General features: G+C 42.0%; 2 protein-coding genes across 12 annotated transcripts in view; both read right to left on the bottom strand.

Annotated features, from left to right (window-relative positions):
* The window catches only part of ZNF704 (zinc finger protein 704), a 55,133-nt gene extending 29,229 nt beyond the window's left edge, over positions 1-25,904 (bottom strand). For 2 of the 4 annotated variants that reach the window (XR_014566491.1, XM_083747842.1), the window contains exons 1-2: positions 25,283-25,629; positions 13,513-13,760 (exon numbers count right to left, since the gene is read on the bottom strand). Coding sequence is in view for 3 of the 4 variants with exons in the window: in XM_083747842.1 (XP_083603968.1) it covers positions 13,513-13,760; positions 25,283-25,591 (557 nt within the window). In the remaining variant the exon portion in view is untranslated. Of the gene's footprint in view, positions 1-13,512; positions 13,761-25,282 lie in introns of all 4 variants that reach the window. The other 2 variants (XM_083747844.1, XM_083747843.1) reach the window with 2 other exon arrangements.
* A 13,328-nt stretch (positions 25,905-39,232) lies between these two features.
* PAG1 (phosphoprotein membrane anchor with glycosphingolipid microdomains 1) lies at positions 39,233-136,835 on the bottom strand. 8 transcript variants are annotated; one of them, XM_083747922.1, is made up of 9 exons: positions 135,598-136,835; positions 83,061-83,133; positions 61,601-61,684; positions 54,246-54,451; positions 52,696-52,747; positions 51,645-51,741; positions 47,998-48,599; positions 46,523-46,582; positions 39,233-45,887 (listed from the first exon to the last, which is right to left on the bottom strand). In XM_083747922.1, the coding sequence occupies exons 4-9, from the start codon at positions 54,368-54,370 to the stop codon at positions 45,537-45,539; spliced, it is 1,287 nt and encodes a 428-aa protein (XP_083604048.1). In that variant the 5' UTR covers positions 54,371-54,451; positions 61,601-61,684; positions 83,061-83,133; positions 135,598-136,835; the 3' UTR covers positions 39,233-45,536. The 8 variants fall into 8 exon arrangements, with proteins under 8 accessions (XP_083604048.1, XP_083604044.1, XP_083604050.1 ...); XM_083747918.1 differs by having other exon boundaries at positions 61,601-61,680; positions 135,598-136,832; XM_083747924.1 differs by lacking the exon at positions 135,598-136,835 and adding an exon at positions 85,677-85,917.
* Between the last annotated feature and the right edge of the window lie 7,344 nt (positions 136,836-144,179).

Here is a 144,179-nt window from a genome sequence, read left to right as displayed (position 1 = left end):
CTACAAAGCTGCTACTTTTACAGAGGATGCTGCCTGCTGGTTAACAGTTTCCTGAAATTTCACAGCTATTTCTTGAGCCCCTTGGCTAGAAAATAAGGCATATCCTCACTTCACGATCATTTACAATGGGTATGCAGTACTACTCTTCAAGCAAAGGCTATTGGCTTAATCACTCTACAGTATATATAAGCTTTATTGGTGCCAGTATCATATAAACATATGCTGATTTAATTGAGGATTTATGAGCTCTTAGTTTTGTTCCCACAAGGAAGGGGGCAGAACATAAATTAACAGGATACAGAAAAGCTACGTACAAGCAACAACGCTACCATTAGCATTTTCAACAGGTATAAAGCCCAGCCACAATAATAATAGCATAAACCCAAAATGTCTAGCACCATGTTCTATGCACAACTGGGAACTTTCACATAGGACTTTCTTCTACCTCTTCACACTGCGGCCAAAACCTTGGATTGGGGCACACATCATGTGGGTGGGATGTTTTTAATGCCCCCCCCCCCCAGTTTTAATGTATCTATGTGTGTGTTTTTGTCTGGTTGCTTGCTTGGTTGTAAGCTACTTTGGGTTGCCCTGGGCAAGATAGGTAGGTAAGTGGCTCTCCACATGTTGAACTACAACTTCCATCATCCCTGGCCAGTGACCTCATGCTGGCTGGATCTGATGGGGGTTGCAGTCCAACAACATCTGGAAGGCACTGCATTGGCAACCCCTTTCCTAGAATAATGTGTGAATGTATCTCCTCTGCCGCCCCACCGCCCCAGCTCAATTGTGATAATGTAAGGAACATATTAGGGATGTGGGTGGCGCTGTGGGTTAAACCACAGAGCCTAGGACTTGCCGATCAGAAGGTTGGCGGTTCGAATCCCCGCGACGGGGTGAGCTCCTGTTGCTCGGTCCCTGCTCCTGCCAACCTAGCAGTTCGAAAGCACGCCAAAGTGCAAGTAGATAAATAGGTACCGCTCCGACAGGAAGATAAACAGCGTTTCCATGCGCTGCTCTGGTTCTCCAGAAGCAGCTTAGTCATGCTGGACACATGACCCGGAAGCTGTACGCCGGCTGCCTCGGCCAATAAAGTGAGATGAGCACCGCAACCCCAGAGTCAGTCACGACTGGTCCTAATGGTCAGGGGTCCCTTTACCTTTACCTTTAAGGAACATATTACCAACTTATAATTAGCCACTTCACATACCTTGCAAGATACTGGCATTAATTCAGGCATTTGCTTGTGAATGATGAATGCACACATGTGTCCCTTAGAGTCTTTGTAGGGAACCCCTGTGTGTACGTCTGTACCTGTAAGCTTACATACAGATTTTCTAATGAATGTACAAGGGGGTGGGGGGTGGAAGGGCCAGAGTCTGCTGCTGCAATACTGTCCCACCATATGCTAGCTGAATACTTATGAACACCTGAGAAAAGAGCAAGAGGCCTTACCAACGTTACCCAAATGATCTTGATGGAGAAGAGAGCACTCTATGCATCCAATTTCATTTAGAATGCCTATAATTTGCTTTATAACCCTGAGAGGCTCTTGAAGTAGCTTACAAAAAAACAACAACTCACAATAAAAAATGGTATCGAATAAATGCCCCTAGGGCAGGCATGGCCAAACAGCCCTCCAGATGTTTGGGGACTACAACTCCCATCATCCCTAGCTAACAGGACCAGTGGTCAAGGATGATGGGAATTGTAGTCCCCAAACATCTGGAGGGCCAAGTTTGGCCATGCCTGCAGCTGGATCTCATTCAGCCTAAGATGGAAGCAAGTCTCTTGCTGGAATTTGCCAGCTGCCGGGCAAAGAAGAGGGGCTGATCAGCTGTAGGTCGTTCAGCCCATAATGGAAACAGGCTTTTCCTTAATGGAAGCTGGTGCTAGAATCTGGAGTAGCATCTGTAACTGAATGACTTTCCTTGTTCACAACAACCAATGCTCACCCCTCTTTGCTCTGCCCCTTTCCTGCGTTTCTTAACATCTGGTTCCCTACTGCAAGAAACAGGGTGCTAGACTAGGTGGTCTGATTCAGCAAGGCTCTTCTTTCTCATTATGCACATCCTTTTTACACAAGCGACAAAAGGAGACAACAGCAGTACAAAGGAGACAACCTTTGCATGCAACTTTAAGAAAGCCGACTTCATAAAACTTAGGGAAGTGCTGGGTGAGATCCCATGGACAGTAATACTAAAAGGAAAGGGAGTTCATGATGGCTGGGAGTTTGTTAAGAGGGAGATAGTAAAAGCACAACTTCAGGCAATACCAATGAGACGGAAACATGGAAGGTGCCTAAAGAAGCCAGGGTGGCTATCTAAAGAACTTTTAACTGAGTTAAGATTAAAAAAGGATGGGTACAAAAAATGGAAAAGGGGGGAAACCACCAAAGAGGAATTCAAACAAATAGCCAGCACATGTAGACACAAAGTCAGAAAAGCTAAAGCACAGAATGAACTCAGGCTTGCTATAGAGGTTAAAAGCAACAAAAAAGGCTTTTATGGGTATGTTCGTAGCAAAAGGAAGAACAAAGAAACAGTGGGGTCACTCAGAGGAAAAGATGGTGAAATGCAAACAGGGGACACAGAAAGGGCTGAACTCCTCAATGCCTTCTTTGCCTCAGTCTTCTCCGATAAAGAAAACAATGCCCGACCTGAAGAATTTGGAGCAAATGATTCAGCAGAGGAAACACAGCCCAGAATAACTAAGGAGATAGTACAAGAATACTTGGCTAGTTTAGATGTGTTCAAGTCTCCAGGGCCAGATGAACTGCATCTAAGAGTATTAAAAGAACTGGCAGATGTGATCTCAGAACCACTGACAGTCATCTTTGAGAATTCCTGGAGAACAGGCGAAGTCCCGGCAGACTGGAGGAGGGCAAATGTTGTCCCTATTTTCAAAAAGGTGAAAAGAGAGGACCCAAATAATTACCGCCCAGTCAGTCTGACATCAATACCAGGGAAGATTCTGGAGCAGATCATTAAGCAAACAGTCTGTGAGCACCTAGAAAGGAATGCTGTGATCACCAATAGTCAGCATGGATTTCTGAAAAATAAGTCATGTCAGACTAACCTGATCTCGTTTTTTGACAGAATTACAAGCCTGGTAGATGAAGGGAACGCAGTGGATGTAGCCTACCTTGATTTCAGCAAGGCATTTGACAAGGTGCCCCATTATATTCTTGTAAAGAAGCTGGTAAAATGCGGTCTTGACTATGCTACCACTCAGTGGATTTGTAACTGGCTGACTGACCGAACCCAAAGGGTCTCATCAATGGTTCCTCTTCATCCTGGAGAAGAGTGACTAGTGGGGTGCCACAGGGTTCTGTCTTGGGCCCAGTCTTATTCAACATCTTTATCAACGACTTGGATGATGGACTCAAGGGCATCCTGATCAAATTTGCAGATGACACCAAACTGGGAGGGGTGGCTAACACCCCAGAGGACAGGATCACAATTCAAAACCACCTTGACAGATTAGAGAACTGGGCCAAAACAAACAAGATGAATTTTAACAGGGAGAAATGTAAAGTATTGCACTTGGGCAAAAAAAATGAGAGGCACAAATACAAGATGGGTGACACCTGGCTTGAGAGCAGTACATGTGAAAAGGATCTAGGAGTCTTGGTTGACCACAAACTTGACATGAGCCAATAGTGTGACGCGGCAGCTAAAAAAGCCAATGCAATTCTGGGCTGCATCAATAGGAGTATAGCATCTAGATCAAGGGAAGTAATAGTGCCACTGTATTCTGCTCTGGTCAGACCTCACCTGGAGTACTGTGTCCAGTTCTGGGCACCACAGTTCAAGAAGGACACTGACAAACTGGAACGTGTCCAGAGGAGGGCAACCAAAATGGTCAAAGGCCTGGAAACGATGCCTTATGAGGAACGGCTAAGGGAGCTGGGCATGTTTAGCCTGGAGAAGAAGAGGTTAAGGGGTGATATGATAACCATGTTCAAATATATAAAAGGATGTCACATAGAGGAGGGAGAAAGGTTGTTTTCTGCTGCTCCAGAGAAGCGAACGCGGAGCAATGGATCCAAACTACAAGAAAGAAGATTCCACCTAAACATTAGGAAGAACTTCCTGACAGTAAGAGCTGTTCAACAGTGGAATTTGCTGCCAAGAAGTGTGGTGGAGTCTCCTTCTTTGGAGGTCTTTAAGCAGAGGCTTGACAACCATATGTCAGGAGTGCTCTGATGGTGTTTCCTGCTTAGCAGGGGGTTGGACTCGATGGCCCTTGTGGTCTCTTCCAACTCTATGATTCTATGATTCTAATTACCATTTACACTTGCATGCCGGTGCAAGTAGATAAATAAGTACTGCTGTGGCAGGAAGATAAAACGTGTTTCCATGCGTTCTGGCTTCCGTTACGGTGTCCCATTGCACCAGAAGTGGTTTAGTCATGCTGGCCACATGACCCAGAAAGCTGTCTGTGGACAAACGGCGGCTCCCTCAGCCAGAAAGCGAGATGAGCACCGCAACCCCATAGTTGCCTTTGACTGGTCTTGACCATTTACAACAGTGCATTCAGGCATTAACTTGAATAGAACTAGAACTGTTATCTGTTAATTAGCCATGCTAAGTGCTCCATGTTTGGCAGGATACAAATCTCAAAATAACAGACATATTCTCTGAGGCTTTATGTATGCACATGCTAAGCACTCCATCTCCTTTAAAAGCAGTATATAGACTATTTTTCATTCAATCGCCCATTTAGAATGGTGTAAAGAAGACGGGAGAGTGAACACATACTATGAAAACGATCCATCTACCGTATTTTTCGTCCCATAGGACGCTCCGTCCCATAGGACGCACCTACTTTTTTGGGGGGGAAATAAAGGAAAAAAATTTTTCCTTTATTTTCTCCCCCAAAACCAGGTCGGGGAACAGTGGGATGGCGGTGCTGCGCCTCCCCGCTGTCCCCCGAGCTTGTGGGGCTGGCCCATGTCTGCCTGGCGCGAGGGGCGCTCTGCTTCAGGGCGCCCCGCGCGTCGGGCGGCAGGCTACAGTCCGCAGCATGGGGAACCCTCTGTTTCAGGGCGCCCCACGCGCCCCCCGGGTGCGCAAGGCTGGCCAACACCAGCGCGGAGCACGGGGCGTCCTCCGAAGGGTGCCCTGTGCTCCGCGCTGCCAGCTGCCGCCCGCAAGCCTTGCGCTCCCGGGGGGAGATCCCCCGGGTGTGCAAGGCTTGCGGACACCTGCGTGGAGCACGGGGCGTCCTCTGGAGGGCGCCCCGTGCTCCGCGCTGCAGGCTGCCGCCCGCAAGCCTTGCGCTCCCGGGGGGAGATCCCCCGGGTGCGCAAGACTTGCCAACACCAGCGCGGAGCATGGGGTGGCCTCCGAAGGGCACCCCGTGATCCGTGCTGCCGGCTGCCGCCCGCAAGCCTTGCGCTCTCGGGGGGAGATCCCCCGGGTGCGCAAGGCTGGCCAACACCAGTGCGGAGCACGGGGCCGCCTCCGAAGGGCGCCCCGTGCTCCCGGCTTCCACCCGCAAGCCTTGCGCTCCCAGGGGGGGAGATCCCCCGGGTGCGCAAGGCTGGCCAACACCAGCGCGGAGCACGGGGCGGCCTCCAAAGGGTGCCCCATGCTCCGTGCTGCCGGCTTCCGCCCGTAAGCCTTGCGCTCTCGGGGGGAGATCCCCCGGGTGCGCAAGGCTGGCCAACACCAGTGCGGAGCACGGGGCGTCCTCCAAAGGGTGCCCCGTGCTCCGTGCTGCCGCCCGCAAGCCTTCGGCTCCCGGGGGAGATCCCCCAGGTGCGCAAGGCTAGCGGACACCTGCGCGAAGCACTGGGCGTCCTCCGAAGGGCGCCCCATGCTCCGCGCTGCAGGCTGCCGCCCGCAAGCCTTGCGCGCCCAGGGGAACTCCCTCCGGGCGTGCAAGGCTTGCGGATAGCTTCCTGGAGCCTGGAGAGCGAGAGACGTCGGTGCGTACCGACGCCTCTCACTCTCCAGGCTTCAGCAAAAGCCTGCATTCGCCCCATAGGACGCACACACATTTCCCCTTCATTTTTGGAGGGGGAAAAGTGCGTCTTATAGGGCGAAAAATACGGTATTTGTTTCTCAGGCTAATAATTCACCTTTAAAAAATAATAATACAGTGGGGGGGGGGGTTGGGTTCCATCATTGATTGAAGCCCTTTACTCTAGTCACTTTTCCATTTCTTACATTAGCAACGATCCAAAAACTTGACTGTTTTACAGTCTCCTGTCTCTTTGGTGCATCACACATGCCGGGAAGTATGCAAATGCAACTCTGAACATTCAGTATTCCGTTAAAAGGATGGTTGGGAATATACAGTGCCTTGAAACTAGAAGATGTTAACACATATTATTTGCTCCTGGTTAGCCTCACACCTTCCTCTCCTTTCTTTTGTCTGCTTGTTATCCTTGCTCCCTCTTTTCCTCAATTTCTTTTGTTGTATTCTCCTCTACTAAAATTTGATAGCAATTTTGGAAAAAATCATGTCTCACTGCTCTGAGGGCATTATATAAACCAAATAAATAATACATTTAAAATAGAGCTGCAATTTCTGACCACTGGTCATGCTGCCCGGGGATGATGGGAACGGAGTCCAGCAGTAGCTTCTGGTTTAACTGTTCCCCACCCTTGACATACCGTATATGTACACATGTGGAGATTCAGTTTGTATTAATACATCTCTCTGATTTCCACTGAATTTGTAATTGCAAGAGACTACCTATGGAGACAGGGATGCAGGTGGCGCTGTGGGTTAAACCTTGCTGCGGGTTAAACCTGTGGGTTAAACCTAGTTAAACTTGCCGATCAGAAGGTTGGCGGTTCGAATCCCTGCAACGGGGTGAGTTCCCATTGCTCAGTCCCTGCTCCTGCCAACCTAGCAGTTCAAAAGCACGTCAAAGTGCAAGTAGATAAATATGTACCGCTCTGGCGGGAAGGTAAACGGCGTTTCCGTGCGCTGCTCTGGTTCGCCAGAAGCAGCTTAGTCATGCTGGCCAAAGGACCCAGAAGCTGTACGCCGGCTCCCTCAGCCAATAAAGCAAGATGAGTGCCACAACCCCAGAATCAGCCACGACTGGACCTAATGGTCAGTGGTCCCTTTACCTTTACCTATGGAGACAGTATATTCTTTTTTTAAAAAAAAAATGTATTCAATAAAGATTTATTTTAAAATCAAAAAAAAAAAAAGAGACAGTATAAAAGGTTTAAAGATGCTCATACAAACTGGTGATCTGACAAACCCTAATTGAGCTAAATAGTTTTCTTTTTCTTTCTTTCCCCTGATTTTGGAGAAATCAGTGGGAGGCTACCTATTTATAAGCAACATATGTGAATTCACTATTTTTCTTAAACTACACACTTATCTGAAACAAGGATGAATTGCAACAAAGTCAGGCTGCAGACTTGGATAAAATCCAGCGAGATGAATTGCAGCTGAACTACAGTCTTGAAGCAGATCTGAAGCTTTCAGTGTGAGTCGTGTTATGTATGTATTATACCTGCACTGTAGATATGACGCCAGCAGACAATTCATTGCTTTAGTTTTTCCACAAGCATGGTTCATGGGATACTAAGCATCTGACTTCTTTTAGACAGATTATTACACTTACTCGTTTCTTATGTCCCTGAACAGCACCTGAACATTTTGAAGCAAGGGGCTTGTGCATATTTAACACAGCATAGTATCTAATGGCATTAAGTGCTGTATTGTCATGAGTTAGTTTTGCTTCGGTAATTGCAGATATCGTCAGCACTGTGCATAATTCATATCAGTTCCTTTCTACACAGGTGCTCACTCTAATTTCCATATCAGTAATTAGTGCTTGACAATGAATGTTATCTAACCTGTCTAGGTGAAACAGACAAATCTAGTCACAATACAACTCTCTAGGTGACTGATTTAACTGTGCAGACAATTGGGACCAACCGTTCTGAAAGTAAACTTAACAGCTCTGTTGTACATTGGCCAGCCAGAATGCACATTTCGTCTTGCAAACCTTACTCATATTTCTGTTGGGGACTCATAGCACTACTTCCTTGCCAATAAGCAGGATCTATGCCACGTTCCATTGCATGGCTGCTCCAGAACCAGTCCCAGAAATAAAGGGTGGTATCCAACCAGTGGCGTAGCGTGGGGGGTGCAGGGGGGGCCGGGCGCAACATCTAGGGGTTAGGGTAAGGGGGCGCAAATCCACGGGTTAGGGGGCCCAAATTACTTGCCTTGCCCCGGGTACTGACAACCCACGCTACGCCACTGTATCCAACTAAGCTATACTGTACTCAGATTCGACTCACCTCAATCACCAAGATCCTTTGAGGGGGGCACCTCTGGTGGGTCTCATGCCTCTGAAGTTTGGCTGGCCTTCACAAGAGACGAAACCTTTAGTTTGACAGGCACTCTCTCCCTCCCTTGAGATGTCTTTTGAAAACTATACTGTTTAGCCACACATTTGCAATTTGAATTTTCTCTTTTAAACCCACCAGCATTTATGGATTTTTTAAATTGATATTGTTATGGATATCTTTGTTCACTTTAATTTTATATGCTGCAATCTACCTTGCTACATGTTTCTTAATTAATATGCAGATTATAAACACACAGATAAATAAATTAAAGAGAGTTGGTGATATGCCTGCTCCTAATTGGAACTTAATGGGCCAGTCCCTTTGGGCTTCAGATCAAAGAGAAAGGACGGCCAACATCATCATCACTGAAGAATACAAGAATAAGCAGAATTTCATTCTGAGACAATTTGTCAAGTACAATTCATTTTTGAAATTCACTGACTCCTCTTTTATATGGGAATTTGTATTGCTCTGAGCCAGGGGTCAGCAAACTTTTTCAGCAGGGGGCCAGTCCACTGTCCCTCAGACCTTGTGGGGGGCCAGACTATATTTTTTGGGGGGAAATGAACGAATTCCTATGCCCCACGAATAACCCAGAGATGCATTTTAAATAAAAGGACACATTCTACTCATGTAAAAACATGCTGATTCCTGGACCGTTCGCGGGCCGGATTTAGAAGGCGATTGGTCTGGATCTGGCCCCCGGGCCTTAGTTTGCCTACCTATGCTCTGAGCCATGCAAGGAATTGAGGCAAATGCATTTTTTGACAACTAATACATTTGATTTTCACCAATGTCAGTATTTTGACCTTCAACAAAGTGATCTCTACTTTAAAGTAATTCAAAAGTGCACAAGAAATAGCAGCATTGACCTTAACTATTGTCCAGAAGCGCTGATGCATTTTTAATATCAGTTAAGAGTTTGTTTTGCTGTGATGATGTTTGACAGGATCGCCATCCTATTCTATGCAACACCCTTATTCTTATTCATTTTCTTTGTAAAGAATTTTGAAACTCAAATTCAAACTCGTAAATAATACAATTACCTATATTAAACAATATTTGGGGATTTTTTTTAATCATGAGGGACACTTCTCATCCATTTTCCTATATCAAGGCTGCAAGCACTCTCTAGTGACACCTAGTGGCTGTGATGCAAACATGCTCTTATGCTGTATTTTATGGTGACTGGATTGCGTTGGTTCCACATAAACTCCGAGGTTATAGGCACAGTCTAGATAAATTTAGGGCCAATGGAATTAATAAAGTTAAGCACACAATTAAGCACTGCTGTGTCATTAGAATTAAACAAAGAATGTAAATAATATTTTTATTTTTATTAATTGTGCATGTTAATATACTCAAGATGCTTTTAATTAATTTTTATTAATTGCGCATGTTAATATGCTCCTAAGCTAACACCAGAATGAAGACAATGGATTGTATCCAACTAAGACATACCCTGTAGACTTGAGTTAGTCATGGCTATCCTAAGATATTCCTAAAACATGCAAGAATTTTAAAAATCTGTTTTAAAAAAAACCCACTTGATGGATATTATTTTTATACTGCAGAATTTTCTATCAAGTTCTTTTATGTTCATATATTTGTAGATGAGAAAACTGTATTATTTTTATTCACCCACAAATATTTCACCTACATTTTAAGAAGCAAATACCCAAAGAGAAAAATAGGTTTTGTGTAGGAGTGTCAAAAAGCAAATTCAACAAGACACATCACAGATTCAAACAAATCCTTCTGTTCATGGGCTGATATGCAACAAAACAAAACAAAACAAAAAAAAAAACCACCATAAAGCAAGGCCTAGTGCATTGAGTCCTGGAGTGATATGAACCTGAGAGATGCACATTTAAAACACCGCTGTGTTTGTGCCTTTGTACAAGACGACTAAGCTCCAACTGGTGGCTCACACAAGCTCAATTAAGGCATGCTGTGGCTACCACCATTTTGATAAAATTTCTATTCCCCCTTTTGTGTGCTTTGCCAATGGAACTGGGGTGCAAAAAAATCGGGGGGGGGGGGGGAGGAACGCTGAAAAATGAAAGGGATGCCAGAGGGCATTTGTGTAGCACAGGGGTCTGCAACCTTTAAGACAAAAAGAGCCACTTGGACCCGTTTCCGAAGAAAATAAAACTGGGAGCGGCAAAACCATTGCGACATTTAAAACAAATATATCTCCGGAGCCGTGATCTGACAGCGGGCGGGAAGGTGACGTCGGGACGGTGCGTGACTAACGCACGCACCGCCCCCATGCGACGTCACAGCCAGTACAGCGCCCGCCACAGTGGGGAGTGTTGGGGTGCACAATGCGCCTCCTCCCCTCGCTAGTATCCGCCCCGGAGCCGCGGCAAAGGTGTAAAAGAGCCACATGCGGCTCCGGAGCCGCGGGTTGCTGACCCCTGGTGTAGCAGGAGCCAGCGTGCAAAAGTCTTGTGTTAGGCTGTAGAAGCAGCAGAAAAAGAGAGCAAAAATATAAATCCACTAAAAGTATAAAAAATACACTAATAGTAAATACCACATCAGAGTTAAACTTGAGTCCTATGTCTGAAAAGACTTTTATCGTGCTAAGCTACCAAGAATATTATTGGGCAATGTTAGCAAGGAGAATGTGAGCCATGATGTTGGCTGGTTATTACATCTGCTGCAATCTTTGATGAGGTTTAGGGTACAGCTGGATTCAAATTTAATAAGCCATGGCATACTAGCCTGAAAACGAGCACCTGGGGCACTTCAGCTTTGATGCTCCCTGTCATTGTATTAGACAACAGTGACTGCAGGTGTAATTGACTAGCTCAGGATTTGCTGCTCTCAAGGTTCCCTTCTATTGTCAAGGGAGAAGAGGGGTAACTAGAGACTGGGCTGGCATTAAAAGTTGCCACAATTGAACCCTGATATGGCAGATCATACCAAACAGCTAGATTACGGTCTTGACCGTTTTAAAAACAAACAAACAAACAAACAAATCGATCCCCTTTCAATAAACAACAACCATTTAGTCTATGTCCTTTGCTTTCTGTAATTTCCCACAAAATTGCAGTTGGGGCTCTTTAGTTGATACCCCATTTTTATTCAGCATCATTGTAGTTACGGTATGGAACTTGCCCTGAAGAAATAGCCATTGCTACCCCTGTTCTTACGATGCCCATTCAACAGCACCACATATATAAATATAAAAAAAGAGTCTTATCTCCCTCCTTATACCTTCAGCTCCCTTTCTTCCTTATTTCATTTTGCTATTTCATTATAAGCTCCCTAATGGCTGCAGCACCAAGCAATTAGTGAAGGGGTTCAGGATATCAAATTCTAAAGCTTTTCCAAGAGGTCTAATAAGCTGAGAGTGAATGGAGGCAGAATCAAAGCTACAACCCAATGCCATAACGTCCAACAAATTTCCACAGGAAGTCCAGTAAGTGACCAGAACAAAATCATGGGTGCCAACTACCTCAAACTCTGGGGAAGGTTTGTATTACACAGAAGGTTTCCATAATAATGCAAGCACACTTATGGTAAATATACTTTATGAGTCTTTTGTTAATGCCCCAAGGCAAGCACTGAGAGATAGAAGGAGAAGGAAGGAGGGAAATGGGAGAAAACACACAGTCCTGCCATTGAGGATAAGGGAGGGAAAGGTAAGTCTCCTGAATGAAACTTGCAGCAGTCAGTACAGATGCGGGGGGAGGGGTGTCATCTGGGGAATCAAGAGGATTTAAGGTGTTGCTGAGCTCTGGGAGCAGTACTGCGCCTAAGATTTCAGATTAAAACTGCAGAGTGGAAGGAAAGGAGGACCTTTTTCTGCCTCCCCACTTCTAACTATTCTCTGAAGACTGGAGGAGAGATGCTCTTAAGAATATTAGGGGGGTGGGCAGAGGAAGGACTAGACCATGTGAAAAATGAACATAATACTTTAGCTGCAGTTCATTCATTTTCAGCTTTGTATTCTTGTTGTTAAAAAAGCACACCTAGCCATTCCATTGTTGCGCCCATAACCTAGGTTCAAGGTGCCATTTAGCTCCTAGCTTTCTAACACTGCCTAAGGGGTTGTGGGTTTGATTGCTCTGCCTCTTGGTTTTATACCCATCCTTCAAATTCAGTTTCTATTCTATTCCACTGCAGCATGACAAAGAAAGAAGAGAAGATGGAAGCAAAGTCACAATGCTCATTCTTGGTTTAATGAAATCATGGTTTATCAGACTAAACCAGACTGAAATTATTATACCTGAATCAGGCCCCTGAGTATAGTTTAGAGCAGCCTTGCCTAACCTGGTGCCCTCCTGATGTTTTGGATCAGAACTTACACCAGCTATGAAATTGTCTCACCTGTCATATGTGTGGAAGGATCTCTGCTTTAGTATATTCCTTGCCGGCATTGCTCACATAAGTTTATATTTCATTTTAAACAATTTACTATTATTGATACCTATTTTACTATGATAGGACTGGAGTAGTAGCAACTGGCCAAAGGCTGCCCAATGAATCTTATAACCCAAGTGCTCCATATCAAACAATGACCACTAACCTCCACAATACACACACACACACACACAAACACAAACACACACATTCAACCTGTAGGAAGCGCTATATACCATCTTTTTCGCTCTATAAGACACACTTTTTTCCTCTTAAAATCTAAATCTTAAAATCTGTCTGTGCGTCTTATGGAGCAAATGTGTGGTCCCTGGGGCTCGGGGGGGGGAACCCGGGCTTCCCCCACTAGCCCCACAAGCTCTGGGAGCAGCTCCCTGAGCTACTTTTTGGGGCTGGGGGGGAACCCAGGCTTCCCCCACCAGCCCCGACAAGCTCCCGAGCAGCTCTGGGGTAGCCTGCGAAGCCTCCACAGGGCGGCGGGGATCAATGACGGGCTGCCCTTCTCCCTCCTCGGGGAAAAGCCTGCAAGTGCCGCACACACACTCCACGGGGCTCATGAAAGGGAGCGCTGAGCAGAGCCTGGGATGCATACAGGCTCTGCTCAGCGCTCCCTTTAAAGAATATATATATATTTTTAATTCCCCCCCCCCAAAAAAAAGTAGGTGCGCCTTATGGTCAGGTGCGCCTTATGGAGTGAAAAATACAGTAGTTTATATCAGAAAAACCCAACTTGCTGAACTTGGAAGGCTAGTCATTTTGCCACCCTTTCCTGCTTTTCAGGCTTCCCTACCTTGCAGGAGGCACATCAATATTTGAAGACACAACTTTGCGTTTCTGCTCGAGAAGGCAGATGGAGCGGGTGCTTTCTTTCTCGTGCTCATGGACTCTGCCAGGTTTTTTGGTGTCTGCTGTTTTCGAATCCTCTTCCTTCATCGCCAACAGAAAAAAATGTTGGTCTGACAGTTTTTGATTCAGATCACTTTTTAGCTCCTCCTGCTGAAACGCTGCGAAGGTCATTTCACGCTTTATGCTGGTTGCCTGAAAAATTAAAAGGGATTATTAGATTTCTTGCAATTCATTTGCATCATTTTAAAAAGAGGGGGGCAGATATAGCCTCCAGGCATCCAATTCTATTTAGCAGCTCCAACTCACATTACCAACCACTTTGCTTCACAGGCTTCAGACAGAAACCTCTTCATTTCCTTTACTACAGATACCTGCAAATTGTCATGAGCACCCTATTGAGAGGCCCATCCACATATCAAATAAGAGCAGCAAGGGCAAACAGAAAGGTGCTCTTGGTGGGCAGCACCCAGCCTCAGTTCTAGAACTACCTTGCTCTGTGTGTCAGGGGAGGGGAACTTGTGGTCTTCCAGATGCTTAATGGACCTCAGCTTCCTTCATTCCTGACCACTGGGCATCCTGGCTGAAGCTGATGGTAACTGAGTTCAACACCCTCTGGAGTTGCTTTCTGGCCAAGGGAGCCGACATTTGTCCACAGACAGTTTTTCTGGGTCATGTGGCCAGCATGACTAAGCTGCTTCTGGTGAAACCAGAGCAGCACATGGAAATGCCGTTTACCCTCCCACTGGAGCGGTACCTATTTATCTACTTGCACTTTGACGTGCTTTCAAACTGCTAGGTTGGCAGGAGTAGGGACCGAGCAACGGAAGCTCACCCCACTGTGGGGATTCGAACCACTGACCTTCCAATCGGCAAGCCCAAGGCTCAGTGGTTTAGACCACAGCGCCACCCACTGTGAAAATAGTCCTGTGCAAAAAAAGGTGCAGCTTCAGTCCATGTGAAACATGAAGGTTTTGGTTAAAAGTTAAAATCTTGATGCTTCCAAGAGAGTTTATCAATAATAAAAAAATAAAATAAATGCAACAGATGGATAGTAGTTTGAATACATGGATGGGGAGGAGAGTTCAACATGGGTATTATCGGGAAACACTGCTGGTTGTTGCCCAGCGCCAGTTTATTTTTTTAAAACTGTAAAACTAATTATGCTGGTATAAGGTTACTGTAAAATACAATGAAAAATTACAGTGCAAGCCCATGCACACACTTAAAATGATTAGAGGCAAAATATTTAAACACATTTCCCATTTTGTAGTTTCCTTGGAAAGCCTTCTGGCACTTGTTTCAAGAGAAAAACCAGAATGATTACTTTAAGAACACAAATGGTATCCAAGCTGAAAGCATTAGTCATATTATACTTCTCGACATGCAGCCAAATGACATATTGCCAAGAAAATATGTTTCCCCTGTGTTTTGCAAAGCAAAAAGCTCACAACACAACACAACCAACAATTGTAAACAAGTATACTTTTCACTTTAGTAATAAAGGTCATGCTTGAAAGACAGATGAGATTTCCTGTTTTGAAAGTTGATTTTTAACCAATTATCCTGAAGAAATCAAATACTATTTCTGGGACAATTCAGAGAACCACTGTGTGCATGGCACATACCTGACATGTATGTGCATAGGTCAACTGTCCAACCATGGTGCAGAATTTGGTGGCCAGGATGCTTAATAGGGCATGACGGCTTGAGCATATTACACCAATCTTGGTCAGACTGCACTGGCTGCCAATTAGTTTCCAAGCCCAATTCAAAGTCCTGGGTTGTTTTTTATACCTATAAAGCCTTAAATGGCTCAGGACCACAATACCTCAGGGGCAGCCTCTCCCCATATGAACCGACCCAGACCCTGCATTCATCATCTGAGGCCCTTCTTCGTGTGCCTACGCTACGAGAGGTTTAGAGGGTGGCAACATCATAACGGGCCTTTTCTGCAGTGGCTCCCTGTTTGTAGAATGCTCTCCCCAGGGAGGTTTGGCTGGCCCCTTCATTATACACCTTTAGGTGCCAGGCAAAAATGTTCCCTCTTCAACCAGGCCTTTGGACGATTGACATCTTACACCCTTTTGAAAGTGTTTGTGGGAGGGGGGTAAGGTGGCGTACTGAAAATCTCCCACAATGTCCCTTTCAATGGTACAAATGGATGGGTCTGCTAAGGAATGCAGAAGACTTCACATCTGCTGAATTCATGGGGAGTGATAATATGGGTAACAATAATGGGTAATACTATATATGATGAGTAAATAGGGATAAAGGCAGCAGAGAAAAGAGTGATGAAATGAAATGCAGCAGAAGTGATGGCCAGGAGTTTTTGTGACATCTGTTGAAGCCTGTGTAGGCATTTGAGGAGATGCAGCAAGTTCTCACGGTCCAAGCTGCAGGCCTATGTGTGATGGAAATTTCCCCTTTGCAAGTTCAGTTTAAGAGAACAGACGCACAGCACTCCAAATCTGCACATGCAATAACATGTATGGGGTTCATGCAAAATTGGATTCAAATTCTAATCAGGTTCAATTAACTTTGTCTTACTATCCCCCCATCAAGTTACCATGTATCAAAGACCAGATTTTTTTACACAGCCTTCAGCTTTTGTCTGGCTAACCTGCTCTTTATAAAGGGTAAGGAAAGGGGATGGGTAATTATAATTTTATACTTGGGTAAAGAATAGAAATGTAATGTTCCAAGTTTGACACATATTCTCTCTTAGCCTCATTGCTCTGCACAGACACCCTTCCTAAGTCAAAAAAATCAACAACTCTATCCTGCCATTGTGCTAGTTGCTTCTCCAGTCCATCACATGATGCCTCTGACTTTGCCAGTGGCTTACAAGGCAGAATGATACAGATAAAGTAAGTTTGCTTTGCTGCAACCCACTATGACTCAACTCTACTTATCTGCTCTTCTTCACAGACCCGTGATAGGGATTTCCAGTAATTCAATAGCTATGTGGACAGAAGCCTAGTCTGTAGCAAAACTTGCTTTATTAGACCAAATTAAGTTTCAATCCATGACTTAATTTGAAGTGGTACTATTATGGGATGCACCTTCGCCCGCCCAGCTTCAGTGGAGAGATTAATGATTTGGGTAGAAGAGTTCTAGACATAAATGAAAGGACTAAGGTGCATAAAGGGAAGGATGGAAATTTGCAGTAGCCAAGACAAGAGATAACCAGAACATGACTTGTGGAGTCTGAAAAAACAGCTACTGGGTTTTTGTTGTTGTTGTTGTTTTGGTTTTTGCTATGCTATGCAGAAGAAGAAGAGTTTGGATTTGATATCCTGCTTTATCACTACCCTAAGGAGTCTCAAAGTGGCTAACAATCTCCTTTCCCTTCCTCCCTCACAACAAACACACTGTGAGGTGAGTGAGGCTGAGAGACTTAAGAGAAGTGTGACTAGCCCAAGGTCACCCAGCAGCTGCATGTGGAGGAGCGGGGAATCGAACCTGGTTCACCAGATTACGAGTCCACTGCTCTTAACCACTACACCACACTGGCTCTCACTTGGTGACTGAGACTGTGTGTGTGGGAGATAGAGAGGGGATTCTGAAACAAAACCTAGATTTTATTAAAATTATTTAAACACGGCTTCCCATACAGGGGTCCTGAAACAGCTTACAAAATTAAATTCAACACTAAAATGTTTTAAAAGTGACTATTAAAATATACATAAAATCTAAATAAAATCAGCAATGAGCAATGCCAATAATAGAGTGCTCCAAAGAGTGGGCACCACTATAAAGAAGGCCCTTCTTCATTCTCCCACCTCAAGTGATAATGTGGTACCACTAGCAAGGGTTTCTCTGATTATCTTAACACCCTAACATGTCTGCATAGGAAGGGGAAAGGCAATCTTTTCAGTATTCTGGTCCTGAGTTGTTTAGGGCTTTATACACCAGAAACAAAACTCTAGACATTGCTTGGTAGCTAACAGCAGCCAGCCTGTTTGAGCACTTTTAGCTCTCCACTCAGTACCTTCGCTGCCATCTTCTGCACTAGCTGCAGCTTCTGAAATAATTCCAAGGGCAGCCCCACAAAGAGTGCATCACAGTAACCCTAATATAAGGACTGCCCAATTCCAGGACATCATTGCTACACTAGCTGGTAATAGGTGCTCCTAATCACCAAGGTTATTTTAGCCTCTGGTGACATAAGAAGAATTAATGCCTGGTTAACAGGGAAGATAGTATCTATAGACCCTAGTCAATAGCCACATTAAGAAGTCTTCAGTTAAGCATAATTTTGCACTATGTGCAACTGGGAAGCTAGTTAATGGCTTCAGAAGAATCCAGGATCAGAAGCCAACTTCAAACCATGGTTTGATATCCTACCTTATTCTCAAGCTGCTAACCATGGCTTCCCAGTTTGGATACAACATGAAACCATAGTTAACTGAAGACTTCTTGGTTTGTTTCCTGGCTTTCCTGCAGGGGCACAAGGCTCATTCATACCTCAGCTTATTAGGCCAAAATATTATTGTCTGAATGTAGCCAAAGAGAAGGAGGCTTAGGAGAAGCAGTTCAATCATGCATGTACCACATTTAAGATGACAATGATACATCCATGAAAAAAATATATCAGGAAGCTACTTGGAGATGCAGGACAAGATATATGGAATGGGAGACTTTTGGATGTAGAAACATTACGCAAAACCTTTTTAGAAATACTTACAATGATAATAAAAGGAGACTTACAGGAATGCTTAGGGTGCACATTCTTCCTCAAAGCTTTTACTAGCACCAATAAACCCTTTCCGTAAGTCTGAAATATGCTTAATAGCACACCATCACTGGAAGCAACAGGGGCCAGACCACACCTCATGCTGTTAAAATATCAAACATCTAAAAGGCTATTTAAAAACAAATCTAATTGATTTGTATTCTTAACATACAACTCCAACCTCAAGTTCTCTTAAACATTTTTTTTGTGCTAGCCTGAGGATAAATCAATTTGAAAAAGAAGAATTATATTGCACAATCTATTCAGCAAGAATAATATTCACGGAGGAGCACAATGAGGTAAGAAAGATTCTTCTATCAATATTTGGAAAGGTGCTGCTCTGAATCTTAATGTATCGTTACATTCTAGGCTACTCTTTGCATTTATTTACTCACTCACCTTGCCAATGCCTGCTTCTTATAAATAACCTATGCTAGTTAAGCCTAATCATTCAAAGTGTCTGGAAATAGCTGTGCTGAAGAACACTACCTGAAATAATGCATCAGGAATGCCATTACAAGCACCACTTCTTCTAAATCAGCATTATATATAAAAAAAAAAATAGTACAAAGAAAGAGAATTCATAGCTTTGCTATTCAACAGATGAAGAACTAATATTCCACTCAAATATCAGTTTATCCAGAACAAAAATGTGAATGGTTTTATTGTGGTCAAGAAATTACATGACTACTACTATATATTGCACAGTTTCATCCAAAAGGGCCAAAAAAGGAACAGTTTTCCTGCATTACTCTTGACAATTCAAAGGCTAGCCAGTCAGCTCAACACAGAAACAAGTCACATTTAGCTATACTTAGCTTACCCTGCCTATTCTCCTTCCCTTCCATGTTGCATGAAATACAACATAACGGGATACTAATCTTCTGCTGCCCAAACAGTATACTATATTTAAAGTTACAAGAAGCAAAATGATAGTTTACACATGCAAAAACAAACAAACAAACAGTGAAAGAATAAATGGAAGAGACTGGTGCACCTTTTTGGCACTTCTGTGCATATACAGCAGGGTTGGTCAACATGGCGCCCCCAGGTGTTTGGACTACAGCTACTATTATTCCTGAATCATGCTGGAATGGGATGAGATTTGTCATCCAAAACATCTGGAGAGCACCTCATTGGTTACCCCAGAATTGTGCACAGTCATCAAAAGGGAAGGATATACATTTTTCTATTAACAACACATATGGCTGTTAGTCCCAGTAACTGCATATTCTTTTTGCTGATTGAAACTGGCATATTTATGTAAATTTGTGTACTTTTCATTTGATAGGACCAACACAACAGCTCCTCTCTGCTCCATGCTTTTCTTAAAAAAAGAAAAAAGAAAAGAAGCAATGGCTCAATTCGGGTAATTTTTCAAACCATAATTTTAAGAAGCAGGAACATGCCATTGCCCTTCAAATTATGACCCAGCATATCAGAAGAGAAGTACAGTAACCAAGCTGGGACACTGCCAGAAGTAGTCTTTTTTAAACGTTTCTCCATAGTTTTGGCCAGAGTTTCAAAAATGTGTAACATTAACTGATGGTGCAGCTCTTGGCTTCATAGCACAGTTACTTTTTAACCCTCAGACCAATGTGTTTATAGTACAACTACTTCCAGTATTAGTCATAGTACAGTACACCATTCTTGGTTTTACCAGCAGATTATTATTATTTACATTATATCAATGCATATCACCTGATGATAAAAAGTTAGGTTTTAAAAATCTCAAGTGTAAGCATTTTCCAGGCCCAAATGTTAACAATGCAAAACTGTACTCCTCAACAGCTTCCTTCCCCCATATAAAAGAAATATAATACTTCCCCTTATGCTGCATGTTTCTGAACAGAAGTGTTCTTGTCATACACAGCAAACGTCTTTGATGTTTCTTGTCTTAACCAAGCTGAGTTTATTTGTGGCATCAGCAACAGGTTAGATCTCTTTGCATTACAAGCCAACTATCGTGTGTCAAGTGTTTGTCAGCCTCCATCACAGTTATAAAAACATATCACATTAACCATCAACACAGTTGGATCTTTGAGAAAAGCCTTTCTGGAGTAGTCAGTACACAATGTGGTTTCAACTTGTCCATTCCACACCTTTAACAATGTTGTTAAGTAAGCATTATACAGTTTTAGATATGGGGCTGCATTCAGATGCAATGCTATTCCATGATTTAGCACTTCATGAAAGACGCGTCCTCCTGAGTTTGCAACCTCCCTAATTCTTTTCCTAGAGGTGTTTGAAATGCCCCCTCCCCCTTTTAGTTGTTTTGTTTTATCCAAACTAGAAACGGTGTTTGAATGCTAGCTGTAGTCATTTTCAAAACATTCCAATTTCAAACCACCAATTATGAAGCTGAATGGTTTGAACTAACTATAATGGCCGTTACTTATTTATTTAAAGTATTTACTATCTACTTTCCAAAGAATCCAACAGTATAGTACATTAAAACTAAGGCAACAATGTAACAAAAAGCAGAGCACTAAAATGGCTACAACTTAATCACCAGGAGGAAACATGATACAATATTAAGCCATCAAGATCAGGGACTAATGTTCTGTGAGAGTCTGAGTGAACAAATGAGTGTTCAGCTGAAGAGGGAACTCTTCTGGGTCAGTGTCAGCTGTACCTCAGTGGTGAGTGAGTTCCACAGTCAAGGTACAACCACTGAGAAGGCCCTTCCTCTGTATAGTGGTACCTTGGTTTACAACCATAATCTGTTCCAGAGGTCCATTTGTAAATCATAACAGGGTGTAAATAAGGCGTGCTTTTGCCAATGGGGCCTCCCAATAAAAAATTGTTCGTAATAAAAAGAAATGGGTCGTAATAATAATAATAATAATAATAATAATAATAATAATAAAAGGTTGCAAACCGGGACATGCACTTCCAGGTTTGACGTGTTTGTAATCCAAAACGTATGCAAACCAAGATGTACGCAAACCAAGGTAGCACTGTATTGACACGTGGTTTATATCAGCTGCCTGCAAGAGTGCCAGCTTGGCCCTGAGACTGTGGGTGCCCAGGGCCTTGGGTGCCATGCATTGTGCATGGCCTTGGTACTGAAATTTGTGGGTGCCCAGCCCCCACAATGGAGTTTTGTGGGTGCCAAGGCACCCCAGGAGCCAGCACTGCAGCACAGGCAGGAGGGTTTCCTTTAAAGATCTTAACACACAGGCAGGTCTATATGAGAAAAGATATTCCTACAGGGAACCAGATCCCAAGTTGTTTAGGGCACCTTGAATTTGGCTCAGCGGCTAAATTTCTTTACGATTAATCACATGGTTCACACTGTCTAACAATATCTAAGGGCCACAGGTTCCCATTTCTACTTTACCCTATCAAACTCTCTTCTCTGGCAGATATTGGGTTAAACTAGCATGTATTCTTCACTGTACAGCAAAAAACATTTCCAAGCATGCAGCACAGTTCTTAGGTTGCCAAATTTCGACAGGGAACATGAAAAATGACAAATATATATACTTTTGAATAGGTTTAAACTGTAGGTCTCCAATCACCACTTATTATCCCATTGCCTACAAACACTCACAGCACTGCAGCCACTGGTTCCATCACTGGTACATCTACCAATTAATGAGCCAAAACACCAGTGTTGAAAATCTCAGTTTTCCATTTCGACCATAATCAAGAAAGAGAGACACCTGAGACACAAACATATTCTTGATCATGGCTTGCATTAGTGGTGAAGAAGAAGAAGAAGAGTTTGGATTTGATATCCTGCCTTTCACTCCCCTTCAGGAGTCTCAAAGCGGCTAACATTCTCCTTTCCCTTCCTCCCCCACAACAAACACTCTGTGAGGTGAGTGGGGCTGAGAGACTTCAAAGAAGTGTGACTAGCCCAAGGTCACCCAGCAGCTGCATGTGGAGGAGCGGAGACTTGAACCCGGTTCCCCAGATTACAAGACTACCGCTCCTAACCACTACACCACACTGGCTCTCACACTGGTGGTTACAGATAGGTAGCCGTGTTGGTCTGCCATAGTCAAAACAAAAAAAAAATCCTTCCAGTAGCACCTTAAAGACCAACTTTAAGTGTATCTGAAGAAGTGTACATGCACACGAAAGCTCATACCAAGAACTAACTTAGTTGGTCTTTAAGGTGCTACTGGAAGGAATTTTTTTTGTTTTGATTAGTGGTGGTGTTAAGACTGCAGAAGGAAAAATCCAAGCTAAGGTCACTTTTACAATACCTGTTTATCAGAGTATTCATCCCAATTTGTTTGCAGTGAGCTTATACAACATCATGTCAAGCAATTTCCACACTTTCCAGTGCATTTCCCCATCACTTTCCTTACCGCAAAAGTCCAAAAAAATGTTTACATGGGTTTGTTGTACCAGAGTGCCAAATCCATTTAAATAGTGCCATCTGCATTTCATACTACGAGACTCAATCCCACCTGCAAAATGGCAACAGTTTGGAAGTGGCCGAACACAATTTTAAGGGAGATGGTAAGAAATCAAAAGATACATCCTCCTGTCAACCTGTTGGGCAATGCAACATTTCTCCATGCTTTCTCAGCCAAATGACAATTGGCTGTGGTGTGGTTATGTAAAATTGGACATGGTAAATACTGATAATGATTAATAATAAGCCTTGCATACACTTCATACTGTATTCCACTGGGCAGCAGATAATACATTTACAGCATAGACTTCACAGGGTTACATATGTCCCTGTTAACTCAGGGAATCTATCAGGTACCTTTGTAATCTGGACAACTGCAAAATGTCATATAGGATAGCCCTACATAGAACAATTCAGAAGTTTTCGCTTTACCAGAACAGGGACCTAGTTCTACAGCAGTGACAATGCTAAGGAGATTATGAAGCATAGAAAACTCTATGTAAACCTCTAGGTGGGCAAGCAGAATAGAAGTATAAGAAATAAAACAGTGACAGACCACCTGGACTGATTTCCTATTTGTCTTCTGGGCAAAAGAGAGGAAGTGGGGCTACCAGGGAGGACTTCTTAGTGGTGGCACGCCAATTTAAAAGGTAAAGGTACCCCTGCCCATACGGGCCAGTCGTGTCCGACTCTAGGGTTGTGCGCCCATCTCACTTAAGAGGCCGGGGGCCAGCACTGTCCGGAGACACTTCCAGGTCACGTGGCCAGCGTGACAAGCTGCATCTGGCGAGCCAGCGCAGCACTCGGAAACACCGTTTACCTTCCCGCCAGTAAGCGGTCCCTATTTATCTACTTGCACCCGGAGGTTCTTTCGAACTGCTAGGTTGGCAGGCGCTGGGACCGAGCAACGGGAGTGCGCCCCGGCACGGGGATTCGAACCGCCGACCTTTCGATCGGCAAGCCCTAGGCACTGAGGCTTTTACCCACAGCGCCACCCGCGTCCCTGGCACCCCTATTTATGGTTCCCTAAAAAGTACCTCCTTCAGTCAACTTTTATCCTTTGTTTTCCCAAAACCTTTTGCCTGATTTTTGCTCTGATTGTTAGCTTCCCTCTGGCTCTTTAGATCTTGATGCAATTTCGTGTTTTTCTGTTTTAATTGTTTCTCTGTGCATCTTGCAATTTTTTTAAAAAAACTGATGGGCAATAGAAAAATATAAATTATGAAATGCCATGACCCTGCATTATGAACGTTCTTTGTAATATTGAAACTTGTATATGAATGCATTGAAGATAAAGTAAATGCATAACAACAAAATAAAAGTTGACCTTTATGATCCAAAATAGCCTTAGGTACATACTGCCTGCCTTCCCTAAATCCCACTGCAAACCTGAAGATCACCTAAGAAGCATCCTGTAGTTTGCTTGTTTCAGAAATTTTAGAACCATTTCTTCACTGGTCACAGGGGACTCTGGTCACACACAGTGCAAAGATTGTGCTTTGCAGTGCAGTCCTTATGCTCATCTACTCAGAATTCAGTGGGGGTTACTCCCAAGAAAGTGTGTACAGGGATGCAGCCTTAATTGCTCCAACTACTTTCCCAATATACCTGCCCATTACCCATTCACACCCCCCCCCAAACACTTAATATCCCCACGGCTCTTTTCACTGCCTCATTATGTTTTACCATTATCTCCCGTTTCACTGTTGCTGCAAAGCCGGCTTCATTCTTTTGCAGCAGCGTGGTTCAGATGCATGCACTTCAAAGCCTACACGCACACCCTAGAACCCAACAACGCTGATCCCTATTATCAATGGTCATTCCAGCATTGCCCTCTACTGTCAGAGGGCACTTCGTTTCGTGTTATTCATTCTAGCACAGCACACCATCCCTAACCCTGCAACAGCAAAAAGTTCTGCAACACAGCACAACAGACCGTGCAAAAGGATCCTTGTTGATGCTTTTATTAAAAAATGTAAACAACAGCCATCTTTATTTACACTATGAGCTAACTGAGATGGGTAACAGCAATCCCAAAGGGCCCTTGCAAACCAGTAGATTATGCTACATTTGCTTGTTTAAATCCACAATGTTTTGGTTTTTTTAAATGCACTCTACCTCCCCACCCTTATACCTTTCCCACACAAAACGGTAGATGTACACCTGATGCCTTTGTCACACATTACATGCACCCAACCCCTTCCCTGCAGACAGCTAGATTTCCCTCGCAATAAACGTGGGGGGGGGGGGGACCGTTATGCAGCGGGGATGGTATGCGGCGGTTCTCCCGTCCACTTTGGCAGGGAAGTCAGATGTGCAAGCCTGCCTTGCAATGGAGTCGGTGCCCCATCCCTCCAGCCTCGTGCTGGGAAGGCACTCTGCGTATGCCCCGATGCCCCCTTCCCCTTTCTCAACCGCCCATTCTCTTCCTCGGGGTTGCAAGCAAGTGGGGGCGCAAGCGAGGCCCGCCTCGCGCGCAACTTCCAAGAGGTCGCCCCACGAAGCCCCTCCGGAACGCAGCCCGGAGACTAGAGCAGCGACGACCCCGCCGGCCCAGGCAGGCGGCGGCTTCGACGGCGCTTTTCCCGCCCAGCGACGCCGACGCACCTTGAGGCTCCCGCGGGCGGCCGCGTGGCCCTTGCCCGGCCCGGTGTGCTCCGCCGGCGGCGGCGGGCTGCCGCTGCCTGCCGCTCCTCCGCCGCCACCCGCCTCCGCCTCGTCGGCGTCGTCGTCCTCCTCCACGTCGACCACCACGTCTTCCTCTTCGTCCTCCTCCTCGAGGGCGGCCGCCGAGCCCTCCCGCCGGGGCGGCCTCCACGAGTTGTCGAGCTTGGGCAACGGCTGCGCGGCCGACGGCGAGGCGCTGAGGCGCCGGCTCCCCAGGCTGGAGCGCTTGGCCAGGCGCCGCGCTTGCATGGCTGGCCGCGCCCAGCTCGCCTCAGCGCGGCGCGCGGGAAACAGCAGCAGCAGTGGGCTCGCTCGCTCGCTCGGCGGCGGGGCTCGGCTAGGGGGCGGCGGCTGAGGAGGCACTCACGGCCAGCAGGCGAGAGGGCAGCTGTTGCCGCCGCCGCCGCCGCTCGGAAGGAAGGCCGGCCGCCGCGCTGCGGCCATGAGGGCGACCCGCGCCGAGGGCGAGCGGCTCCGGGGCCCCGGCTGCCTGCCTTCCCGCAGGCCCGGCGGTGGCGCTCCCCAGCTGCGGGGAGGGACGGGCCGAGGCTCTTTTGCTAGTCTCTCTCTCCGCGCGGCGCGCTCGCCCCAGCCTCAAAACCCGGACTGGAATCGCCTTCCCGTGCAGCACAGGCGGCCGGCGCTGAGCAGCTGCCGCTGCGGGGCTCGGGACGCTCTCTGCTCCCTCCTGCTTCACCTAGCAAGCAATAACTGGCGGTAGTCCGAGGTGAGGTGGGCAGGGCGGCAAAGCCAAGGCCCGGCGGGAAGGGGAGCTTTCCCCACCACGCCACCCGGTCCGGACCTGGCGCGAGGAAGAGACGCTGGAGCTGCTAAAACAAGCAGCAGGTGGAGGATGGCGCGCTCCTGATTGCTCTTTGGGAAGGGGCAAAAGCGAAGAGGTGGAGAGAGCATCCTCGGGGGAAGCGTCGCCAGAAGAGCCCATCTCGTCCCTCCTCCGGCAGTTCTCCGGATGATTATGGAAAACCCGTAAGCAGGTAGGGCTGCAAAGACTTCTTCCTGTCAGAATCATATAATTGTAGAGTTGGAAGGGACAATCTTCTAGTCCAGGCACCCCCAAACTCGACCTTCCAGATGTTTTGGGACTACAGTTCCTAGCATCCCTGACCACTGGTCCTGTTAGCGAGGGATGATGGGAGTTGCAGTCCCAAAACATCTGGAGGGCTGAGTTTGGGGGTGCCTGATCTAGTCCAACCACATGCAATGCAGGATTCCCACCCCAAAATCCACTACGCAGAGATTAGGAGAGCTGCTGTCAGTTAGTGTGGACGTTGCTGAACTAGGCAGAGCCACAGGGTAACTTGGTATATTGTTCCTAAGCTTTTCAGCCCAAACCAATGCGGGTTTACGCAGACTGCACTTTAAATGGGGCTTATTCTGAAGTAAGTCTGTGTAGAATTGCATCTGAACAGTCTAATCCTAGGAGCTGAGCTGCTCCTAAGCTTATTGAAATAAATGGGTTTAGGGAAACTTAGCTACATTGGATGTTGTTGGGTATTAATGCTGTTTGTCTTTATTTCAGCACCTGGTTTTTCACTGCCTTTTTCTGAAGCTTTGTTGTGCATTTGCCCAAACTTGCACCTTAGTGGTGGTTTTCCTGGGAGAAGGGCCCTCTGCCGCTTTCTCTTAGTTGTTGCTAAAGGTGATCCTTGTGTTACTGGTAATTGATAGAGCAGTTAATCAGTCTATGCCGCAGAGCCCTGAGGTCCACTAATCAATAAATAAGTATTAAGCACACCATAAAAAGTTCTGAGCAATGTATAACCATATAAATGAAAAATAACCAATATTTTAAAAAAACAGACAGATAGACAAACCTGCTCTTCAGACAGATATCAGTGTGGTATTAGGGTAGAAGCCCACCATGTTGCAGCTAATTTTCAGATTAACCCTTTAGAACTTTTTTTAAAAAAAAAAAATCTCAGAGACAATGTGTTCCAAACAGAAGAAGCATGGTCGAGAATGCAGGCCAGTGTGACAACAACCCAGAACAGAGACCAGAATAATCTCCTCTGTTACATAATTACCTTTTGTGCCAAGTGGAATGGATAAAGGAAGGAAAACAATGTAGCATGAATACAATAATTATTTATTTGTATGCCATATATTCGCTACAAAACACACACCCTGTTCAGTGTACTTACAGGGGCAGACCTGAGTTTCCAAAGTCAGATAAATGGAACAGCATTCAGTTTGCAATTCTGGGTTTTGGCAGAGGGTGTCCATGATACCCAGAAGCCAGTGTTTAGGGACAAAATTCACCTGACACCCATCATTAGCTCCTTCTAACCCTGTGCTCATTCGTAGCGCAGAGGGAAATTTCTGCTGGCTCAGAGCCACCATCTCTGTATTTAATAGGAACAGCGTTGGCATGGTTATCCAAACCATATTGTTCTTACTCAAGGCTTCTTCCTGCCTGCTTTTGCTCAAGCACTAGAGCACCAAAACAAAACCTTGGGAAACAACCACACAGAAGCCTCCTTTGTTTTCAGATCATTGGGGCCTTCAGACCTTTATCAGCTCAGTAGCAGCATCAAGGCAACTTGTTTTCACAATGTTTTAGGAACTTGCCATTTGGGAATCGGTGACCTACAAATCAAAATAAGTTTAAGATTGTTCCCTTTAGCACTGTGCACAAAATCTCTTCCACCTGTTAAGAGGCTTGTCACTCTGAGATGCCTTCAAGGCCAAGCAAGTTTAACTCTATAACATCTTTAGTCATTTGTCATGTTTGACAAATTATCTACAAGATGAACAATATTGCTGACAACCTTGGAGGATTGTTGGTTAAGATGGCACTGGATGTAAAGCTGAGGACTAATCTCTACCTGGAAGAAAGAGCGGAGGGGCTCCAGGTGCTTGAAATAAGATTTTAGCTTTATCTATTTTGGAACAAAATAAATCCTTCATTTTTAGCAGCATTTCTCAAATGCAAGTAATATAGAACACAGTTGCCAAAAAATGTTCCCCCAAGGAAGGATTTATTCCTAAACATGTTGGGTCTGGAATAAATCTTATTTCACACACCTGGAGCCCTCCACCCCTCCTGCTGTTGGTGCTTTCCTGATTTTGTGGTTGGTTATCCCAAAGGCAGCCCTATTCAGGGAAGTTTTTAGTGTGTAATGTTGTATTGCGCTTTTAGTATTTTTGGTTGGGAGACATTCAGAGTGTCTGGAGCAACCCAGTCAGATGGGCAGCATATAAATAATGAATTATTATGATTATGATTGTCAAAATATCTAACTACCCACACAGTCACTTTCCACTACTTTTCAGCCTATTTGTAAAAGAGAAGGGATGGGGTGGATCATCTTTGATGTGGCACACCGCTTTCAACATAGACAGAATGGATAAAGTATGTTTTTGAGCCAGCCAGCCTATCCCTGTAGGTGCAGCTTCCCATTAGAGTAGGGGCTGCAAAATGCACTCCTATTCCCAAAGAATCACCTCAAGGGAAGCAGTGCCTGTAAATATGGTCTACCACATCAGACTGCTTTCAGACTGTTGCCATTTTGCAGGTGGAATTCAGGCAAATTCTGGTTGCACAATTAAAGTGGATTTGGTACACTTGCATAATAACATAACAGTCCAACTCTGGAATTGTGTGTGTGCATGCCTGTGCATATGTGGCAAGAAAAGGGACAGGAAAATGCACTGGAAAGTGTGTGATAATGATTGCAGAGAGATTAAAAAGTATCATATCAACTAAACAAATAGACTTGAGGAGTTCCAACTGCCAGATGAACTCAAAGCCACCCACTTTATAGGATTGTTAGAAGGATGCACAAAGTATGAATTGTAAAACACTTTGCATTTGAAAGTATTAGAAGTAGAATAGAAATAATACTGTGGTTATGAGAGAACACAGTGTACTAGGCAATGTCTAGAGCTGATGTGATACAAGGTCACAAAGTTTAATTCTTGTAGGCCTTGTAGTTTGTTACTTAGTCTACAAAAAGCTTCAGGGGCTAGGAGGAGCCTAGAATCTCCTGCCCCCCAAATTGTCCTGCTTCATAATTTAATGGGACATAGCTGTTGCATTTCATGTGGTTTCAAGACTTCTGTTCTAGTGAATCTCTGTTTCAGTTAAACGCTAGCTCACTCAATGGCTTGTGGGCTGATACCTTGAACTGAATTAATCTAAGCTTCTGCTGAAAAATCCATTACGGCTTTTCCATCAGACTGTTGCTCCTACCGGCAGAATGCAGTCTGTAAACATGTGTGGCTCTGTTAAAAAGTCAGCCTCTCATTGGTAGAACTACTCCAGGCCTCCACTAAGCTACACATCTGAGCTGTCAGTTACTTTTACAGTGTGCACTAGATTTTGGCGCCACAGCTGGAAGTGAGGTTTTTGTTCCATAACAAAAACATGAGCCTGAATGGCAGTGTGCAGAGGAGAGGAAGGCAGACGCTTGGAGAGAGCCTGAATGCTGTCAGGGGAGCTTTTGGGTTTTCAGAGAGAGCCCTTGGATTAACTTAGTATGTTTTGTTTGTATTCTCAGTCATTAAATGTGTTAGGGTAAAAATGAAAAATAATGAGCCTCAGTGTTGCACAGTCTTATAACTAGTTCTGTAACCCCATGAAGGTGATGAAGACAAGATCTTGTTCGTGATGAAAAATGCAGTCCTGTGCATGTGTGCTTAAATCCCACTGAGGTTGGTGAGACTTCCTCCCTAGTGTGTTTAGGGTTGCAACCTAAGGCTATGGGCTTATTTGGGAGTCCTGTTGAAATCATTGAGACCTGTTTGTTAGTAAGCACCTGCACAGGATTGAATTGTAGGTGCCAATTCACATGACTGTTCTTATTCATTTATTTATTTATTTATCTGGCTGAAATCAATACGATTTGTCCTTTTTATGTGTGTGAATTGGACTGGTATTGTTCCCTTTGATGCAAGTTTGCAGAGTTGCAACATACAGTCATACCTCAGAACGGGTTACTTCTGGGTTGCGGCGCATGCGCAGAAGTGCCGAATTGCAACCCGTGCGTGCGCAGACACGGCGCTGAGGGTTGTGGACGCTGCAGGTTGCAAACGCGCTTCCCGCATGGATCACGTTCGCAGTTTGAGTGTGCACTGTAATACATTCTGGTTCAGCTATTTTTAGACTACAGTGGTACCTTGGGTTAAGTACTTAATTCGTTCCAGAGGTCCATTCTTAACCTGGAACTGTTCTTAACCTGAAGCACCACTTTAGCTAATGGGGCCTCCTGCAGCCACTGTGCTGCCGGAGCACGAAATCTGTTCTCATCCTGAAGCAAAGTTCTTAACCTGAAGCACTATTTCTGGGTTAGTGGAGTCTGTAACCTGAAGCGTATGTAACCTGAGGTACTACTGTATTTCCCAGTCAGTGTTAGGAATTGTTGCCACAAGAAAAAATATATTCCAAGCAACAATGTGTACTTAGTCCCTGGCAATAATACTTTATTAGACCCCTTTTCTGTACCCCATCTTTAGTCCTGCTAGATTACACCTGCTTTTCTACCTTGCTGTGCATACATAACTCACTGAGAAGTGAAAGCAATTCTCAGAATTGTGATGTGTTGCTACAGTATGTTTGTGGGTGCTATTTCTCCCTATGAGCCTTACTCCAGTTTGCTATATAGTAACTGAGGGTAGATGAAAACAAGGCAATTGTGTTGCTGTGATCTGGCTACTTTTTGCTTCCTTTGATCTCTTGTTTTAATTAGTTGTCACTCACTGAATGAAAGGCTCCTAAACTGGAAGCTACAATTTCTAAACAAGCTTTGAGCTATGGCATTTGCTTGTTTATTATTTGTTTCATAAAATTTATATAACATTTGATTCTTTTTTGGTCTTGTTGTAGACACAATGGGAAATATTTTTATTCCACTAGGTATTTGGGAAGGGTATTTTTAATAATTGTTTTATAATTGTATATCTAAAATACATGTTTTATGTAATCCACTTGGGAACATTTGTGTTGAAAGGCAATACTGAAATAAACAAACAGAGCCATGCAGTTTGTGAGCAGCGCATTCGATACTTGAAGTAAACTCTGAGCTGGTTTGGACACCATGATAATCATGGTTCATCATGACATGTCATAAACCATGGTTGCTGTGGTGGGAAGTAGCCACAGCAAGTGTCAAGCTTGTGTACTCCCTTAGCCTTTTCTTGCGGCATGGCTGCAAAGAGAACAGATGCATTGTAGCTATTTTTAAACTGTACCAGAGAATATGTGGTTAATTTCAACCCTGGCTTATTTGAAACAAGCCATCTTCAAAACATAGTTCATGAAGCCAGCTTATTTCAACAAACCATAGTTAAGATTAACAGTTTGGGGTTTGGATGACACACTAAACTGCAGCTGATATGAAGCAGAAACTTTGGATATCAGCCACAAATAGGGAGAAAGGAAGTCTACAAGTCTGAGCTTTGTTCCTGTCACAATACACTATTGTTCCTTCCTGTCGCAATAAGCTGGCCACAGTCAGCAGCTTTGTAGGTCGCAATGGGTCACTATTGGCTTCTTATATAATTTAATCCCACATGTCACTTAATCACTTAATTAAATACAGTCCCATCCTCTAACCTTTTAAAATGGCAATGCGGAGGTGCAGCAGAACTTTAGCCAGCAGTTTGCAAGTTGCCTTTATGGCACAAGGAAAAAAAATGTTCCATCTTCAGAGTACCTGGTTCGAATCGAGTCTCCTGCAGCCTTCCAGAAACTTAGAATGGTATTCTGCTTTAAAATCATCAAACTTTTCCAACAAATAGCATTTCATTTCTTATAAAGGTCACCTGATGGGTCACTCTTACTTTAATATTAATTCTGCTGGCAAACCTATGACAGATCCCATCTCTCTTGCACATACTTCTGTGTATGCATAGGGGCAGGGTTGTTAAACATCCCTGTTTGAGTTTCTGTGAGATTTCCCAGGAAATGGCTTGTCTGTCCACCTTAAGGCCCACTTTGTGGGAGAGGATGGGTTCCTAATTAATTCTTTCAATTTAAATGGGAGAGGGAGAGCATCATAAGTTCTAATTTGGGTCAGTTAGCACAAAAGCCATCACTTTGATTGGTTTAAGAGATGTGCTTTCTACAGGGATTTTGCCATTTTATTCTGCGGTGAAGACACTAGATTTTCCAGCTGGCATCTATTCACTCTGGAACACTGGTAGCTCACTGGCATTCATCCACATAGCTGTAACTTTTTGAATACAGCAAATTCTTTATTGTGATTCACAGAGAGCAGCTCTCTGGTTGCCTTTTAATCTCAGCCTGGTCATGGAGATTAGTTGATTTGAGCAGTGCCAACTCACTAAGTATAGCTGCTCCACTCAACTCAGAAGTTATTTGTGAAATCGATGCATGCAGCATTCTTTATTTGGCTCCCCCTCCCTTAAAAAAAGAAGTAGTAGTACTGTTTTAGTCAGTGTTAGGATTTTAGTGGCTGTGCCACTTAGTATTGTTACAGATCTGGGATAACAGAATTTGCAGGTGCAAGGGCAGCCAGTAGCTGCTAGAGCTAGAGAATGTTAAGGGGATGAATTTAGCTGATTTTTGGAGTATTGAAGGGAAGATGCTAGGCCAGTAGAGAAATACAGGCTAACCTCCCTTTCCAGGAGAGGGTCTCATCTGGGATAGCATGAGTGTTGATGGCCCATCACACGAGAATTCTGGGGTCTGTGCCAATGGAGGTTGCCATGTTTACACTGACCGATGACGGTAGGTTACAGGAAAATTTATATTTATTATTATTTCGGTCACAGACCACTTCCAGCCCACATACAATATCAAGGAAGTCATAAAACACGATAGGGATACATTTGAATTTTCAATTAGGTATAACAGGGAGAATACAGATATAGCAACTGTTAAAAATATATATAAATTAAAACTTAGTCACTAAAATATAGCCTAAAATTATTAGTTAAGGCCTTAATCATTATGATAGCATAGCTTGTTCCCTAAGTTTTATGGCAATCACACAGAATTTGGCTACCCTTTATGTGATCTCAGGATCCTTGTCCTCTACCAGGGATTTTAGACATTGAAGTTCGGATTCATTTGGAGATTTTTGCATAGCAGGGGTAATAAATACCGAGTGTATATCCCCATAGAAACGGCAGCGTAACAAGGCATGAGAGACAGTTTCTACCTCCATCAATCCGCAGGGGCAGACTAGTTTCATGTACAGTTTACCCTCGAATCTGCCCTGCAATAAGGCAGATGGCAGCACGTTGAATCTAGTGAGGGTAAATGACGGTTACAGGAAAATTATCCCCATTTAAAAACTAGGCTTGGAATAGTGGGGAGAAGGAGGGGCAAGGACAGAAGAGGAGGAGCTGCTTGGCAAGGGGGTTTCTGGGAGGCAGGAAGTGGGGAAAGCTCCATGCAGGGGGTGGAAGGGCAGACACATGAGGGTTGGCTGGAGACAAACTAGGGCAGAGGCACTTAGAAAACCTCTGAATGCAATGCTGGGCTGCTGTGAAGGAGATACAAATACTATGAACTTTGCACTCCCTCCATCTGGACCCAGGTTGTAAATATGTTTTCATAAACCATATTTATTAAGGATATGACAGTCTCTGCCATGTCTTGATTCCCAATTGAAACACAACCCTGGGTAAATGCCTGGAACCCCCTGGAATCTTGCTACCGCTTGGCAGAGATTGTGGGTGGCATGCAACCTTAGTAACAATATTATCCTGCATGTCAGTAGGTACCATTTATATCTATTTTGAATTTAGGCACCTGTCCCTTTCTATTGGCTATAATCAGACATTTCTCTGCATCATATGGGGAAATGATTTTATATGGTACAAATCATTGTATCGTTTCTCCTCACTGTAGCAGTTTTGCTGTGTAGTTTCCATGCTTCCTCCCCTGCCCCATAGTGAAACTGTTATAATTGGGGGAAAGTTCAAACATAGCTCAAACTCATACATAACTCAGTTTGCCCTCAGCTGATTACAGTGATTTCATTGAAAAGCACTGTTTTTTGAGGTGCTTGGAAACTTCTGTGAATGGGACTATTACTGTGGGTTGCTTTGAGGCAATTCCTGACCAGAGTCAAGGTCTTGACACAGGAGCATTAATATCCTAGAATATTCTGGTCTGTCAAGTAGAACAATGTTGTGCAGACATCAAGCTTGTCAGACCTGCTTGGTTTTTTTAGTAGAACCCCAAGATTTACCAATCACAGTCTGATAGATACAGTGTGCCTCTGAGCACATGCTGAATCTAGGAATTTGTTTTTAGGACCAGAGCTCAACTGAGCTCATGGTCCTTTCACACACACACACACACACACACACACACACACACACACACTTCGTGATGGCAAAAGTCTTTTTGTTGCTGCACTAAAACAACCAGGAGGCAGAAACCCTAGCTAATCTATTGCAAGCCACCCAAATAATCTACTTGTAGTGCCAAAAACTTATCTGAACTTTGTGATGCACTTCTCCAACCAACCAGTGTTTACATAAGTGCATATATTAGGGGAAAGTTTGCATAAAAATGAATGTATTATTGCACGTTTTCAAAACAGTTTAAAAACCCAGTTTATTAGGAGAAATCTGCACTAAAATGCTGATAAATGTTCATGAGGTGATTACAGATTGCTGCAGAAATTTGGAGAGATAGATTTTAGATTGGGGGGAAAAGAAATGGAGAGAACAGAGATTGACAGATCCTTCTATCTCTAGTTAGGAACAATATTCTCTATACTTTGATCTGGCTCTGAATTAAAATACCGGATTTGGTCTAGGTACTTTGCTTATAAATGTGAAAGTTCATAAAAGTTGTTGAAAGTTGCACAAAGGAAACCTCACTGCTTTGGTAATTTAGAGGCAGATGCACAGACATTACTGTTGTAGTAGGTTTCCATAATGGACCTGCTTGAAGTGTGACATGTGGAGAGGTTCTGAGATGACTCTGGTGGGGAAGCTTGTCTGATCAGATTTAAAACAACTGCTTAAACAGAAAGGAGTCACAAAATGCTTTCTATTTTGGGAGAAAACATGCAACTAACTTCTTAAGATGTAGCATTAATATTAAAAAAAATACAAACACAGGTTAGCTCACTTGTTATCTCCAGAAATGAAATACAATAATTAAAATCTTCTGTTTTAAAAGCCCCAGGGGAAACTAGGATATCTGCTTAATAATGCAGAAACATTTCTCAAGTCTTTGAAGCTAAAGTTGGGCACACGGACATGCAAATTATCTGTTGTTGTCCCCTCTGTCTAAAGTTTAATGTACAGAAGAATTCAGAGTTCCATGGCCGCCAATTCAAATCAGAATTTACCAATTCCATTTTTGTTTTCCTTTCCAAGTAGATCTGAAGTAATATATTGAATTATTTGTCCTGGTGTTGTGACTTTGCTGAACTGTTGTACTTGATGTTCTAAATGTAGATGTCTTCCACGGATGCCATGCTTACCTATCTCCTATACATATAATAAAGATACAAGATTGTCATCACAGTGTAGTTCATATGGCCACCAACAGATGGTACTAGTTAGGCAAACTACAGCATGATGACTGTTAGGAGGAGGAGGAGGAGGAGGTAATGACAATGAAGCACCACTGTAGAAGAGGCTAGGAGGAGGAAGGGAGGGTGCACAGACCAAATGGCATGGCAGAAACTGCACCAGTGGATCCCTAAACTGGCCACAGCAGCTTCTGGCTTCCTTCCTACTCCCCACACTGCTTCTGCTTGGCTGTGGCAGCCACAGCAACACATGCAAGATGAAGAGTCAGTCTGAGTTAGGTGGCAGTGGCAGAAAGCGAGAGAGGTTATATGCAAGGATGGCACGGGGTATGTGGATAAGGGAGTTAAGGGAAGTTGTGGGTGGGGGAGAGGCATGCACCTGTATGTGTGAATGATAGTCTTAGTCATCTGGTGAAGGGAGAGAAAAAGAAGGTCCTGTGTGTTTGTGTGATCACTGGGCTGGGAGCGCAGAAGGGTTGTTGGGGCAAAGGAAGGGTTGGGTTTGGTGAGTGGAACTTTATTCTGGATCTGTATAGAACCACTTATTGCACTCACCATATAAGATAAAACTGTTCAACGCCCCCCCCCCCTTGTTCTAGCAACAACAACATAGACGTCTGTACCATAAATGAATGGGGGGATACAAACAATCCATGCCCGTTTAGTACAGTGTATTCCTGAGGATCAAAAGTGACATATGAAGCAACCCTTAGGTGTCAAGGTTTTATTCAGAAGGAGTTGTTCTCTTCAGAAATCTCCAGAACCTTCAAACACAAACACTGCTTAATGCAGAGGAAGAGCCTGGGCCCCTTGCCCAGCTCCTTTCACCGAGCAAGCTCAAAGAATTTGCTGCTGTTCCCTTTTCCACAAAGTGCCAAGTGAATTCGTAAAAAAGGGAATAAAAGTTTAAAGCTCTGCCTGTACAATAAAACTTTTATTTGGAAGAGCCAAACAGATGGCAGGCACTTTGGCACAATATGAATGGGCACGATACAGGGCTCTTGATGGCAGGGTTGTTGCTGGCTCAGACTCTGGAGAAAGCTCTTTGGAGGAGGATGGCCTAGGGCCCATCTTTCACTGGAGACATGGTGAAAAATGCATGAGCTTGAGGGCAGCCTGAAGAGCCCCATCTTGGGGATTTTGGCCTAAGCACTGCAATGACCCCATCCCAAGTTCTTTCTTGGTCCCCAATTCTCCCCATCCTCCCTCTTGGGCTTCAGGAGCCCAAAGCTGAGAGACACAGTCGGAACACCTCTTTGGTTCCCAGACAGCTCTGTTGGTAGGGATCTACATGGGTGTGGACTAAGTCTCAGCTTTAGAACATTTACCCAGCAGAAGACCAGGTATGGGCAGTGACTGTGTAAGCCCCTGGTCTCTTCTGAGGAATTGGACTTTATATCGAAAGGGAAACTGCTGGAATAAAGGAGATCATGGAGATGCATAACCAACTTCCTACAGCCCCAGCAAGCATGGCCTATGGTCAGATATGATGGGAGTATGTGTATATATAAAGACACGATACAGTGGTACCCCGGGTTACAGACGCTTCAGGTTACATACGCTTCATGTTACAGACTCCGCTAACCCAGAAATATTACCTCAGGTTAAGAAGTTTGCTTCAGGATGAGAACAGAAATCGTACTCCGGCGGCACGGCAGCAGCAGGAGGCCCCATTAGCTAAAGTGGTGCTTCAGGTTAAGAACAGTTTCAGGTTAAGAACGGACCTCCGGAAAGAATTAAGTACTTAACCCGAGGTACCACTGTACTGTGGAATGTTGTGTCCATGTTTAACGATGAATATTTCAATCATGATTGTACAAGAATGTGATTGTACAAAAATGCATCTGAGAAACATATAAGCCTATAATCACAATATACTTGCTGTTTATGGGCGCAGTTGTAATTCTATGTAAGCAAGTCAAGCATGTATTATAGACATAATTGATAGACAACTCTTAATTTTAGGATTGGGTTGACTTTGGTAAAATAGACATTGAAACTTTCATAATGTGCATTGACTTTTGAGAGCAAATATTGTTGATTGGTGTTGGAAATCATTTAAAATCTACGTTATAGGGAAAGGGCTACACTGACTTCAGTTTGTACCAATGTAATAAGAAATGGAGTCACGTCTAAAATCCTACAGAAAATTAACAAAATGGGAAGTCACTCTCAACACATTTTAAAATGTATCTGTTTATGTGCCATGACATCTGAAGGCTGTTTAGGGAAGCTTTTAACATTTGATGAATCATTGTATTTTAATATTCTGCTGGAAGCTGCCCAGAGTGGCAGATGGGTGGGGTATTATTATTAGTAATAGTTGTTATTATTATTACTGATGCCCACCATCAGACATATTTGGATTTTAGCCAGCAGAAGACCAAGCTGGTTTTCAGCCTGTGAAGTTTGATTTTGCTAGGCAGATTACTAGGCTGATTTTTAATGCATGTTATACAGTATGTGCTTCCTGGTAACTGGCACCCCACGCCTATGAAATGATAAACTTGAGCAGCCAGCCCAGGTAGCTCCTATCTTCCCCCTTACTATAAGAAGTAGGCTGAAAGTTCTTCCCTACAAAAGATGATGGCAATATATTCTCTCTGCTATGTAGGTACTGGAGTGGGGGTGGGTGGGGAAAAGTCCCAATGGGATGCATTGTCCAAGCTTTCTGTCCTCCTAAAATACATATACTCAAGGCATTACAGTGCAGCGCAGCCCAGATATACTTGCATCCATCAACTGAGCTTAGGAACATAAGAACCCTGCTGAATTAGGCCAAAAGCCAATCTAGTCCAGCATCCCGTTGTCACAGGATGCCTGTAGGAAGCAGGCAGGACCCGAGTGCAATAATGAATCCCAGCAACTAGTGTTCAGAGGCACAATGGAGGGACAACATAAACATTGTGATTAGCAGTCACTGATAGTTTTTATTCTCCATGAATTTGGGGCCATCGCTATGGCTTATGGGAGTGAATTCCAAAGCTTAACTATGCACTATGCGAAGAGGTACTTTGTTTTTTTGGCTGCCCTGAATTTTCCAACATTCAGTTTCATTGGATGGCCCCGAGTTCTAATACTACATTGAATTGCATTTTCCATTTTACTCCCCATTCACCCAGTTCGGAGAGATCTTTTTGGAGCACCTTACATCTCCTTTTCTTGCTATAACTACCCTGAACAATTTACAATCATCAGCAAACTTTGTTACCTCACCACTTACCTTTCGTTCTCGATTAAGAGCATAACACTTCTTGCTTTTATTAGTGCAGATGAAATATTAAACTTTTAAATAAACACACTCATGAAAATGTATTTATGAATCCTCTTATTCATGTTCTATAAAAAAGAGTCAAAAGAACTGTGAAAACTCCTAGCACACCAAGAAAAAGATGCATGCATTCCCTTAAGCAATTTTTATTGTACTTTATTCCACACTATTAAGTGGGTTTTAAATATAGTTTCCATAGTGGGGTTTTGGATATGTGTTTCATCTCTGTACAAAACCTTTATCCCTTTAAACACTATTTACATAGATATCTAACAATCCACAAGTCATATGCCTAGGGCTTTTTTTCCAGCTGGAACTCAGTGGAACTCAGTTCTGGCACCTCTCTGGTAGGCGCTATTGCAATTATAAGAGAACAAGACATTCACGGTGAGTTCCGGTGCCTCTTTTTCTGGAAAAATAGCACTCCATATGCCTTATGATCTGCCTTTTGAAATGGGAACACACAAAGACCTTTTGCAAAGTAAGAAAATGAAGGGATTTATCCACTGACACGATAGGGCGAGGGTACTGCAATACATAAATAAAGTGTTTTTTATATATATATATATCACTGAACTGTATTTCTTAAGCCACACTTTCTTGTTCCAATGCAGTTATACAGAAGTTTGTCCTTATTTACAGTCAATAAACATAATTGCCTACTGTGCTTTCAGCAGCCAAATGTTAAATTGGCTAGGAATACTAAATGAACAATATTAGGAAAACAGAATCGCTAAATTACATCAGACTGTACATACAATTACAAGAAATATTTAAGGGAACTTCATTGCATTTATCCACTGATATAACCATACCTTAGTCATGATGATGAATTATTTTAAAAGTAGAACAAGACCTAGAATTATTCCAAGCTACAATTTGTGGTGTATAATTTCTGAAAATGAAACTACTTTACTGCCTGCTTGCTCAGTGTATAAAACTCTATAGATTATAAAACCATAACCAGACAGGCTGTGAAAAAAGCCTCACCTATTGTATAAGAAATTGCTACAGTAGTAAAAATGATTAGTGATTTCTATTCACAGCAGCTGCGATTTAGCACTTAGACCCCATTACAGTCAGTGATGCAAGTGGGCAATTGTTTGCAATCCCAAAAGCTCAGCTGTAAAACCACTTCTTGGGTTGTAAACCATTGTCCACCATTCATTTGAATGGAGGAAGCTGATAGTGCATGCATTCCTTTGGACATGCATTTCTATCCCATCCATCACAACGAAAGGTAGACTGCTCATTCAGCAACTCCTTGTGTGTATCAACATGCACAAAGAACTGTAGACAAGACTGAGTTCATTGACCAGTTCAGGAGATTGCTGGAAAATTATTCTCAATAAAACTGGTTACCGAACTCTAAAGCATCACCTGTGGCTGTAGATGCACAACACAATTTAAAATACATAAATGCACTATTTTTAAAAACTGTACCTTATGTGGCATAGCACTTTTCAAAAGAAAAGAACAGACAATTACTTCCATGCCATCTCACTGTAAGATAGCATTAAAAAGTCATAGAATACTGGGGACGAAATGTGTACGCACACAGACGACTTCTTGATGACTGCTAACATGATGAGATTCTTGAGTGATTAACTTAACATTAACTTTGTATGTAGCAACAAGTTAACCCTTCTGTATTTTTGCTAAGATAAATGTGGTACTTCTTATGAGACTATATATGTTAATTATACATATATATGTTAATTATACCCTCCAAGTGTCCCTGTTCTCCAGGGACAGTCCCAAGTTTACAGAAGCTGTCTCAGTTTCTGATTTGATCCTGGAATGTCTCAATTTCCCATAGGACACCCCTATTTTTATCAGATAAATATTAGAGGGTATGGTAGGATGTCCCTAATTTCAGCGGAGAAAAGTTGGATAGTATGGAGTTATGCAACCCTCAAGCCAAGGAATAAGTAACTATACAACCTTTAGAAGACATCTGAAGGCAACCCTGTATAGTTCTATTATGTTTTTATCTATATTGGAAGTTTCCCAGAGCAGCTGGGACAACCCAGTCAGATGGGTGGGTATACATAATAAAATTATTATTATGGAATAGGATGTCTCTATTTTCATCAAAGAAATGTTGGCGGGTATGAGAGTCAAACTGTTCCTTCATCTAGCCTGGCACTCGCAGTGGTTCTCACAGGTGTCAAGTCTTGCCCATTCATGCTAGAAGATACTTTAACGTTGTGTGTAAAAGGAGCTCTTTCAGAAATGTTTCTGTAGAGGAGCAAATTCCTGATATATTATGGAAAATGCAGCAAGTACTACATATACTGCTAAAGCTGGCTTTTGGCATGCAGCTGGCAAAACTAACATGGTCTCAATTCAGAGCATCAAATGGAATTGAGTAGATCTAAGTCCTTGAAAAAACTTTTGCACAGATATAGCTAGTGTAAGTAAGTGTAAGTGTGTGTGTGTGTGTGTGTGTGTGTGTGTGTGTGTGTGTGTGTGTGCCTGCCTATTCAAAGGTTAGTTAGGTGGCTTGTTCTATCTTTCTCTTACAACAAAACATTACTCCACACAATTAATACAAACACAGAATGACACATTGGCAATATACAACTCAACATCAGGTGGAGAGAGATACAGTAGTCAGTTTTCAACACAAAAAATCTGCCTCAATTGGTTCAAGTCAGTCATTCCAGCCTGTTGAGTCCATCTTGAGCATATGGGATTCCAAGCTTAAGCAAAGTAGAAATTTCTAGAGGAAACAAAGTGTTCCTTCTAGAAACATTAGCTTCTAGCAACATATACAAGGAAGTAGCTTTTCAGGATATTTAATTAAGCACCTTAGAAAAATTAAAGAGAAAGCACCTCGTATACTTTTGATGAAGAGAAACTGTCCAGGAAACCAGAAGACTTCATAGAAGGTGGATTTCTAAAGGCACAGTGTTTTATGTCCTGAGCAACACGGTGGCTGAAACACACCTACTTGCCACCAGAGAAGAGCTAGCCTTAACAAAAGAGAAGTTTGAATCCTGGAACCTGGTATTACAATCCCCACAGCAGGGATCTTCTTCACTGTCACCTTTTTTGCACATACCTTACTAGGGCTTCCAGGAAAATATTGTTCTAATCATTCACAAACAAAGATTCCTAAATTCCAAATAGATAAACAGGCATATCTATCTGGAATGCCACAGTAATTGGTTGAGTGATGCTAATACCAGGCACTGGTATTCAAATAAATTTTACTCAGGGTAAACCAATAGAAATTAGGGGACCTAATTTAGGGCTTACCCACACTTACCTTTCCTCTGCAATTTCCAGGAACAGTCCATGCTTTAAAGCTCCACATGAGTGCTCTGTTTCCTCCCACCCCCAGGGCTTTCCCTATGAAAACCTGCTCTCTAATGCTGAATCAGTGCAAACAGCAATCCACAGAAAACTAGAATTGCTGTTTGTGGCACTACAGCTTAAAAGAGCAGGTTTCCACAGGGAAAGCTCTGGAATGAGTGCTCAGTCTGGATAGCTCAATTGGTTAACAAGCCTGGATAGTGCAGTTGGTTAGAACACAGTGCTGATTACGCCAAGGTTGCAGGTTTGATCCCCGTATGGGACAGCTGCATATTCCTGCATTGCAGGGGGTTGGACTTGATGATCCACAGGGTCCCTTCCAACTCTACAGGTCTATTCTTATATGAAAAGCAGAGCTTTAAAGTGTGCCTGGAAAGGATAGGGCAAAAAGTAAGTGTGGATAAGTCATGTTCCTTAATTTCAGTGGGCCTCCTCTGAGTAAAACTTCACTGAATACCATCCTAAGGGCTTGTGGGCTTGTACTTCAAGTTTTGTTTAAAGGCTGGTATAAATATTATGACTGCCACATGAAACAGCCTCCACAAAAGAGGTAATCTAGACAATAGTGATGACATGTAGTGTTGGCTTAGCACATAGATCACCACCAAAGCAGATAAAGTCCACTTAATGGCATGCCACTGTAGCTGATACCAGAAATATGATAGCAGTATGAAAACTCTTTACTCCATGGGGACAATTACTGCTGCTGCATAAAGCATTTGAAATGGCCTCTACTTGAATGGGTACCCAATTCATATGGCAACGACTTGTGATAGCAGGTAAATGCAGCTAAGCTATCACATGGCAATTGATGTTATCATTAGTGCTTACACAAAAACTTGAATGGCTGCTAAGGCTAAGGCTGCAAGTCAGCTACAAGGCATCTTCTGGAAATTTGAACCAGATGTCCAAAACAATCTAAATAATGGATATGCATTAAAAAAAAGCAAATCTTTCCAAGTGCCTGGAAACACTAATTACTTAGGGCTATTTCACCCAGTTGCAGCTGTCTAAACCAAGTCCACCACACGCGTCTGAATGTTTGGAGATGTGTGACTCTCCTTCACGTTTTACAGCATAGCACCACAAATACTATTATAAATGCAACAATACATTTGCAGCTACTCCTTTTGCAAACTGAATGAATCAAGTGAACAAAGCATTAGGGAGGATGCTGTATGTATACAAAAGTTAAGCGTAGTGGTAAGGTAATAGAGAGGGGGTGGTAGAAAGAGGATCAGCAAGCAAGACATGCAACATTTTGGAAGTTGACCTCTGTTTGTTTATACAAAGCATGTTTTCTCATGGACAGACACTTCACACATTGTATTTTTCCTACATGGGTCTAGGGAAAAAAAAACATAAGCAGCAACACATGTGAAAAACAAATGACTCTCAGCAGCCTGTTTTAAAAAAAACAAAAAACCTCTTGCTGTGTGCTCTGGTTGCTACTTCAAAACTTCCCAATCTTGCCTGAATATAAAGAAGTTGGCTTCCGCTTTAAATTGGTTTAGTGAGTGTGAATGTTGTCCAGAGTAATTCTGAGAATAATTAGTGAGAGTAATCTTGAATCTGTAAGGATTATTTTTCCTTGTGTGCATTAACATTCATCTTAATTAAACAACTTAGTGTTTACAGTTTGCTTTAAACTTTAGTATACTGAATACTCTGAAGTCATCTCTGAACCTGCTTACTAATTAACTCCATGTCTAATGTTTTACTTACCCCCTTTCATTTGTTAAAAAATGATATTTCTTAAGATTGCACCTAGTACCTTTCTATGTGGGATGCACACTTGATGCAAATGTTGCCACCTATTTGGGGAAACAATGAAATGCAGTACGTTTCAAAAGCAAAGTGATTGTGAGTGAAAGGTAGGATGTGTACGTGTATTAAATCCTAAACTTTAAAGCATTATAGTTGTATCTCCATTAAGGAAATGGAGGTTCTAAATGCAAATAAATCATAGTGTACTTTTACAGGGGATGAGAAATGGATTCTACAAGTTTTATTCAATCATTGTGGGAATAGATCACTTGTGAATGACAGTACCATACTATAGTCCAGGGACACTCCCCACTTCCCAATGTTGTTGGACTCCAGCCAGCATGGAAAATGATTAGGGATGATGGGATTTTCCAGTCCATCACCAACTAAAGGGCCACATGCTGTCTGCAGTACAGCAAACAAAAAGTGCAAACCACCTTCAACAATATTTAACTGTAGTTCCTCAAAACGTGATGTGCAGATTCCCCAAAATACCATCTCCCTGCCCTCTCCTAGCATTTTCCCACCTCTGCAGAGCAAGACAAAAGCTGAAGCATAAGATTAAGGTCAGGCTTCCTTGTTGACTTACAATGACAAAAGTCTCCATGGTTGTATTAAGCATGTTACTGCAAATTAGCTGTTTGGAAGCTGGCATGTATACACGGTGAAACAATACGATGTATGCCAAACACTTCAAATGGTGCATGTGTGAAAATATCCTAAGAGAATTTACAACTTGTCCACTCCCCCCCCCCAATAGATGACAAAATACCCTTTTAAAGAAAATTAAAACCTTGTGTGTGTTTGTGTGCTCGCGTGTGTGCATATAACACAGGCATGGACACACACACATGGCAAGTGGCAAACATTAAACTCTTTTTACCAAATGCTAGCTCTCTCTATGGAAGCCTTTCCAGTACCGTCAGCTTTGATTATATCTATACTTTATGGTGGTAACCAGTACCTACAAGAGCAGTCAAATGGCATCACATATCTTGGCAAAACATTCTAAGGGTTGTGTTTTTAGTTATTTTTTAAAAAAAACTTTTTTCTTCCCCTTTGCCTTTCTCTGATTTTCAGACGGAGCAATATCCCTTGCTTTCCGCCCATAGTGAGGTTACATCTAGAAGGTGATTTCCATGTGTAAAGCAGACAATAGCTTATCAAACATTTCAGGCAGAGCTTTCGTTTCACTTGACATGAAATACTTTTTTTTGTTTTCAGTGGAGATAATTTTGTATGCTAAACTGTCAGTCAAGCTTGTAAGTGATAAAATGTTGACTGTGAATCCACCTTGGGTCTTCTGAAATACAGCCAATCACCAGTTCCCAGAGTCTTGCATCTTACACAGTTAAAGCCTAGTGATGTCCTTGGTCTGTTGCAGATCCCCAATACTCTCGTAGTCATTCTCTTGTGGGATGATTGATTGGCTGTTGTTCAGTACCAAAGCATTTCTGTCTTCCTCACGGTTTATAGTCTGAATCGCTTCATAGTCTGGCTCTAATTCCCCATTTAGTCTGTCTGTTGACTGAGGCATGGCGGTAAGGTTTGGGGTGTTTTCCAAGTCCTTCACACTGGCATAAAGACCACTGCAAATAGATGGCGACTTCTGAGGTACAATTTCAGGAATGCAGGTGTATGTAGACTCCAGCGCTCTGGTGGCCTGGCCTGGTTTATTTACAGAAGAGTACATTGCTGAAATCTAGAGGAGGGTGGGAAAGGGGAAGAATTAAATACATGAAAATAGCAAATTGATTGTTCATACTATGGCTTCATTATTCACTAAGAAATATGCTATGGCATATAGGCTGAATCAGTCATAAACATTTATGGGCCAATAAACCATGGTTTGTTGGATTAAGGATGAGTACCATGTTTGTGGGCTTCCTCCAAGTTTTGATATCATGGTTTGAGGTCAAGAGATTAAACCACAGTTTCCTGGTAAAGTGGTAGACTCTTTCATTGGAGGTTTGTAAACAGGGGGTGCATGGCCATCTGTCAGGGATGCTGTAGTTGTGATTCCTGCATTGCAGGGGGGGGGGGGGCTGGATTAGATGTCCCTTGGGGTCCTTTCCAACTTTCCAATTCTATGATTCTGTATCAGGCTGATGCTTCTTAATTGCCAGAGCCGAGTCCCTCTTACAGAGAATGCCTTGCTTCACTATAAAACACAGAAAATGCTACAGCTTGCAGATTTCCATGTGCGCCCAACAAAAATAATCCTTTGCATTGGAGGGGGGCATCTTTTATTGCACAGATTTGCCCACCATTCTCAGACCTTCTTAATGATGCAGCACTTATGCAGAATTATTAAATTTCATGCAAAAAGAAACTCACCTCGTCTTCTGTAAGAGATGGGTCTTCTTCCCGAGATTTGTAGGACAGTGAACTAAGCCTCTGAAAGAGACAGGAAAATAAGCTTTATTAACAGATAGCAGTGATAGGCACCCTGCCTCTAGGATTTAGTACATAATAAATGGTCATTTTCATACTCACGCATTTCAACATTAGCTAAAACCCACACTGCAGTTTCAGAGATAAACAGCCTTAAGGTAAGTAGAGCTTTTAGATGCGAAAAAACGTTAGTTATGAGCTTGAGTGGCATAAGGAGGGGTGAATGATCAGCAACATTATAGACTCCAGTCCAGTTCTACTATATTTTTTAAAATTTTACTGAAATATGTCTATGTCAGTAGAAGTCCATGTATGTACACAATTAAAATGAAGCTGATTGGCCAATCAGAATATTTTCCTTTGGATTTTTCAGTGCATCATACTAATACACCTACTGGTACCAATACACCAATACACCATAACTGGGTAATTAATGTATATTTTTTAGTTTTAGAAAGATTGGTAGGTTCGGTTCAGTTACTGAGGCCTACAAGGCAACACATAAAAAACTCTGAAGAAACAATTAGTTGTTTACTGCAACAACTAATTTATCTCACCATAATTTGCCACAATTTTTCTTTAGGATTTCTACCTTGTGCAGCATAAAAATAAAACCAGCTGTTCAAAATAGGCCTTAAAATTATGTTGTCACTTAAAAGCTATTATAAATGTTCAGTTAAAAGGATGGGTCAACATAATTTAAATTTCAGTACTGTATGTCAGGCAACATACAATACTCAAAACTGGCACATTTGGAAAAACAACAACACACAAGGGCATTTTTACATAAAGAGAGTGATTACCTACCACATCTTAGCCTCATGAGATATATATTCCAGGGATGGGGAAGAGCTGGTAGGTCAGAGCCCCGATTAATTCCCCCAACCCTGTGGGCAAACTTTGACTGGTGGGTGTGAGCACTCATCTGGGAATCACCTGACAGCAGATGGTTGATAGCTGTCAAAGTTCAAAGAAAGTAACCTCATTTGAATGCACACCTTCACTGCCAGTCAGCTGACAGGCACCCAGAGAGTGCAGCTTCAAAAGTGCTGTGTTTCAAGGAAGTGGTTTTTTGGACAACATCTGAAAGGAACACAGGCTGACAGGCCTGAGAGAAGATTTGGAAGATGGGAAAATAAAAAAAATCTATTTAATTTGAAATGATGTCATAAAATGCAGCTGGGCTTTTCTGGGTGGAAGTGGAGAAAAACCTTTGGTTTGTCTCAAAATCAGAATGAAGCCAGGACTTTCTTGGATCAGGGATTTGGAGGCCAGGATTGTTGTTGTGCTTTTATTTTACTTTTTGTGTTGCTTCTGCTTCCAAACAGCATGTCCTATGACAAACACATAGACATCAGGAGCAAGTCTCAATACAGTGGCATGCTCTTCTGCAAATGATTAAGAAACGTAAGGTATACCTTGTCAGGTTCACTAGGCCCTTCTGCCACCTCTTCCTCCTCCTTGGCTCCTTTCTCCTGCTCATTCTCATTCTCATCAAGGAGTTTCGCAGGCACTGGAGGTGGAGCTTCATCTTCCAGGTCTGGAGTGTTGCTAAGAGGACTCTCCGAATTAACACTCTGGCGGCTTTTTTTATTCCTGTCCACGGAGGCATACTCAGCTGATTCGACTTTACGCTCGGCAACATGATCGAGGTTCCCGTTAACCATCACAGCAGCTTTGGGCTTGCTGTCGCAGCTCTTCTCTGTGCTGGCTGTTGCTGCCAGCTCCTTTATCTCCTTCACAGTCTCATACAAACAGTCCTCAACTATGTTTTCTTGGGAGGAGCTGTCTTTCAGCACTTCGTAGGGGCCCTCCATACCTAGACCCTGATCGTTTTCTGTATTTCTTGTAGACAGAATAGTTTCTATGGCATTGTTGGGAGGAATTCTGGGTAGCTCCCTGCTTTGATGACATTTTAAGGATCTTCCCTGACTGTCCTGTTGATCCAGGAGGTCAGTAGCAGAGGTTTGCACTTCTTCATAAGGCTGGATGCAAGCAGTTGTGCTATCTTCTGATAGAACTAAGGAGGGGGGAATATACATAATATGAACAACATGAGCCTTTAATGTAAGTGCAGAATATAACATCCATTATAGAAACCAGAAGGGTCACACCTGAAAAAAGAATATCCTGTTCCAGGAAAAAAAATATCCACCAAGGTCCTCAGATACACTGGATTATGTCTGCTAACCAGCAGTGACTGGTGCTCACTGGGGCTGCTAGGGTGGAAGGGAAGGAGACTAAAAGGACCTGGAATCAACTGATTCTAGCTGTTGTTGTTTGTTAGATTTATATACTGCCTTTCATGTAAAGATCTCAGGGCAGTTCACAAGATAAAAATACAAGATAAAAGCACAAATAAATAGTTACAACAGAAAGAACAAAACAATACCTCTCACAAACACATTTAAAAGGCTGTAGAATATTAATCAGCCCAAGGGCTGGTTGAAGAGGAACATTTTCGCCTGGCTCCAAAAGGTGTATAATGAAGGCACCAGATGAACCTCCCTGGGGAGAGCATTCCACAAACAGGGAGCCACTGCAGAAAAGGCCCGTTATGATGTTGCCGCCCTCTAAACCTCTCGTAGAGGAGGCACATGAAGACGAGCCTCAGATGATGATAGTAGGGTCTGGGTTGGTTCATATGTCCTTGAGGTACTGCGGTCCTGAGCCGTTGAAGGCTTTATAGGACAAAACCAGCACTTTGAATTGGGCCCAGAAACTAATTGGCAGCCAGTACAAGTCAGGCCAGGATTGGTATAATATACTCAAACTGTCTTGTGCAACCTGGCTGCCAAATTCTGCACCAGCTGCACTCCATCTTCCTCCCTGCTGAGTTCCAGAAGTACAAAGCTAAGATCTGGCTATATATTAGAAGGGAGGCAGATGGGGACTGGCTGAGAGCAGGCTAAAGTTGGTGGGCTGGTGCCCCATTTGCCCTAATGGGCCTGCCTCCACTGGTGCTTAACCTGTGATATCTTTCAGTCTAGTATTTAAGTCAAGCAAAGATGAAAGCAACAACTATACAAGATCCTCTCTTACTCCTACTTACAACAAAGTAAGCCCCTTTAATAGGGATTATGCACAGAAAGTTTGATCTTTTTGAAGCATGTATTAGATAATGTCTTGATTAACTAAAGGTGGTGATTTTCTCGTCAAAAAGAACCCTCAGGAAAGAGAAGAGGCAAGGCTGAAGAAACACCCCTTCCTAGACATCTTAATCGTCTTTAGGCTTTGCAATTTAGATACAGCATCACTTGGCAAGAAATGTGCATAAAATTGTCAGAAGACAATGGTTTATTACCTAAATAAGGGAACCTTTTGTGTTCAGATATTATAGAATTCGAAGTTATTGTGACTTCTATGCAACTACCATCACCTAGTTGGCCATGCTACTGCAATTAACAAGTGTACCACTTGTACATTTGGGAATTGTAGCTCTGTGAGGGGAATAGGCGTCTCCTAACAACTCTCAGCACGCTTAACAAACTACAGTTCCCAAGATTATTTGAGGGAAGCCATGATTGTTTAAAGTGGTATGATACTACTTTAAATGTATAGTGCAAATGTAACCTCAAATCAGGGGTGACTTTGTTTTCTCAAGGTAATTTTATTCCCTTAGGCATATATTTAATGTTTTAATTGCTACTTCTGTTTTTATTTGCTGTTTGGCCTGAACTTTGTTGTTAATGTATTATTATTCTTAGTTGCCTTGTATTGTTTTGTGAACTGCATTGGCGGGAAGGACGTGTGTTTGAGAGCTGAGGAACGAGCCCTTGAAATGAATACAATGTGAAGAAATAATCACACAATCACATCACTTGTTGAGCCACATGTTGAAAGTAGCAATGAGGCTCCCTGGCTCCCTACCCAAATATCCTGAGAATATGCACCAAGTATAGTTATTTAAGCTGGGGATACCCACAAATGTAGGCTTCCACAAAATCTGAAACTCTTGATTGTACAGCTCCCATGGAAGCCTACGTAGACATCCATTTCAGCTTGTAGACATAAGGGGTCTAGTGCTCTGTGAGCTCAGTGGTGGGGCCAGTTGCTCAGCTCCACTGTCCCTTTCAATTTGTGGAGCTCATTCATGTGATTAATTACTGGTGCAGAAGGAGAATATCCTTCTACAAGAGATCTTCAATGGCATGGAAGTGTTGAGTTTCCAGCAATGGTTGTGGAACCTGAGAAGACAACAAGTAACTAAAAAGAGTTACCAGTGTGCAGTTCTCTTTCTGAAAAACAAACTCTTGGCAGGCCTTGTGCATGCCACTGATTTCACTGTCTGACACCTGTTCCTCCTTTCTTTCAAGCTATCATGTATCTTTAAAATTTAATAGTTAGAGGGAGGTCAGTCCAATATACCAGGCTGTGGAAGACACAGAATATGAATGTATTTATTTTGTGTTTCTAGTTTATAAAAGCTTTCAGCATTTATTTATTTTTAAGTTACACTCATTTCAAATGTTTAGCCAAGCAGGAAGACTCACTCACTTTTCAATTACCTTCACAATGATTGAACTGAATCATTAAGGATTTTTATAGCTATCTAGTTCACCAAGAATATAATGTGTTAATTTTACCTCAGGATAACACTGCAATTATAATTTAGTAGTATGTTTCAGAGACTAAAATGTAAGAGCACTTGTGTACGCTGGCATTTCTTATCTTAAAACATATGACCTAGAGGTACTAATTTAAAAAGCATATGATAAATTACTACAATTGCCAATGAAATGTGTACAGGTTATGCAAACTAATAGATGTCTCCCTGAATATTGTTTTCCCATACCCAATCACAACACAATTACCAACAAAATCCCTATCTTTTCAGCATAGTTGGTTCATTAATTTATTTCAACTATCTGTTAATCTCTCTTGGCTAATTCACATATTCGTGTTCCTTGATTGATAATGGAAGCACCAAGTGATAACCTAAATAACAGACTGAACAACACAGATAGAACTTTTATGTTACCTCCACATTATCTCTCACTAAGCATGGTGCCCGTTTGCTGTTGTGAGTGCTGTGAAATCAAATAAATGATAAGTCAGTTCTTACCATCACCATTACTGAGTCCTCCATTTTGTTCACTGCTGGCAAGTGGATCTGTAGCCAGACTTGTGACGGAGTGGCTAAATGCCTCCTTATCTGAAGGCTGCAAAGCAAAATGAATGGATTAGCATATCATTTGAACCAGCTATGGGAAGAGTTATTGTTCAGCAATTACTGTTATGGATCACTGTTAAAACTGTGTTTATGGAAGACAATCTTACTTGGCTACGAAGGATCACCGAAGAAGAAGACTGTTATGGAATAAGTCCTAATTTTCATGCCTTCTATACTGTTTTAGACACCTGCGAAAAATTTAGTTGCCTACATTTCTTTGTAATGGTTGTGGTTTTAGGTATATTTGTTTTTAATTGGTTTCTGGATTTTAGCAGTGTTTTATTTACAATTTTATTTATACACTGCTTGGAGATTTCTTTGATCAAGAGGTTTATAAATCTTCTGAGGTAAGTACCGTATTGGCCAGAATATAAACCACACCGCAAATAAGCTGCACCTTTAAAAATCAAGGCTTATTTGTGGATGCCGCCCGCCTCTCGGCACTACGGCATTCCCGGCACTATCACTCCAAGCCAGCGTCGGGGGAGGCTTGGGAGCGGAGGGCAGGCTGTGTGCCATTGCCGCACACACCCGGGCTGCTTCCTGAGGGGGGAACCACACCACTTTGCCAGCGGCGTCCTCCCCTTTCTCCTTCTTTCTGGTGGCTGGGAGCGGCGGGCGGGCAGCACACTGCTGCCCTGCGCTCCCAGCATGCTTCCGGGGGGGGGGGGGAGCCACACTGCTTTGCCGCACTTTAACTTTTCACAGCCTGAATTTAGAAAAAAGTGTGGTTTATATTCAGGCCAATACGGCAAATAAGGTTCACATATGCCGTAACGCTAAACTATTGTTTGTTCAAACAATGATAAGCAAATGAATAGATTATTAGTCTTAAGGTTCACTGTTATTATAGCTAATAGTATAGACTATGCTAGTCTTCCTCTTATATGTTATGAACTACAGAAAAAGCACTTTCAATAATAAGTGACGGATTCATTTTTACCACATTCATCAGATTCTCATGGTCCCCATTCTGGTGTTTGGGTCTCTTCTCCCTTTAATGTAAACAGAGATTTAGGTGCATTGTTAAAATAAAATAGCAGTTCAAACTATAGTATTGATGATGACTACTTGCTGGTCCCAATCCAACTAAAACCTTCCTGAAATCAACCGGACATGTATATAAATACCAAAGGAAGTTGCTGCAAACATACAGGGCACAAAGTTCCCTTCCATGAGAGTTTCAGAAGCAAGATATTTACATTTCACCACCCTTCTGAACTCAGCGGCAAATCCCACCTCAACTGTAGCTGCACTTCTAAAAATTTATTTCCCTGAAAGCAGACTAATTATGCCATTTAAAATCCACGATGCTGCCCATGCAATGCACAATATGATTCATGTACGCAGTAACTAATTTGCTCCCCGAAGCTTTTCTGACAAAGCATCTGCTTTTAATGTCACCCATTATTATATCAATAGCATCAGTGTAACTTTTCTAGGAAGGAAGGGATTTAGTTTAATTGCACTTCTCAGCAAGTACCTGCTCTACAAACATCCTGGCACCAAATCCAGCCTAACAACATGCTAAATTATTAAAGTATGATTGCCAGATAATGTCTGGCATTAGAATTTGCATAGCTTGTTAGAAATACCCAGCAGACCGATTCTTACAAGAATGTCTTTAGTTTTCATCCTCTTGGAAGTGTCTTAGAGACTTCAGGGATAGAGCATGCAAATGAGGGCAGGAGTTATCAGTCACAAACTTTGGTAAGCATTCTTCGGGGTTATTTTAGTCAGTTCCAATTCAACAGCAGCTCCAGAGTCTTTCCCCCCTCTTGCTATTTTATGTAAACAACAAGGGAAAGGGCAAAGCTATTTATTTTAATGGATATTTCTAGTTGAACATAGCCTCTGTTGTTTGAATAATCAGCAATGCAAAGTGGGCAGCCATAATTAATATGCATGATGAACTAACTATATGCTGGTCTCATTAACAGGCAAAATTGATTGATATTAATTCTGGTTCCAATTCAAACGTACAGCAAAACTGAACTTTGTCTCTTGGATTTGTTCACGAAAACATAATCATTCCTTGATTTTAGACCCCCAGCATCCAATATTAAACACATACACTTGTGTCTTATGAAATTATAACCACAATCTTTATTTGGTGTGGTTGCTGCCTGAGCCCAAGCTGAGGGTTTCCATCCTTTTGGTGGTGGTGGGGGCACATTTTGAATTCGGAGTGTGTGCTGAAACAGCCAGTCACAAAACAGCTGCTGTTGGGGGCAGAAGGAGGATGGCAGAATACAAAATGGCTGCCATGGGGTTTGTGGCATAACACGACATTAGACAGCCACCCCTGACAATCTTACACTTACCATGGGAAGTTAGCTATTTCCTGCTGGTCCTGATTTTGTGGAGGTCACACACTATTTTTACACAAACACACACACACACACACGCTGTCACTGTCTAAGGGGTCCAACATCACAGTTCCTGTTCATGCCTTTACTGCACCCTGACATTGTATCCTGAGCAAGACCTTACCTATCACAGCTAGAGCATAGGAAGAGCAGGAAACTGAAGACCAGGAGCATTGCCATGGCTGCCAGGCTTCCCCATATGATGATGTGAAGCAGCCCTGTACTTAAGAAGCTATCCCCAGGCCCCATGATACAGAAGGGGGTGCCTTTGGAGGAGGGCAGCTAGTCCTCACAAGACCTTGGCATTTGCGCAGATAAGAGTTCTTCTTTCTGTGGAGCAAAAAAGGGGGGAGAGACATTACAAAGAAGTCCGGTTTAAAGGCTGGGTGTGTTCAAACCCCACATTTATAGCACATTACTTTCCCCAAAGAATCTGTTGCTTATCCCTCCCCGAGCTACAGTTCCCAGCATCCTTATCAAGTTACATTCCCTAGGGGGGAAATCATGTGTTTTAAATATATGGCATGACGGAAGTTACAATTTTAATCCTGCTTTTTTATATTTTCAGAACTACTAACATTTCAGCTATGTTAACCGTCACGAGGTAATCGGAGGCACCATTCTGAATCTAATGGAAACAGCGGAGAGTTTGTTTAAGGTGCGCTGCTGTCGGATTGAACTGGCAGCTATCTTGGCCACTATTTCTCCTCACCGATGTGCCTGGAATGATGCTGTATCACAACATAGCATCTGATGAGTTCATGGCAGAGTCAGTAAGCACAACTAGTCACTTCCTGATTAGTAGCTACGTCTTTTAGCCCACTAAACTACCCCTAGCAAGGGAGAATGTCTGCATGTGAACAAATTTAGAGAGGGAAATGATGGTATTTCATAGCAATGACTCCAGATTAAAATTGTTGAATTTAAGCCCCAGTGGGAACCAAGCCTGCCAACCAAGTTTTCCATGTGGATTTCGGTGGGACCCTAGTGCAGCTAACTTAACAGTGCAATCCTATGCATATCTACTCAAAAGTAAGCCTCTGTAATTTCAGTGGGACTTATTTCTAGGTATGTTGTAGAGGACTGCAACCACAGTCTGGATCCCCCTCTTTAATCAAAAAGAGGGAAACCAATAGGATTATGGGGCTTGAATCAAACAGTAGTTCTACTTATAGGAGGCCCATTGAAATTAATGGGTATGACCAACTTAGACCCATTAATTTCAGTGCATTTAATCTGGGGAGGACTTAGTTGGCTACAACCCTAGAACTGGAAATAAATATATTTTAACAACTCTGGATAAAAGCAAGAAAAGGAAAAGTTGTAAGTATAACATCGATGAAGATGAATTGACACATCTATTTGTCTACTAATTTGCATTAATTGTCTATACAACAGCCATTTTTTAAGGTTCAGATGTCCCAGTTGGATAGTCATACTCAGAAATACTCATTTTAAAAATCCAAATTGTGCTGCAGTACTGTATTTAAAAGCAGTACAGAGCTTTAAAAGCAGATATTCAGGTTGGGTGCTGAACCACACCATGGAAAAATGAGATATACCCATTTGAAATAGCTGCATGTTAGCCAGGGGCATCTGTGGTGATCCTGAAAAGCTTGGCAGCATTTTCATACAACGGTAGTGAAACAAATGTTCTGTTCTGTTCTGTTTTTTAAAAAATACTATACCTGTTTCATGTCAGTAAAAGTTCAAGAGTGCCGGCACAATATGATCTCACTCAAAGCTTTTAGGAATAAGACAAAAGTAACAGACTACTGCACAAGTTTACAATACTACACAAGTGATTCATTTGTCCAAAATCACTATGTATCGTCTGGATTTGCCTTCATTTGCCACATGCATGAAGGGATTCTATGCAGTTAAAGTGGCAGAAAGAATGTGCTGCTGTCTGCATCCCAAGGTCTTGTGGTTACCTGAGCCCTGACACCCGTGCATTAGGCAATAACATGGATGCCTTCCAAAGAGACAAATTCATGGAGGATAAAAGCTATCAGTGGCTTCCAGCCACAATGGCTACATTGTACCTTCACTGTCGGAAACAGCATGTCTCTCAATTCCGGGTGCTGGAATCACAAGTGGGGAAAGTGCTATAATGCTCATGTCCTGCTTTCAGGCCTCTTACACAGGCATTTGGTTGACTACTCTAAGAACACGTTGCTGAACTGGATGGGCCTTTTGTTGGCTCTTACATTCTTCATATGGCAGAGAGTAACCTTATGACCCTACACCGTAATGAACAGTTCTGCTCCTGTGGAAGCAGGCTCTCGCCTTGCAGATGTCCATTCTGAATGCATGCATACTGGGGGTGGGGGGACAAAGATGGCTCAGAAGTTCTGAATAACCAAGGGAACTGAAAATTCTCCATCTTTGCTATTGAAAAAAAAACAAGCCTCATAAAATAAATATTAATTTGCACCAAGCTCTACCTATTTGAAATTAACTGATCTGAAATTCATGAAGAAACAGGGATACAGTGGTACCTCGGGTTACAGATGCTTCAGGTTACATACACTTCAGGTTACAGACTCCACTAACCCAGAAATATTACCTCCGGTTAAGAACTTTGCTTCAGGATGAGAACAGAAATCGTGCTCCGGCAGTGCGGCAGCAGCAGGAGGCCCCATTAGCTAAAGTGGTGCTTCAGGTTAAGAACAGTTTCAGGTTAAGAACAGACCTCCAGAATGAATTAATTACTTAACATGAGGTACCACTGTATTTGATTTACAGTGAGCTTCACTCCCAAGTAATTATTCTGAGCTCAAGCATACAGAATTTTCTACTCTCATAGGTAACAAATGTTTTTAATAGTTCACAAGCTTGTTAAATTTTAAAACTAGAAGTGTGAGCTTAAAGAACAATTCTGGTTGCGATGTTGGAGCAGTTATTGCCTGTAGATGTGCTTGTTCAACTCTTGGGCACAAGGTGGCAGCATTAAACCACTGTTCCCTTTGAGTGCTCCAAAGCAATCACATTTTTGTAGACTCCCAATGCATTGTAACACAAGCCACTTTTTGCCCCTCTGATTAACATTTCACAGATATTTTAGTACAACTTAATTGTGGTCTTTTGCACAGAGTTCTGCATGTGATATTAACAAGCACATATTTGTGTCTCGAATGCAACTTGTGCACACGTAAATGCTGTTAACGCGAGAAAATCTATGTGTGAAAATGCCAGAGCTTAGCTTAACCTAGTTGACTTACAGTGGAGTCCCAGTCCAGCACTTCTACACAGGGAGTTTGGTATTGTCTTATAAAACCAATATTATCTACATTTTAGTGGATTATTGTCCATATCTGATGCTTTATCCCCCCCCCCCCTCCCCGGCATTTGTCATATAAGTGGACGGATTATGATACGATGGCTAACTTGCAGATTCTGGATCTGCAGTTTTTAACACCGATGCTTACTTATCTAAAATTTCATTTCACTACCAATAACTACCCTACAGGAATGTAGTGACAACTTATAATGCTATCCAGTCTGCTCACAAATGCATATTGTTGCATGCCACCCCAATCTATGAGAAGTGCAAGATTCTAGTGGTTCCCAGCACTTACCCAGGATTCCTTTTGGAATGAGGCATAGCAGAGACTGTGGTATCTTCATGATATACGGCTTATTTACACATATATACATCCTGAGCCTACAATGGAGGGCCTCACAGCATTAGTACCTCAAAAGGGTCTTGTTTCTCTCATAGCCGCAGCCTTGGATTCAGACAGAAATCAAACATTGCTCTCTAATGTTTTACAGTCGTACATCGGCTCCCAAATGCCTTAGGAGTCAAAAGTTCCGGCTCCCGAACAATCAAAAACCGGAAGTGAGTGTTCTGGTTTCCGAACGTTGCTTTGGAAGCCAAACATCTGACAGGGCTTCCATGGCTTCTGATTGGCTGCAGGAGCTTCCTGAATCCAGTCAGAAGCTGCCCTTTGGAAGTCAAAAATTTTAGAAGACGAACGGACTTACAGAATGGATTCTGTTCGACTTCCGAGGTATGACTGTACTTCTAAGTAGCATCAATTCCCTGCTCTCTACTCTGGCTTTATCTGTTGAGGAAGAGGGGCTCCGTCTGGCACTGAGTTCTTTAATCCCCATCACCTCACCAAGGCTATTTCTTGGAATTAGAAAGCTTGATTAGCTTTTAACACTTCCTGGATCCAGGGAATGGAGAAGGCCGGCACCCTCTCCTCAAACACATAAAAATATATAGAGAGAGATTGCTTGCATATTAATTGCCACAGCAAAGTTTTAGAGCCATGATAAAAATCCTAAATATAACGAAAAGGCATAAATAAATATACAAGCTCACAGAGAGATCTAGAAGGTGGCTGTGTGAGTCTTGGGTATCTGATTTTAATCCATTCCTGATACCCTACAAGGGAAAGGGAATGTTTTTTTCCAGAAGGAGTGTTTAGAGCTTGTCAAAAGGTCCACATGAGAATGTGAACTTATCTTAAGGAATGGAATTTTGCTGGCTGTTTTGCTTATTATCATTTTGGACTAACTTAACAATAATACTTCACTCCAGTGGAAGCTGTGAAGTCATGAGAATTCCACACTTACATCTTTCAAAGCTAGTGTCATTCTGATTATCTGATCTTGAGAGAAGCTTGCTCTCACCCCTGTTTCTGCCCTGCCAAAATATGGAAAACACTGTACTGCAAAAGGATAATATTTTTTTACTATGTGTCAGGAAAATCCATACAAAGGAAGGACTCCACCATAAAGCCACAGATAAGCACAAGAGATGTGCTAAAACAGGATCAGTCAGTCCAAAAGATTATTGCAAAAAGCATGCATGAGATAATCGGAGATGCAGATGCACTCAAGCTGTCAAAGCTCAGTTTTAACACCTTTTCTGTTTATTAGGGTGTTGCCGTTATTTCTAATCCAATTTACAATGTTCAGTGAACATGTGTGAACTGTAGCTACAAAGATGCTATAAATTCCATCTTTTTAAACACCCCCTTGCTTGATACCAAGGTAAATGAGGCGCGTATGCATAGCCAATTACATTGAATATGGGTATGTGAACACATATGCACACATATATTTTTCAAATGCAAACATGCTGGTAGGTTACGATCCTTTCATTTTTATCTTTTTCAAGGAACACACAATCAGAGAGCTGCTTTTTATTTCTTTTTAAATATGCAATTGGGTCTCCAGGAAAAATAAAGCTGATCATTAATAGTCATTTAAATAAGAACAAATGGTGCCCTTTTCTTATTTTGCCTCTTTACTTATTTTATCATCCAACAATCTGTTTCAGACAAGGAATTTCCTCTTGTTTCCTCAAATTCCTAAATTATCTCTTTGACCTCTGCAACCTGGTACATATTCTTATCATTCCATTGGATTTGCTCTCCCCTCTTGAAGATTTCTGGCAGCTAAGCTCAGAGCTCTTTCCTGTGCCCATTTGTCACGGATGAACTTTGTTCCACCCTTGACAGTGTCAATCAGCCCCTTCTCATGCTCTGAGACATTTTGCTTTTGGAGAATTGTTTGATTTCTTCCCCATTCTCCTCCCTTTCCTCTTGCTTCTCTGGGTGCTGTTTGGCAGGACTTCTGGTCCTTGTTGCACCCCAAGAGCTCTCTTTTTAGGACTCCCCCCCATATCCCTCTGCTTCTCCTTCAGGGCAGCTGCTTTCTTGTCTACAATGGAAATCCAGTCTCATGACTGCCAGGCATACACTTCTGCACTGGAAGTACAAAATTTCCTCATCAGACTCCATTGGTCCTGAGAGAGCACTTCAAATGCCACCCATTTTACCACCATCTCCTTATAGCTCAACTGAAAATCCCAACCTTTGCCCCTCAAATATCCTCCGACTGTTGCATTGCCTGACGGACCCACCCTGGATGGTGCAAGATTTACTGCCGCCTGAAAGAGAATTGCCACTGCTTTTTCTCCAAACCCTGCCTCTGTGTACTGACCTCCCCCTCATTTGCTTTTGCCCCCCCCCATACAGAAGTGTCTCAAGTCCTGGATCTCCAAACCGACAGTCCCCTACTCTGAGGAAAGACCCTAGGAAATGCAGGGTCCCTAAAGAGTTGAGATGTTCTGGGAGAGATTTCAGCCCCCCTACCCAGACAGAATAAGTGGTACCTCGGGTTACATATGCTTCAGCTTACATACACTTCAGGTTACAGACTCCGCTAACCCAGAAATAGTACCTCGGGTTAAGAACTTTGCTTCAGGATTAGAACAGAAATCGCGCTGCGGTGGCAGCAGGAGGCCCCATTAGCTAAAGTGGTGCTTCAGGTTAAGAACAGTTTCAGGTTAAGAACAGATCTCTAGAACGAATTAAGTACTTAACCCGAGGTACCACTGTATATATAAAGTTGTGCAGATCGTAACCTGCATTTTATTACATACATTGCTTAAAGAGAGTTTTCTGATGAAGGTGTCTACGACTTTTTGCCAAATAAAACGAAACCTATTGTGACCATATTTCAACACAGAAAAGAAAGGCCATGGGTCCACGCAAGGTCTCCTGTGCTCTGAAAACTAGACCTTATGTTTCATTCTGAGCTCATCATGACTTCAAAACTATTGACCTGCAAAGCTGTAGACAGAAAAATCCAAACTGCTTGCTGTCCCGCTGAGGGTCTCTGAAGCAGCAGAGCTGCCCGCCCACCCACAAACGTGGTTGCAGAAAGTTGGAGGCAGGCAGACTGGGCCCAATCCCTGGGACACCTGCAGTTTAAATAAGGAAATAAATAATTGAGCCCCACTCAGGCCTGATGATGGCTGTGAGAGCCATCATTGGCCACCTTAGCCCCACCATTGGAGCAACCTAATTTGGGAACTTTCATCAGGCTCTGCTGGCAGGTCTGTCCCATTTGGTGGGTGGAAGGGGGGGGGTCTACATCCCAGCAGAGGGATGCAAGTGTTACTCTGACAGCAGCCAAGAGGAGGCTGCAAAGTGAGTGGAGGGATGTGCCCGCACAATTGAAACCCCCCCCAGTCTGGCATAAGGCGAGCTTGGATTACAGCCTGAGTTAGCCACGCTTCAGATGGAAATTAAATGGAACAGTAGTTCAAATTGCACAGCACCTATCTTGCATGCCAAGGGAACCCAAAAATTGATAGCAGAGGCATCACGGAAGTGTTCATGAATAGTAATAAGGTGATGTGTTGTTTCCTATGGGCTTCACTAACTACTTAATTAATGTCTATAGTGTGGTACTTAGGGAATGCAGCCTTACCTAATAAATGACCACAGCATACATTATTGCCTAATTATGGTATATCATTCATTCTCTCTCTCTCTCTCTCTCTCTCTCTCTCTCTCTCTCTCACACACACACACACACACACACACACACACGAATTTCAGGAATGTAATTACAGTGTTTATGCATTAAGAGCTTACTGATGCAATCCCTGCCTCCCCTAGTTCCAAATTCTCAATGGTTTCCTGGATATAATATACAGCCATGATCACTTACACTTAAAGAATTCAATTGTTTAGACCTCCACCAGGATTAGAAAAGGGTGATCCGAGCTTGGAATATGTGAGCTTTGGCATCTGCCTGTCAAAGAGAGAGAGAGAAGAAAAAAAACCATATAATTTTTAACATGTAACAATAATTTTAACATTGCATATGTCATGTACTTTGTGAATTTGCGTGCAATGACTTTTGACATACTATATTTGGTTTTTTAGTTTGTTTTTATTGGAGTGATGTAATTCCAAAATGTATCTGCAAGCGGTATATGGCGAAATTTCAATTAAAATGGTTTCAAACAAGAAAAAGAAAAGAAACAGCTGAGGATTGATTTCCTAGCAAGAAGATAAACTGTATTCTGGAGTCCGGCAACCAAACCAGTCATAAAAGCAGAATGAATTTGGAAGCATTTTTTTCACCCTCACATTTGCTTATTTTTTGACACATGGTGTAAGGCCAGTGCCACTTAGGCAGGGAAAATGCACGCTGATAGCTTTTTAGCTTGATGTATGTGTGGAGAAGCAATAAAAAGCCCAGAAATTAAAGCTCTCTTCATGAAATGCGTTTTTCAGTTGTGACACCATAAATTTGTGACAGCTGACAGTTCCAGGAGAGGGAGAGCTAATTCAATTTTAAAAACGTTGTTTGCAGAAGCACTTTGACTGTACATAATTTTACCTTGCTAATTAAAGCAGTTGAAAAGGCTTTTAATGTGTCAGTGCTCCAGCCCTTGCTGTCCTTGACAATATTTTTCACTTCATCTTGACTACACATGCCATCCATTCTCAAGATTGCATCTGTTTCTCTGACCAATTTCCCCATTTTCCCCTTGGGACATCTCATGCCAGTAGACACACCATAGTCTTGGGCAGTTTCCTAGAGGAAACTGAGTAATACCTGTAGCTTCCTTAAGCTGTAGAATACTTTTGCGGAAAGTGTCTGTATATGAGCAGAACAACTGAAACCATGATCACCACACCAGGCATCTTAGAATAATAATAGAATTGTAGAGTTGGAAGGGCTCCTGAGGGTCATTTAGTCCAACCCCAATGCAGGAATTGCAGCTAAAGAATCCATGACAGATGGCCATGCAACCACTGCTTAAAAACCTCCAAGGAAGGAGAGTCCACAATCTCTAGGAGGAGTCTGATCTACTGTCGAACAGCTCTTACTATCGGAAAGTTCTTCCTGATGTTTAGTCAGAATCTCCTTTCTTGTATCTTGAAGCCATTGGTTCAAGTCCTCCCCTTCAGCTCAGGAAAAAACATTCTTGTTCACTCTTCCATGTGACAGCCCTTGAGATATTTGAAGATGGATATCGTATCTCCTCTCAGACTCCTCTTTTCTAAGCTAAACATACCCTGCTCCTTCAACTGCTCTTCATAAGGTTTGGTTTCCAGACCCTTTATCACCTTAGTTGCCCTCCTCTGCACACGTTCCATCTTGTCAACATGCTTCTTAAGTTGTGGTGTCCAGAATTGGACATAGTATTCCAGGTGTGGTCTGGCCAAGGCAGAATAGAGTGGTACTATTCCTATTACTGACTTGGAGACTATACTTTTGTTGATGCAGCCTAGAATAGCATTAGCTTTTTTTTTTGCTGCTGCATCACACTGTTGACTCATGTTAAGCTTATGGTCCACTAAGACCCCTAGATCCTTTTCACATGTACTACTAGTAAATCAGGTGTCCTCCATCTTATATTTGTGCATCTAGTTCTTCCTGCCTAAGTGCAGAACCTTACATTTGTCCCTATTTAAACTCATTTTGTTAGTTTGTGCATAATTCTCCAATCTGTTAAGGTCCTCTTGAATCTCAGTTCTGTTTTTAGTGGCATTAGCTATCCCTCCCACTTTGGTGTCTTCTGCAAATGTGATGAGCATCCCCTCAATTCCTTCATCAAAGTCATTTATAAATATGTTGAACATCTGAATTACAAACAGATGGAATTTAAAGAAACAAAAGACTCAGAAATTTCATTTAATCCCTCCATATGTTGCTGGACTACAGCTTCATTCATCCCTGATAGTTGGCCAGAATGACTGGGTGTGAGCATTCCAATATTTAGAAAAACAAACAACTGAAGATTTCAATTCTTATGAACTCAGAACAACTGAAAGCAGCAGTTTACAATCACTTTAGGTATTCTTACAGATGCATTTTGAAACACACTGCTTTCCGCTAGCATATGCATGCCACAGGTACATTATGACTTGTTTTACTTCTGGAACACCCATTTATAATAAATAAAACACAAACTGAATTTGTGTTAAATTGTTTATATTTGCACTATGTTCAGTTTACTGGCCTCCCTCCCTCCTGCACAAGCAGAAATATAAAATCACGCATTCTGCCCAAGGCATTGAAGCAACGAGAGCTATCCCATGGCCCTGGGAGAACCATTTAAAATTAGTAGGTTTCCTTTCCCTTTAATCTGGCAGGATAAATATAATTATAAGATCTAATAATCTGCTACTAATATAATATTGGAAATCTTCACAGCTAAAGCATCACTCCTTCCAAACATAACTGGGTTAATTTTCTTAATAATTATGAAGAGGGGACATGGAGAGATTTTTCATAACATTTTGCATGGCGAGTGAGTTTCCAAATCTGATAAACCCAAAATAGCAGCCACACACATATCCTGTCATACTTTCTTAGAAGCTGATTGAATCTTACATGGAACTGCACTTAAGACTTCTGTTTGGATAAGGTCTCCTGATATGTATGCACATCACCAAGTAACATATCATATGCTAGCTCACAGTCAGACTCACATGGCCCAAAATGAGAAGGGTCTGGAATTTTGCAATCAAACATTTAAGAGAGATCCCCACAAAACTTGAGGGAGGAAAAAGGAATAAGCATGAACAAATGTTATAAACACTCAAGACACAATAGCCCCCTGACTTGGGTAGCTGCAGCCAGTTAATACTCAGTTTCAAACTCATCATTGCTAAGGCCCTCAGTTCTTTTCTGTTCAGACTGGCTAAATTTCTACATATTCCAACTTTTCAAGTAAGCTAGCCAAAAATAAGCGCTGCATTTTAAAAAAAATAAGGAAGGGAAACATAGAGCTTGATAAATGGCAGGTGTTCCTACAGAACAGGATGAGCAGGGTTCCGCAAGACACTATTAGCAATCGAGTCCTGACCCATAGTTAGATGCCCTGGAAGATGCTGGTTTACACAGAATGTATAAAGAACTACTTGAACTACTAGGCACAGTGGCTGTGTTCTACCTCCACTATACCAGTTGCTGAATCATAGGTGGTTAGAGTGCTGCTTAGCTCATGTCCTGCTTGCCGACTTCCCAAGTGTGTCTGATTGGCTACTGTGAAAACAGAATGCTGGATGAGATGAGCCATTGGCCTGATTCAGCAGGCTGTTCTTATTATGGTCTTACCTTCTTATGTTAACCTTTTCTCAGTATGGTTGAGAAGCTCTACCAAGCTTGGTCCTTTTAGACTAGCTCAGGGAGTGCACAGCTTGCATTATACAGCTCTTTTTCGACTGCCTAGTACGCAATATTTTGACAAAAGTTAGAGGACACTCTCTCAAGTGTATCGCAACTCACATAACCTGCTAGCAGAAGATCCTGCCCAAAGTCTGAGATGCAACAGGAAACTTACAGAAATTTGGCTCATTTTTATTAAATAATGTGCATGCAAGGCTTGGAATCTACACTGACACTATATAGCTAGAACACTACTTGTCATTTTGCAAGCGACACGTCAAACATCATCTTGACAGTTCAAATATCCTTCTGTCTGCTGTGATTAGTTTCAAGGCCATTTTACTTTATGGTACTTGCAAGGTACCTTTATGGGACATTTGCTTCTCTTGAAGTATTTTAATTGGATGGCAAGCTGGCTCCACTGTAGTGACTTTAGCTATCTAAAGCAGTCCAGCAACCTGAACTGTATGTCAAAGATGCTCAGGACTGAATCACTAGTTGCTTCTGCAGGTGCCTGGAGACACGACTTGTTTGCAGTGTTTTAATTATGGATGTTTCTGTTTTAATCTTTGTGTAACTGACTTTTTAATTTTGTTAACCAACTTAGAAGCCTCTTGTGCCATTAAGTGGTACACAAACCCATCCTGTAATAAAAGGCAGGCGGTAGTCTCCCCCCCCCCCCATTTGCCTGAGCGCTTATGTGCTGCTTTCAGACATTTTCAGTACAACTCAGCACACTCGTCTTGTGATAAGCAACAAGTATCACTATTTTGTGTGGGATAAATGGAAGTGCAGTTTGACCTTAGGGCTTAGTCGTATTATTAGAGCAAACAATCTGCTATGCTCTTGTACAGCAGCTTCTGTAAACAGACAGGCGGCAAACAAAGGGGGAGCTTTACAGAGTTTAAAATAGAAAATTGCCTTTGCATTAACAGGCTTATGGCAAGGTTACTTATGGCACATTTGCCTTTAGGACTCAGCAGGCGTGCAGTGCAGCATATTGTGTCAAGCCATCTGCTGAACAGGCAGAATCGATCTCAGAGTCTGTGTGTCCTGCTTCGCTTGCAGATTTATCCACTGTGACTAAACACACCCACAGAACTCAAGATTTTTTTGGGAGGGGGGGGGAGGAACTCCTCCAAACAGTTGGATTTGACCTTTCCAGGGCTGGGTGGCAGAAACTTAACATTTTCTATTTTCAAGGGAGAAAAGAGATAAGCTCTGAACACATTTCAAGGAAAATGCAGTTTGAAAGCTTTGCTCTTTTCCAAATCTGAGCTTCAAACAAATTTCACATGGTAATTATAATAATTGAGATGTCAAAAGCATTTTATATTTACATGGTGCTGTATAAATACTGACTAATTAAGGTTCACCATGGTTTTGCTGGGAGAATAAAAGACTGCATCTTTTTTTCGATCTGAATGAGAAGGTTGAAACAGAGACAACACTAGTTGCACACATGAAACTGGGATTAGAGGTGGGTCCTGAAGGGCTTTCTTTTCTATTTTTTAACACCTCAAGCCAATAAATAAATAAATAAATATATAAATTACACTCCTCTGCTCTAGACTGGAATTCTTTTTACAAATTACACCCACATACATCCCATATAAAGAAAAAAAACACACACATATTGCTTAGAATTTGCCACCTGAGGTAGACTGCTTCACATTACATCGTGGTGAGGTCAACCCTGAATTTGTCACTCCTAGTCCATTTCAGTCTGCTGAAGAAAGCTGGGAAGAACTTGGCAGCCACACAATGTTCCTGTTCCAAATACTGAGTGACAAGAAATCTGCTTTCTGAGAAACCCTTTGCCAAACGTCTATTACTCAGGAAGAATCATGCTGACTTCTTGTCAGAGTCAAATCTGCCTCAGATGCTCATCTAGCTCTTGCTACATTGCTGCACCCATCTTTGGACTACTGTAATGTGTTCTTCATAGAGATACCTTTTAAGGTGACTCAGAAACTCAACTAATCTAGAATGTGGCTGCTAGACTGCTGGCTGTGAGTGACCGCTGGAACCATATGACACCAGTCCTAAAGGATCTACTCTGGCTCCCAGTACATTTCCGAGCACAATTCAAAGTGTCAGTGCTGTCCTTTAAAGCCCTAAACGGCATCGACCCTGTATACATGAAGAAGCGTATTCAACCCCATTGTTGAGCCTGGACACTGAGGTCCACCTCTGAGGGCCTTCTGGAGGTTTCCTGCGAGAAGTGAAGTTACAGGGAACCAGGCAGTGAGGGTCTTCTCGGTAGTGGAGTCTGCACTGTGGAACACCCTCCAGTCAGATGTAAAACAGGTAAACTACTATAAGACACTTAGAAGACATCTGAAGGCACCCTGTATAGGGAAGTTTTAAATGTTTGATGTCTCATTGTGTTTTTATATTATGCTGGAAGCTGCCCAGAGTGGCTGGGGCAACCCAGATATAAATAATAAATGATTGCTATTATTTGTAGGTGCTACAGAATGTGGGGAAACCCAGTCAGGAAGACTCTGCCAGGAATAATGCTAAGGCAGGCTTTCCTAAGGGGAAGGGATGCAGCTCAGTGGTAGAACAGCTGCTTTGCATGCAGAAGGTCCCAGGTTCAGTCCCAGGCACCTCTAGGTAGGGCTGGGAAAGAATCCCGTCTGAAACCCTGGAGTGCCATTACCAGTCAATGTAGACAATGTTAAACAAGGTGAATCAATGGCTTGATTCAGTGTCAGGAAACATCCAGTGTTCTTAGATTCTTGCTAAGTTTCTGATCCTAAACCTCTGCTGCCTTGTGAGATATCTTCTGGAGAAGAATAGGCTAAGGATGAAACCCTACACAATCCGGAGTGGAGTCCCTAAGACAGCTGGTGTGAAATGTATTGCTCTGTTTTCCTTTGGACCACTTCAGCAAGGGTGAGAGGAGGTCTTATTGTCTGGGGCAGGCAGCCTAGTACTTCCATACATACTGCCCAGGCTTGCACCCCAGGAAGGTCACTCAGGAAAATAGCCTTGGGTGATTTCCATGTTCATGCTGAGCCTCTCTGAACAGCTGGCTTGGGATATCATGGTTTCCATGGGGCTAACTCGAGTGGTTATTGGTCCACCACATTCAGCAAGCCATACCCAGGCTTTCATCTTTGTTCCAATAGCAGAGATGGGTGTTCTGATGGGGGGGAGGGATGGAAGAATTGTACAATCCAGTTCGCTACCTTGGAGGTTTTTTAACAGAGGTCAGATGGTTCTCTGTCAGGGATTCTTTAGCTGAGATTCCTGCATTGCAGACTGTTGGACTAGATAAGCCTTGGGATGCCTCCAACTGTATAGTTCTTTGATTCAGTTCTATGACATACCAGTTTCTGGTGAGCTTTGGACTCACAACAACAACTCACCTCTGCAGATGGTGGTGGGGAATTCAGGTAGTCCTGGAAACAAATGGAATCTGATGGATTCCTGAAAGCTCTAAGGGGTTTTCTAGTGGTTAGAATTGGTGATTCTGCTCAGGTTCTGATCTCATTGTGCAATGATGAGACACAACAGGCCACTGACAGCCCCATCAACTCGGACTGGTTATATACCCTACTATATATGTTTCACCCCAATGCTTGTGGTTTTACAAGTGCTGCAAAACTGGCCAAAGACTGCAGCATACTCAAGTAACTTGCACTAAGATTAGAGCAACCTGGTTGCCAAGCAACCTTTTTGTTTAGCAGAACGTAATACACAGCAGCAGCTTGTCAACTGGAGAAGTTGTAATCAGGTACAAGGACTGGCTTAATGGCTCGTGAACACTTAAGTCATCATGCAATTTGCTGTGCTTTTCTCTTCAGGAGTTCCCATGGGGAAGAAGCACTTGGTGGAGCTTCTTAGATGAAAAACTTGTAGATGGACCAAATCAGGCTATTGGACTCTCCACCACTTGACATTTGAGAGTACCTTTCCCACCAAGAGCAGTAAAACCATTCTGAAGGCGAAAGTGAACACCCAAGCTTACAAACATGGATCCATTATATTGGAAAGGGTCACAGCTCAGCGGTAGAGTATTTGCCTTGCAAGATCCCCAGGAAGTGATCTCAAGGAAGGGCTGGGAAAATGCCTACCCGAAAAACCCTGGAGAGCCACTGCCAGTCAATGTAGACAATTCTCAGCTAGATGCATAGCTGTCAACTTTTCCCTTTTCTTGCGAGGAATCCTATTCAGAATAAGGGAATTTCCCTTTTAAAAAGGGAAACATTGACAACTATGACTAGATGACCCAATGGTCTGACTTTAATAGAACTGTAATAGAACTCCTGCATGCAAAGTGCTTTACTATCCACAGTCATATGAATAAATCAATTTGTGGAGTGGGTGAAAAGGGGAAGCGAACCTGCCTTGCAGTCATAGCTGTTACGGGGTTTGAATTCCATCACTGGAGCTCTGAAACAAACACTCTCCACTGATCCACTTCCATAAGCAAAAACATATGGTTAGTCAAAGGCCTTCATTCAAGAGTCCCTTACTTCAGGATTAGGGGCTTAGAATGGAGGCACTCCTAAGGCACTAGAAGACCTGCAGTAAAGTTTCTGTCGGATAACATTCACCCTAAGAAACCTCAGCCCTGTATACTTGCACGAGATAGCTAGCAGCCTTCCGAATGCTGCTTTTTCAGGATGAGCAAACCCAAAGCACTAACTTCAAAGCCTGAGGCACTGGCAGCTGCTTTAGCTAGAGGTTTCTGCATATCCCTAAATAACCTCACAGATAACAACCATACTTCTGTGGTTGTAAATCTCACCATTATTGTGATCTGTGTATTGAAGAATGCCTTTGAAGTATGGATATTTTAGAAAGAGTGATCTCTTCACTTATAACTATGCTGCCAGTTATTCAAAATATTGTTAAATCCCTGTCTAGACCTCCCATTACCATGTCTTGAGCCTCAGACATGCATAAAATGGATTATGAATTTAAATGAAGTCTAGCAGTACTCCTAACGCTGGACAAAATAAATATAAAATGCACACTTGATTCTTGCCCTTAGAATACTTCTGTGCGGTTAGTAATCCAAATAACACTGTCAAAGGCCTCTATAAAAATACCAACAGTGTTTTTAAGTCTTCCAAGAGCAAATATCTGGAGAGATTGCCATCCCATTTCTATTATTCTACTGTAACGTATAATAAAAGCAACTCACAGGAATAAGAGGATTATCCTTTTAGAGTCTCAGTTTGTGGCTTTATTTATTTATTTATTTTTAAAGCTCACCAACTGTTCTATTCCCTGACTTTGTAATTAACTATATCTGCACACACACAGAATAAATAATAAAGACTGTCTGCTTATTGTCAGGTAGCTTACAATGTGACTCATGTAACACACATCATTTAACTGTGTGCAAAATATGCAGGGTGATGGCTACACATCTGTTTGTGGTTATTTTGCTACTACTTCTACCCTCCTCCACCCTTCCTGCTTTCAGTTGCATTTTTTAAAAAAACCCAAACCCTCTATCGTAATTTCTGAACGGAATATCTTCCATTAATCTTCTTAAACACACAGTACAGTCCATCCAATACACTTAAGTCACAGTGATCGTAATAGAGTTTAAGCATGTGCAATTGTTTCTAGACTGCAACAAAACAAGAAAGAACAAAAAAATTCCTTCCAGTAGCACCTTAAAGACCAACTAAGTCAGTTCTTGGTATGAGCTTTCGTGTGCATGCACACTTCTTCAGATACACAGGGCAGACCAACTATGGCAGACCAACACGGCTACCTATCTGTAACTAAGACAAGAAAGAGTAGTCAAAAGATGGGGGGGACGGACCTTCCCTGTATCACTACTGAGCAGCACCTCTTTCTTGAACAGGAGATTGTAAAGTAATTTATTTACTGCAAAGTGAGAAGCCTTTCAAAACGAAAAGAAGACCTTGTGAATAAATCGGAAAGTTTTCTCAGTGGCAGAGGAAGGGAGTGTGTGTGGGGGGGTGCGGTCCACCCCGGGGGTCATCCCGGAGGGGGCTGACAAAATGACAAAAATGTCAGGGTTGTTTTTTTTAAAAAAATGGGCTCACGAAACTTTTTAGTTCAGTCAACAAATGTAACACCAACTGTTAAAGCTCACCAACTGTTCTATTCCCTGACTTTGTAATTAACTATATCTGCACACACACAGAATAAATAATAAAGACTGTCTGCTTATTGTCAGGTAGCTTACAATGTGACTCATGTAACACACATCATTTAACTGTGTGCAAAATATGCAGGGTGATGGCTTCACATCTGTTTGTGGTTATTTTGCTACTACTTCTACCCTCCTCCACCCTTCCTGCTTTCAGTTGCATTTTTTAAAAAAACCCAAACCCTCTATCGTAATTTCTGAACGGAATATCTTCCATTAATCTTCTTAAACACACAGTACAGTCCATCCAATACACTTAAGTCACAGTGATCGTAATAGAGTTTAAGCATGTGCAATTGTTTCTAGACTGCAACAAAACAAGAAAGAACAAAAAAATTCCTTCCAGTAGCACCTTAAAGACCAACTAAGTCAGTTCTTGGTATGAGCTTTCGTGTGCATGCACACTTCTTCAGATACACAGGGCAGACCAACTATGGCAGACCAACACGGCTACCTATCTGTAACTAAGACAAGAAAGAGTAGTCAAAAGATGGGGGGGACGGACCTTCCCTGTATCACTACTGAGCAGCACCTCTTTCTTGAACAGGAGATTGTAAAGTAATTTATTTACTGCAAAGTGAGAAGCCTTTCAAAACGAAAAGAAGACCTTGTGAATAAATCGGTAAGTTTTCTCAGTGGCAGAGGAAGGGAGTGTGTGTGGGGGGGTGCGGTCCACCCCGGGGGTCATCCCGGAGGGGGCTGACAAAATGACAAAAATGTCAGGGTTGTTTTTTTTTTTAAAAATGGGCTCACGAAACTTTTTAGTTCAGTCAACAAATGTAACAAAATGCGGCTGGCACTGGGCACCACACTGCAGAGGCCAGCACTTACCGTGTGACCTGCAGCATGCCTGAACCACGCGTCTCTCCTGGGAGTGATGTGGTGGCTTGGGCGCCTGCAGGCTCCACGCTGCCTAAAATGGCAGTGTGGGACTTGCATCTGCCTTCCACCTCTCCCTCAACTGCCCTACAGCTGAGGGGGAGGCTCCACGCAGCGCGCCCTGCCCCCATGGGAAGCTCGCCCCACCCCGGCTGCAGGACGCGCTGCTATACCCGGCACCCGAGCGGCTAGCTACACTGCTGCATTTCCTTTCATCAAATCATAGAAACAGGAGAACCTGTCTTATGCCAAGTCAGAAGATTAGTCCATCTAGCTGTGTACTGTGTGCACTAACTGGTAGTGTGATGGCCTCAGATTCAGATTCTGATGCTGAACATGAAGAATCCCAGCGTGCACAGGATTCCCCGCCTCCAGAACCAGCTGAGCCGAGGTTGGGGCATGAGCCTGAAGGGTCCTCACCTGTGCTGGATCCTCCAGTGCAGGCACCAGCTGAGTCTGCTCGGGCTCCTGAAGGGGTGGAGGACCCATTGCCTGCAGGTGCGCCATTCTCAGCCCCGGCAGAGGAAGCTGAGGTTGCCTCTGAGTCCGGTAACCTCTCCTGAGCTGCAGAGGCTCAGGGCAGAGAGGCGGAGGAAACTAAGTTCCCGCAGGAGGAGTGCTCGCCTCCAGGCCAGGAGAGGCGAGTCACCTGAGGATTGGGGCCACCCTGTGCCTCGGGGCAGATAAAAGCCAGGCAATCCCAGTCCCAAGTTGCAGGGGCAACTTCGTTGGTTGACAGTATCTGCCTGAACCCTGTCCTGCTGGAGCTCCTGACCTCACCCGATGCCCTGCCCTGCACCCAGCTTCAACTTTTACAGACTGCCTCCGTACTGCACCTTCGACCTTGGACTGGACTCAGACCTTGCCTCTCGGTTAGCCCACAGGACCAGCACAGGTAGTGATTTGCCAGGGTTCATGAAAAGAGTCCTTTTCAGCCCACGAATTGAACCGGGGGCATTCTGCATGCAAAGCAGATGCTAAGGCCCTCGCAAGTCAGCAGTGCGTCATGTTAGATTGTAAGTCACCTTTGAAGCACAAGAGAGATTCCAAAGCAGCTCATGCAGCACATAAGGGAGCAGCTGTTCCCTGGGTAAAAAAACAACAAGCAAATAAATGGTGCAAGTTCAGCTGAGTTCATGGACGCTCCTACATGTACCTGAATTTATCCTCTTGATCACTTATTTGCATCACAAAACTTACTGTCTTTCCAATTTGGCCAAATTTATCAGCTGAAATTTGTACTTGAATTACACTGGACAAAACGGGTTTTCATGAAGCTAATCATGTTTCTCAGAGGAAATGAAGGTTCACATTTGTTTTGCAATGATATTTCCTGGCAACCTTTCTAAAGATTAATATAATACCCCTGGGACCCATAATGAAGTGCTCACTGCTAAGTGTTCCTGTTCAAGTTCCAGCCAGCCAGCCAGCCGTACCTTCTTCCAGAATACTCCAACTCATTCCCCCTGTATCTCTGTTTTTCTGTCCCCGCCCCCTGCCCCACAAAGTCATTCCACACCCAATGAGCATGCTTAGTACACATTGGGCTGGTTTGGGTACAGTGGTATCTCAGGTTAAGAACTTAATTCATTCTGGAAGTCCGTTCTTAACCTGAAACTGTTCTTAACCTGAAGTACCACTTTAGCTAAGGGGGCCTCCTGCTGCCACCGCCACCGCCACCGCATGGTTTCTGTTCTCATCCTGAAGCAAAGTTCTCAACCCGAGGTACTATTTCTGGGTTAGCAGAGTCTGTAACCTGAAGCACCTGTAACCTAAGGTACCACTGTATTGCCCCTCACCTTAGGGTTTTCCTACCCTAAAATTGCTTGTTACTCCTGAAAACCTTGGGACTCTCCTCTAGCATGCCTGCAAATACCTCTCTTTTGCATGGATGGCACCATTTTGACTATACAGGCTGCCTTGCTCCATCTATCCCAGTATTTCCTATATGATGTACTAATAGAATTTCAAAGCTGCTAAATTTACAGATTGTGTCATCAATTGTGCAATTTTATGTTATTTTAGAATCAGATCTCTCTGAAACTTCCTTTAAAACTTTCCATTGTGTAAAATAGAGGAAGGATTGTTTCAAAAGTTTCCCTTTTCCCCATCTTTGCTTTACATTACTATCCCCTGGGGTAAATAAGACATCGGAGTAAACCAGGGCACAGAATTATCATAGGTTATGCAATCCTTTTAGTTCAATGTAGCCCCCCCCCCACATTAGCAATCATGTTCATTTAAAAGAAGATCATGAGTCATGGGGATGGGGAAAATGTGTGCATGAATTCAACAGTGCTTAGTTTATTTATTGGTTGCTATTTTGTTAATGTTGTTAATGTTGTTTTATAAATTATGACTGCTGCAGTACTTTGTGAATTGTAATTGTGCTGTTTAGCTTATTTGTTTTGTTAATAGTGTTTTGTAGACTTTGTTTTACTAATGATTTGTTACTTATTCTATACAATTTATGTTGTATTTGTGATGTTCTATTATGTTATTGAGATGGTCAGACAGTGTTCTCAAAACTACGAACATGAATTTGACCAAACTGGGAGGCAGTGGAAGACAGGAGTGCCTGGCATGCTCTGGTCCATGGGGTCATGAAGAATCAGACACAACTAAACAACAACAATTATGTTATTGTTATTTATTGTTTGTAATCCACTTTGCAATTTGTGTGAATGAAAAGAGGCATAGAAATATAATAAATAAAATCAATCATTTTAAAACTGGCTGTATGAAAAACCTGACATTTATCAAAGAAGACTAATCTTTCTTTTGTCCCATGTTCCCCAATTTTAACTCTTCTCTTCTCCTACAAGGAGAATGACAAAATCTGGTATTTCTTTTCCCTGGGAATTTCTTGTTTTTGATAAATGAATACAAACAACTACAGCTATCAAAACCCAGGCAGACGGCAGTGTCTCTCTTGGGTAATAAGAGGAAGATCTCCATTCTGATTTCCCTTAGTTATTTCAGCCAAGTTATATGTACTTGGCAATAAATTTGAGAAGCATGGCAGAAATGAAATTGCTCTACAGTATTTATATATTAACCGGGGGGGGGGGGGATATATCCCGATGCCATTTTCTTTACTACCACTTATATATGGGGAAGATTTTCAATTAAGTTTTCATTTAAAGGTAGACCTACCTATTCAATATTTTCCAAAACAATAGGTGGACGAAAACACACCCATCCTTTGAAATTTGTATCTCTTTGACTTTTGCAGTACAGTTCTGTTTCCAAGCAATGGGTATAACATTGTGTATAAAAATGTATATTCTAGAGCAAAGTGTAAAAATGGCTTTGCAAAAATAGGCATATTAGGCAAAACTACATACAAGAGAATTAGGAGAAATTTCATAATGATTTTTTTTTAAATTACAAACTGCTGTGGACAATTGAACTTAAGAGTAGAAAATTGACAGGTTTGTCCATTCCTGCTCTTTGTAATGAAATTCTAACCAGATGATAGAGATATTCCAGTAACCTCTGGATAAGTTTCAACAACTGAGGTGCAATTCCATTAAAGTATAATGGAATCACAAACACAGCAAAACCAGAACACCCTATGAATAAAACTCTAAGCACATTTACTCGAGAGTATGCCTCACTGAACACAGTGGGACTTTCAACGAAACATTCATAGGCTTTCTTTGTAAGTTGAATTTCTTTGGAACAAGGAGATTAATAGCAAACACCTTAAAGTTCTTGTTCTTAACAAAATCTTGGAATATGTATTTATTTAATTTTTATCTTCCAAGTTGCTCAGAGTGGCATGTCTGTTATCTCTCATCAATTTTATCTTTATAACAAATATGTGAGGGAAGCTATGATGGAATTGATGTAAGATCACTCAGCAAATTATATGACTGACCACTGATCTGAACTTGGATTTCCCTGATCCAAGTCCAACACTGTCAAGTATCCCACACTGTCTCTTGCACATTACCTGAATAGTAAAATATTTAATCTAATTGTTAGTAATGGGGGGGGGCAGGGGACACAAGTCTTGCAATTCTATCAATACTAATCTGAACATATGTGTTTTGTACTTCAATTTCTATACTACTAAATCAAGAAAAACATTCTCAAAGCAGTGCACATAGAATCATAGAATCATAGAGTTGGAAGAGACCACAAGGGCCATCGAGTCCAACCCCCTGCCAAGCAGGAAACACCATCAGAGCACTCCTGACATATGGTTGTCAAGCCTCTGCTTAAAGACCTCCAAAGAAGGAGACTCCACCACACTCCTTGGCAGCAAATTCCACTGTCGAACAGCTCTTACTGTCAGGAAGTTCTTCCTAATGTTTAGGTGGAATCTTCTTTCTTGTAGTTTGGATCCATTGCTCCGTGTCCGCTTCTCTGGAGCAGCAGAAAACAACCTTTCTCCCTCCTCTATGTGACATCCTTTTATATATTTGAACATGGCTATCATATCACCCCTTAACCTCCTCTTCTCCAGGCTAAACATGCCCAACTCCATTAGCCGTTCCTCATAAGGCATCGTTTCCAGGCCTTTGACCATTTTGGTTGCCCTCCTCTGGACATGTTCCAGTTTGTCAGTGTCCTTCTTGAACTGTGGTGCCCAGAACTGTGGTGCCCAGAACTGGACACAGTAGTCCAGGTGAGGTCTGACCAGAGCAGAATACAGTGGCACTATTACTTCCCTTGATCTAGATGCTATACTCCTATTGATGCAGCCCAGAATTGCATTGGCTTTTTTAGCTGCCGCATCACACTGTTGTGACATAAAAGGCAAAGATCAGAGCCCCATTAATTTGGGTAAGCTTGTGTAAATAGAAGTGCTTTAAACTGTCATCTAAAACTAAACACAAAGAGTGCCTGCCTATGAATTTCAGAATACAAATCAAGTCAATGACACACACACACACACACATTTTGGGTCATAGGTTATTTCTTTGGATTACCTAGAATTTCAGCCCAGGGTAAGTGTGATGGTTATGGCATAGATCTAGGTAGGTAGCCGTGTTGGTCTGACAAAATCAAAATAAATTAAAAAATTGTGAGGTTGATGGACTTCCATTTCATGTGGCTCTGAAGAAGTGTGCATGCACACGAAAGCTTATACCCAGAACAAACTTAGTTGGTCTCTAAGGTGCTACTGGACATTTTTTTAAAATTTATTTCGGTTATGGCATAGATGTCTATACAAATTGATTAATAATAATGAGCATGATGTGTGGGTCATCTTAGGCCCTTGTAGGGAGACAGAGGGTCTTAGCCAAGAGTGTTCTCACTAACCAGACACTGAAATAAACAACCCAAAGTTTTTGAATCCCTTCTTTGCTTTCTTATTTAGAGCACTTGAAGTCACCCAGCCTAGAACTACTACTGCGGAAGTTTCAGATGTTTGTACATATTGTAATAGTGAATAGAAAATCAACTTAGAAATCCCCATTGGCTTTGACAATTCAAAAATTGTCACATAATTTAATCCTAAAAATGTGCAGTAGCATATCCACTTGTATCAATGGCATCACAGACCGTGCATATTTATGTTTGTCACACAGTGTTAATGCAGCTGTCAGGGTGCGGCCAGTTCTAAGCATTCATTTGTGAGCCCAGCAAACTGAGGAATCAAGATGTTGATTCTGGTGCAATGAATGTTCTCTTACATTTGATTATCCTCTGTGAATACTTTGAGCTACACTGATACAACACTGAAAACTAGGCAGAGCAAGCATGGTTTAAATAAAGAAATGAAAGCTTTGCAACCCCTGGAGTCTTTGGGGAGTGTGTTTTAGCCCTAACATTTTGTAAGTTAATTGCTTTAAAAGTGGTATAGAAGAATTGACTTAGCAGCTCTCATGACTCTGAATGGAGTTAAGTTGGAAAGTTGGAAAAGTGGAAAATGCAGACATTCCACAGTATATCTGGTGTTCTTTACAATCTGCCAAAGTGGGTGATCAGGTAACAGGGAACTTGGAGGAAAACTACACTATCTGAACCATGCTTCTTTCTGCAAATGAAGAGATTCTAGCATGCCAACTGGCTGGAGGACAGTGGGGAAAAGAATGATGAGTGCAGCTAAAGTTATTTAATGTTGTTGCCTTGCAGTTCGCTGAGCACCGAAATATACCAGCATTAGAGGACAAGGTCAAAGCAACAGCAAAAGAGTATTTTCAGGAAGCTACCGGTATTTGTTTTGAGTTCTCCTGCTTTCAAGACTGTAATAATAAGATAGACCAACCTATTTGGAAATGAAAGGACAGAAAACCTGGAGAATCAATTAACACTGCTGAGAATTTAAAGATCCATCAAAGTGGAAGAGAGAGAAGCAAGTGAGAAACTGATGGGATCCAAACACACCGACTTGGACATTTCCAAAATAGAACTCTTTGAAGGTTAGGGAACCTTCCCAAGCAGCATCTGATACAGGATGATACACTGCAGCCAGAAGGAAAGATCAGCAGAGCCTATCAATGGACAAAAGAACGTTAGTCCTATGCAAGGAGTCCTTCAGATCACAGTCATATGTAGCAGTTGATGAAACACAAAAACATCACCTGTGGTCTTTAGTTATTTTTCTTTTCTTTTTAATAGCTACTTGCAAAAATAGAGTGATGTCACAATAGCAATAGACAATGCTACTGTATGGAAATGTTTAGGGAAATATTGCATAGAAGTGGCATTCTATGCAAATGGCAGGTGCACAGGTCAATTGCTTTCAAAATGCAAAACTGCACCCAAATGTGTATATTATGAGAAATGTGTACAAAAAGAATTTTCAAGAGGATGTGGCAAATGTGGAAAGTGTATGGGAAATCGAGAAACTGGAACAGACAGATTTGTCCTTCTCTATAAATCAAAATTGCATTGTTTTTGCACACAGAGCAGCTTTGGATGTAACCGTTCGCCTGGTACCCATAGGCAAAAAGGGACTGCATGCAGGTGATTGCATGGAATTCCATATGAGTGAATGAGTGGGATTGCAGAAGACAGATGGATATACCTGACCAGAAAACAAGCTGGTTTCCAGGGGAGATAAGCACCTTCCTCCACATCCAGAACATAAATGCAGCAGGGTGCTGCAGGGAGGAAAGAGCTCTTTGTCTTTCTACAGCATGGTCAGCCCAAGACATTTTGCTGTCTGAGGTGAAGTACAAGATAGCTCCATGAACAAAAGTGTCCAGACTGCCACCTGAATCTTACCTTGACACAGGTAATAGAAGAGAGATTTCCATTGCACTCGAGAGTTACCTTTCTCAATCTGTGCGTCCCCAGATGTTGTTGAACTACAACTTCCATCACCCCTAGCTAGCAACGCCAGAGCTCAGGGATGATGGGAGTTGTAGTCCAACAACATCTGGGGACCCACAGGTTGAGAACCGCTGGCTTAGAGGGAACAGGACCTGTTGCATTATAGCTCCCCTCACTCTACTTCATTGTATGGCCAGCTGTGCTCCACTGCCAGTCCTCAGGAGGCTAAGAAACACTTTTGCTGGTAATAATGTTCACAGACTTTTTACAAGGCTGACCCAGAGATCCCACTCTGTTTATTTAGCTGAGTCTTTATCTACTCTTTTGTAAAGCTAAAGGAGTGGTCATCAGCGCATCTTGAGTTTCCATTAGTTAATTACTCATTAGGAAATATTTAATGGGCAATACTAGTTGTAGTACAACATCATTTCATGTGAGCATTCGAGAAAAGTAACAGAACAGATATACCTATGCTGGGTGTTAACCAGAAAGTTGGTGGTTGGAGCAGGATTCCTGCATTGCAGAGGGTTGTACTAAATGACATTCAGGGTCCCTTCCAATTCTATGATTCTATGATGTGGAATTAGGAGCTACTGCTTTGCATACCATAAATGAATTGCAAACTTAAATAGTGAAAGAGGCTTCCTTCTTTACCCATTAGCTGATGTCATGCAGTTTCAGTGCGGAAGCAGCAAGATGCATGCATTTTTAAAAAGGGAACATGGACGATGGGCAAATAACATGTGTTTCCTAACATAAAGAATGCCAGAGACACACATTTTGCACCTGATGTATCAGCGTAAACCACTAATTTTACAAGGAAATGCTCTCTATTTTATAACCTCAGAAAGCACCATTCATCAAAACTTTAATGTAACATATATGAATGTGGCAGATCCAGCATCTAGCAATTAGATTTAACATAACACATTTTAAAACTGAACTATGCTGTTTACCAAAAAGTAGTAAAGAAAAGTATATATGCATTTGATTGACCAAATTGAAGCAGTGTATTGGAACAATTTTATGAATGAAATAGGATCAAGAGGGTTTCCTGCTTTCCACCTCAGTTGTGCCATAAATACACAGAAGATGTGAAAGCAGGATAAAATTAAGCAGACCTTGTGATGAGAAAGGCAGCCTGGTAACTTCAAAGCAGAAGATTAAGGTGTAGTTACAGGTTACTTTGCAAATAGTAGTGTGGTATTTGGAAGTCATGGGACACGGGTTGCGCTGTGGTGTAAACCACTGAGCCTTGGACTTGCCGATCGGAAGGTCGGCGGTTCGAATACCCATGACAGGGTGAGCTCCCATTGTTCAGTCCCAGCTCCTGCCAACCTAGCAGTTCAAAAGCATGTCAAAAGTGCAAGTAGATAAATAGGTACCGCTCTGGCAGGAAGGCAAACGGCATTTCTGCGAGATGCTCTGGTTTTGCTAGAAGCGGCTTAGTCATGCTGGCCACATGACCGGGAAAAACCATGTGCGGACAAATGCTGGCTCCCTCGGCCAGTAAAGTGAGATGAGCGCCACAACCCCAGAGTTGTTCGCGACTGGACTTAACTGTCAGGGGTCCTTTACCGTTACCTATTTGGAAGTCATTTGCAGAGCTGAACAATAGCTGGGAGGCAGCAAGCTTAACCTTGACCCAGGTTCCTGATAGCCTTTTTATGATATGTATTTTATTGATATTTATATGTAACAAAACAAATACAACAAGGGAAATACGCGACCGAGGAAAGGTCTGTTTTTCAAGACTCTGTATTTGACATGAGGATACCAGTTCTGAAGAATATCTTATTTCAGTGCCCTGCCATAAAAATCCATGTGTGGAGGGAGATTGGTAATTGCGTTCCTTTGTAGCTCTCTATATAATAAAACTATACCAAACCTCATTAACATTGTCTGTTTGAGCATTATATATTTGTACGGTTCTTTGTGCAATCAACTGTCCCATTAGGGCCAAGAACCAATTTTTTGGTACACAGTTTTCAAACATATTGGAAGTTAGGGCTTCCCAAAACTTGGCAATAGTCAATCTTACAGCTGTAAGTAGAAACAGAAGAAGAAGAGTTCGGATTTGATATCCCACTTTATCACTACCCTAAGGAGTCTCAAAGCGGCTAACATTCTCCTTTCCCTTCCTCCCCCCCACAACAAACACTCTGTGAGGTGAGTGGGGCTGAGAGACTTCAAAGAAGTGTGACTAGCCCAAGGTCACCCAGCAGCTGCATGTGGAGGAGCGGAGACGCGAACCCGGTTCCCCAGATTACGAGTCCACCGCTCTTAACCACTACACCACACTGGCTCCCTATGAAGCAGATCCCTATGAGTTAATTCAAGTCCTTCTCCACTAAAAATGGAAAGTAATGCCATTTGAGAGTTCATAGGAATTTGAAGAAGCTAGTGTAGCAACAGCCCAACAAACATATTTTTTGCCCAAATGGTTTAAGAACTGAATTGTGGGCCCTTCATTGCTGTCACCAGTGTTAGAAGTTAGTGTCTGGTGTCAAAATATTTATTAAATGATAGCTTTTCTTAATCCACGAGGGCTCTGGGTCATATCCCACTCATTGTTGGGGGCGGAGTTCAAATGTATACATAAAAATGAGTGGTTGTATGTGGGAGAATTATCTAGGTTAAGGGGCAACATCAAATTAGGCATCAATCTTGGGTGATTACATCACTGCCCCCAATGGTCTTTTGTCCCCTAAATGTCCTGCTGACACCCCCCCCCCCGCAGTTGATTGCTCCCCCCACTTTAGTATTGAGTAGCAAAGAAGGGTTTTAGAATTCCACCTCTGCTGCATATAATATATTTCTGCTTTTACATCACAACCTGCACACCCAATTCTTCCAATTATTTTGGACATCAGAACATGCGTAGTTCAACTGTTAACAGCTAAAATACATATTGTAGGTCATATGGTTTGCAATCCCTCCTACAGTTGCCCTTGTAGAAGTTACATTAATTTCAGTGGAGCTTCTGCGGAAACAGCTGTATGCCGAATTGCAGCCCATGTGTTTTAATAAATAAAGCAGCATATCTATGGGAATGTTTAATCAGGCATTCGGGGTATTTCCAGGACACCTCACCCTTAGGGTACAAGAGCTTACATGAAACACACGTAGCATCTTAACAACTCACATTTTTAAATCTTCTTAAGCACAGGGAAGTTGACTGAGTCAGTGAGACTCTTATTACATTTCAAGTAAACATAGAGAGAAAGATACAAGAAGGAAGTGGTTTTGTAATCTCAGATAATCAGATGTGCGCTTAGTGAGTTTACTAGAAACTGACTAGCTGAACATATATCTAGGGCATGCGCACAGCTACTCTCAACTTACATTAGTATATTTTGATCACTTCTCCCCATATGAATGCAAAGGCAATTAAGTCTTGGTGAGGTTCCTATTTCACCTTCACCAGCTCTCAAAAGGCAACAAGCTCTTGCTTTAATTCAAAATGAAGGTGCTGTATTAGACACAATTCAGATAGCTTAGAAGCCATATGTGTCCCACTGTGTATATGCCCCATAATACCCCTCCCCTGTTTTGAGAGCTAACAGGGGACTGAAATGAATACAATTTAGAATTTGCTGCTCTGAAATTCACAGGTGGGGATGGGATAAAGCCAGTGGGTTTAATGCCTCTAACTCAGCCTTCTAAAAAAGTGATGCATGCTGAAACAAAAATTTTACTTTCACATATATACCCATGGGGTATGAATTGTTGGTGACTGACCTGGAAAAAGACCTTGGGGTTGTACTGGATAGCTTGATGAAGATGTAGACCCAGCTGTGAAAAAGGCATGTGCCTAGAGATCAGTAGGAAAGGAATTGAAAATAAAACTGCTGGTATCAGAATGCCATTGTATACAAATCTATGGTGCAACCACATTTGGAATACTGTGTATAGTTCTGGTCACCTCAAACAAGTTGGAAAACGCTCGGAAAAGGGCAATGAAAATACAGTGGTGCCTCGCTAGACGAAAAGAATTCGTTCCGCGATTCTCTTCGTCTAGCGGTTTTTTCGTCTTGCGAAGCAAGCCCATTGACAGCTTAGCGGATTAGCGCTACAGCTGTCAAGCGGCTTCCAGCAATCAGCTGTTAAGCGGCTTATCAGCGGAACAGCTGATAAGCTGCTTAGCGGCTTAAGAAAAGGGCGAAAAAAGCGAAAAAAGACCGCGGGGGGATGCAAGTTTTTTTCCGTCTTGCGAAGCAACCCCATAGGGAAATTCGTTTTGCGAAGCGCCTCCAAAACGGAAAACCCTTTCGTCTAGCGGGTTTTTCGTCTTGCGTGGCATTCGTCTTGCGGGGCACCACTGTAATCAAGGGAACGGATCAACTGTCCTGTGAGAAAACATCACAGAATTCGGGACTTCTTAGTTTAGAGAAACGGCAAGTTAAGAAGTGAAACAATAAAACGGTGCAAACATTTTCTTCCCTCTTTTGTAACACTAGAACTAGTGTACAGTGGTATCTTGGGTTAAGAACTTAATTTGTTCTGGAGGTCCGTTCTTAACCTGAAGCACCACTTTAGCTAATGGGGCCTCCCGCTGCCACCGGCGTACAATTTCTGTTCTCATCCTGAGGTAAAATTCTTAAACCGAGGTACTATTTCTGGGTTAGCGGAGTCTGTAACCTGAAGCGTCTGTAACCCGAGGTACCATTGTACATCCAATTGAAGCTGAATGTTTGCAAATTCGGGACAGATAAAAGAAGCTTGCTCCCACAGAAGACAGTGATGGCTGCTAACTTGGTTGGCTTTTAAAGAGGATCGGACAAATTCATGGAGGGCAAGGCTATCAATGGCTATTAGCCACAATGGCTACCGTATGTTCTGCCTCCACTGTTATGCCTCTGAACACCAGTTGCTGGGGAAATACTGCTGCAACTCATCTCCAGCTTGCAGGCTTCCCCATGGCATCTGGTTGGTCATTGTGAGAACTGGAGGCTTTAGCATTTAGGTGAATTTAAAAAACAACAACGCACATCTCATGTAATACTACAAAGGTACCATGTAAATAGGCTTTAAGTGTCTTCTGGCACAAAGTAATCTCTAAGCAGCCCATAACACAGATTTGAACCGATTGATTTAGGCCAGGAAACATCTTTTACTTGTTCACCAACAATGACAGTTGAAATGCAGCTGGACAGCTTGCTGCTGCTCTTAATCAGATAGCAGTTTCCAAATGAGATAGGCAAGAGCTGCTGTTGTCATGCAGCATGTTTCCAGAGTCACACACACCACACAGTGTGTTTTGCTTCTTAGAGCAGTTGCTCCCTGGGGATTAAGACACCTCAGGAGTACAAAGTAGCAAAGCCCCACAAGGTCAGAACTCGTGAGCAGATCCAAAGGAAGCATGAGCAGGGTTCTCTGGAATAAAAGCCTGGATGCTACTTTGATGCTATGTATCACTCCAATTTCTGCTTCCCTTTAGGTAAATTGTGAGCATGGTTTCTAAAACGTTCCATTTTCAGCCCCCCCCCCCCAAACCACAACTTGGGAGAAGTTAAACAAACAAAGCCACTCAGCTCCCTCCTCAAAAGATTAGATATTTTTAGACTACTTCTCAGAAAAAAAAACCCCTCTTGTTTATAGTTCACTAATGATGGCTGTTGAACCCTGAATGTTTTTCAGAGCACAGCAGCAATTAAAACAGCCAGAAGACTGATCAGCACTCAAATGTGTGCCTGTTTGTGCATGTGTGAAACATTCGTGATTTTCTTTTTTAAAAAAGAAAAGAAAAAAAGAAATGGGACAAAATAGAGGAGATTGATGTTACGAAGGAATAATCACTGAGATGACCAGGGCAAACACACGAATTACTACTTAAATGTCAGCTTTGACACAGTTTGCAATCCATTACTCATAGTGCTTTAATAAATATTGCTTAATAATATTTAATAATGCATGCTTGTTTCCATTTTGTTGTATGATGTAGAAATAATATTAGCTTCACAATATTGTTCACAGCAGCTTTTGCTACAGGAAGTGACCAAGAGGCAAGGAACTATATAAGTGTGCAAAGCTATTTAACCTCACCTAGTGGCTTTGCAGAAATGCATTCCTATTAGCAAGATCCCCAAACCACACTGCATATAAACATTAGCTGCTGGCTAGAATGCAACAGCTAAAGCAGCCTAAATGGCCTTTTCTTCTTCACACAAGTTCTCTCATTAAATGTTAATCCAGTCGACATAAGCACAGTGGGGAGGCACCAGCGCTGAACTTAAATGATCCTCAGAGTCAAAATAAGGCTGCAGATGTTCAATGTTTAAATTTCTGTGTTAAGGTGATGGCTTATTAGCAGTTTTAATTAATCACTATAAAAGCAAAACAATTTTAAAAAATTACCTTTATTCTTACATGCTTCTTCATTCAGAACTGTACAGATTGTCATGTAAAGGCAATACCAAACAAGCTATATGCACAGCATGCTATGAAGTCCTTCCCAGTGATCTGGTTCTTGGAATTTTCAGATTCTTGCCCGCTCTGCTACTTTCTGAATCTGTATGCGCAGCACAGATCCCTACCTTATTTGGCTGCCAAGCCTATTACAGTGAGCAAACAATGCCTTCTCTGTCAGAACAGAGAATGAATAGTATCACAAAGACACTCCTCTCATGTACAGCTCTGGACTTTTCCCTCCTCCTCCTTTCAAAGCAATCTAACTAGGGTGAGAACGGATGACAGGAAATCGCTAGTATATTTTAGTGTGTCCCCTTCCTCAGTGCCAGTCATCATTATTAAAATGACAGCAAAAGAATATGATTTTTTAATTATTATTCAATAGCATAGATTTAACAATGGAATGCATCAACTGGCTTTATACTTTCTAAGTGACTGGAAGTGAAAGCAAACATCTGGAACATCCATTTTCTGGGTATGGAAAGTCTGCTTCAAGCCATCAAGAGCAAAACAAAAGAGCAAGAAGAAAATCTCACAGATTGTCAGCTGAGTGTGGATAAATCTTCCGGCTACTCTCTGTTTCGAAACAGATTTGGTCTTTGAACAGAGACCGGGCTTCGGGAATTGAGAACTTGTATTATGAATGATAGAGCAAGAGTTTGAAGTGGGATTTGTGTGATGATAGTGGATGAATAAATCTTTGGGTGACTGGGGGCTCACTTTGCTCCTTCAAGGCAAGGAGACTAATTTCAAGAAAATGCAAAATGATTCTGCGGATACTGAATGCCTGCTGTGCAGTGATCATATTGGTGCAATGATCTTTCGTACATTAGAGCACCTAAATGATAAAAATATTAAAATTATATAAACTTGTGGTTTATAGGCTAAGCAGTTCCTCTGCTATCAATAACATTTCACTATAGAGCCATATAGTACACTATTAAATTAAGTATCCTTCCAGACAGTGCTGGAAAGATACCAGTGTGTCTTCCAATGAAAGGAATGTTTTTTAAAAACCAAACCTTTCTGTACATAGCCCATTCTGATTTTATGCTGTCTGGTAGCACATGTATTTGATTAAACCCATGCAGTGGCGTCTACTTGACCATATCTGGACCATCCTCCTACATTTTCCTTCAAAGACTGCCAGAGGCTGATTGAGAGTCACCAGATGCTACAGATAAATAGACGATGGCTATTCGCCATCATGCCCTACTTGAGTGTTTCCCAGGGGCATTTGGCTAGCCACTTGTATAGACAGAATGTTGTATCAGGTGGACCATTGGCTGTATCCAGCAAGGGTCACAGGAAATCAGCCAAAGCTCTTCCAAGTGTAACTTCAGACAACTGAATGCACCCTTAATATGAAACAGATGAGTTGAGTGCCATATACATTAATTTTGCAGGATCCCCACAACTGCACAAGTCTGACACAACAACACAGTCAATACAATTCCCAGATGACACGTCCCAATGCAGTAATTATGTAATTAAATGGCAACTCACTCACAAGCTAAATGGAGGCCCTTTTATTTTCCCCAAGTGAGTTTTGAACAGATTGAGGCTGACAATGTCCATGATGAAATTTTGTCATGTTCCTACTCATTATAACAACGTATTAACTATATAAAAATGAAGAGCTGTGGCCTAGAGGAAATGGCCTGTGCTGCCTGACTGATAGAAGATTGTGGGTCTTTTTACTCCTTTAAAAGCCTGCTTCAATATTTATTCTAAAAATGAATAAAACCAAGTAATGCTACAAGGAAAGCACTGTATGTACATTCAGTACATGTAATGCTACTTGTACGATCCAATAAATGGCAAAAGGGAAATAACACATAAATCTTATGGAGGTTTTTAAAAACATTTATTGCTTGAGGCAAAGCAGAGCTAGTTTTTCTTTTTTTAAGGTCAAACTGCATCAAGGTAGTGCAGCACTTTATTCTCAAATGTAGCTCAAGGTTTAATGTGCCAGAGCAGCTGACGTGGTCTTGGAGACTGCAGAACACCAGCTGTTTTGGATCCATCTTATTGCAGTTAATAACATAAAAATGAAAGATTACCTATCAAAATGAAATCTTACTTCACATAGGTACAGTGAACTACCATGAGTCCAGACCCAGAATAACCTTTAATTCAACTAAGCATTATTGAATATATCCATATGGACACAGAAGTGGCCCAGGTGAGGAACAATAAAGAGGAGCTGAATTCTCCTAAGACAGACACACTACTGATAAGGAGCTCCCAGTTCTGAGAACTGGAGATTTTGCCTGTATCTAGCAGGGCGCTACCCTGCCTCTCAAAGAAGTATGCTGTTTAGGAACAATTATGGTCGTACCTCAGAAACAGAACGGAATGCGTTCCAGAAGTCTGTTCGACTTCCAAAACATTCGGAAACCAAGGCATGGCTTCCGATTGACTGCAGGAAGCTCTTGTCGGACCATTCGGGTTCCAAAGAACGTTTGCAAACTGTAACACTCACTTCTGGGTTTGCGGCATTCGGGAGCCAAAGCGTTCAACTCGCAAGGCATTTGACTTCTGAGGTATGACTGTACTGGAATGTTCATAGAGGCCCAGGTAGCAATAAAAGTCTTGCCCAAGTTGACTCTCAGTCTTTTCAACCCAAATATTTTTTTTCAGATATTGATAGTAACAGGCCAAGAACAAACTCAGTGGATAGAGTAGATTCATACAACCACCCTGCTGTAGCTCTAAAGCCAATACCAGTGATTCCTTTCCCTGCAACATCAGGTGCAGAGGTGGTTGCATGAGGAAGTCTCATGCAAATTACAATTGTCTTCTCTTGAGCAGAGCTGAAACTTGAAAGCAATAAAACTCTCAATGGTTTTTCATACACTCAGCTAAGCTTGTAGACTCTTGAACACATGTCCTGATCATGCAAACGACTATGTGCCCTGAAATAGCTTTGATAATTTGGTTGACTATAGAGGTGTTGTGATGTGGACACAAGAATACATGGAGCTCAACTGAAAGTGTCAACCCAGAAACCAAATTAGAGTATTGTATCCTCAATCCTAGGCCTTTATTTTATTCCTTGCTTTGATATGCACACCTCTTGTGATTTGCATGAAGCAATTTGTAGCTGATGAAAGTCTCAACAGAATGATAGCCATTGTTAAGTTTTGACTCGCAGTGATGATAGCCAGCAAAATATTGTAAATCTTATAATACACTTGATGTTTCATTGATAGCAAGGTCTGATTATCCTAATAGCAATATTGTGTGTCCTCCACACTCATTTCAGTATTACCCCTCACAACTTCATCCAAGATAAATTGAGGGGTCCCACCTATGGCACCCACTGCCCACCCGAAGCATGCATGAAATCCTATTGCTTGTGCATATTCTGAATAGGCATTTGAAGGAAGGCTTCAAAACTGGAGCCTAGCACGCCACTGAATAAAAAATTCCAAGTGCATACTTATTGAAAATAGGCTTTTAAACATTTGCTTTCCTTTTTTATGAAAGGGACAAATAAATTGCATATTATTTATTAAATTTATTTTATGTCCTCCGTCCCATAGAAGCCAAAGGTGGCAATTCAACAGAGCCTTAGACGCACCACTGACTATTGCTCCTCTAGCTGTATTCACCCCACACCATTTGTTAATGTCTACATATGGGGGGAAATGCAATGAAAAGTAGAATAAATATGCACGTTTCTAGTAAGTATTTCAGTTGTTGGACATCTTGAACTGCCTGTCATACCATTTCATGAGTGCTATTCTGTGCCTCATTTAAGAAGATGAAATAACTGACAGGCTTAGTGGTCTTTCATGCTGTTATTTTCATTTCTTAATTAGATTTCCAATCATGACTCCCCCCCCCCCTCCATACTTGCAACTTTCACATGCATTTAAAGTAATATGGCTAGGAAAATGACAAAAACCAATCATTTTACCATGTTGTCATGACCGAGTAATAAGAAATCCCTAGATATAGTTTGAATTATGCAGAATATTTCATTTAGCTAAATGAAATTGCTAAGCTCTCAAAACACAAGGGAATCGTAATAAAAACACTTTTCTGACATGCCAAATCTGATTAAAAAGCATGTCAAATAATATGCCAAGTCACTGGATGTCAGCATAATGGAGGACTTTGGAAATTAAATATTCATGAAACTAAAATTATGCCCATCCACCAGAAAGGGAAACCATGCAATATGACTGCACATTAACAGATAATTAATCTTAAGATTTCCCCTATAAAAATACAAAGAGGAAAGACTGACATATTGTTGCTATTCCAGTGACAACACTAGGCAAAGTAATTAGGAAAAAGAGCTTTTTAAAAAAAAATAAATCACCAATCTGGTGTTCTTTTTGTGAAACAGCAGCACTGTTTTCTGTACACCTTTTGAAAGTGGCCTGTGTTCCATTAATGTCTGGAAACTGCTGAATTTCAAAATATGCTTGCTGTAGAAAACCTTAGCTTTTGAACTTCAAAGGTGTTGACATCTGTTTCGGAACTGATTAATGAAATATTCAGCATTAGACTAGGGATGCGGAACCTATGGCTCTCCAGATGTTGTTGTCTCACAACTCCCTCTATTGTAAGTTGAGGACCCGCACCCGCGTAGTGGTGAATAAGGACACAAGTATTTAGGTTAACGGGCTGAAAAGGCCACAACTTTTATTGATTACAGCATGTGAGTGGTATTGGCTTAGGCATTGGATCACACAACCTATAGAGTGGTACCTCGGGTTACATACGCTTCAGGTTACATATGCTTCTGGTTACAGACTCCGCTAACCCAGAAATATTACCTCGGGTTAAGAACTTTGCTTCAGGATGCGAACAGAAATTGTGCTTTGGCGGCGCAGCGGCAGCAGGAGGCCGCATTAGCTAAAGTGGTGCTTCAGGTTAAGAACAGTTTCAGGATAAGAACAGACCTCCGGAACGAATTAAGTACTTAACTCGAGGTACCACTGTAGGTATAAAATAAATGTATCTAAGTTTTGAAAAAACAACAACTTGGTACAACTTTGTTACATATGTAAACAGTATGAACAATGAGACAGGACCTGCTATGAAATATGGACAAATGAGGAATGCTTAATCTTACAATTGGATTGTTTACTGAAACAATGAGATTTTATTTATCATTTTGGACGCTCAACACAAATTTACTGAAGAGAAATATAACGTATTCAGGGATAAATACTAATACGGTATTCATTTCTATGTATGGTGTAGTTTGATCATTTGTTGGAATATATTACTGTAATGAATAAAGTGAAAATTGCAGTGGTGGGGGGAGGGAGAGGGAAGGAGACCAATATTTTAATCAGTTGCCTGTAATGCTTTTCATCACTACAGCCATGCACAAAAGACAGAGTTAACATTATTTCCTGAAGTTTCTTTCCTTTCTCGCATTGGATTCTTGTGAGAGAAATTTACCGCAGCAGCTGCAGACAGCTGTGAACTTTCCCAAGGGGCATGCAGCTGCCTCTGCTTCTGATAAATCAATGATAGTTCTATGATGATGGTGAAAAGAACTTAGCTACCCCTGAAATAAGATCATTTGCTGGTATTGTGGGAACTCAGGCAGCAAAACTGCTATTACATGTATTCAATGCAAAGAGTGTAAATTAATATCGGGAAAGCAATTGACTAGAAACAATGTGGGTGGAGGGAAATAAGACGAATTATGCAAAATATTTCTGGCTCTTGAAATGGAAAGTCTCGAAAGAATCTGTGGGTCCTTGTACTAGTCATCTCATCCTTTCTTCCTAGTCAAACAATCAAGCAGATGAATATAAAATACTGAATATTGTGAAATGTTCCTAAATATATATCAAGTTTCAAAATTATTTGTGGTGAAGGATTTGCTGTGACATCAAGCACTATGAAAAGGAATGCATTCAATTCTGCACTTACACCTAAAGTGAATTTTCAGTCTTCAGGACCAACAGAAACCTAGACATCTTCAGAACCTTTGCAGTATGATATGAAATGCTCTGGAGTCTACTTACTTCATTGCAAATATATTTTATTCATCAGCATTTTGGTGGGAATTTTTCCTGATAGACACATTTTTTGATATGCAATTTTGCTTAATATAGTCATTTTTGCAAAGCAATTTCCTCTAATATAATGCATTTGTTCTAGACTCGGGTAGGTAGCCGTGTTGGTCTGACACAGTCGAAACATATAAAAAAATTGTCCAGTAGCACCTTAGAGACCAACTAAGTTTGTTCTTGGTATAAGCTTTTCATGTGCATGCTTATAGCAAGAACAAACTTAGATGACAATTTTTAATATATTTTTTATATAATGCATTTGTGTATGTTGTTTTCACTAATACATGCATTTGAATAAAATAAAATAAAAATACTACTAGCTGCCATGGTAAACAACCCCCTCAACTTTAAACTGTTAGGACAATTTCAGGTACCACATTTAAGAAGAAAACCACCACCACCCATTTCCCATGCAAATAAGGGTAGTAAATTGGATTAGAACCTAAGTTATTAAAAATATAGAACTCCAAATATAGAATTCTGCAACATGCTGGTTCTGTCAAGTTTCTTTTTAGCAAGACTCGGTCAACCTAAGGAGCTAAAAAGGCCACTTGTTTTTCTTTGGCACCCTTACTATTACAAGAGACCTGACTTTGCAAGCTGTTGGTTACAAGCAAGGCTGTGGGGGAGAAGAATAGACCTCTCATGTACAGGACACTCATTCTTCCTCCTCCTCCTCCTCCTCCTCTTACAATGGCAAATGGTAGAAGTTGGAGGAGAAAATGTAGAGAGAGTAAAAGGGCCAGGCAGAGCAAAATAAGAATTGGGGTAGAGGGGGGAAAGCAGTGGCAGATGGGAAGCACCAGAGCCCATGCATGCCTCTTCCTAGTTATTTTGTGTGCTTTTCAAGCCATACTAATTCTGAAGCTGTGGAGAAGAAGCCAGGAAATAAAAGGCCTTTTTTTTAATGGGCTAAACTAAATCAATACAGGAGCTTCCAAACACCACCACTATATTAGGACCATCAAACAAACATACTCAGTAATAGCCCAAGACATAATTTATGACCTCATAAACGTCTCCCATGAATGAGCACCCTTCACTGCTTGGGTCCCCCATCCATTTACAGCTCTGTATCCAACTTCCTCCTCCCTTCAGCCTCTTATTTATATATATATTCCAGCTGCGTCTCACCGAGAGCTGATCCCGTTTTTTCATTCAACGTTCCCAGTAAGTGAAGTGTTAATATGACCCATGCATATCAGCTGATCATATCTCCTCTGTTTGAAGCACCACTGAATTAAAACAGCATAAATCCCCTCTGCCAACTATCAAAAAAGGGAGAGAATGCATTAGCAGAAACCCCTGGTTTTTGAAAAATGGCTTTTAAACTGATTCAGCTGAGCCACAGTTTTGCCCTCCATTAGGGAAAGGCCAAAATGCTGATACTGCTTTTCTAAACCATTAGCAAAGCTACACCTCTGTTGTCATAACCATACAGGGCCATCTCTTACTAGCATAAATCTAAAAGCATTTAAGTATCAGCACAAGACTACTTACAAATATACATATAGTAAGTCAACTAACTTTTACTCAAAGTAGACCCTTTGGGTGGAATTCAAAGTTGTGCTATGCCAGATGAAATGATTCCCCTCCCTTTGTGTGCTGTTCTGAGGGTTCGCTCACTGAAATTAACAGACCTAAGTAACAGTCAGTTGAACACAATAATAAAGCCCATTGATTTCAATGATTACGAGTTAGTCGGCTACCACCCCAACAGAGCATGTCATAGGATGTTTTAAAATTTGAGCTGAGACTTCATTAGATTTTAATTTTAGTGCTTTCCGTAATACTGTTTTGGTAACTGCCGTTGCCTAAGAAGCATTTCCACGACAGTATCAATAATGTACTGGTATTTGTTTTCATTTGTCATAGTTTGCTCTTTAACACAGAGTTATTGATGAGCAAACAAACAAACACAAAACCCAATGCCTATAGGATTTGCCTTTTGTCAGTGACATTTCCCTCTTCATTTAAAACAAAAGTTGCCATATTGCCGTTATTAGGACTCAGGTCTTAACAATAGGCACACACAGGCCTGGAAGTAAATTCACAAAAGGGAAAAAAACCAGTTATTTCTAAGCAAAATACACATCCTAATCATGCTTTGATTTTCCCCCTCCCCCATGTTCCTTGGTGCCAGCTCATAAGAACACAGAGCTGAAAGGCTTCAGGAACAGGAATTATATCCAAAGCTATCCGAGTTGAATATTATGCTCCCTCATAATGCAGTTTGATACAGAGCTGTAAGCAATGCTTCTCTTAACCCTTATTGCCTCAGGAGCTGAATCCACCAAATTGCTTCTGAATTGTGAAATAATCTAGCTGCCTTACACAGATTATCTATTGGCTTTATATACCTGCTCAAACCTTGAGATCGTGACTGAAGGACCTTCTCCAGGCTCTTCTGCCTAGAGAAGTGAGGTGGGTGCTGGGGGGGGGGAAGCACCCCCTTGCCCCCTCCTATTTCTGAACTCTTGCCATTAACATAGGCTACTTTTCTTTCTCACCAACCTATAAATATACAGTGGTGGTGGTGTTGTTGTTGTTTAGTCGTTTAGTCATGTCCGACTCTTCGTGACCCCATGGACCAGAGCATGCCAGTGGTACGTCGGGTTAAGAACTTAATTTGTTCTGGAGGTCCATTCTTAACCTGAAACTGTTCTTAACCTGAGGTACCACTAGCTAATGGGGCCTCCCGCTGCTGCCACGCCACCGCCGCGCAATTTCTGTTCTCATCCTGAAGCAAAGTTCTTAACCTGAGATACTATTTCTGGGTTAGCGGAGTCTGTAACCTGAAGCGTCTGTAACCTGAAGTGTCTGTAACCCGAGCTACCACTGTATTTTGCTCTTTCTGTGCCCTACCTGATTCCCACCCCTTGGTATTGCCACCAGGTGTGTGGTTATTAACAAGAAGGGTAGAATGCCCTCCCCAGTGAGACACTCCAGAACTTTCCCACACCTGGTGAGGACTTTGCAAAGTCTTAGACCTTTTAGAATGTTTGCCCTTGAAATACATTATTTATGCTGTGGTTTCAATGCTCCTTGTTCTGGTCCTTAGGCAGGAAATGGATTGATTAATGTAAATGTTCCAATTATGTATTTTAATGTTTTAATTGTTTGAACTGTGTGAACTGCCCAGAGGACTTTTATTGATTGGCTAGTGAACATATGGTCTAAATAAATTAATTACAGAGATAAAAAGCCACTTTATAATGGTTTGGACCACTGGTCTATCTGCCCCAAACTTTGGCAGCAGCTCTCCAGAGTTTCAGCAAAGGCCCTTTCCTGTTGCTGAAGGTATTCCCTAGTATTTCGAGTTAAAACTAAATCTGAAAACCAAGTATTCCAGGACCAAGAGACATAAAAAAAGCAGAATGGTACTTTAATGTGTGTGCACTTTTTAAAGAGTTAGCTAACCAATGCAAGACTGTTGGATATCAACTGTTAGATCAGGCATAGGCAACCTTTTGCCCTCCAGATGTTTTGGACTACAATTCCCATCATCCCTGACCACTGGTCTTGTTAGCTAGGGAGCATGGGAATTGTAGGCCAAAACATCTGGAGGGCCAAAGGTTGCCTTTGCCTGTGTTAGATTATCAGTTCTGGGGACCAAGGTTCAGCCAGGTTGCTTTGATTGACAGGTTAACTGGCAAATCTTAAGCAGGAGAGCATTTGTTAACACCATTTGGGAGCAAAAAGATGGGGCAATCAAGGTGTTATTTACAAAGCAGACTCCCTGGCCTTTCCTGTCAAGGCAGCAGAATTCAAAAGGAGGTCTCAGAGATTCAGTCCCTGTGATTCAGAAGTGGCAAGTGCTACATGACCTGGCTGCTTTGGCAGAATGGTGGACTTGAGAAAGTGTGAATCTAAAGGAGCTATATGATTGCAGGGTAGGTCGTGTCACATTATATACACTCTAGTTTACTAGCTTCTAGGGGACACATCATGTGTGGCTGGGGTTAGCAAACTTTTTCAGCAGGGGGCCGGTCCACTGTCCCTCAGACCTTGTGGGGGACCGGACTATATTTTTTTTGGGGGGGGGGGAATTAACGAATTCCTATGCCCCACAAATTACACGGGTGGCGCTGTGGGTAAAACCTCAGTGCCTAGGACTTGCCAATCGCATGGTTGGCGGTTCGAATCCCCGTGGCGGGGTGAGCTCCCGTTGTTCGGTCCCAGCTCCTGCCCACCTAGCAGTTCGAAAGCACCCTTAAGTGCAAGTAGATAAATAGGTACCGCTTTATAGCGGGAAGGTAAACGGCGTTTCCGTGTGCTGCTCTGGTGCCGGTTCGCTGGAGCAGCTTCGTCACGCTGGCCAAGTGACCCAGAAGTGTCTGCAGACAGCGCTGGCTCCCAGCCTCTAGAGTGAGATGAGCGCACAACCCTAGAGTCTGTCAAGACTGGCCCGTACAGGCAGGGGTACCTTTACCTTTACTTTACCTTTATGCCCCACAAATAACCCAGAGATGCATTTTAAATAAAATCACACATTCTACTCATGTAAAAACACGCTGATTCCTGGACTATCCGTGGGCCGGATTTAGAAGGCGATTGGGCCGGATCTATCCCCCAGGCCCTAGTTTGCCTACCGATGGGCTGGACTCTCTTCTTAGGAAAACGCTAAGTGGTTTGCTGAGGTCAGAACATGCAGCATTCTAAATTAATGAGTGATAATCCAGTGGTGACTGTCTGCTGATGGAAAAGAATCGATCAATAGAACGCAGAGCAATGCAACTTTTGATGACTCTCTTCTGCACCCTCTGCACAACACCTCCCATATTTGAATCAGCTCCAGGGGTGGCGTCCCCTAACCCTCTGGATCAGATACAAAATAGGATAACTGAAAACTGTCCCCCTCCCTATTTCATTCCATCAGAATTCCCTTCCATCAGTGGACAGGCACTACAATGGCTAGGTGGGATATGTTTAAGTACACTAAATAATTTTGAAATATTTTTTATAAAAAGATATATGTTTTATGGCTTCTGGTTACATATTATATTTCCCCCTCAAACTACTGACCTCTAAAAAACAGCCTTGGCTATGATTATATGGTGTTGTTTTCCTAATTAGTCTCTGTATAAAACATTGATGTAGACATTGCTTGAAGTTGTGAAAGAACAGACTTTTATCTTACAAACCTTATTCTCTTAGATTATTTTGAAATCAATATATTGGACAGCTTACACAGGCCTTTAGCGATATGAAAGTATTCAAGTCTCCTTTGAAGGCCATTAAGAGTTTGAAATTACTGTGGCCTGAAGCAACTGTTATAAACGCAAACTCATTAAAAAGAAGAAAATGTATTAGTATCTTATGCCCTAATCATAAAGAATGGCCTCTGTGTCACAATCCAAGAGCTTCTTTCAACTTCTGATGTGAAAGGGCAAAAATTCCATTATTTTCTACAATAAAAAAGAAGCATTTATTTAACAATCCATTAAAAAGTTGCCAAAAAATGAGAACTGAGCTTTTTATTTAGCTGCTTCTTAGTATGAGTTCAATTTAAAAGGATAAGCATCACTCTCCATCAAACATTAGTATGTCTGAAAAATGTTTTCCTGGCCTTTATGAATAAAGGAAAAGAACTTTATCGTTTCCTTTTTGATGTTCTGAATAAATGTGGCTAAATTAGTGAAAAGTGATATCTAAGCAAGCTCTTAAGACTTTCTTCTCATTTTTGGCAAAGGAAGTTCACAGCAAGTTACATAATTCAAAACAAATGCTTAGGTGTAGCTGCTGCTGCTGCATTATGAATTACAAAATGGGTAAAGAAATATATTTCAGTGGACTAACTTTTATTGGTGCAAGGTTAGGCAAACTGTTCACTTAGTTCCCTCTATAGTTAAGTGGGAACTAGTGGGAACTTTAGGGTGGTATCCAACTAAATAGTTACATTAGAGCAATGACTTTTAGCTGTGCAATATAGCTTCCCCATTCTCTCTTCTTCCACTTTGCCCCCAAAATCTGCTCTGTAGATAACTCTTCAGCCTTGTATTCAAAGTCTCGCCGCCATAAAACTCACCGGATGGCCCTGGACCCAATCACTATCTCCTGGCATAACCTACCTCACAGCTAGGGATGGACAAATCAGTTTTGGTTCCCCTCAGTTTCTCATTCTTCCAGTTTTAAAATCAGTTCGTCACATTTCTCAATCTGTTTATTTTTAAAAAAAATAGTGCGCACACATGCTTGCAAGCAATCCTGCCTAATATGCACATCTTAGGAAGCAATTTCTCCTAACAAAATGCGGTTGAATGCTATTTTCATATGCATTTTAATGCACACATTTATCTAATACATGTGTTCTGTTACACATCTTTCGGTTGTGAAACTACCTTCTGCCTTTGCAGAAGGCTAAAGCAGTGGTTCCCAATTAGCTAAGTACTGCAAAACCCCCCATTTTTCAAAAGCCAAGCCATGGACTCCCTACTTTTGAAAAATTTGATAGATATATGGTAGTTTTTGTTACGTGAGTGGTGGCACAGACCCCCTGGATGGGTTATGTGGACCCCCTGGGGTCCACGGACCATCACTTGGGAACCACTGGGCTAAAGTATTATTTCTGACCAAGTTGATTCCTCATGGCTCTGCAAGTTCTCCTTAGCACCCGATAATGTTGCATTGCAGACAACACAAACAAATTAGACCTAACTCTTCTAGTGCAACATTGATCTTGTAGGGGAGTAACGAGGGGACAGAAAACATGCTCAAATTGCTGTAGAATTCAGCACAATTAACTGCATACAGTGGTACCTCGAGTTACAAATGCTTCAGGTTACAAACTCTGCTAACCTGGAAGAGTTACTTCGAGTTGAGAACTTTGCCCCAGGATGAGAACGGAAATCGTGTGACAGCTGTGCAGTGGCAGCAAGAGGCCCCATTAGCGAAAGCACGCCTCTATTTAAGAACAGTTTCAGGTTAAGAACGGACCTCCAGAACGAATTAAATTCATAACTAGAGGTACCACTGTATTATATTCAGAAGCACAGAAACACATCCCAACACTATTTTTAAAGCAATGAGGAGGGGGGTTATTTTGGGTGTTTTTCTTCTCAAAATATCCCTCAGTCCCCCACCATACAGGATTCAAAATGCAAATTTTGAACCTTCCATGGGGAGAAGCTGCTTGTGGCAATGTTTTACAGGAGAAGAGTTATTCCCTTTCCCTTCAGAAACTGCTTTTCTTTTTTCTTTTTCTAAAAAAGAGACATCATGGGTCCATTAAAGACATCCTCATGTAAATACAATTTGCCTCCCACCCTCCTGTATCAAGAAATATGTCACACCTCATTAGAAATACAAACATTGCTATGGATTAAGTATCTATTACTCTTTGGTGCCTGTGTTTACATTTCAGTGACTGTGGAGTGGACTTTCAATGAGCTATACATGTGTAAAGCCTTCAGCTTCACAATTATCCTTTGGTTCTCTACAGAGGTAATCCACTTTCACAGACTGCTTCTTTCTTGAATTACTTTAAGAACAAAAAACATTCAGGTCCAACCAAAATGTCACAAAATAGTGTTTCAAGTTATCGAGACCTCTGTATCAAGTGAAATGTTCTGTAAAGTAGGATGGGGTGGAGGGGGAAAATAGGCTGGATCTCCAAACCTTGAGGTCTGCATTTGGACTTATTCTGATGAAGGAGATTGTGAACTAATTTAGGATGCTTCCAGGTGGGGGCTTTATGCTGTTTATTATCCCCCCCTCCCCTGCCTCATATGAACACAACTGTCCACACAATCCTTTTCATCTAATTTTTCCTAGGGCATTCTTCACCTTCCCATCTATGCCAGAGGGCAGTTCTCAACAGAATATAGTATTTGTGCTGCATCATTTTATCCTTCCCCTCACCCACTCTCCTCAATTACTCTGCTACCCTTTTCCACTCTAGGATGTTGTTTTTGTACTTCTGTTTGTGAACCTTTAATTTATTTTCCTCCCAAGTGTGCAAGAGCAAATAGGAGTGATCCCTAGTTATACTGATATTTAGCTGTGATGAAATTCTAATAAATTGGTCTTCGGCAAGACTTTTCAGTTCTATTTTTAAAGTACTGCTTTATGTGTGGCAATTACAGGTATTGCCCCCATGTGAGCAGATCTTGAGCGAACAGTTTCTCTAAACTTGGTTGCTGAAATTACATTGTACCTTCAAGCACGCGGCAATCAGTGCAATTCCTAAATATGGTGTCAGAAACCACCAAATTTCACCGTCACAAAAGGATCTGCAGATATAATTCAGCCTCAACTATTTGTAGCAGTGCTTTTTTCTGGGGTTACTTAAGGGTACACAGTACAGGCCCAGCCCCCTCAAATATTTTAGGGGGCGGGGAGAAGCGACTTCGACCCTTGGGAAATGGCTCCTATGCTTGGCATAAACCTTGGCAAAGATCTCATTTCAGCCATTTATGGATTATGGTTGCTGGACTGTTTCTTTTACCTTTCTTGAAATTAAGAACAATATCTGGTATGCATCCAGAATAATTCACAGAAAGCAGTTCGCAGGAACCAGTCATTGAATGTTGTTTTTGAATAATTCAATTTAGATCCCATCTTCTCCTGGGGCTAGATCAGGGGTCGGCAAGGTGTGGCCCATGGGCTGGATGCGGGCCCATGAGCCGCCCATGAACTGAGCTGCCTGCTGGGTGAGTCCCCCACATGCTGCGCTAAACCAGCACAGTGTGGTGCGGGGAGTCGCTAAGCGGTGCTGGAACTTGTGTCTGCACATGTGCAGATACCAGAAATCGCATCTGTGCATGTCCAGACGCCGAAAATCGCTTCTGCGTAGGTGCGATTTTCAGCATCTGGGCTTGCACAGAAGCGATTTCCTGTGCCGCAGACATGCACAGATACAATTTCCGGCATCACGCTGCGCCAGTCTGGCCGACGGACGATCTCCGTGGGAGTGATCCGGCCCATTCCCGGTAAACCTTGCCGACCCCTGGGCTAGATTGTGGACAGTATTAACCATAAACTGCAGAATTAAGATCAGTATTTCTTTACTATCCTAGCTATTTGGGGGATTGACAGTGACAATCTTCCCATGTATTTGTCAATACATGTTTTGACAAGATTCATGTTCATTGCACATCTACTATTAATTAATCTCCAAAATGTTTTAGGGCAAATATCCAAACAAGTAATATTCTTATTACATTTTTTATTCAGAGTAGTCCCATTAAAATCAATGGAGTTCACCTATAAAATCTCTTATCTTAGTGTTTTCAGTTGAAGTCCAAACAGATTTCTGATTAGAGTATTTTTTCCTACTATTAGCATTTTATACTTATTTTTCATTAAGGCTTCAATAACTTTCCACAAACCACAGTTTCTAATTGCCTTTCAGCTTGCTTAATTGCTCTGTGGCAATGTTACATTCCATGTCAAACCATATTGCACTTTCCCCGAGAGCTTTAAAGGATCTAAAAATAGCCATCAAGAGTGGTTTAACAAGATTAATAATTTGGAAGAATGCACAATTTCTGTTGGAATTGCTATTAGCTGCTTTAAAAAAGAAAAGAAAAGAAAGCTCACTAATGAGCTCATTTTGATTATTGAAGTTTATCTGCACTAGCACAACAACCTTTAATTCCTAGCAGTTTTGTGGCTACCAGTCATGCTATACAATCAATCTAGAGTTAGATAATGGAACCATAAAACTAGCCTTAATGGACTTGGTGGTCACTACTACCAAATGAAAGCACCTCTTTAAAACAAACAAATGAAAAACAATTAAGGGGAAGAAATGCATATGTAATCTACCACACTTACTTGAACAGAAATAAAAGTCAAATTACCCTTATAAGCAAACAGAAATTACCTTATAAAATCTGAGAAGATGCAGATAGCAAATATTACAAAATGCAAGCCTGCAGACTTATCTGAACCAAGCAATGTTTTTAAAGAGCCTTGACTTTTTCATATTAAACACCCATACATAGGCACAAAAAGGAACTGGATTCGAATCAGAATACGAATTATTCATATAATTTGCTTTCATGTTTCCACCATGTTCCCAAGTTTGCCTATTCCCTCCAGGTGGCAGGTGGAGAAAGCACCCTTACCTGTTTCTATTTTTTATTAAGAATATTGTGTATGCAGCTTGCAAGCTTCAGCTCAGCAGGAGCCAGGTGTAAATTATTGCATAGACACTCAGGCAGGGCCTGCCCTTCTCTATTCCCTTCATCTATCTACCAATTAACCTCCATCACTGCAAATTATTGTATAGACTTTCAACATAATCTGCCCTCTTCTCCTCTCCCCATTAACCTCTGTCTAAAAGACTGAGTGGTGGGAGGGAACGCAGAGTAAGTAAAAGAACTGGGCTGGGCTCAAAAGGAGGAGGATGGGACTATGACGGGGTTTGGAAAGTCGGAAAAATGTCCTGGAATTTGAGGCTGATTGCCTAAAATTTCTGTATCCTGAATTTTACTTCTAGAAATATGGCAACCCAAGGAGTATGCATGCACCCCTGGCACAAGGTGTAGGGCTGCAGATACAAACAGAACATGTGAAGGAGGAGCCCAGTCCTGCTGTCTTCATGGCCTGCAGCACGTCCTGGGTGGCCTTTTGATCTTCTTGAGGAGACAAGGAGGAAAATGGATTGAAGGAGACTGGAGTGCTGAGAGACAGGAATGGAGACTGGAGAGTCTAAAGGAGGTGTTTTATTATTTTTATTTGAAGTGGAGTGGGGAAGTGGGTGGAGTGTGGCAGGGCTGCTTCTGAGACAGAAGAAAATAAATGCGACTGAGACGTTCCCAATCCCATTTCAGGTGTGTTATTTCCTTCTACTTCTAGAGCAGTCCCCCCTCTGCTCTCCCCTAAAAGTGGGGGAACCAACTGGTAATCCTAGGAACGGGCATAAGAAATCACTCTGGATATGGAAAAGAATGGAGTCATGGCTGTGGAGTAAACTCTCCAAACTAAAACCTGAATTGGAGACAAGAGCTATGTTGATTCACAACAGGGGCCTCTGCTAGCCCAGTAGTATTTTTTGGCTTCCCCTCTCCCTGCCCCATGAATTAAACACAGAGCTTGGGGCATAAGTGTTATGTTTGAGTGTAATACAGAAGTTTGAAAAGGCCTATTCTTGGTGTGAAAAGAGGATCTTTGGTGGACTAGAAATCCCATCACATCCTGTTTCTTACACAAAGAACTCGGGGAATAAAGTGTGTGTGTAAAACAAAGGCTGGGAATGTAAATCTGCTTTGTGCTAGTGGCCCCACTCATGCCAGATTGCTTCTGCCAAATTGCCTTATATGCCAGACAGGTGGACCTATATGGGTGATGTTGTATGTTATGTGTTCCTATGCACTGTTAGGTATGGGTATGTGGGTATGTTCTGAACAAGGAAGGATGCCTTGTGGCACCTTAAAGAGTAACACATTGTATAATAGCATACGTGTTGGAGAAGGGAGTGTAGATAATGAGATCAGAAGGAAATTAAATGTATATAGTACTAACTGGTGATTGCACCATTAACCCTGGCTGTTCACAATAGCAGTTCACAATGAGCATAGTAACAAACCCTTTACCTAAGGTGTCCTCCTTAATTTACAACCAGTACCATATTCACTCATATGTTGTCCTTGTTTTTTATTTGAATGGCATGCCCTCAGTGACTGTGGTTAATGCTCAATGTGCTTTGCTTAATGACATCTCAGGAGCCTGGCCCCTAGGTCTCAGATTTCAGTCCTGAAATCAAGGTCTGAGAAGTTTCTGACCTGGCAACTGTATCACCAATAGAGTCAACATTGTGAACCTTTTTTGGGGGGGGGGACCTGGAATTTAAATAAATATACCTTAGCTTTTCAGTATTTAAAGTTGTAGCCCTCAATATACTTTCTTTAACAGACTATAGAAATTTAAGATGCACACTAATAAAATAGTACTACAGAGAAATGATGAAAAATGATTTTATTGATGGAATTGGAAGAGCTCTGGAGAAACAGTTGTGTGTTTTGAAATTATTATGAATTATAACAGCAGCTGTTTCTCCTGGCACTCATGATGTAATTGATGTTAAGATTTTTAGCCTCTCTCATCTTGAGAACTTCTGGATAGCTGATGAATAACAACATTTAAAACAAACAACCAAGAGCCCCAGTGAGATAAAATAAAGGGCATTCAAAAAGTAAAATTACCATATCGGTTTTAACAAGAGCAGCTAAAAGCTGATCTAAATGGGAACATTTTACAGAAAGCTTTAGAAAAACGTTCAAGCTTGGACGTTTGTACATCTGCAAGAGGGCCTCCCAGTTGTGAAGCAGCCAACATATGTTTTAATAATTTAAAAATAGTTTTGCAAGCCTAAATCCATCACCCTGTCAAATAAATTCTTCCCCTATAGTGCAATTTATTCAGTGTCCCTGAAATCTTCCTGCTTAATATATGCTGGGTATATAGATACAGCACAAAGACAGAAAACAAACTTGTAGTTCCAAGATATATCTTTATTAACTCATTTTCGTGGTTGGGTATCTCCTGAAGGGTTAGCAGAATGTCAGTGCATACCCTATACTACAACCTTCTCACCACATTTAATTGCATAGCTCCCACAGATAAAGCACATAAGGCACAAACTGATTGTTTTCATTCTTGCTCAAAGATCACAAGAGTTCACAAGAGCAAAACTTCCCCGTTAAATGTACAGCACAGCTGAGAATTTCAGGATAAACACACAAATCTGTTTTCTAAACCAGCTATATTAAAACCACAAATTGTTGGCAAATTGCTACATTTTTAATGTTAAGTTATTTTGAAACAATCCAGTCTGCTATTTCTAAGGAGTAAAAGAACCCCATTCTGCACAAACTGTTTGAATGTATCCCCGTGTATTTAGTTTCCTTTGTAGATCAAAGGATGTCACTCATAGCTGCCCTGGGCTCTGGTTCATTTTCTCCACTTCCACCACCCTTCCATGAAGTTGAGACCAAGGCTGGGAGGATAGATGAAATTGGAGGAAGCAAGAAGACATTAGACACACAAAGGGGTGCATGCATGAAGGCTGCCTAGGTGGAATTTTGAGATGTTGATGAGGCTGGCAGAAGCTCTGCTCTGTTCTGCTTCCTTCCCCACATTTTATATAAGGAACAACAGCTGCCTCTCCAAAAAATGTCGTTATTCATAAAAAGGAATAAAAAACAGGTAACTCAAATGGGGGTACTAAATGTAAAATAGTAAATACTGAATTTTGTACTGTTCTGTTTCATTTGGAACAATTTACTTGTTTGATACTTGTAATGGGTTTATCTTTTTACAATTGTATATTGTTGTAACCCATCCTGAGACCTTATGGTGGAAGGGCAGGCAAGAAATCTTATAAATAAGATTGTTTCTGTATCTATCGTATCATCTGTCATTCTATCTCTATCTAAACAATGACTTTATAATGTTGTGGACATGGGTGTTGAGAGTGGACTTTGAATCTACAAAATTAGAGAAAAAGCAAGCTTATCTTACTTGACTACTTGTTTAAAACATTTATATCTGCTTCATCTTACACTCATAGCAGCTCACAACCATAATGAAAACCGCAACAAGGCTAACACTTACTTCGATAACAAAAAACAACAACATCCCAAGCCAGCAGCATCAATAGGACTTTATCCAAGAAGGCATTTGGGAACTGATGGAATTAAGTCTTTCAGGCAGTGCTCAAGGACACCCGCAAAAGTGAACATCCTTCATAAAGCCATTTAACAATTCTGGGCTGATTACCAGAGAGGCCATGATCCTTTCTGAGGCTGTCTTGACCTCCCTGACTGATGTAACTTGGAGCAGGTCATCTGAAGCATATCTTAATTGCGGAGATGAGAGCCAGTCTCATGGGAAGGTGGACCTCAGGCCTTGACAGACTTTTTGTTGTTGCTGCTGAATGAGAAAACGTCATCCATCTAGCTTAGCTGTTACTCTTCACCAAATGCCTCAAGGAGGTTTTTAAATCAGGCCACAATGTGGTAATACATTAACGTGGTTTTCAAAACCCTCCACCTTTCAGGGAATGTTTTCTACATCCTCACCTTTGCTTTTAGACCACACAATCCCTCCTCATGTGCACAGACACTACTTCAGGGATGTAGAACGTATGGCCCTCCAGATGTTGTTGGGCTACAACTCCCATCATCCCTGACCATTATTCACATTGGATGGAGCTGGTGAGAACTGGGAGTCCAGCAAAATCTGGAGGGCCGCAAGTTTTCTGTCCCTGCATTTGATCATGAGGCACCTACAATTTCAATTTTTAGCATGCCAAGGGGAAATATTCATGTTCTCCCTCACTTACACAGCACATTTGAGTAAGAAATAGTGAAAATATTGTCACCATTATCTGTCTCAGTTCCCCAGACTCCTTTCCTGCCAAAGTTAGTTCAGGCACTAGGATCTGCCTTATATCATCTGCTGAGAAGACAGATGCAAGGAATTTCTCCAGCTTCTCTGTAATCTCTTTTCCTCCTTTAGCACACCTTTGGGTCCCTTGTCATCCAACCACTTCCCTGGACTATTGCCACCAGCCAGAGTCCACTGCGCATTAGAAGACATGGGACAAGAGAGTGGCTAGTATGCTAAGCTGATATTTGCGGATCTCTAAATAACACACATTTGAGGCTGAGCATTATACAGCAAAGGACCTTTCCTGCCATTACTGATTTTCTTATTAAAGAAGACACCCTGGATAAGCTTAGGAGAAACTGAATCCAGTATATTGGGTGGTAGCCAACAATGTTTTACTCACAATAGACCCACTGAAATTAATGGATCTAACGTAATCATGTTCATTAATTTCAGTGGGTCTGCTCTCAATAAAACTTTGTAGAATACCACCCAGTGACTCAGATTCAACTAACCTGGTGTTTGCAGAAGCCATCTCAAGGGATCCTATTGGTACAACAGGGTTCTCTCCCGTCTCCTCTCCACATACCTCCCCCAAACCTGTTCCAGAGAGTCAGAAGAAACCTTGAAACTGTACACAGGGGGGAGCAAAGGGAGTGGGACTGTTCCATTTAGCAAGGGGAATGCTTCAGCTAATGGAACAGTCAGAGGAATATGCCACTGAAATCTTCCCACTGTTTCAAAAAAATGGGAATTGCTGTCTTGGCTTTCACTAATGGGCACTGAAAGACTCTTTGACATAATGGTACATACTAACCAGAGATAGTCAATACCAGAAGTATCTAATAGCTTTATGCTGAATATAATTAACATCCTTGCTACCTTCCTTTCTTATTCTGTAATGGTGTTAGGAATAAGAATGTGTCTTAAAAGATAAAAATAAGAATTTACTAAGTACACAACAATTACTTGCTCACACCACTTCCACACTAGAAAATATTGAGAAAATAAGCAACCAAGCTTCAAAAATGAAGCTGTCAGTAAGATGCTGCATATGCAGAAAATCATTACCATCTTACACAATTGGATTTCAAACAGTGAAATGTTATTCTTCAGAATTATAAACAATTATGACCGCAGGAGTGTTTCAAGTTAATTTCTAATCTAATCTTGTTTTAGCACCACTGTCAAGGTACAGTTGCGGGCACAGAGATTATTATATAACAGGAATGGAATTCCAGTTGCTAGTGACAACGGAAGAGAGTTAATAATGATTTTTTTTAAAAAAAAAACCCCAGCAGCTACAATGTACAAAAATATAGACAGCATCTGCAACAATCAATCATTAACATATCTAGAAATCAGAGGTCATTTTCTGCAAAGTGTAGCAAATTAGGAATATGAATGCAATAATTTTGAAGTGCTTTTTCTTTATTTCTATGGCAATTTTCTGGGCTTACACTTCATTTTCATTGCACTTCCATTAAGCATTTTCATCTTTGTGTGATTTATGTGCATTTTCTTAGGTAAATAAGGAAGAGTTGCATTGAATCACAAATGCTTTAAAAACAGGAGACCACCCATCAACTGCATTTCATTATTTGATCAAAAATCCTATTGTGCCAGCTGCCACAAAGCTAACTAATTCTCCAGGTCCTACTAGAATTCATACTAACAGTAGTCCACAGAGACACAGAAATGGGCCATGAAAAATAGAATGCCTTTAAGAAATGGATATATCATCACATTAAGGGTGATATATAGGATTAAGGTGGAAATTTAATTAGCTTATATACTTCTAATTATATTTGGAGGAACAGAATGGGGTATGCTTTCATTTCCTTCTCTTTATTTTGCATGGGTTTGTGTTGTATTTTCAGAGATTTCTTTTCCTGATGCCAGGGTCAGCTGGAAAAGAATCATTCCAGCACCCGCCTACAATGAAAAGGTAAACTGAGCAAGCTCTCTTTTTTAAGGCGTGAAATCTACAGGATGTCCCTTTGGAATGTAGTTCAGTGGGACTGTAAATGTACTGAAATCCAAGAGAGCCAAAACTTGTACAGTACAGTCATAGCTTGGTTTTCGAACAGCTTAGTTCTCAAACGTTTTGGCTCCCAAACGCTGCAAACCCAGAAGTGAGTGTTCCGGTTTGCGAACTATTTTTGGAAGCCAAACATCCGACGGGGCTTCCGATTGGTTGCAGGAGCTTCATGCAGCCAATCAGAAGTCACGCTTTGTTTCAAACAGGCTTCCAGAACAGACTCCATTCGACTTCCAAGGTACGACTGTATTTGCAATTTCCCATTTTCAAAAGAAGAAAAGAAAAGAAAGTACATGTGTGGACATTTCCACTGCATTGCAAAGAACAGTTTATAGTAATAAGATGAACAATGTAATTAAAATGAAGTCATAACTGTTACTGTACCATACTACCCACATATGCTGAAGTAGAAAATAACTAGTAAAGGTAAAGGGACCCTGACAGTTAAGTCCAGTCACGAACGACTCTGGGGTTGCAGTGCTCATCTCACTTTACAGGCCAAGGGAGCCAGCGTTTGTCCACAGAGAGTTTTTCCGGGTCATGTGGCCAGCACGACTAAGCCGCTTCCGGTGAAGCCAGAGCAGCGCACGGAAACGCCGTTTACTTTCCCGCCAGAGCAGAACCTACTTATCTACCTGCACTCTGATCTGCTTTCGAACTGCTAGGTTGGCAGGAGCTGGGACCGAATAAAGGGAGATCACCCCGTCATGGGGCCTCTAACCGCCAACCTTCCGACTGCAAGTCCAAGTGGCACAGTGGTTTAAACCACAGCACCACCCGCGTCCCGCTTGGAAAATAACTACATTACAACAGATAAACAGTCAATTGTTCTACTACAGGTAGTATCCACATATGTAGTCATTTATATATCTTTCAGATATTGTTGGCACATCAGGAATTCTAAGCCATAATCAAAGACTTACACTCACAAATGCATGTAGTGACAGCATTGGAATAGCACTTTCCAAAGGCTGCTCTCCGAACAATCAAATGTAAAGCTGTGCAGATAAATTCCATTAGACAGAAATAAGGAAGACGTTTTCAGCCTAGCTAACAGTGGTGGAAAGTAATCATGCCTATATGGTTTTAAATAAGGGTTGAAAGTGTGCTGTTACCATTGCAATGACACTGGACAAACATAAATAAGTAAATTCTTGAAGAGTTATTATGCTTCAGTTTACATTTTTTAAATAATATTTTTTAACAAATGTCAACAAGAGTAATACAGTTTAGACAGTGTTTAAAATATCCAGGGTAATGGATAGGCTATGATTTAAAAATTTAAAACCCCTTTGATTATATCAATTAATAGTATTTACAAACAAGGTATCACACACCATTCTGCTTTTTGAACCAAACAGGCAGCTTACAGCATTGGCTTGGATCCTTAGTCATGCTTAGTCTGTTCTAAACATGACTATGTCTGGATCCAATCCACTGCAGTTGCTGCCATTGTTAACTCATCTCTCTCCATATAAACTGCTCCAAGCTCTGCAAACATCATCTGATACCCTTCTTTGTCCGCCCCCCCCCCATCCACAAGAGCTCCAGAGGGTTGCAACATGACAAGAGGCCTTTTCTGTTGTGGCTCCCCATTTGTGGAATGTTTTCCCCAGGGAGGCCCACCTAATGCCTTCATTACGTATCCTTAGTTGCAGGGGGGTTGTTCTTTTGTTTGTTGTTATGGTATGTATATTTGTGTTTTTATATTGCAAATTGCCTTGTGATCCTTAAATTCAGCTGTTTTAAGAGCAAATTTAGTACGGTAGGGGGCTAGGATGCACAAATAGATCAACACGGATTGCATTACTCCCCTTGTGGAATGTTTGATCCAGCACTGTAAAGCCCTTAACTACCCTCCAATATATGAAAATATTCTGCACCAATCTTTTAGAATATTAATTCTATTTTCTACTGGTTACCACTTACTTAAGGAGATGTGGCATCTTCAAGTCTGAAGTCTAATATTGTTATCGAAATGCTGGATAATTTGAAGAGCTGGGGATCCCTGCTCATTCAAATCTATAATGTGATGCTAATGTCATCACCCATGCATTCTGTCAGGAGTAACTAAGCAACAAGCACGCTGCGCTAAAATCCTACTGCATAACACAAGTTTTCACTCATTTTATGCATGCACACATGAAACATTTACATCCATAAGATATCTTAATAATCCTCTTCTCCTCCTCTTCTCTGTATTGTCCAAAGGAAGAGATCTATTTAATGAAATGCATGAAGTCATCTTTCTGTGTTTAATTTCAAATCCCAGGGCACTGTTATCTCGGTAGTTCATTTTCATGAACTAATTATTCTTTAATAACTCTTCAAGCATGTATTTACAATAAATTAAGCTTGAAATAGAAAAGACTAATATAGATAAAGTCGTTATCAACCATGCTAGAATACGAGTTTTGTTTCTTCTTCTCTGTATCCTGCCCTGAAGCCTAACATTCTTCCATGTATATCCAAAGCCATATATAAGATTTCTGCGTGGCAATGCAAGACAAATAAAATGTGCCATTTGATGCATGCCACATGGAGGAAGCAAACTTTCAGATTGTCCTGTGACCATTCAATGTACAATTGTACCTTGGTTGTCGAATGCCTTGGTACTCGGACGTTTTGGCTCCCAAACGCCGCAAACCCAGAAGTGAGTGTCCCAGTTTGCGAATGTTTTTTGGAAGCCAAACATCCAAAGCAGCTTCCAATTGAGTGCAGGAAGTTCCTGAAGACAATTGGAAGCCGTGCCTTGGTTTTCGAACCATGCCGGAAGTCGAACAATGCCGGAAGTTCAACAACCAAGGTACCACTATAGTTTGCATACTGTGTTTTATAAGAGTTTTGAGGAAGGAGGGACATGGTTGATGCCACCCCAGTTCCAGCGATCATGCGTTCAGGAAGATGTAGCCATGGGAAGCTAATAAGTTAAAATGGAAGTTCAGAACAATGCTATTTACACCTTGTTCCTAACTCCCACCCCTAGCATTTCTCTTTGAGAGATACAGGGTCAAATTCTAATTTCCCACCCCCAGGGCAAAATGATATGCCCTATCTTTGCACCCATGTGCAAGAAAGCATATTGGGAAGCAGACGAAAAGGCAGAAGGGTCTAAGTAGCACCTCCTACCATACTGTGGGGAGGGGGGATGTGGAATGGTTCCCAGTTGCAAAAATCAAGCCCTATACATTATCCTCTCAGCTTACCCAGGCTCAGTTCAGTAATTAGTAATATAATAAGATAATCATAACTAATGTGTGTCTGGGGTAGAGACAACACAGGTAAACTATGATGTGTGGGTCTGCTGCCAAGCAATCTGATTTATTCATAGGATGGAGGCAGCCCCTTCTTTTGCAATTGCAAATGTACTTATCAGTGGGGGCAGTGGAGATGTCAGCGCAAGATGTGTTCTTGTTACCAAGTACTATAGAGGAAATAAGGCTGTCACTATCTTGCTACAGTCAAGAAAGCAGTATTCAAATTTCTAAGTGGGGATAGAGCAGAGAAAATTACTGTAATCAGGAAGAGAGGAGATAATGGTTAGAATATAAGTTTTAAGTAGGCAAATGTCTGAACTAAACTTGGATTAAGGCAATTTCTCAAGTGCTAATGGAAAGAGATTTCCACATTCTCCACATGAAAGATTCTATTTGTAAGGAAAAATTGCTGCTGAAAGAGCTGCATTTGTATACTTTATAGCAGTCACAGGGTGATCAGTGAGAATATGTTTGAGGAAGGATGCAGAAATCATCAGTTTCCATCAATTAGTAGAGCATAGAGTATTAAACGAATAAATGAGTGCCGCAGATAAGTACAGCTTAGCAGTTCAGAAAATACACATGTTAATAAGAATTATACTTAATTCTCAGCAAGCAAATACACTTAATGCTGTAACTGGCTATAAATTAAATGATCTCTAAATAAACTCCTTTTGCTATTACTAATTTTTTATTTTACCGCTGATTTTCTACCAAACTGCTGCTTCCACCGCATAACACATGACAAGCTAAAAGTACATTTTGTGAGCGGAAACATGTTTCACTGACTGTTAAGGTCCTGATTTTTATCAAGGGCTTAGCTATACAGATCAACCAGCATCAATGGAGACTGTGAAGGTATGTCTGGAGCAGCGTATCTGGACTCTGCTAACTCCCATGCCGCTGCGATAACATTCAAAGAAGACCTCAGACATGTACTAATCATAGCACAGATTCTAGTACATCTACCTAATTGCACATGGATGGGTAACAATCATGCAAACCTATATGTGGGTATGTCGTACAAACAGGCACCATGATAGCACTCTGAAGAAACTACTCAAGATGGGTAACAATATATTCCGTATACCTTGATGCATCTTGCAGAATGACCAAGTCCTCAAAAACACTTCTGCTTACATGGTGTACAGTCAGTAGACACTGTACTAATAGTGTGGATATATGTACAGACATTAGCGTGAATTGAAATATTCTTATGGTCAAGGGAAGTACACAGCATGCATACTGAAAATGTGTTTAGGCTGACTGAACGACGACGGAGAAAGTTTAAAAATTTGATTTGCGGAAAACAAGTTTCCCCCTTAAGGGGGTCATGAACACGATTATCCTATTAGAAATAAAAGAGAAGCTGTCTCAGAAACTGAGACGGGGATGGAAAACTCTTGCTTCACCTGAATACCAATAAGAAAAATGAGCTAAAAATGTTACAATTCAAGCTTTAATAAAAGCTGATTCTTTCTCCAAATGAATGAATGATTGCAGAAGGGAGTGTATGTTTAGAGTGAAGCAGGTAGGGAGGTTTGCCTGCACATATTTCTTGGGGTTCTGGAATAAACCTTCTACAATGTTATCTGGATTACAGATTTACACCTCTGTAAAAGCCTCTCAGGCATCTTTTCTGTCTTATGAATAAATAATATGGTGCCTTGGAAAGCATTGATCTAATGGGGGAAATCAATGTGTGTCTGGCATGTGATAGACTTTCATTCAGCTGAAGTCTGTCTAAAATTTATAGACCAATTTTAATGACAAAACAAGAAAAAAAAACCCAACACTTTAAAAGGGATGCTTTAAAAGCCTGCTGCTGGGGCTGCACTATCTGCAAGAATAATTATTATTTTCAAAGTGAATAGATACACTGATTGCAGAGTAGTCTGTGAATAACTGGTGGATAGATTTCTAATACTTAGCACAAAGTAAGTGATAGTAAATGGATAGTAAATTCTCTTGACTCTTGGATTTGTTTCAGCGAACATCAATGTAATAAGCTGATTGTCACTGCATATGGCTCGGATGAAAACTAAGTCTGCCAGCTAATGCTAAAATGGTGTAATTTTTCAGTGAAAGGTCTTTCCCTTCAATAAAGTGAAACAAGCCCACCTGAGATGGCAGAAAGTGAAGGGTATCAGATTCATATTTTTTTTAAATATATATATATTTAAACTTACATGTACTTCAGCGTTTCTAAAATTCTTCACCAGCAGCAAATACTGCCTCTTTCAAGATGGCTCTCTGGATGCCACTATATTATGCTTGCAAGCATCATCTTAGGAAATGAATTACCCAGTTATCTTTCTCCCTTCCTTCCACATGCTGCATATACAGGTGTTGCGTTAATGATGCAGCACCTGGAACAGCCTCTTGTTGCCAATCTCGACGGCTATTCTAACAGCACAAGCACCGACTCTGGCAGAGAGGGATAAAGAGAGGGGCTTTAACTAGGCAGCACACATGTGTGCAACTAAAGCTGGAGCAAGATAGTAAATGAATATGGCAATGGTAATGGGTAAGGGGGAGGGGGAGAGATGTGCTTGTGAGAACACGTGGCAGACCTTTTCTTTCTAATGCATGCACCATGGCAACTCTTTAGAGCAAGAGTGGAGAACCTGTGGCCCTACAGATATTGGACTAGAATTCCCATCATCCATGACCGTTAGCAATGCTGGCTGGGGCTAATGAGCGATATATAACATGATCACTAAGATTGCACTAAGTGCAATCTTTCCAAAGAACAGGTAAAACACAAAGCACAGAAACAGTCCTATGATTACAACTAGAACATTTCACAGTACTCCCATCCCAAAATATATGTACTGTACTGCGATAGAGCTCCCTGACAAGCACCTCTAACATAAAGCCTTACACCCTGGAAAAAAAGTGTTATCAAGAAGCAGGCAGAAAACAGCCGCTGACATGCTACAGCAGCTCAAGCAAACAGACTGTAAGAGATTGGGGAGATTTTTTCCCATTACTGAAGCAGTTCTGCTGATGTGGCAATGATTGCTTAGATCTACTTGCCAAGATCAGGCAACTGATATGATAACACGTGAGACTTGTTTCTAAACAAAGAAAACTGAATGATTACAACGGGACAAACTTTTCCATCATGTCCAGAACTTAGATGTTGACGTTATTAGCCAGAGCCTGCCTCCAGACCAACTAACAACTGGGAATGGCTGGACCCTATTTCCAGGGGGTGGATCCTGATCTGCTGGACCCAGTCCAGAAGGTACTGCCTCCAAAGTGGCAGCACCAAACGGGAGCCACTTCAGGAAGCTGACTCAAAGGCCACCCTTCCAACATTTTTGCTGGGATTGGATGTTTTGAGGTTTGCCTGGATTTGTGTTTTATTGGAGGGGGCATGGAATATCTGGAGACAGGCTTTGGTAGGTTATGCCCTGCTCTGATTGAGTATATGGCAGGCATCCCCAACCTGCAGCCCTCCAGATGTTTTGCCTACAACTCCCATGGTCCCTAGCTAACAGGACCAGTGGTCAGGGATGATGGGAATTGTAGTCCAAAACATCTGGAGAGCCGAAGGCCTGGTATATGGGATCAAATGGGGGAAGCTGGTGGGTCTGAATTAGTGTGGTCGTGAATAGGGGAGTATTGATAGAAAGTAGTCCAGGAAAGGGACCCTGGCTCAGATGGTTAATGTCTATATGCCATGTTTCAAAGTTTCTCCCACTCGGGTTTAGTGGCTGCCCTACCAGTCTCTGGGTGCCGCTTTTGAATTCCAGGTTAATGCAGAATAACATATCTCTTACTGATGATTTAACTGAGGCTGTGGAAGCTAACCTGGCATGTATAATCAAGATGTGAGTGGAGAAGACAGTAGCTGCCTACATCCATAATCCAACCTGCCTCCAATGCCCTATCATTCCTCACCTATGTGGCATCCCGACATCTTAGGGACAGGCACAGAACAATCCCTGTTGTCTTCTCTCAACCAGCTTCAGAACCTCTTTATTAAGTCCCAGCCACCACCTTAAAGGCAAAACCTGTAAAAATAAAATCAATGCACATTGACCTTTCGTGTGTGGAGGGGAAGCTGTCATGCTGTGCTCACTGTATATAAGAGACACAAGTACTGTACCAACAAATTTGATTTTCAGCCATTTCATATATTTTGAATAATGAAGTGCACACATCTTTCCAAAATCTGGTCATTTCTTCTTTTCCCCACTTCCAGACAGATGCTATTGCAGCTGCGCCCCATAACAACTTCCTTCCTGCCTTGCTATTTACTCCTCCTTCACGTTTATTGAAAGATGTGAAGTACAAGGCAATTTCTCTACAGCTATGTGTCACTTTGATAAAGGTGGCTGGTTTCAACCAGCTCCGAAGTCAGAACCCAATATCTATATCACAAAACGAAATGATCTTTGCCATTCTTACACTCAGCACATTTCACTGAAATCCTGCCCAAAATCTCAACAGAAAATAAGAGGCATTCATTTATTCTTGGTTGTAATGCGATTTCTGCTAAGCTCCTTGTGGGAGACAAAAAAGCTCCTTTCATCAACAATGCTTTTTAGTTTCTGATAACAAAACCATGCGCTAATTTCATTTTTTTTCAATTAGCAAACCAAGAGCTTTACTTGAGCCTCAGATCAAAACCCAGAGAAAAGCGTAGGTTGTGGTCTTCTCCATGGGTAAATGATGTACTAATGCAGAGGTCAACACCTTTCTATATTTCTCCCCAGAGGAAGGGGGGGAACATGATTAAAATGCAAATGCAGAATATTGATACCCCTAGGACTAATGTTTGCTAGCTAAACACGTTAATTGTTTAAATGTGATACAAATAGTGAAAGTACTGAGGAATACTGAGTGGTAAGGAAATGACCTCATCCACATATCCTTACCCTGTTCATATCTAACTCTCATACCAAGGGTGGCTAACCTGACACCGTCCAGGACATTGGGAGGAGAGGAGTGTCTGAAATCCCCTTCAGACCCATATTAATACTTGTGTGATTCTTTCAATTTAAGCTTTTTTTGTGGAACTGTGTTCTATTGTTTCCAATGTGACACCATGTAATACTTGTGAAGATCAAGACAACTATGGAACAACTTTGCATGGCAGTAGAGCTACTCCACCAAAACGTTTTGCTCAGTACCGTGCTGCACTGCATACTGTTCTTGATTATAACTGGTCAGACTTTTTGACCTGATTTATGATGTGTGTGATATGTCCAATTTCTTGCAAGCACATGTATCATTTTCATTGCACTACCACCAAAATATTTAGGATTAAAGTGTTTGTGAAAGGGCTTGGTGGTGGTGTTCAAAGGCTGATGTTAAACTTTTGTGGTGTTTTTTCTTTCTTTCTTTCTTTCTTTCTTTCTTTCTTTCTTTCTTTTTAGTGTAAGTTAACACACCACATGAAGGAATATTAAATCATAAGATAGGTTCGATAAAAGCCACATGTAATTTTGTTGCTGCATTTAATTGCTCAGAATAGGAGCCTCCATAAATTGTAAATGTCTATATAACAGACCCCCAGGTTGACCTCCAGAGAAAGTAAAAAAGCAATTATATAAATAATCACAGAGCAGTCTCTGTAAGTTGTTATGATGTTGAAATTGATCTATAATACTGAAAAATGTTTCTTCCTGGCAAGAGAGTGGGAGGTTCTTACAAACCTTGGCACGTGAATTAGTAGAAATGGGGAAAGTGGGAGTGGGAAAGAAGAAGGGGAGAAACAGTAAGTCATTTTTTTTCAAAATCCAAATCAAGGCAATACCTTTATTAGGTCAACCAAGATATAACACAATAGTGGGTAAGCGTTCAAGTTCTCTAGGAGCCAAGGAGTCTGCATCTGATCAAGATGGAATGTAGAAGAGCCGCAGCACTTAATGGAGTCTCATTTAAATGTAAGTTGTATCACCCCACATTCCATCCTGAGACTCCATCAGTGAAGTTTTTTTCTCCCACAAGGTGTTTTTTTTTTAAATAATCATCCAAAAGCTAAGCACCTTTAAAGTCCTAGTGATTTCAATAGAAAATATTTAAGGGCAAGTGTAGCCTTCCTTTAGAAATCAATGGAATTTTATAGTGCCCTCCATGTTTTTAGAAAACAAAAACTCCCTAGCTTGCATTAGCACAAGTTCATAAAACTTGCAATTAATGCACCTTCTGTATTGATGAAATATAGTACTCTAGACAGATTGGAGTGTTATCTTCAGTCCCATATGAAAATTACATTTCTCTTCCACTTACATTTGCTATGCACTGCAATAAAACATGAACAACTCTGCAAAATTAAATCAAATTTTAAAATAAACCCACTTGAAATGGTTCCAAATAGTGTAGATGGAACAGGCTCAGCCTTCCATGTGAAAAGGGCTACAAATAGACTACCCTCCTGGAGGTTCTAGTACTTAGCTCAGCATCTGGGGTGAGGGATGAGTCCTGCTTTCAACTCTGGCCCAGGTTAAAGCTGATTGTAAAGTTCTAATATTTCATCGGAATCAGGACAGCCCCATACTGTCACATTAATGCATTCTGGGCTTTTCCAGAGAGTATCCATATTTTTGGTTATACAATATTGCATGTCAAGGTCCCATGACCATCCCGTTCCTTGAGGATTACATAACTAGACAGTACACAGTACGCTGGGTTTATGGGATCAAATAAGGCCACAACTTTGTTGGTTAAAGATATGTAGGCTTTGGCCATAGGCCATAGGATAAGCCACTGCATATTTCATTCCAGCCCGTCTACTGGCAGTGTTTCTAAGGGTGAACCCATCTGACGGGGAATGCCCTATGACCTATGTCAAATTGGGGCATCCCCCAAGTGGTTCCTATCAGAGAGGTGGAATGGCCCTGGCCCCTATCTGGGACAGGAGCCACTCCTCGTGGATCCTTTCAACAGGATACCCTTACCCATGGAGGGGAATGCGAAGGCTACAACCTCCCCTCCACTCAAGTTCTCAGTTTACCCAATGCCTATCCACCAATCGAGCCGTCACCAGCTTGCCGCTCATTGGGCAGTTGACCCGCACCCAGGGGAACGCCCATAAGGCCCTGACACCATTGGTCAATTTGGCAGCGGGGAATGAACTGGCCTAAAATACGCAAGAGCAGCTATGGGCCTGCTTACAAAGCTGCCTGTCGGGGAAGGGCAAATGGAACTGCCCTTCATCTGAGGATCACAGGATGGTTTAGTGTTAGGAATGAGAGTGGTCAATTACAGCACACAGTTTTCTTCTAAGTCCATCGGGTATAGGCTCCCCCACCTCAGATACAGCATTAGAACTCCGTTCTGGTGACACTATCTAAATAAAAACAATTTTTTTCCCCTTCCAGTAGCACCTTAAAGACCAACTAAGTTAGTTCTTGGTATGAGCTTTCGTGTGCATGCACACTTCTTCAGATACACTGAAACAGAAGTTTCCAGACCCTTCTATATAGTGAGAAGGTGGGGAGGGGTATTACTCAGAAGGGTGGTGGGAATGGGTGATGGGCAGATAGCTGTGATGAGCCTGTTGACGACTCTAACGACTGCAATAGGTCTTACAGGAAAAAGCAAGGGGTGAGAAGGTGAAAAATTGCTTTGTCATGTATAATGAGCTAAGAATCCAAGGTCTTTGTTCAGAACTAACTCATACCAAGAACTAATTTAGTTGGTCTTTAAGGTGCTACTGGAAGGGAAAAAAAATTTGTTTTGACTATGGCAGACCAACACGGCTACCTATCTGTAACTGGAACTATCTAAATAAGACATCCCAAATGCTTTCAAGCCCAATTCAAAGTGCTGGCTTTGACTCACCAAAACTCTTTATGGCTCAGAACCCCAATATCTGCTGAACACCACTCCCGGTATAAGAACTAAGAGTCAAGTTGGTTCATACTGGGAGTGGTGTTCGGAAGATATTGGGGTTCTGAGCCATAAAGAGTTTGGTGAGTCTAAGGCCCTTCTCCAGGTCCCTTCTTTGAGGGAAGCTTGGAGGGGGACTCTTTAGTTGTGGCTCCTCATCTATGGAATGTTTTTGCACTGAAGTCCTCTGGCACCTTCACTGACATCTTTCTGGCACCAGGTAAAAGCCTATTTCTCCCCCTCTCCCGCGTCAAGCTTTTGATGGACTGAGACAATTAATTTTGCAGACAGTATGGTGCCAAAACTCCCTAATGCTGTCATTGGAGGCAGGTTGATTTACAGTGTATACTTTTATGAATTTTCTGTATTACAATGCTAATATTACAAGGTATCTGTGTTTCCTTTTCAGTTTTTAAGTATGTTGTAAGTTGCTTGGAGACCTCTGCATGACCAAGCAACTAGCAAGTCTAATAAATAATAATAATAACCCCAACTTGATCTATGTAATAGGAAAATTTTCAAGTACTGCTTCAATTCTGCAATGTGTCAGAATAAACAAGGGGAAAGAGATTGCGTGTGTGTGTCTGTGTTTAGATCTTTAATGGCATCTATTCTGATCACATCCTAGGAGACAGATGAGGCTTCAGAAGTACAGGTTCTGCTCTTTCAGTGAGCTTTGAAAGCACAGCAGCTCTTCAGCTAGACTCATCTTACATGTGTATATTGTATTTTAACAATTCTCTCTTTTATACTGAGATTACCACTGGTTTAAAGAACCATGTTTTTAATCACTCACTGAGATGGTTTTCCTATCAACATTTCCTTCAGGATCTCTCCCACCCCACCCCCCATTATTTTAAATAACTTAAGTACAGAAGCAGTAAATCCTTCTAAACAATAGCATCTCAACAGGACATGCATCTTTTATTCCAACATCTAGTTTCTATGGTCTAGGAATTGCATTATAAAATAGAGCAATACTGCCAACACCACAACTGATTACCTTATATTTCCTTACCATGAGACATGTATATACAGATCAGTTCTCTGTTTGTAGCTGAAAAAGCATACTTAGTAACAATTATTCGCGTGGAGTGTGAGACCACATAAGTGCATATATTGGGGATGTGTGACACAAATGCTATGCTATTTTATTAAGGAAGCACAGATTGCTTTTCCCCTTTTGTATCAACATATTGGGGGCAGGGGAAGGTGGATCACATCTAAACAGCAAAGAAAACCTGGCATGAGTGTTTTGATTAGAGCTGGGGAAGTCAGCTGTTTCACACATATCGACATCATCACCTGCCATTCTGAAAGGAATAGGTGTTTGAGCAATAGCTCACTGTAATTATTTCAGGCCTTTTACATTCAGAGGCGTCTCATAACTCCTCCTAGTGTGACTCTCCATCTGTTGCAAAACAGATCACACAGAACTAATATAAAAACTCCTGAGCCAGATGGGAGCACCATGAACATTCCCCTTCTACTGTTTGTTGCTTAGATGTAGTTCAAACACATATCTTAGATGCGTATTAAACTGCCATTTTGTGCTTTTCCCTCCAGCAAATATAAAAGGCAAGACATTGGAGACAAGTCATTCCAGTACATTTCAAAGAGCTAAAAAAAAAATAACTGCAAATTTTTAACTTAACAAGCAGTTTCTGACATACATGAAAGATCACTTGTGTTGTTTCAGTAGGACTCACGCGTCCTTGCTCTACAATATTTTGGCTCGAGAAAAAAAATTCCTCCATGAAAATGACAGGATTTTCTTAAACCTCCCCTTTAAGCAAAATCATACATGAATGATTTGAACGCAGAAAGTACACCACTCTCTTTTGGAAAACTTGCTTGGAGTCAGAAATAACTTCCTTTCCTTTCCTTTCCATACACCAGATTACAGACAGAATTAAGAACAGTACATCATTAAATATTTTCACAGTATCCCACATCCATTGGGCAGCTACAGGGTAACTACACCCTAGAACTTTGACTATCACATCAGTAGAAGTGTCATTAGGTAAAGGGACCCCTGACAGTTAAGTCCATTCGCGAACAACTCTGGGGTTGCGGTGCTCATCTCGCTTTACAGGCCAAGGGAGCCAGCGTTTGTCCACTTCCACAGACAGATTTTCTGGGTCATGTGGCCAGCATCACTAAGCCACTTCTGGCGAAGCCAGAGCAGCGCAGGAAATGCCATTTACTGGTACCTATTTATCTACTTGCACTGCGTGCTTTTGAACTGCTAAGTTGGCAGGAGCTGGGACCAAACAACGGGAGCTCACCCCATTGCAGGGCCTCGAACCTCTGACCTTTTGATCGGCAAGTCCAAGTGGCACAGTGGTTTAAACCACCACACCACCCACGTCCCTTAGAAGTGCCATTACTTCATTATATACCAGCCTTCACCAAAGTAGGGCCTTCCAAATGTTTTCCCATCAGCACCAGCCGGTTTGTTCTTATTTGCCCTTCCTCCACTACTAATCACAGCTACAAAAGCCACTTTCTGCTAAAATAATATGCTAGGGGGTCAGCTACATGTAACTCTGATCCCTAGACACCTGCACTACAAATGAGCACAACAGAATGATGCCCCTCATATTTATCAACTGAATGAACTCAAGAAGACACAACATTTAGGAGATATTGCAACCCTCAGGCTGGTAGTTGTTACTACTTTTTAATCCTCCTGACAGAGTCCCCATTCCTCCCCCATACCTTCTCAAACTAATGGATGAGGGAAAGCTGTTTGGCATTGTGAAACAGAATCCACATTAAAATTCTCTGAAAATGAAATGTGGCAACACACAATATTCCCATTAGACCAGTTTTGGATTTAACAGATAAGCTACTCCATGTAATCAGCAGGGATGGATGCAATATACCATTGCTCTAGTTTCTCATGGTATAGAAATAATAAAAACAGTTGCTAGAATGTTAAGAAAGAAAGGAAAACAGCACAATGTAACAGATTAATGCATCATCAACCAGAAAGAGTAGGAAAAACAAAGTTGCTTTAGTAAAATCAAGTTGCTTAGCTCACGGGCAATTTCTTTACGGCATCACAAGAATAAAATGAACTATATCCCCAGCTACATAAAGCTTAGCAAAAGCAAATGGACAAATATGGCAAAAGAATGCAACAACAGCAAAAGGAATGAAGTTGGACAGTAAGTGAATATTTACATTTCATCCAGGAATGATACATGGAGCACCCCAACTACCATGTGTCAGGGAACATAAAATACACCATCTATTATTGATAACATTTCATTCCTAAGCTATCTATAGCTGTCTCAGCTGTGCAGAGGTAAAGCTAGCTTGAATTATTATCTGTTACAAAGGAGCAGCGATAGCTTTATAAATGTTTCTCAATGCAGCTTATCTGACTTGCATCACTATAACAGACTCTTACAGAGACAAAGCTACTCTATAATTTCTGTCTTTCTGAGACCTAGAAAGTAGTCATTAAAATAGCTGACTTGGCAATTGTGTGGGGGTGGGTGGGTCCAGGAATGTTTGCATTTTATCACCAGTATAAGATGTGTCTCATCAAAACACTGTCATCATCACATAGAACACATAAGGATTCCGGGACACAGTGGAATTTTTTGGCATGCACTGAGAGCAGCCATTTTACCACTGAATGTTGTTCTGTCGCACAAACTTGTGTTGCTCTTATGTTTGCTGTAAATATACTATTGCCATGAAAGGCCAAAAAACCATTGAAAATTATAATTAGGATTTCACCTAACAAAGGTAGGGTTAAAGAGAGGGAGGAAATTATGCTTAAATGTGAAAGTGTTTAAGTTACATATGTGTACACAGAGAGAAAAATGTACAGTGGTACCTCAGGTTAAGTACTTAATTCGTTCCGGAGGTCCGTACTTGACCAGAAACTGTTCTTAACCTGAAGCACCACTTTAGCTAATGGGGCCTCCCACTGCTGCTGCGCCGCTGGAGCCCAATTTCTGTTCTCATCCTGAAGCAAAGTTCTTAACCTGAAGCACTATTTCTGGGTTAGCAGAGTCTGTAACCTGAAGCGTATGTAACCCGAGGTACCACTGTATAGTACAGATGAGGAGAGAGAGAGAGAAGAGAGGAGGAGGAGGAGGAGGAAGAGGAGAAGCCCTCACTTGAGTACTTACAGAACTATGTAAATCTTACAAAAACTGCACTTGAAAACACTATGCTGAATGCTAAGATAAAGTTTCTGTGATACCTATTTAAATAACAGAATGAAAAATTACTGCAACCTTTCCAGCACTTTGCACATGTTTGGGAGCAAATACAAAAGTTCTGACTATCCCAGGAGCTATGGAGATATTTTGTTCCTAGATTAGATTGTCAGCATGATATTTCATTCCTAGGGCAGATTTCTGTCATTCTTTAAAATTTTCATTTAGAGAAAGGGAATAATCCAATCTACAGACACATGGGATTTCATCACAGTAATTTTCCTTAGGTATCGTCATCTTGAAGAGGAGGGCTAGTGGAAAATAGCCTTTTCTAATCAACATCTGCTGCTTTGCTCTCACATGTTTATTTATAATACAGATAGTGGGTGAACAGTGTGTACCCTAAAGTCAAGATTTCTGAAGCGTTCGTTTTAGTGGCAGTTTTAAAGGACAGAATGGGTTTAAAAGGGTGAAAATACCACAGCTGTTCATTCCAGAGAGGTAGTTATATCAGTCTCTTGCAAAAGGAAAACAAAGACAAACAAAAAGAACATAGTATTGCAGCATCTCCAAAATCAACAGGTATTTCTACACATGCTTTTGTCCACTTGAACTCTGATCTACACAAGTTTATGTTACAATAAATCCGTTGGTCTTGAAGGCTTATGTAGATGATAGGGGATTTATTCATTATCCCAAGTAGGTACTGTATAAGACAGATTTCCAAATTTGGAACCAATTGCAAGCAGAAAACTGTCCTACTCTTGAAGATGCCACAAAACTGTGCCATAATCAATAGCGTGACAGAATGCCTGCTCTGGAACATTTCCAGAAGATATAACATTTATTTTCCCCAGCTCGAACATATGCGTATGCAAAAATAAGTCTCTGCAAACAATCACATTTATCAGCAAGGTCCAAACCAAAGGATAGAAACGGGAATTTGCACAGCGACTCATGAGACAACTCATATGGGTAATTTAAGGTAACTCACGCTCTTCAGTTCCACAAGATAGGGAAGGAAGGAAACATGCCTCAAATCAAAAGTCATGAATATTTTATAAATACCATCATGAAATATCCAGAAGAGCAATTCCCATTTTTTCCACCACTCTCTATCACTCAAGTCAGACTGCAGCAACCACCAGACTGCTGTCTGCAACCATGACATATGACAGATCATATTATGCCAGTTTTGTGCAAGCTTCAATAGGTTTTCTGGGTTCAGTTCTGGGCAGGTTTTAGCCTTTAAAGCACTAAATGGTATGGGATGCAGGTTTCTTAAGGAAATTCACTTCTGGGATCCCTCACAAGACTTCACCAATTCAGTTGAATTATTTCCTCCCACTTCTGTGCTGATGTAGTAACTGAACTTCTCAGGAGGGCTGATGAGAATAAGACAGATGCCTTGCCAAGGTGGCTTACAATGATTTTACAGCATTAAAATCAGTTAAAACAGATTATGGTCAAAAGTATAAAGTGGGTCCCAAATTATAACTATATATCATTGATATCAAAGGTCAAGGTAAAGAAGTGTGCCTTCAGCATACAAGGAAGACTACATGATAAAGATGCTAGATGCATCTTCTCTCACTCTGTGGGGGGAGATGTTCATAGTTTAGGGGCTGCCACAAAGAACGTTCTGTCCTGAGCTGTTAGCTCTCAAGTTTCTAGGAGCAGTGAAACTATCAAGAAGGCCTCCTCTGTCCTAGAGGGTCCATAAAGAAGGAGACAGTCTTTCGGATATTTGTGGCCTATGTTATCTAAAGCTTTAAACACTAACATGAGCACCTTGAACTGGGCACAGAAGCAAACTAGCAAACAATGCTGCTGTTATAACTCAGGGGTTATGCGTGTCCTAAATGGATCATCTAGTAGATATGGCTCAGAAGAGAAAGAGGCAGATCTACATTCAGTACAGTAGCATTTCTTGCTAAATGTATGAACTGTGGAATATATATTGGATGCAAGCATATGAGAATCTGTCCAAGCACTAAATTTCTCTTTTATCAAAGAATGGGAATGTTTGTTGTTTCGCAAAAAAAAAAATATTTAAAAGGTTATATACCCCATACTTTACATCCTATATGGATGCTAGATTGCAGCAGCTATCAATAAGATTCTAAAGCAATAAAAACCAGCAAACCATAAAATAAATCAGCAGGACAGCAGTATAGTAATAAATACAAGCAGCCATGTTAACAGACATTAAACCTGTAGATAACTCAATTCAGAAAGCTTTTCTAAACAATGTCTTCTTTGATGCTTTAAATGTGTTTAGAGAAGTAGTCTGTGAGACCTCATGGGACAGAGAATGCTGTAGTCCAAGCACCTGGCAATGTGAAAGGGCCTGGCAATGTGTCTCTATGCTCCTCACTTCACACAGTGGAGGCACATGGAGCAAGACCATCCCCAAGGACCATAACAAGAGGGTACAGGTTCATGTGACGGGAGGTGGTTCTGGAGGTATCCAAATTGCAAATCTTTTAGAGCTTTGAAAGGTGAGAATCAGAACTGGTTCCAGAAACAAACTGGGAGCCAATGGAATTGGTGTCATATAAATGTAACGAGATCAAATAGAGGGTATCCCATAAAAACAGCCTATGGTGTTGTCTCTATTTTCTTCTGTGTTCCCCAAGATTTCTCTAAAATGCACATTTCACTTTAGAGGCTATTCCAGTTGCCAAAGTGGCTTCGAGTTCTTTTCAAATGCTGCTGCATTTGGGGTTAAACTCATTAACTCACCCCCCCCCTTTTTACACACAAATGGTTTCCTCCTCCTCCCCAGTTCCAGCCTTTTGCAGACATACACACAAGCACCACAATCCACTTGCTAGGGGATCATAGGTTCTGCAACCACTGCCATACTACAATGGTCCAACTATAAGCCTTGAGTGACTGTGAAGTGTGACATGTTCCCATTACCATTACAGTGCCATCATCATCTACAAGCATTTATGCCCAAATAGTCCCACTGAAATTAATGGTACCCAAGGCGCTTACAAGTAAGCACTTAAACTAAATGGATGGCAGGCTGTGGTCTATGCATTTTGTTACAAATATCTGTATTCCCTTTGTCACAAACAAATGGGTTTTTAAATCATGTTTGTATCTTTATTCCAGGAAGTCAGATTATATTTAAAGCTATCATTGGCTGACACTGAGGATGGAGATTTGAAAGCTTATCTACACAAAAGAGAAACATGAAAGGCTGAAGGATCACCATACACAAGTGTCATTTTATATACAGTCTCAGGCTGTCAGGAAAGCCTATATAGGATTTGACAATGCCACCGACACTAAAAATTCTTATCTGTATCACAAAGTTATCGGGATCCAAGTCTTTTCTAGCCCTTATCTGACAAGGCAAAGCACCCAAGGCAACCTGAGTTTTTCCTTGGGGGAAAAAATAATAGACCATACATAATTTAGAAGCTCACATTCTGAATAGAGCTGTAAGTGCTTTCTCCATTTCTAAACTGGCTAATGTGTGCATAATTGGAATTACTGACACATACAGACTTTTAACAAGCTTTCGTAATAAGCTTCCTTAGTTAATACTCAGGATAGTTGATCAGAAGATAGAATCATCTGCTACTAGTTATTTTATAATAAAACAAATTTGGCATTGAGAATTGTTGCAGTAATGGTAAAAGGTTTTATGATGTGTAGGGTTTTTTTTTTTGCAAAACCTTTATGAAATTCTTCTAATTTTAAAAAATAAAGTTAGAAGTAAATAAAATTAATTTGTTATATCTCATCCATCTATCAAAAAGATGCCCAGATTGGCATACAGCAAAATCAATAAAAATGCAAGTACAGCAGCCAGCTTCTAAAAACAAAGAACATAATACAACCAAAACACACACACACACACACACACACACACCCTTCCAGCAGTAAGGGTAGGAAAAAACCAGTAAGAATAAAAGTTCATTAAAAGTGTGCTACTTTCTTGTGAAAGACACATAAAGAGGCAACCTGGCAAATTTCATTTGGGAGACCATTCCAGTGTCACACCGCTGCCAGAAATAAAGTGCTCGTCCTTCACGTTTATATAGGAGAAAGAGGTCTCAAAAGTAACGCCATCCTATTAACTGTTTAGGGCTTTAAATCAGCATTTTGAACTGGGCCTGGAAGCAAATAGTGGAGCTGATGTATGACTGGATATAAAATTGGAGTTATATTCTCTGACCTGCAAGCACCAGACAAAAGTATAACATCTATCTTTGGGACCAACAGAAGCTTCCATGCCATCTTCGAAAGCAGACCCACAGAGAGTGCATTATAGTAATCAAGCATGGATATAACTAAAGCATGGATGCTTTGCTCAAGCAAAGTCTGCCTTCTCCAAAGGCTGCAGCTGGCATATCAGCTAAAGTTAATAAAATGCACTCCTAACCACGGCAGCTATCTAAGCATTCGGGGAACATGATGAATCAATGAGTATTCTTCTGCTTTTTTGGAGATGTACTACCTCACCTAGATCGACAGCATTCTTGTATGGACCTCCATCTTGTCTGGATTAAGTATCAGTTTGTAACCCCCATTCACTCCTGATCTGAGGCACCAATTCCTAGAGTTAAGAATAGAAAGAGTGGTTTGTAAAATTTCTATACTTGGAACAAGGAGTTTGCACAAACTGCCTTGTAGTACAGATCACCAGGCCTCCAAACCTCAGTCGGTTTAATTAATTGACTGAAGTTTTAATCACAGATTAAAATTTGCATCCCAATTAATCAGTGGAGCTGACTACAAGTAAGGTCTGAGACTTGAGACTCTTGAAGAACACACAGGCCCTGCAATACACAGAATGAAGAAGTGGAGAAAGCTTAAAATAAAACAAACAGATTTTCTTCCAGTATATACACATAGCCTGAAAGGAAAACAATGTGCTTTCCTGCATCATTCTGTTACAACAATATAAATCCCGGGCAACTTTTAAAGCAGCATCTTCTGCACAGTTGGTGAGAGGGAGGGAAGCTCTTACAATAAAGCAATAATTACACCCATATTTACACTGAACCTCTAGCCTTCATGGATTTTCACCTGAAGTTACTCAAGTGGCCACCAGTCTGGTCAATCACCAACCCCACCTCTGATAGCTTTAATCAGCCCAGAAGGGCAAGGGTCCAGAACATAGCTGTCAACTTTTCCTTTTTCTTGCGAGGAATCCTATTCGGAATAAGGGAATTTCCCCTTAAAAAAGGGAACAGTTGACAGCTATGGTCCAGAGGGCATACGGTCAGAAACATTCTGGCCCAGCTTGCCACCAGTCTGCATCACCTATAAGTGGGATTTGCACTCAAAACATCAAGGTCTGCAGAGAGATGAATGATTTTATCTTCAAAGCACTTCCCAAGTGCCAAGCACAGGGCCAGCAAAGCCTCTTGCGCAATACTTCCTAAGCACCCACAACTAGCTTTGACAGGTGTTGATCACCTGACATCATCATAATGTCAGATGATTGACCAGTGTGTACCCCTGCCTACCCATCAAAGCAGGCCTGCAGAGTTGATGGGAGATGAAGGTCTGGGTTGCTGAGTGAAAAATATTCCCTAGCCCTGTTGCATATTCACAGACTTCTGAGGGTGATAAGTATAGGAAGCCATACTGAGAAACCTCTGGACCGTGACAGTAACATTTGCTTATGCTTAAAATGCAAGTTTCCCACAGGCATCTGGTTGGCTGCTATGAGAACAGGATTCTGAACTAGCTGGTCATTGGCCTGATCCAGCAGTCTCTTTTTATTTGTGCCTTTTTTCAGATCCTCAGGAAACAAAACTTGACTGAGAATTTGCATTGTGTGCACTTATTTTACTAATTTATCATCCGAAAGGTACTCAGCAGACCAAACACATTTTCTACAGGCTGCACTCCTATATGTCAATAAAGGAATTTCAATTCTAAACAATGTATTTAAAAAGAAACACTTGTGGCAATGACTTTCAGTTAATGTAAGCTTACGGGGATACAAGTGACCAAGAGTTATCTCAGTTTATTATCATGTTGTCCTGAAGTGCATGGACTCATAAACAAACAAACAAAAGGATTACTGTGACTTCACATGCAAAATATTTTCCTCTCTTTTCTCCAAACTTTTATTTTGTTATTGACTAAAATAAATCATACACCAATTATCATAAGCATATTGCCAAGTAAAAAGAACACTCAGAAAAAATGTCTGCAATGATAGCTATGTGGACTTCAAGGAAACTTGACGACTGATCATCAGCTATGGTCCTAAATTCACCAAGTTTGAACCAACTTCCCCTGAAATGATCAAAATGATGCACTGGCTCATTTTAAATGTGGCCTAAAGAAACTGTTGTCTGCCACTTCTAATTGAAAAATTCAAGAAATAAAATTTCCCCTTGCAATTTTCCAATCGTTCTAGTGTCCAGGTTTTCTTAACACTCTGATGTGTGAATGGTGTGATTTCCTGGGAACAAACAGCACCTGAATACCACCCACGGCCAATAAAGAGATTTCAGTGGAAGCCTCTTGTTTGAGCAAAACAAAATCACAACTCTCTTAATATTTTCTCCTTACATTATGAATTGTTTTCCCCTTAAAAGGCAGACTCCAGATGGTGCCGTCTACCAAATTAAAATCATTTTAATGGCTGGTTAAATGTGGAGCTTAGGTTACTTAATGGAGTCCTTGGGAAACTGATGCAGGAACTAACCCTGCCCCTGCCCCCACATTGTCATTAAAATGCCTTGCAATTAGATTTATGCAGAGCACTGGGTTTTGAGATGCATTAAGAACTAGGCTGCAGATTAATTTTTCATTATATGAATTTTTTTTTACAAAAGGAATTAGAGAAAACCATTTATGTGCATTTTTTGTATTAAAAAGATCTTTCTAGCTTTTTAGTCATGCAAGCAGTTCTTGTGACTTACTTTGGCTCACATTATTTGCAAGATCTGTTGACAGCCGGTTGCACAGCAATGCTCTGATGGGAATATTTAGGATTCAGGTGTTTAAATTCTAGAACTTCAGGTGTAGCCAATTCTGCTTACAGGGCTGAAAGTAACCAAGACTTATATCAGTTTAATATTGTGTTTTCCTGAAGTGCGTGGACTTGTAAACCATAGGAAAAATTGGCTTCACATGGAAAATGTTTCCTTTCCTCCATTTTTAGTTCTATTTCATTGCTGACTAGAACTAAGTATGTATGGTTTTATACTGTTAGAATAAAAATCTTCTGAGACAGCTTTTAGTAATACACATATTAATCGTAATGACAAACACTAATTAAATAAATAAAATGGAGAGTTGTTAAAGACATTGGACATTCTCCAAAATATATCCTTGCCTAGGCAAGAGAAGCTTTAAAAGGTATTGCTAGAACACTATGGCAACAACAAAAACGCAGCAGAATTTGATACAGCATGTCTACGGCTGATTACAGTAATACCTCTGGTTACGAACCGTGCTCCTTGCGAATGCTTACGAGCTCCGCTAACCCGGAAGTAGATGCTCCTGGTTGCGAACTTTGCCCTGGGATGCAAGCGGAAATCGCGTGCCAGAGGCGCGGGCACAGAGGGAGGCCCCACTAGCGAAAGCGCGCCTCAGGTTAATAACAGTTTCAAGTTGAGAACGGACCTCTGGAACGAATTAAGTTCATAACCAGAGGTACCACTGTACAGTAAAGGGGAACACTGTCTTGATCCTAAGAACAGTTGCTTGAAATGCTATGAAACCATTATTTCGAGTGTGATGTTTTGAATTGCTTGACCACATAAGTCGCTGCAAAAGACTAGGCTGCAGGAGGTACACATGAAAGGAACCCTTGTGCATCCTTAGAGGTACAGTTTCGTGATAGTATTATACCACTACTTCACCGCTGTGTTTGCGTGGTCCCAGGGCTGTTATCCCTGCATTGGCAGAATCCCAATGTGATACAAGGTTATTAAGGTGTACTCATAAAAATTTCACCATTATCAAGTGGAAATAGCAAATAATATTCCGTAAGATAAAAAAAAAAACACAGAGAAAGCCCAAGCAGATCAAAATGATACTATGGCATTAACTACAAAATGTATTTTTTTAAATTAAATATATATATAACAAGAAACAAGTGTTTTCCTGCTTTTGTTGTTCAGTTGCTCAGTGTTACATATTTAATCAGTTCAAGTATTCAGCATCACTGATGATATATTACTGTGCTTAAAGCCAGATCCCTGGGTGACAGATCAGAATGAAAGGTCAAAGAGCTCTACTATTCAAAGCATTACAGTTCAACCACTTATAAATCACTGGCTGTGTGTATAGATAATTAGGTCTATTAGTGCTGTGCAGCTGAAAAGCTTTTCCATTGCATGAGTTGCTAAGGGTTTGCCACTCAAATAACAGTGGGATTATTTACCATGGAGGCCTCCACATGCACACATATGCCTCCACATCGGAAGCGGAAGTGGCTCTACTCGTGTGCACACAGAGAGGAGCAACATTCTTCCAGTGGCAATCCCCAGTGCCTCATGGAACTTAACCTTGGAAAAAAGCATGTGAGGGATTGTAGCTGAGAGGGAAAGTGAAAATGCTTCCTAGCAGCAACTGTATGTGCTGGTTAGATACAAACAGATAATGGTCAATACATGGCAAATGTATCTTTCCGTCAACTCACTGGCTCAGTGCATACAACACACACACAACCACGGTTAGAAGTGCAAGCCATGATGCGATGCTTTAATCTGTGTCAAGTTCCAAGTGTGCACACTAATTTGGCTTGAGTAGGAAATGAAAATCCTAATTAGGGAGGGACAAAACAGATCAATTTCTGTTTCTCTCAGATTCTCATTTTTCCAGTCTTTAGGTCCAGTTCTCCAGATTTCTTCATTAGCTTCAATTTTTTTAAAAAACAACTTTTAATGAAAATTTCTCTGCATTTTTGCGATTTTTAAAAAACTATATATATTTGTATATGCATTTTCCCCTAACATAATGCATTAATTTTTTTTCATTAATATATTGTTGCATGCTGCCCCAGTCTCCAAGTGGTGTGAGATTCCAGAGGTTCCAGGCACTTACCTAGGGTTTGGTTTCCTCAGAATGAGGGACAGCAGAGACTTCTCCCATAGTCACAACCGTGGATTCAAGCAGAAACCAGGCATGGCTCTGTCTCAGCTGCCCAGCCTGCAGCTTCTAGTTCACACACACACAACTCAGTTCTTTCATTTGAACTAACAGACGTTTGAGGGATTGGAGTCCCCCCATTTGTCGTTTGGCACAGAGCCACTTCCTTTGTTACCTTAATGACCCATGCTTGGGCCATTACCAATAAACTTACTTGGCAATTAGAATCCCTGCTGAATCCAGAAACTGGACAGACATACAGCCTATCCCCAACCCTCAAACTCACAATGCTGCGCATTTATTTGCACACTGAAGTTTACACGTTTTTGTGCATATGGCTGGAGAGATGCATTGCAAAATTTAAAGAAGTACAAATTGTCCTTGCTGAAGAATGAAGGCTCAAAGGAGGATTCTGTGCAATGTTCAGACTGCTGCAGTACATATGCAAATCACTAGCTTACGGCACTTCAGGCAATACACATAATTGATTTCAACAACAAATATCTAACTCCCAGAGTTTCAGATGTTTATCCAGCACTGAAACACACCCTTGCTATCCCATATAGAGAAATGGGGCAGGCTCAACTTAGTGCAGCAAGTCTTACTACAATTTCTCACTATGCCTAGTAGGTGGAACCATCTGTTCTCTCCTCCTTTGGTACCTCTTGGTGTCTCTGCCCCTTGAGAAATGGGTGGGCATCTGACAGCACCAAGGCAGGTGGCACAACAGGCACCTAAATGCTGACAGCTGTGAAGAGGAAGATGGGGATGGAGAAGGAGGTGGGGTTCATGGCTCTCATCATGGAGTCAGGTAAGGTGAGAGACCAAGTTGAAGGGACCCCCCCCCCAAAAAAAAATCCTCACTATCAAGTTGCCCCAATTCCAGCAGATCTCTGGTCCCTGCTGGAGCCCTCCCCTGGGTCCTCGGCAAACTCCCCACCCTAACTCTGCATCATCCAAACTCGGCCAGCCCACAACACAAATGACACAAATCTGGAAGGACTGTAGTGTTTCAGTTTTTATATTGTTTTAGAAATTGGGCAAATTTGCCTTTGAAGGAGCGTCTCCACCCCCATCGTTCTACCCGGACACTGAGGTCCAGCACAGAGGGCCTTCTGGCGGTTCCCTCACTGCGAGAAGCCAAGTTACAGGGAACCAGGCAGAGGGCCTTCTCGGTAGTGGTGCCTTCCCTGTGGAACACCCTCCCATCAGATGTCAAAGAGAACAACAACTACCAGGCTTTTAGAAGACATCTGAAGGCAGCCCTGTTTCAGGAAGCTTTTAATGTTTGATGTATTATAGTATTTTAATATTCTTTTGGAAGCCGCCCAGAGTGGCTGGGGAAGCCCAGCCAGATGGGCGGGATATAAATAATAAATTATTATTATTATTATTATTATTTGAATGCAAACTGAATCAAATTTCTCCACCATCCCAAAAACCTGAGCACACTTGGGATTAGTTAACAAAAATGTAAACTGGAAGAGACTGGTATAGAAAACACCCGAACAAGGAGAGCTCCTTTGCAACTGGTTATTCAGACTTGGCAGCAATCCATTAGGTGCCACATGATCTATGATCAGATAATCTGGAAGTGAATAATCCCACAGTGCTAGAGTAAATTGCACAGGCTGGCTATGTACAACCACTTATTCTCATCACATGCTCCCTTTCTCCCTTCAGTATGGATTTTCGTCCTTACTAATGAAGTCTCCGCCCCATCCCAACTTCCCAGTTTAAATGTCACTATAGAACCCAGCTGCTTGTATCGCTTGTATCTGCTTGTATACTCAGAGATAGTTCCATTGAAGCTGATTGCATTGCATGAGATCACAGACAAAAACTGCTATCAAACAGCTGGCACCCCAATGCATAACCACTACTGCTAGACCTCTCATGTTGCTACTTCCAAGTAAGAATGCAAACTTGCAACGCTTAAAGGATGCAATCTGATTTTAGGATTTTGCTGCTAATTTTTGGCACCTAAACAAAAACAGAGACTATGAGACCAAGCGATCTGAGGTTGGTCAGCTAGTTTCTGTAGATATTGTGCCATGCATGCCTCTCATCCAGTGGAATCCTGTACATGCCTAGTAAAAAGTAAGCCTCCCTGAGTTGAATTCCTGGTAAATGAAAATAGCTTTACAGCCTGTTTCTCTCCCCTTGACTACAGCTGCCCTGCTCACTGCAATATTATTATTCCACATTCCAAAGTGCCTCTCAGCCACAAGTATGTTTACAATTCTTATCTCATTTATCCCTTCCTTCACTTTAATTTAAACTGAGATTTGCCCTAGACCACCCAGCGAGCTGAGATGGAACATAAAACCACTACACATAGTCACACACAGCCTGCTGCTACCACAAACGCTAGCTGATGTCGATTACCCAGCACCACAATCCTAAAACACTTCTAACTTGCAAGCTGTCGCAGTTATTTCCATGGAACTTTCTTCAGTCCAAGCAATGCTGCTGCAGTCCTAGGCAAGCTGACTTGGGACCGCAAATGCCGCTTAATATCGTGGGAGAGGCTTCTCAAAAAGTATAACTAGGATAAGGCTGCACCTGCTCTTTGAATCACAGCCTAAAAGCTGCAGTCCCCTAAACACTGGTTTAGAAACATTATCACGCAGCAGAAATGGCAAATCCGTGAGATTCCTTAGGAATGAAGTACACTGTGGATCTTTTATCAGTCTGTTATTCCCAGGCTATTTGTGCTCTCCTCCTGCCTCTCAGAGTACTGCTCTTTATCCCTTCCACCCTCCATTTAGGAGCTCAGCCCACCCTTGAAAGTTGACATTATCTCCCCTTCCACCTGTTTTAGGGCTTTAATTTCAGCAGAGATCCATTCCTGGGTCCCTATATTCACCGACAGAGTCACGTCTGCCAAACCATCGTAAGGGGAAAAAAAGCAGTGCCTCTGAGCATCTGCAGAGTGCATTGTCCACACTGCTAGGCACCAGCACCACCTCCTCTCTCCCCTACACTTTCGGCTTTTCACAAAGAGTTCAGCGTTGCAGTTTCTCCCGCATCACACAATCAAGGCTGCGACCCTTTTTTTTCTCCACTTACCAGAGAGGCAGGTCCCCCGGGCAGTGGCGGCAGAGTCTTCCCTCTCTTTGGAGCTGGGGAGCTTTTTCTGATCCTTCCAGGTGCCGCGCCCCCGCCGGCGGCTTCGCGCACTGCAGCTCTAAGGCTGAGTGAGGACCCCACGCTCCGAAAGGCAGCCGGCTGAGGCGCCGAGTCCAAACGAGCCGGTCCTGGCAGCAGCGTCGAGCTCACAGCGCCCCACTTTCCCTCGCCTCAGCTTGGCTGAGAAGAGAAGAGAAGAATGGGGAGCGCGGGCGGGGAGGTGGTGCGCGTGGGAAAGCGCAATGGAGGGAGGGAGGGGGGAAGCAATACGTCGCAAAGAACAAACACAAAAAAGGCTTCCCGTGGCAAGGGAGGCGCAGGGCTGAGGGAGAAAGAGGCAGCCCCAGAGCGAGCAGCTTCTAGTTCAGGGAGTCCCTCACACAGGCGAGGAGGAGAGAGAAAGAGAGAAACAGCAGCAGCGAGAGGAGGAGCAGAAGTGGCGCCGGAGAGGGCAGCGCGCGAGCATCGCCGGCAATGCGCATGAGCCCAGCAGCTCGGCGAGGCTCAACACCACAGGCGCTGCTGGCGGCGGCCAAATGGCGAGGGAGGAGGCATTCCAGCCGAGGCTGCAGGCACCTTTCTGGCCCCCCTGAGAGGATTCTGTCCGATTCCCTGGCCCGCAGTTTAGCCAGCCCCTGCTCTCTCGCTCGCTCGCTCTCGCCGGTGTCCTGCCTGCTTTCGTTTCCCTCTCCACTCAACGGCCCCCTCACGCTGCACCGTGTCGCCTTCGATAACGCGAGTCGCCGCGTTCAGACGTGCGCGGAGGAGGAGGAGCGCTGACCCTCTCCTCAACTTTCAGTCGTGTCAACGTTCACAATGCCCGACGCCTGCCAGAGACGGCTGCTGTTGCTGTGGGAGGGCGGTGGGCGAATGGAGCCCGTCTGACGAGAGCGAGGCAGGTACACGCACACACACGCACACCGAAGGGATTGCCAGGTCCTCAGCCTGGCAGACAAGAGCGGCGGCATTTAGTGGGTCAGTGGGGCGAGACGTCGGAGGCGTCGTGGTGACCTGGGGATAATCCAGGGTCACGTGCTTTTAGGCATTATTCTCTTTATACTGTACATTTAGGTGATTAAATAGAGCGGGGGCGATCCCAGCCGGGCAGTGCTGCGTCCCCGAGTGACGTGAAGTCAATGGAGATCTAGATTGCACCGTGCCTCGAGAGAACATATGGATTGCTGCAGTCTCCCTAAATGCAGTCTACCTAAATTGCTTTTGAATTAAGGTGCTGGAGGAGACTCTTGAGAGTCCCATGGACTGAAGAAGATCAAAACTATTAAGGAAATCAGCCCTGAGTGCTCTCTAGAAGGACAGATCCTGAAGCTGAGGCTCCAATACTTTGGCCACCTCATGAGAAGAGAAGAATCCCTGGAAAAGACCTGATGTTGGGAAAGATGGAGGGCACAAGGAGAAGGGGACAACAGAAGACGAGATGGTTGGACAGTGTTCTCGAAGCTACCAGCATGAGTTTGACCAAACTGCAGGTGGCAGTGGAAGGCAGGAGTGCCTGGCGTGCTGTAATGTGACACGACTAAACAACAACAACTTAAATGGAAAAGGCACTGGCTGTCATTCCTCAAGCGGTGGAGAGGCCCCATTCCCCAACTGGGAGATGGTTTAACTCGCTGTGGAAAAAAAAGTTCCAACTCTGTCCCCAGCAAGCTTTCTCGCAGTTGTGGACAAACCTCCTGACGCATTTATTCGTATTGTCATCACAAAGCACCTACCATTTTGGAAGTGTTGCAGCTATGTTAAAAACGAGTAGGGAGAGTAGAAGAAAGCAAGCATTAAAGCAGTTGTTCCTCCAATAGCCTATAGCTTGGGGCCATGTTGCTCTATCCCCTTGCCATGATGGGAAGCAGAAGGTGCATCCTCCCAGAGTAATTACTACAGAGTTTCAGAATTAGCTACAGGAGGAACATGGTGGTGTTCCTGCTGATCATTGATAGGTGAGGCTGGAAAATAAGAAAATCATCAGCTCAGAGTAGCAGAGTTCAGAAGACTGATGTGCCAAAAAATGTGCCTCTGCCACTAGCGGATTTCCCTTTCTTCTAGTACATTTTTCTTCTCGGTCTCCAGTATAGTACCATGGGACTACGCCAGCCATGTTACACTGCATATTTGCTACTTGATCTTGCAGCCATCAAACAGCAGATGTGGATTTAAGAACTTGCCATGAGCCTTTCTCAAAAGTGAATTCACAAGGGTGTGAGAGTTATACACAGATACAATCTGTAGGCAGATGTGAGAGTGATTCCCAGACCTGCAAAATGAATCATATAAATAATGTGTAATTAATAGCCTTTAATAAGTAACATTTTAATAAAGCTGGATGGACAGTTGGATCAGCAGCCATACAACTCGGAGGTGCTTAGTAATTCTGAGTAATCATGCTAAGGATTTCTGTGTTAAACCTCTTTTGGCTCTAATTCAGAAGAAAAGCCAGGCGGCAAAATGAAAGAGACCTGTTATTTTCTAGCTTAACTGAGGCTACGATTTGAAAATGCTACTGGGCTGCTTTTTGTTGGCAAGGTATTCCAAGGTGTGTGGCTAAAAATAGAACTGGATATTTTCTTTCCCTTAGGCACTTCTGTGCATGGCAGAGAGCACCACCAGGGAGAAAATGAGCCCCCAACACTGAATGCAAAACTGCCCTGTTTCACAAGCCAACTGTCAAATGTTTGGAATTCTGCCTCAATAAAAATAATGAGTTATCTAAAGTACATGCACTTTGGTAGAATTTGTTTCAAATTTATTACAATCCAATTTTTAAATACATTTCCAATAAAATGCAAGCAACTATACGGAATTAAAAAAGCCATCCATCCATCCTGTACCCTAAAATTAATCCTGCATGCACATATGCACAATTAAAATGGTTATTGAATTTCCACATGTGTTTTCTTAAAGCAATTGCATCACTATGCTCTCCAGCATTGCAAGTCTATACATTGCAAGCATCAGAAGTAAGCCTGGTTTAGTTCAATGTGGATAGGGTGGATAGGCATAGGGTTGCAGATCTAATGACTTTTTTGCCTGACACTGCAACTACACCAGCAGCCGCACTGGGACTCACTTAAATGCTCAAAGCTTTTCTCCAACTAGCTTTAGCTCAGCCTGCAATTTGTCACTCCCAGTGGTGTAACAGTAAATGTTGAAGTGCAGGACTCATCGTGACAGCTCCCACAGTCATACCCCCAAAGAGAATCCAAAAATGCAGACGTCTGTGTTGATCCATTATTATATCATCAACAGCAGCAGCATGTGGCATAATACCCAACTTATTAAGATCATCATGACTGCAATGTTATGCATATAGTTTCCTGGAAGCAAGCAAGCAAAATAAATTCACCTTTGAATTGACTGCATAGGTTCAACTTGCAAAACATACTGAGATTTAACAAAAAATATTCAGCCAGATGAAATGCAAGTTCAGTTTTTTAATTAGAAATGCAAACAACCAAATGCAAACAAAACAAATGCAAGTGTTATCGTTTAAACAGCGTAAAGTAGGAACGCCTTAAAAGAAAAGACATATGCAGCCTCTGCTTGCTTTTCTTACTCATTCTCCAGTTTCCTCTGTGCTCAGGGTGTGGAAGCTTTGGCCTCCAGATTTTGTTAAAGTACAATGCCCATTATCCTGGGCCATTGCCCAGTCTTGCTGGGATGGGTGGGAGTTGTAGTTTAGCAACATCTGGAGGACCAAAGGTTCCCCACTCCTGCTCTCAGCTTCATTTTCACCTCCCTCATCTGCCAGATCAAGGAGGGCTGATCAATCATCACCCCAATGCTTCAGCAGCTGACACCATCATGTCTCCTCTGAAAAGCATCCCAGAGCAGCACTTTCCTGTGCCTTGCCTTCCAGGACACTGGTCATTCCACTCCCTTGGAGGTTTCCCCATTGCTCCTAGATGAAAGCCTGAGAAGAAACTACACAATACAGTGGCACCTCCGTTTACAAACTTAATTCGTTCCGGAGGTCCGTTCTTAACCTGAAACTATTCTTAACCTGAGGTACCACTTTAGCTTATGGGGCCTCCCGCTGCTGCCGCTCCGCCAGCATGTGATTTCTGTTCTCAGCCTGAGGTAAAGTTCTTAACCTGAGGTACTACTTCTGGGTTAGCAGAGTCTGTAACCTGAAGTGTTTGTAACCTGAGGTGTTTGTAACCCAAGGTACCACTGTACTGAGGCAGCTCGTGCATGAGAGAGAGGCTATGACTGGTTGTAGGCTCAGCTCTCTGGGTTAATCTTCAGCCTTCAGACCCCCTGGCCCTTTAACTTAGAATTAAAGACAGAGAGTTGATTGTGCTGCCTGAGATAGTGTCATTGTGGGGGAATATCCGCTGTCATTTCCCTTGGGCATCTGGGAATCAGCCCCACGCATTCCTCACTGCTGCTTCCCAAGTAAGAAGGGAGCCCTGCATTTCCGGGGGGAGCAAAGGCTGTGAATCACAGGAACATAGGAAGCTGCCTTATACCAAGTGAGATCATTGGCCTATCTAGCTTAGTATTGTCTACACTGGCTCTATAGGGTTTCAGGCAGGATTCTCTCCCAAGCCAGGGATTGAACCTGGCACCTTCTGCATGCAAAGCAGATGCGCTACCACTGAGCCACGGCCCATCCCCAATGGAAATGATGGTAGCTACCCATCACAATCCATTCTTTGCCTTCCACCTTAAGGCCAACGGATATCAGATTCATAAGATCAGTGCTATGGAAGCTGGTAGTCCCAGTGAGAGGTGGGATGGATGGAGGTTGGCAAGAAGAGCAGGGTTTTTTGTATCTATCTGTTGGGGGTATACTTTCCCCCTCCAGATTAATGCATTATTATATAACAAAGAATAGAAAGTTTTGGTAGCAACCTGACCTTGTAAATAGGTGTATGCACACTTCACTATACTGCCAATTCAATCTGACTGTTCCTGGCAATAAAGTTTAAAGAGCTTTGTTTCAGGATCAGTGCCTTAATTAGCCCTAGGGCTTTTATAACGCAAAGAAAAGCAGGAGAGAAACAGCCGTTACAAGTTTTTATCAGGGTGATAAATGATACCGACTAATAGAAAAGAAATAAGGAAACAAAGATGTACCCTATCAGGCTTATATGATGCTGAAAAGTTAATGTGGCAAATCTGAAACGAGCAATCATTGAAATACCCTAAAGGAGAAGATAGGTCCTGTTTTAAATGCACGTTTCAAACAATGTTGTAAGTTAGGAAAATCTTTATCACTTCTAGTGTAATTAAGTTGCTTCTTACTGGCTTCTCAGTGCTTTTTTTTTTTTTTTTAGGCACGAGATTTTGGTGGTGTCCCACATGCCACTTCCTTGTCACATCTGAACAGACAAGAAAATGTATAATGTATGTATTTATTTATTTTTAAGTTTCTATGTCAATGGCTCAGGGCACTAAGAAGCAAGCAAAGTATATCTTCTCTGCAGGCATAGAGAGAAGTTAGACATAGCTGCTAATGCCCTGCATTTTTGATCAACACAACTACCAAATGCCAGCACAAATAAAAAGCTCTTGAGGTTCTTTGAAATAAATAATGGGAAATCTATTGGTTGAATCATGGGAGGAGAAGCTGTGGAATGCAATTCATTGGCAATGGAGTAGTCTGGATGCTCCAGTGAACAAAGGATAGCAATGTTAGACTAAACTGCAAATATGGGATCAGCCTGTCCTCTCTGCTTACCCTGACTCACTTCGTACCATTGAATTATATCATTATTGCTTATAAGCAATCTCCCAGCAGTATGGCATAGTGGATGGACTAGGACTTGGGAGTTGTTGTTGTTGTTTAGTCATTTAGTCGTGACCGACTCTTTGTGAGCCCATGGCCCAGAGCACGCCAGGCACTTCTGTCTTCCACTGCCTCCCGCCGTTTAGTGAAACTCATGCTGGTAGCTTCAAGAACACTGTCCAACCATCTCGTCCTCTGTCGTCCCCTTCTCCTTGTGCCCTCCATCTTTCCCAACATCAGGGTCTTTTCCAGGGAGTCTTCTCTTCTCATGAGGTGGCCAAAGGATTGGAGCCTCAGCTTCACGATCTGTCCTTCCAGTGAGCACTCAGGGCTGATTTCCTTAAGAATGGATACGTTTGATCTTCTTGCAGTCCATGGGACTCTCAAGAGTCTCCTCCAGCACCATAATTCAAAAGCATCAATTCTTCGATGATCAGCCTTCTTTATGGTCCAGCTCTCACTTCCATACATCACTACTGGGAAAACCATAGCTTTAACTATACGGACCTTTGTTAGCAAGGTGATGTCTCTGACTTGGGAGACCAGGGTTCAAATCCCCGCTCAGCCATGAAGTTCACTGGGTGACCTTGGGCTAGTCACTGCCTCTAAGCCTAAACTACCTCACAGGGTTGTTGTGCGGATAACTTGAGGAGGGAGAGAACCATGTACACCAGCTTGAACTTGGAGAAAAAAGGTGGTATATGGATGCAATAAATAAATATTATAATATGCATACAGTGGATAAGATAAATTAAATTTGCATGCTGGTGTGTTCCATTGGGCATGTGCTTCTTGCACTCATCAGATGCTCAAGGCTCTCTGTGACAATCAGTGCACCGGAAACATGCCTGAAGTGGCAAAGTTCCCTTGTATGGCATTAGCCCACATACTATTGTGCTATGTAAGGCTTTGCAAGCACTTGGCCAGCACCTCACCCTTGCCAAAATAAACAAAAACAAAAAGCCTCCCTATGAGGGAAGGTGAAATCTTTGCTTCCCAGTTCTGAGTTCCGTGGACAACTTAGGGATAAAATAAACACTACTTGGAGGTGTGTGTGTGTTGTTGTTTTTACACCATCCATCAAGGGTCACCACCATTGTGTCTCCCAGATGTTGCAGGATGACAGCTACCATCTCCAACATACTCTAATGGGTATTAGACTACACCGACATCTAGAAGATAGCACAATGGCAAGGGTGGTAGTCAACTAAGTTCCATTCAGAGTAGACACAATGAAATGAATGGACCTTAGTCATACTCATTAAATTCAGTGGGTCTACCCTGAGTGGGTCTACCCTTAGTTGACTCCCACCTACAAGCTACCAAATGACACAGTGCAGGGACAGATTTGTGCAGTTCTCTGAGGTTCTTTTGCTGGAAAGCGACCGACAGCACGTGCTTGCTTATGAGGTTGGAAGTGTGTGTTTATATCTGTAGAAGGTGCAGAAGCCTACCATATGGCCCATCTTGCATAAAAGCTGTTCAATGTTCTTATGAATATTCTAGCAGCCCAGCTATTCTCAATTTGTGGTTAATTCCCAAACGACTTGCTAGCACAACAATGAAGTAGCACGTGTGCTTCTGTCTATGCTGCAGAGGCTTATTCCAGAGCAGTGTTCCTGTTTTAGCTGTTCTTCTGTGGTTCTTGCGAAACATATCAAGGACTGGGACATCAGATTAAGGATTCTTTTCAGAGTTATGGCCTGGTTTGCGCATCACGCTAAGCTAAATCCATTGCTTAGCATTAACATGTAGGCTCCTGGAGAGGAAGTTGCAGCCACTTTCCCCCCTCCCTAGTTCTGCTGTTGAGCTAATCTAAGCCATAGTTTGGTTTAGCCTGCCATTCATACCTGGTTTTTGGTTTAGCTCTCTCCAGGATAGCCATGGGCTGTAGCCAAGATCTGTCCTGTGGTTTACAGCTAATGGTAAATCAATTCTGAGAGGAACCAAAATCAAAAGATTTTCACATCCCTTTGCATGAAGGGCTCGAATCTGGGGAGCAAGGGTGCAAATTTTGATCACATTTTTGTTTACACACAAGGAGATGTCCAATGTTCCTCTGCAGAAGAAGGGTTCATCATACAGCTGGAAACTGGTATGCGGTGAAGGGTTATGAAATTTTCTGTCCAAGTATGGGTCTAGCAGAGCAATAGCATTTTAGCTGTCAAAAGTCCCATAATCACAATTAAGGAGTTTACTGAAAGGCCAAACCATGAGTGTTTTTTTCAGTTTATGGCTTAAATGTCTTAAGGTCTTATTTAAGTGTGTTCATAGGTCTAAAGATTTTTAAACCTTTGTGGCTTAGTGAAGTGATACGGGATGGAATGGTCTCCTATGAATTTTTTTAAAATAATAAAAAAGAGGTAAAGGAATAGGAGATCTGGGGCTCAGGACAAAAGACCAAGGGCTCATGGTCCCTAACAGAACTCCTGACAGGAAGCATTGGGGAAGAGACATCCCTTTTCTGCAGCTTGCTAAGGACAGAGTTGTATAAGCGTACTTAGAACAAGGCACTTTGTGCATGTACAGAATGGAATTCAGTTAATAAAACACAGGGCACCCACCTACACACACATGCCCTTAAAATCTCCAGAGGCTTGAGGGACCCCTTTAAATAGATTTGGGGGGTGCATTTTTTGGGAGGGAGAGGAAGGCGAAGCCCCATTGTGCAAGCAAAAGTCAGCTCACACAATGTTAGATTCCTTCCAGAATAAAAGACCTTCCATCCAACATAAAGTCTGCAACTGCTTTATCTTACTGAGCTTTATACACTGTGACT

This window comes from Podarcis gaigeae (assembly GCF_964106915.1).
Source record: "Podarcis gaigeae genome assembly, chromosome: 7".
NCBI classification, from domain to species: Eukaryota; Metazoa; Chordata; class Lepidosauria; order Squamata; family Lacertidae; genus Podarcis; species Podarcis gaigeae.
Note: the sequence above shows the minus strand (reverse complement) of the source record. Positions and strands in the feature narration are given on the sequence as shown.

Bases quoted from the DNA above. Each gene is read 5' to 3' on its own strand.
- PAG1 (XM_083747922.1), bottom strand. From the start codon at position 54,370: ATGGGGCCTGGGGATAGCTTCTTAAGTACAGGGCTGCTTCACATCATC. The intron at 52,748-54,245 runs GTAAGGTCTTGC...TTTACATTAAAG, and splicing joins CTATGCTCTAGCTGTGATAG to GGAGAAGAGACCCAAACACC. The intron at 48,600-51,644 runs GTAAGAACTGAC...CCCCCTCCTTAG, and splicing joins AGGACTCAGTAATGGTGATG to TTCTATCAGAAGATAGCACA.